Raw genomic sequence first — 103,467 nt, forward strand, 5'->3', positions numbered from 1 at the left:
GGTGTAGCAGCTGCATGTACAAATGGAGTCCTCGGTGCTCTGCTTATGTTGCCCAGCTCGTGCATCAGTCACGGATTGCACTTGAGGGTGAGTGCACAAGTGTGCGTTTTGTTTGCTCGGAGCTAGATTTTCAGCAGATGGTGTTGAGCAAGCAAGAAACGGGATGCTCTGGTGTGGAGACATGTTGTATGGTGGAAAGTTTGGAAAGGCGCTTTGGCTGTTGTGCCAGGACCCTCCTCTCCTTCTGACATGCAACAGGACGTAGGCAATGGCAGTCTGTCTTTCCATTCAGTACAATCCTTGAAGAGCATCCTCAGTGGCGGCCCATCTGTGACGGCTTTGTCCTAGGCAGTCCCTGGGGCTGCTCCGGGCTGTCCGTGATAGTGCTGAAAGGCAATCCTAGCACACAGCCTCTCCCGAGTGCTGTGGTCTCAAAATGTTGTTTTCCTTTGTCTCTGCTAACATGAATGAGTTAACATGCTACGTGGGTACTGGGCGGCACACCATGACCAAGGCTCTGCACTTCATAGGCTCCAGCTCGGATGCCCTGCAAGTGCTGTGGCTAATCCAGGCCAAGACGGACTAGCTCACACGTGCCTTTGGGTATATCCCTGTTACCGCTGTAGAGCTTTATTCCTTTTCCTTCATACGTTGCCCTCCTCTCCCAAACTTGGCTAGCGTGTTTCTGAAACACATGTTTGAAGTTCTCCTCTAGCCCTGGAGAAGTTCGGTCTCTTTACAGGTTGACTAGTCTGGGCCACTGCGGCTTCTCCTTGCCTTTGCGCTCAGCTCATTTTCAACGCCCCTTTTTCTCCTCCACCTGAAGGTCATCTTGAGAAGATCTTCTCCCATTTCTGAGGGAACACAGAGGTGAACCACTCCGCGGGGACGTGCGCTGATGGAGCTGTGTGTACAAATGAGATAGATGATCGCTCCCCGCAAAGACCTGTGGTTGATTTCACAGAGTGCTTGGATGTATTTGTACTCGCAGGACTGGTGTTCGGGGCTGCATGGTGGGAGTGCTGTGCGTGTCTGCAGGATTCTGGGAGCGCGAGCCGCATATTAGCGAGCCTCAGCCTCTGAACTGGGAAAGTCAATCTTCCAGCTGCAGAGGAGAGCTTGGCCACTCTTGTGGGAAGGCTGGTAGAAGTGGAAGAGTACATGGTCACTACATGGTCTTGGGTTGGTGTTGGCTCAGATGTGGAATTTCTGATAATGTTTTTGGCTTGTGCACAGATGCTGCAACTCCTGGCGGAGCCCAGGCACGAGCGACAGGAAATACTGGCATGATGTGGACTCAGGCTGGTGTAGGGATGTCTTGTGCTTTCAGAACAATAAAAATAAATCCAAGGGAGGAGGATAGTAACCTGATGTGCCCCAAATTGTGTAACTGAAAACGTCATTGCTAGCAGCAGATGCTTTGTAGAGGCTGTGCCACAGCGAGTTGGTCTGCTCATGTAGAGGGACAAAACACAGCTTTCAGCACTGCTCTGCTTGTCTCTTGAAATGCAACAAGACAGCTCCCGAGTGCATGGTCAGCCTGCCGGCGTGGTGTGCCACGTTGGTGTGCTCACCGCTTGTGTGCAGTGCCCGGTGCCGGCGGGTTTCAGAGGAGGTAGTACCACAGCCTCATGAAGGAGGACTTGACTTTGGCTGTGGCAGCCGAAAGCACTGGTGACCACCTGGTGCTGGGGGTGTTGCAGGCTGGCAGCACTGGTGTGGGACGTGTATCAATTATCTTGGGTTAAAAAGGCATAAAAACTTGAGCATGGAGAATAAAAACTCCCCACTTGTGGCAGTGGCAATAAAGTTGAATCTAGCAGCCTGGAGCGCTTGCATGATGTGCTAGTGAGAACATGTTGATCTCCATATGAAAACCATAAGCTCATTTAGAAAATTGGGCTGTCTCATTTGAGATTAGAGTTTCTCTTTAATCTGCAAATACTTAATTAGCATGGAAATGGCTAGTTAAATGGGGTTCTCAATGTATATATCTGCACGCCAGTGTGGTGGTGCTCCCTAGCAGGTGGCGTGTTTCCCTTCAGGATGCTGGACAAGTTTCTGGCTCTGAGGCCAGGCGAGAAGCTCTGGATGCAGCAGGCAAAAGCAGACCACAGCACTGTGCAGGCATGAATGCGTCCCTTTCCTCCTCTCCAGCTTATCCCCTAAGAGGTGATGGCAGGACATGCTTGCTCCACAGGATTATGAACAATATGATGTGTTAAATGCCCCAGGTTCCCTGGCGTCTGGATTCACAACTGGCCGCAGTGACTCTGGTCCCTGGCCAGCACAGAGTTTAACGCAGCCTTCTACAAACCAAGATGGCACATCATCCCAGGAGCTGCAGCAGGGCCCCACGAGGACCTGGGGTGCTGCCATCCTCACAGGGCAGCCTCTCACTGCGGCTAGCTCTGTGTGCAGACAGGAGACCAAGCGCTCTCTCCTGACACCTGCAATGACTTTGCGGGGCCTCTCCTTGCACTTGAATGACTTTGCACATGGTCAGAGTAGGTATCTCTGTTAAACTGTCTCCTCTGGGTCTAACTGGTATCTCAGCCTTGTTTTATCAAGACAGATGCACACACTGGCTTCAGTGCTATGGAAATACACAGGTGTACGGTGGGGGTGGTACTGTTGTATGCCTGTCGCTAGCTGGAACAAGAGGACGGAGCATAGAGAAGACTTGTCTACTGGTGGTTTGGGACCGCTGCTGAGCATGGGACTGCCCTGCCTTGGGGCTGGCCTGGCCTTGGCGCTGCTCGCTGTGCCAAGCAGCTGGGCTCTGCCAGTGATGGGACGTGAACAGAGCGGGTGATGCCTGTGTAGAGCTTGACACATTCAAGCTGCTTTATGTGGGGACCGACAAAAGAAGGAAGACCTGTAGATGTTTCCTTCTGGCTCTTTGGGAGGGAGCTGGGTGAGAGGAGGGTCTGCCCCCTCCGTCCCTGCCTGTCCATTGCCGGCTGTGGCCTATGCCGAGCGCTTTCGGGGCACAGTCTGTCCTGGACTGTGGCCTGCGGTGAGGACTCCCGGGCACTTTCTTTGCCAAGGGCCAGAGCGACTCTCTTTGCAGCTGTGGGCAGCCCTTGCTGCCTAGAGGAGAGGGGACATGGCCCGTTAGCTGCCTCCTGCCGATAACAGAGCAGGCACTGTGCAAGACACCTCCCCGGGTTCAGCTGTGGTCTCCTACAGTTCACCCATGGGTATGAATCTGAGTAGAAACAAAGGTGTGTACCGAGAATGACCACTCTGCTTCGGTCACGGAGCAACCTCCTCCCATGCTCTGCTCTCCCATGTCCTTTCTTGAACCTGTGCCCTTGTCCCCTCTCATCCCAGTGCTCATTCAGAGCGTGCCAGAGGGCTGGCCAAGAGCTCCTTCTCCATTGCTGTGTGCCAATGCTGCCAGCCGTGGCTTGGCTAGCCCAGCGGCTGGGCTTCTGCCGTGCCTCTTGCAAACCCCTAAAGCCAGGGATGGTCTGCAGCCTGCCGCACTCAGGGAACTGTGAAAGTCCTTCCCTGATACTAACTTTAACCTGGTAAAAGTTGTTTGTGAGCCGTGTGTGTGCAGGTGAGTCCTTGTGCGCTCCCTGGAAAAAATGGATATTAGGCATGGGCAGCCTACCCCACCCCAGCCTGGTCCAAAGGTGCCCCGGGAAGGAGAACAGCAGGCTGCAGGCAGAGGGCTGCTTTGGCAGCAGGATCCTGGCTCTCCTTTCTACTGGGGAGCCCAGGAACGTCCCTGCTCTGTACAGCCGCTCCCGGGAGCGCTGGACCTGCGACATACACCAGCTGCCTGCTTGCTGTCCCGGTGAAGAGCCTGCATCTGGCTTCCTCCTGCTAGAGGTGAGGCTCATGAAGCAAGGCATGGCTGGTCTAAAGCTCATTCCCTTATGCGGCTTGCTCGTAGCACTGGCTGCCCTTCCCTGCCTGCAGGCATTGTCCTGCTGGCCCAGTGTGACGTGCTCTGAATCCTACCCTAGCCCGAGTATTCGGTGCCTGTGAAGTAACAGGCAGGGTGGTGCCAAAACAGCAGCTGATGGGAGCCGAGGCCAGGCCTGTGGGGCTGAGCCGCCGAGGCTGATGGCAGCGGGGTCCAGCAGCCCTTGCCTGGGCTCTGGAGAGGCGGCATGGTTGGGCCGCTTGCTCGCTGCGGCACCAAGCTTCCTGGCATCCTGTGGCCCTCTTGTTCAGCTGCTGGCAACTGCCTGTGTTGCCACTGTACAGAAGGTGGTGAGCATGCTGGGACCTAGGCCACTAAATGTGTGTGATCCACAATGTATGATGTTTGTTTTATTTTAACAAAAAAAAGCACTGAAAACCCAGAGCTGAGTGATAGGAGCAAGATCTTGTAGGCCACGCAATAAGAGACTTCCCGCCTGGGCTAACCTGGTGCTGAGGAACTTGTAGCAAGGTATTTATCTTGGCTTTTGCTTGCCAGAAGCGGTGCTGAACTGCTGCCTTGCAGGCAACGTCCGAGCCTTTCTCCTTCCCTGACATCTCTTGGGTCTCAGTGAAACCACCTGTGTGCTCCACTGTGGGGCCCTGGCTCTGCTGGGGTGGGGGCAGAGGGCTACAGATGCCCTCGTAGTCTCTCTCTGGGCTGGCTTTGGCCCTGCCCTGGGCTCTGGAGGTGGCCAGAGCCATGCTGGTGAGATGCAGTGGCTCCTGGAGGGGTGCAGATGAAAGCTGCCAACGTCCTGCTCTCCTGCTATGGGAGAAGACAGTGCTGCTGGATCCCGTCCTGGTGCTGTCCCCGCGGCTCTGTCGGCAGGAGGCTGCCGGAGACGTCCACGGGCACCTTAGTGCCGTAATGCTGGGTGCCAGGGCTCAGCCTGCAGGCCTGGAAGTTGTTTGCATTGTGTGAGCTCTGTTCTGGGGCTAGCCTGCAAAAACCCTCGGTATCTGCTAAGTGACAAGCAGGACACTTAATTAAGTGTCTGGGAGCAAGTTGTTGAGGTGAGGAGGTGACAGGGAGAGCTCCCTGAGCACAGAGGGGACCCCATGGCTTGCCAGGGCTCTGGGGAAGGGGCAGCTTGAGGGAGCTCACAGCCTTTTGATGATGGAAAGAAAACAGAGAGCAGGAGGAGAGTGCTAGTGCCCGCAAGGGCTGGAGGGCCCAGGATCCATCTTCTGGGTTACTCCAGAAGAAAATCTGTGAGTGAAAGGCTGGGAAGCAGAGCCAGGGCAAGAGCATCTCCTGCCCTGGGAGCCGAGAGGGACTGGATGGGCCCTGGCCGGACCTGCTGGGCACAGGCTGGGGCTGGCGGGTGGAGGCAAGCACGCTCGCATGCTGCTGGCAAGGAGGGGTAAGCTAAGCACCTTGGAGTCTCCTGCAGCCCAAGAGGCCTCTGTGAAAACTGAACTGAACCCAGATCACCAACACTTCTGGCTCCGAGCAAACCCTTGGGATGGGGCTGCTCTCTGCTGGAGCCCAGCAGGATTGTTCTGAGCTGCAGTGGCTGCTTGGTCTGAAATTTCCGCCTGGTCCTTCCTGGAAAGCACCACTGCTGCAGCTGCACACATCTTCCAGCCTGGCTTAGCCCCTTGTCCTCTGGGCCCTTCTGGGGCATGTTTGGAGGAGTACAGGAGGGGCTGGCAGGCTTAGTCATGAGAAAGAAGTTCTGTGTCATCCTGTCCACAGATGCCGTCAAACTCCTCCCCACTCAGCTGGTGGCACTGGGTGCCTTGCCTTACTGGGACGTGCTGGCCTGGCCTGTGCCACGTAGCTGGAATCAGAGTTAGAAGCCTTTGCCTCTTCTCCTTGGTGTGGTGGGCGTGAGCCATGGACCAGCATCGGTTGCAGAATTGATCGCCTCTTGCACTGACCTGAGCACTGCCCACTTGTAGGACCCACTGGGCTCTCCCCTTTGGGAACAGAGGTGCTGGGTCAGCGGAGAAGTGGCTCTGGGTTTTGGTAAGGTCTGGGCCTACAAGGTGCTCCTGCCAGGGAGGGGAGACATGATGGGGGGGTACTGGGGGGTCACTGGGCCTCACCTGCAGACTGGTGGCGGTGCAAGCTGCACCCTTGTGCCACTGCAGCAGCAAGGGAGGCTCTTGCATCGCTGTGGCTCGTGCAGTGGGGTTTGCATGGTATGGGAGGGAAACACGAGGCAGGTGTTTGTGGGATTTGCGTCTAAAACACTTGTCAAATACTTCTGGGCTCTGGCGCCCGTTGCTGGCACTGTGGGCGCAGACAACTGCTGAGGGTTGGCTCCTCAAAAAGCATCTACTGCCTGGAGCAGTGGGCTCTGGGCAAACCCCAACAGCTCTGTCGAGTGTACCGTGGCTGGGGCTGCTGTGGGGAGGGCACGGGGCTGCAACCTCACTGTGCCCCCTTGACTGTCACAGCTGGTGAGCATCTTCATCCTGGGGAGCTGCAGCAATGCCCCGTCCACCCACAATCGGTGCTGTTTCTGATGCTGACCCCGCATGTGGCAGGGCTGCTCCTGGCCTTTCTACCAACACAGCACCGGCAGGAGGGAAGCAGTGAGCCCGGCTTTCTCCTGCGTCTGGTGGTGTCCAACCTACGCTCAATCCCCACAGAAATGGGGCCTGGGCAGGTGCGTGTCTGCTCGCCAGCCAGCCCCATCCTGAGGGTGCGTGGCAGCCCATGGAAGGTGTGCTGGGTGTTGTGTCTCTGCGTTTGGGCGCAGCTGCTCAGGCAGTGCCTGCAGGGAGCTGTGGCCATCAGGGAGAGACCAGCTAAAAGGTGCCACTGGCCGAGCTGGACCACAGCCACTGGGTGCAGGATGCTGAGCCGTGGTGCAGGGAGCCTGGGGGAACAGTCTTCACCCCAGAGAGCTGTCGCGGTGCTGCATCGCCACAGATCCCTCGTCAGTCCCCTCCTCCGGTGGGTGACAGTGTGGGGACCTGGTCGCACAGGCAGTTCTGCCTCTGGCACTAAGGTGCTGCTAAGAGCTGGACTTGCAACTGCAGCCCCTCCGGCCAGGCGTGGTGTGGGGGGGTTGCTTGGGAATCACCTCTGCCTGCAGCCCCCCCTCCCCCTGCGGGCTGCGTGGTGGGTGCCGCTCACGCAGCATCCTCCTGCGCTGCGGGGGCACAGGCCTGAGGAGGCAGCCGGCCCGCTGGCCCTGCCCCAGCGCTGCTCCGAGGGCTGCTGCGGCTCGCTGGGGAGATGGTGTCTGCCAGCATGGCTCTTCCCCCTCCTTGCTTGCCCCGTCCTCATCCCCCTGGCAGCTCTTCCTTGGTAGTAGGGCTCGCAGCGCGCCTCAAGCTCCTGCATCCTCTCCACGTCTCTTACTGCTGTCATCGCTGCTTGGCAGAGGCTGGTTTGTTTACTGCTTCCCTCTGCTGCTGCAGGGTTGGCAGCATCCGACATGTCTCTCAGGGGTGCCTGGGGTAGGTTTGGAGCTCTGGGGAAGTGGAGTGCATCTCCGCTAGCCCCGGCTGTGCCACTTCATGCTGGGACTGTGACTGCAAGGTTGGTCTTGCCCGGCGGGGTTCAGGTAGCACCAAGCTGCTGGGAGATGTGTGGTCGGGCTCCTTGCCGTGGCTCAGCAGAGCAGATGTCCCCAGGCTTGTCCCTGAGAGCGTTTCACTCCTGCAGCTTTGTTGCTCTGAGCGGCACCAGGGTTGGCTCGGCCTCTTGGAGGGGTGATGTGGAAGGATGGAGTACCTCAGGTTCACCAGTCTCTTTATTGTGAATTTTTTTTTGTGTTGTGTCTTGCAGAAATAACATTCATCCCAGATTTGATGATAATGAAAATACAGAAAAAAGAAAAGCAGGTTTGTGACCCTCTCTCCTTCTCCCAACTCAGCTGGCAAGGCCTGGGGACCACGTCCTGTGTGTGAATTGTTGCAGTTGATGTGTGGTGGGAAGGGGGCCGGGGGGGGCCTTGCATTTCCAGACAGGGCTGCAGCTCAGCACGTCAAAATTTGACCTGAGCTGCGGCCTAGAGTGGATGAATCTGGTGTGGGCAATTGAACAACGTGGGGTTTACCTTCAGTAATGGAAATGCTCTTGATTTGGTTCTGTTTTGTTGTGAAGGAGCAACCCTTCTTTTTCCTCAAAGTCCCTAGGATTGGTTCTTGTTTCAGTCTCATCACATATATATTACAAAACCACATGTTTGCTGTGATTACTGCTAATAACGTGATACTTCAGGACTAACACCAGCAGGGAGGTTGGGGAAGATCACGTCTGCGGGGCTGTGAGAGCTTGGCCAGGGAATCTTCCCTTGCTCAGAAATAATCCCATCCCACCAAGCTGCCATTTCGGAATTGCCGCATTGGATCATAACTACCTGCTGCTCCCGGAGGAGATTTATGAGCCAGTGGTCTTTGTATTAACCGTGTGCAGAGGAAGAACCTGACCATCAGCGCTCTGATAAGGGGAAAGGACCTGTTACATGCATGGAGACTCACTCTGCCTGCCAGGGTGAAATATGGCTGGAGGTATAAAACAAACCGGTCCACCCTGAGCTGATTTGTGTCTGTGCTGCTGTTAATGGGAAACCATTAAATTGAACACTGAGCTAAGGGATAAATCTGTTGGAGAGCACGAGCTGGTGCCATTTCTAGCCAGCTCTGAAGCAGCGTCTTCATGCTGCTCAGGGCAGCTGCAGATCACGCCGTCATGGCAGGTTAATGGGGAGGAGGAAGGGAGGGAAGGGTTTGGAAAAGGCAAGTGTGCTGTTACGAGCTTGCAGCAGGCCAAATGCTGCGGATATAGGAAGGTGTGTGTACAGAGCACCGATACTGTAGGAAGTAGTGAGTTTATCAGTGTGTCCTAAAGATGCTGTGAAGAAGCAGAGCCAGCCTCAAGGTGAGGAGGAGGGGAGCGTGGCAGGTCTTGCGTACCAGCACTGCTGGATCACTCCTGCTGGGGCAAGGGGAAGGCCTGGAGGAGAGCAGGGCACCTGGGGGCATGGGTGAGTGATCTCTCTCCTCTGGTAGCAAAGCCCAGGTAAGAAATTCCCACTGCTCCAATATAGCAGGTTTGACTGCTCTGGAAATGGGATTGCTGAAATGACGTGGGTTTTAAGCACAGCAGAACCATCCTCCCCCAGCGTTTGGAGATTTTAGAGGGCTCAGCTGCCAAAGTGTTTTGTGTAACTGCCCCTGCAGATAAAGCCTGGGAGGGAGAAAAACGCACACGAGTGTGAGCGAGGAGGGGTAGGGGTCGAGCTGCTCATCTCCTGAGCTCTCTGATCCAGCAGCAGTGTAGGATGATCCTTGCAGCGTGTCACGGAGTGGGCTGCAGCGTTCTTGGGGTCGCCAGCTCTGCAAGGGCTGTACTGGGGTGTCCCCAGAAGGATCTGGGCAGCAGTCAGAAATGCTGCTGTGAGTTCAGTGTTTGGAAGAAAGCCTGGCCAAGCAGGGCTCCCAGGGGTACTCTGGGTTCCTGATTGATGTGGTGAAGGGGGTGGCCGCTCCCTGAGGTGGGTGGCTCCCTGCCATGCTCTGCAGAGCCTGCTGAGTGGCATTGGAGGCAAAACTAGCAAGAGGTGCCATTCCACGTCCCCCTGGACACCTGAGCCCAGGAGCTCCCACACCTTGTAAACAGACTCCTTATGGCACCAGGGAGGGCTGTTGCCTTCAAAAGTCCATTGAGCAGTCTTTCTGGAGAAGATGAGATGCTTGTGTGGTTCCCAGGACTCTCAAGTGCCACACGTTTCTGTCCCTGCCAGCCTCTCACCTGCAGAAGCTCCGTCTTGGTCGTCATGTAGGTGTAGGTTCAGGCCCATGGGTACAAAGGCTGGCAAAATGCTCGCACCCTTCATATTGCTGAGGGACAGCAGGAGAGCTGTCAGCTTCCTTTGGGAATGGGTTATGGATCTGCTCTCTCCTTTCCCAAGTCTGTGGCTGCCCTGACCAAGTGCCTTGTCCTGCCCATGTGCATTGCCAGTGGATTACAAAGCCTGGGCTGGAGAGCTGGGGTCTCGCAGCAGGCTGTCCTGGGAGGAGCTCCTGTCTGTGTCCCCTCAGTGGTCCCTGCAGCAGTGCCACCCTTCCGGCATGGATTGGGATGGCTTGGCTTGCAGGGCACTGCCAACTGGTGTACCAGATGAGGGGCTGTTGTTAGCGCAGGCAGGGTCTGTGTTTGCACGATTCTTCTTCCTTAGTAATGCATGAAAATCTGGTGGATTTGTCACCAAGCTGTGACTAACTCGTGAAGCCTGTCGCTTCCCTCGTGACTTACGAGGCTTCATGCCAGGGCGCCTTGTCTGCTGGTGAAGGTGGGACAGGGATGCCTAGCTACCCCAGGGAGCAATGACAAGCGATGGATTTTCTTTGAGGGCTTCAGCAGCACCGTCGTTCCCTGGGCTGCCTCTCCCGTCTGTGTCCTGCTCCTCCCTCGGCACTGAAGGGTCTTCTATTCCTGCTTATTTCTGCCAAGCTCTGACTTGTTGAATAACCTGAGAAATATTGAACTAAAATAAATGCAGTTATCCCACAGTGCCTGTAAATCTCCTTATTCTACAGCCATGGAAATGGTCCCATCCTGCACAGACTGTAGGAGCAGAGCAGCATTGCTTGCCTCTTGGAGAGGGAGGGGATGGGAAGCCCTGTGACCCCTTAGCTCCTGCCTTCTCCTGGAGGGCTCTTCTGACTTTTCAGCCTGGGCTCGGCGGCGGTGGGAATGGCCCAGTCCCCCGCAGCGTGCGGCCGGCGGTGTGGGGAGGCAGTGGAGAACAGCCCGGGGCTGCGAGCACCGCATGGCTGCTGTGCAGCCCTCGCAGTGGGGACGCGTCAGGGCGTGCAGGCCCCCAGGAGTATCTGTGGGAGCTCTGCTTGCCTTTGCTTCAAGCACTCACTGCATAAAATGAAGGTTTTTCCTGAATTTTATGCGTCTGTTTAAGTGAAACGTGAGCTTTGATGTCTCACCTACTGCAAATGCTGCCGAGGGCTGTTACTAGAGCTCCCCGGGGCTGGAGCAGAGTCCTGACAGCAGTGGGAGCTGGTGCAGGGGAACGAGGGCTCCCCAGCCTGAGGGCACTTGTGGCTCTGTCCCAGGCTGTGTCCATGGGCTCCTGGCCCATCTTGGGCTTTTTTTGTCACGATGAGACTGTCAGGTGCGATGACCCTCGGTGCTGGGTGCATGGAGTTTTGCTGTGCCGAGCAGCATGTGGGCCCCCACTCTGGTAAGGATGAAGGGCAGGGGGAGCAGTGAGCTGCCAGGGTGCCCTGCTCCTCCACCCACAGCCAGGAGCGCTGGTCCTGGTCCTCCCCCATGGTCCCGAGGGCTCCTTGCCCTGCTGCCGCTTGTGGCAGCATGCTGCTGCACAGGCCTTCCTCTTTCCATGCTCTTTCCCTGCCTTCCTTCCCGCCCTGCCAGAGAGGACAAAACAGGGAGGACAGCCTGGCCAGCCCAGGGCAGCAGCATTGCCCTCTGCCCCTGCCGTGCCCTGTGCCAGAGTGGTGGGGACATGCATGCTCGCTGCCAGGGCTGGCTTGGTCACGGGACGGAGCTTCCCAGCTGTAGTTGTTGAGGGCTGTGTCTTGGTGGAGCGTCTCGGGAAAGGAGCCAGGCCCCACCTCCGTCACGCACATCCCATGGCGACTGTGGAGCCTGCTTGGAGACATGACAGAGGGTGGCACTTGTGTATTTTTAGCTTCTGCTGCATTGCATTAAGAGCTGGAAATGAGGGGTGTGGACACCCAGCGACTAGAATACAACAGCCCATGCTGTGCAAGCCACTGGTGGGGATTGCAGCTGCCTGAGAGGGTGGCTCAACAGCCTGCTAAAATGCTGTGTACGAAGAAGCTGCCTTTTCCACTCCCGTTGTGGGGCTCTGCAACTGGCTGTGCAGATAGACCGGGCCGGTGGCTGCCAGCTTGACCGTCTTGGGGAGGCAGAGCTGTGTGATGGTGCCCATCTCGGGCTGCTGGCACGGTGGCAGCCTGGCTGGTGGCTTTGGTCAGTGCCATGGGGGGAAGCCGAGCAGCTGGGGTGCTGGGCAGCCCCTGGACATCGGCCTCTGTCTAAAGAGCATGAAAACCTTTGATGACCCCTGCAGTCAGGGTCCCCGTGGACGTTCCACATATAGGACAGATCTCTGCAGGGTTTGAGCTGTGCCCTAAACCCAAATGCAGGGCTTCTGCAGAGGCGTCCTCGTTCTCCTGGGGGGCTGCAGGAAGGCCTGGCCCAGCCTGCAGTGAATGGGGGTTGAATGGTGCTGGCACTTGCATGCAAGATGGCATGTGGCATGGCCACTGCTGCTGGCTCTGGTCACGCTGCCCAGCAAGAGCGTGTTGTGTGGATGTCGTCTGAGCCCGGTAGCCAGGGATGCTGGCTTTGCTCTTGGTGATGACCATGAGAAGGGCTCAGCCATGGCCTCCTCGCAGGATGGAGCTGCCGTTCAGACCCTGAGGCTGTGGCAGAGCTTTGCCCTGCTGGGAACGCTGTGCTCTTGCTGGGGAAAGCCTGTAGGGCTCAGGGTAGGGCCCTGAGGCGCAGGATGGGCAGCGGGGTGGACATCGGGCTGTTGCTCCTTTCCCCTTCCCACCCCCAAACTCATGTGGTACTGCAGGGTTTGGGTGCGGATCAGGAGTGATGCTGGCTGGCGAGGAGGCTCCGACACCAGCAGTGCCGATGCAACATCCACTTCATCCCCATCACACCTCCCAGCAGTGCTGGCCTGTGTCTTCTGCACTTGGGTCCAGGGGAGCCTCTGTCCGCTCCTGCCTTTCTGGGTATCACATGGCAAGCGCCTAAGCTGTATAATTGGTGCCACCTTTATGGGGCAGAAGATGATGCTGGGCTGCCCAGCCGTGGGGTGGGAGCCCAGGAGCGTTGGAGGCAGGGAAGGTGATGTGGTCTCACAGGCCATGGAGGGAGCAGGGCTCTGGGTGTGTGATGGTTCCCTCCTGGCTGGGCCCAGGGTGCAGGATCTTCTGCCCCATCCAGCCAAGCCTGAGCCCTGCTGCTGTACCTCTCCCAGGTGCTTGGGCCCAGTTTTCTCTTGTCTTTACCCAAAGCTGCCTGCTGTTCTCCGTTCTCAGTTGCTCCTTAGGACTCTCATCCCGTAATGTCCTAGTGTCATCCTGGCCCCCTGTCCTAGCGGCTCTTTCCCTGTCCCCAGTTCCCTCCCTCTTCCCCTCCCCACCTTCTCTTTGCAGTTGCTGTTCCCCCTCGTTCCTCTTCTCTGCTGTTCCCTTTACAGGTACCTGGTGCAGGCAGGGTGAGGGCGAGGGTTTCGGACCCGGCTCAGCCCACAGGCAGGCCCACTGGCCCCGGGCTGGTGCATGCCCTGGGCAGTCGTGGAGAAAATGCTGCTGAACTTCACTGCTCCTGACCTCCCTGCACATGTGCCAAGTGGAGTTTTTAAACTGTTCCTCCAGGTCCCTGTGAACCCAGCTCCGCTCTTTGCTGGAGGGCTTGGAGAGGGTCAGGGGTGCTGCGTGACCCTCATGGGCTGGGGTGGCTGGTGCATCTCTGAGGGTCAGCAGTTTGGGAGAGGGGTGGGAGCCCTTTGAGGACCAGGGGCAGGAGCCACTTTGCCTTCCATCTCCTGGTGGTGTTTTCCCCTAAGTCCTGAATAAAAACTGGGAAGTCAAGTCAAATCAGGACTATAAATGAAATGAAACAATTTTAAGTTAAGGAAACACACCATTAAGGCCCACCCTAACCTTGGCTTTGCCCTCTAATGGGGTCATGCAATTATAAGTGCTCTCTGTTAGCCTTCACGGCTCTCTGGGGAGGTTTTAAACATTTTTTTTTTCCCCTGACCTTCTCTTTGACAGTAGTTAGATGCATGGGACAAGACTTCGTGCTCAAGCTGCTGCTGAGGGACTTCCTTTCCTGTATGAAGTGTAATTTATAGAAAATTCCTCTGGGATTAAAAAAAAAGTACAAATGTTACATAAAAGTGTATTCTGAAAATGTAAAATCGTTACAATCATCACCAAAAAAATGCCAGTTGAGAGACAGTGCAAAGGCACAGCTCTAAGGATAAAAAGCGTACTGGGCGTATGGAGGCTGCTTGGGTATGGTACCAGAGGTTCAGAGATGGGCATCACCTACCAAAACCTGGAAATCATTGTCTTTACTTCCCCCCCGCTCCAAAATACCCCAGAAACAACAAACCTGCGTGGTTAAACAGACATGTAAGAAGACATGTAGAAGAGGCTGTTCAATGTAAAATGATGTTTTTCTTTAGTTAAAAAAAGTTGTAGTAAGAAAAAGGACACATTCTGGGAATTTAAAAGTAAACCTGTAACAAGACAGGACTAAAAACATTTTTAGGAACCACTTGCTAAAGACACGGAGTCTAATAATAAATTTTTTTCCAAATATCTCAGGACTAAAAAGCCTTTAAGAGGAGTCACAGGGTAAATAAGTGATTGAGGTGTTAAGTGAGTGCTCGTGGAAACAGGGCATTGGCAGAACAGCTCGATCAGGAAGGCTCCCAACCCAGAGCCATCCCTGATGCCAGACGCATTGAGAGTTGCCCTTAAATTAAAGGGTTTGATAAAGACATTTTTGAGCAAAGTAACACAAGCCACCAAGCTTTGATGGTATTTACTCTAGAATTGTAAAGGAGCCTGATGAGATGTTGGAAATAGCTAATAAATAGTGTTAGGGGCTGTCACCCATCAGGGCCACATCTGTGGAAGGGGAGGTGTAGCAAATGTGAAATGAAGGCCAATAGGTTTACTTGGGTCTTGGGTAAATTGTTAGGAACTATAATAAACACTTTATCTATGAAAATAGTACACTGGTGAATAGTCAGTGTGGCTTTTGTAAAGCAAAGTTAGTCCTTGCAATCTGCCGGGGATTTTAAAGGTAGCCAGATCGCGGGGGTGAGATTGGTCTGGGCTGGTACAGTGCTCATGGGCTCCCAAACAACTGTTGAGAAAGTTTCTCACCGAATACTTTTAAGGAAGTTAAGCATTGTCCTGACAAGAGGTTTTTCTGTCAGTTAGTGACTGGTTAAAGAATAGGAAGCAAAGTACAGGAAAAATGTCTCTGCTTTCATGGCGCAGAGCAGGGGAGAAGGCGCCAGCTGATTCCTGCAATCATCTGAGATGCTGAAATGGAAACAGAGTCTGAAGAGTTGAAGAAAAGTCTAAAGATGTGCCAAGTAATGCATATGGGGGAACCAGCCATGCACCTGTCTTCACTCGGGGCTGTCCCCACTCCTAGAGCAGACTGTAAAATGCTGGCAGAGAGTTTGGCATCTGCCTGCAGGTTGTCCCAGAGGTGCGTTCAGCAGTTCGGAAAGGGAGAAGGAACAGCAGAAACCCTCCTGCTGCTATGTGGTACCTCTGATACTGCGTGCTTTCCTATTGCCACCCCAAAGCTGATGGGGTTAGAAGGGGTGCAGAGAAGGGTAAGGCAGATGGTCTGAGAGGTGGCCCAGCCCGCCTGCGAGGAGAGGGTGACTTGTCACCTGTACCTTAGCTGGGCCAAGAGAGCTCTGCAGGGGAAGGACGTGGTGGAGAATGGCAAAACAGTGAATGGGACAGAGCAGGTGACAAGGAAATGCTCCTTCGTACTCTCACACCTTGAGAACTAGAAGTCGCTTAGGAGGGCAGCACGATTTAAACAAAAGTAGTGGGTTTTTCCCATACCTTATCAGTTTGTAGTACTGAATGCCACCGGGTGCTTTGGCACCCATGGTTACAAGTGGGTGCGTGCAGCTGTTAGCTGCCGTGGTCTGGATGCAGTCCTGCCACTGGAGCTCCCGAGCCGCAGTCAGCCTGGGCAGACAGGGAGGCAGAGCACGCTGCCTGCCCTGCCCCACTCCTGCCCGCCTCGGGGTCCGAGCACTGGCCTAGAGCGGCCCTTGGCTGGTCCAGAGCAGCCAAGGGGAGCCCGCCTTGCCCACCTGCTGCAGCCAGCGTCCTGGGTCTACGATTTGCCAGGTTTAGGCTCCTGAAGCTGGATGTGTTTCTCCCCTGTGAAGGGAGTCTGAATGTGGTAGTGTGTCACTGCTGGCTGGCAAAGCCGTGGGCAGCCTGATGGCTCGTGGAGACGTGTGTCTCAGGCCACTCAGCCTGGAGGTTGCTGCTGCAGCAGAGCTCCCTGCGATGCTGTGTCCCCATCGGTGTGACACGGGCCCTTCAGCTCCTCACCATTGGGAAGCAGAGGTGGTGGTTCCCTGCAGCGCAGGGGCAGCAGCTGATGCTCCGGCACCGGCTGCACAGGGACAGTGTGCTCCTGCCTGCCGCAAAGGACTGGCCAGTCTGCCACAGGCAAGCTGCGAGTGTGCTTTGAAGCCACGCAGGAGCACTGATAATGCTGGCACTGCTTTCTCAGGCTTTTCATGTTGACAAGAAGCCGGGATAAACTGAACCTCATCAAGGGGAAGTAGGAAAAGCCCATTCCCTGGCTTGCAGCAGTGCGCTGAGCTCTGGCTGCAGATTTGTGCTTGGCAGCGCAGTCCTATGTGGATGGCAGGAGTGTGCCGTGGACTTGCAGGAGCATGACATGGAGCCTTTTCCCCTCAAGACAAACTAAGCAGCCTTGGATGCAGAAGGGTTTCTGGGGCTGGCAGTACCTTGCCCGCAGTTGGTGTGGAGGAGCCTGGTTTCCCTGCCCCTGTGTGCTTGTGCTGCCTGTGCAAGCCCTGGCCATGAGCTGCTTGGTCCCACAGGCTGGTGTTTGACGGCCCTTTCATGGCAGGGCCTGTGCCAGAAGCTTCTGGCTGCTCCAGCTGGAGGCAAGTGCTGCTGACTGGTATCAACACTGCTTCCCAGACACAGTAGGCTGTGATGTCTGATGCCCACAGGGCATCCCATGGCAAAGTGCTGGCACTGCTGGATCTGGGGGCCTGCAGCACTGCCCGGGATGTGTGCTGGGGTGAACATGTCTGTGCTCCCACCGTGATGGGCTTGCCTAGAGGCTGGCGGGGCTGTTGGCAGCCAAGAGGTGGTGCAGGAGGGGCAGAAGGATTGCTTGCCTTTCCACAAACCTTCTGACAGCTCATGGTTGTTTCTATAAAGCGTTCAACTTTCTGTTGGAGCAGGGCTTGTGGCAGGCTGGGATGTCTTCATCAGCAATCACCAAAATGCCCTTTCCGATTTGCCTAAGCAGCACAACGCAAGCACGAGCAGACCCTACAAAGTAGGTCACGGTTTGAGGCCTGCTCTCCTGACAGCTTTATCAGCCCATCTCATGCGGTGGGGCCTGAGGCTCCTGCCGGGCAGTGGACGTGCCAATGGCGAGCGGGACCTGCCTGGGCTCCATCGCCTGGGTTGGAGCTGTAGATGCAGACAGCAGATGGAGTAGAGGGGAGCTTTGGACCACTTGGCTGGTGTGCGGTGGTGGAAATCACGAGCCAGTTTCGGCACTCCCTTCTCTATGCTGGTTTGCTGGGAATTGCTGGTGCATGCAACAAGAGGGACCCATGTCCCCATGCCTGGCCATCATGGCTCAGCTCCCCCAAGCACAGGCTGTCGGGGACGGAGCTGCTCAAGGCGCTCAGCACTGCTCCCAGCCCAGTCCTGGTCCAGTCCTGTGGGTGAGCTGGGGAACCCCTCTCCGGAAGGGCAGGTGACATCGCCTGCTCTTGGACGGCACCAGAATTGCGATATCCAGACCTGTTGCTCGTTGGGTGGTCTGCCTGGAAGCGGGCAGCCCCTTGCGAGACTCAGGGCTACAAGCTGTGGCTGGGAAGGAGTAGTTCACCCTCCCGCTGTGCTGAAGGATGCTGAAGATTTGCTTTCCATCTGGTATCTGCACTTGGCTGCTGTTCAGTGCAGAAGCGAAAGGAGATGCAGGCTCTTGGGGGTCTGTGAGCTTTGTAGCTAATCCAGTAAATTGTTCCAGCCGATCCCCAGCTTGCAAGATCTGTGGAATGCAAAGGCTGGGACTGATCCTGTTGCTCAGCCTGTGGGCTCAGAGGCAGCATCTATAGTGCTGATTTTCTCCCGGCCCAGAATAGGTTCCCCTTAATTGCTTGGGTGCACTTTGATGGCTTGTCCGTGTGACGGGACAGCTGCTCTCCCCCGTCCCAGGCTGCTGGAGCAGACCGGCAGCAGGGGCCAGGGCAGAGCACTGGAGGTGGCTGCGTGCAGGCAGAGATGCTGATGCCGCCTGCCCGGCTGATGCCAGACGTGTCGGCAGCCCCACTCATGGGTGGCTGCAGGGGCATTGGGAGTCTTTTCCTCTTTTGCAGCCTGTTTCATTTAATGCTTCCGTCTAATCCAGATCAGGAATCTGAGCGTACAGGGTGCCCTGTGCCTAGACCACCCCGCTCGGGCTCCAGTCCTCAGCCCGTAGGATGTAAATATTTACATTCTTTCCCGCACCTCTGGGGTATCTGAAGAACCAGATGGCGCTGGGGGTCTGGTAGGGCCAGGGCATTGCTGCCGGCAGTACTGGCACCTCAGCACCAGGGAAGTGGCTTGTGAAGGAACCAGGACCCCTGGCTCGGGGCAGCCGTGGGCGCAAGGTGCTGGGGTGAGCACTGCCACTGTCCCCACAGGCGTGCCGCTGCCCGGTGCCTCCTGGGCCACTCCCCAGCCACCCCACAGCTTCCCTCCAAGAAGGTGCCACCTCCAGGCTGGCGGGACGGGCCTAGCCGGGGCTCAGCCCCGCACCTTGTCTCATGGGACAGCCACCAAACACCCGTCTGCAGGACCAGCTTTCCAGCCCCGGTCGTGCTGCTGGGCTTGGTGTGGTGCTGATCGGCCAGCCCCACGGCAGTGAGCCAGGCCGGGAATGGCCACAGCTTCCCTCTGGTCATGGCCAAGCTGTGCGTTAAAAGGAGGAGTTAATCAGGTTGTTGTCCCAAAAATCAGGATTCTTTTACCCGGTGTGCAAAAAAGCCGATCAACACACAGAGTCGAGAGAGTTGTTTATTTCATGTCTGCGCAGAGGTGGGTGCTAGGTGGTAACTCCACAAAGCTAGCACACCCGGTTAACACACGGTAAAGCATTTTATACATTTCAACAGTTATGAGTACTTTTAGAGTTTCGCTGGGTTACCCTTGTTCCTGTTGGTTCTCGCAAGCCTCATCTCCACTTAAAGGTGCAGCGGCCTGCTTTTTTACTGCGCGTGTTCTGTGAGGAAGGGGTTTCTCTTGGTAGGGGGCTCTCCCTACCCAAGGGCAGGTTTCCTATTACATTAACTAGGATAGTTCACTCGCAGTTCAAGTAGCTCTTTGGTTGCCCTTGTGCTTATCTTGGTATCTCTTTACCTGGCTGACTTATGGTGTCATCTTGTTTCTCTTCTCAAGGTCGTGCCTTGTTAACTAAGTAGCATCTTTTGTTTTTGTTTCTCGCATATCTCCAACAAGGTGGTTGTGGGTGAAAAGTTTGGCATCTCCTGCGAAGGCTGTGGGGTTTGCTCTCCCGCTGCGGGGCTGGAGGAGCAGCTCAGACTGCCTGTGCTGCTGGGGCAGCGGGCAGAGACCTGCCTGGGCACCGGGGGCGGCGGGCTCTTAGCAGTTCCACGAGGGATCGGTGCTGGCCGTGGCCCCAGCTGCTCTCCGGTGGCCCCCTGATCACAGGCAGAGAGGAGAGGGTGCAGTGGGCTGGCTGAGTGTGCAGGCAGGGCCAGGCGCTGCCTGTGCCGGGGCGCTGGGGATGGGAACTAACTGGCAGAGCAGCTGAAGTGGAGCCTGACATGTTACTTTCCCCGTCCTTGCTACACACAGCTACGCTTCTGCCTGGCCCTTTGTGCATCTCTTGCTCTCCCCCCCCGGCAGCTGCTGCAAGGGATGTTTCTGGTCCCTGTTATAAATCGTCACCCACAGCTCCCTTCCTTGGGCTGTCCCCTGCCAGCCCCGCCGGCCCGGGCTGCTCTCGAGGAGCCAGGGTTGCTGCTGACGAGCCTGGGCTCCTTATCGCAGACACTCCTGCTGCTGCTCGAGCAGAACTGGGCCTTTTCATGCTGTTTTCTGGTTGGGCCCGCCGCAGCAGAGCATGCTGGGGAGGCAGCTGGATTCCTTTCGGTGTTCAGTGCTGGAAAGTTCACAGGAAGTGAAGGAAGAGCCGGAGCAGGAAGAGCAGCTCCACTGTCCTGGGCTGGAGGGAGCCCCGGCTCCCGGGAAAGGTGCCGGTCTAACCCCCCTCTTCTGCCCCGAGCTCTGCCCTGAACGGACCTGGGGGCCTGCTTCTTGTTGCCGGAGGCTGCAAGGCATCCTTAATTCCCTCTCCCTGCTCTGCCGGGACAATACCTGGGCAATAGGCAGGAGGTGGCCTGGGCATGTGGGTCGCTCTGGGTCTCAGCAGAGTGGGGTGTGGAGTCTGCGATCAAAGGCAGGACTGTGCTTGAGGGCACAGCAGAGGGGTCAGCCATCTCTGCTCCGGACCTACATGAGCTGGTGGGGAACCGAAAGGCCTCTCTAACCTGTCAGCCTCTGTCGGGCAGGGAAGCGGGGTCCTCCCCTTTGAGCTGCATCTACGTGTGGTGGCCATTAGCCATAGTCCCCCGTATGTTGAGGGACGTTGCTCGCGCTGCACCCGGGTGATTAGAGCCTCGCTGGGGCTGCAGTTCCACCTGCTATTTCTATATGTGGCATTTGCTTCACACACCGCCTTTCTGTTCTCTCTGCAGCCGCCAAGCTTAAAAGTGCTGAGCCGCTCCCCAATGTCGGATGCCTGGGAGTGCAAGGCGCAGGACCCCTTTGCCAGCAGTGAGGAGCAGGACGAGGTGTCCCACCAGGTGACGGTGACGGCCACGGACACAGACGGCCAGTGCCAGTGCCCAGAGGAGGAGCCCGACGGGGCTCCCCAGAAGCGGACGAGCACCCAGAACGGGATGCAGGACAGTGGGGGTGGGGGCACGGGGGTGAAGAAGAAACGGAAGAAAAAGGATCTGGGAGAGCAGGAAGGGGGAGAAAAAGCAGCTGTGGAGGTGAAACCAAAGAGGAGGAGAGAGCCTAAAGAACCAAAAGAGCCTAAAAAGGCCAAGGAGCCCAAGAAGCCGAAGGAGCCCAAGCAGAGGGAGGTGGCCAAGAAACCCCGGAAACCTCGGGAACCCAAAGCCCCCAAGGAGCCTAAAGACAAGAAGAGCGGCTCTGAGTCTGCCCCCAGAACAAGACCCAAGAAGAGCAGGTGGGTGGTGGTGTGGCCTTGTCTCTGTGCCTGGTGTGGACGGGGCTGTGGGCTCGCAGGAGCGTTGGCCAAGAGAGCTGCGCTGGGCCACCACGTTGCAAGGTGCACAGGCTCGTCGTGCTGAAGGCTGGACAGGCAGTCGGGAGGCCAGGATGAGCTCTCCGACCACGCAGAGACAGGACAGGCGGGTGCCCTTTTGGGGATGAGGCCCTGTGAGACCCCAGATCCAGAGGAGGACCAAAGAGTCTTGGCCTTTCCTTGGCCTGGCCTTTGTGCCAAGTGTCTTGGGGGGCAGAGGGACCTTAGGGAGGTGTCTCACCAGGACAGTGAGGTGCTGTGTGGCAGAGGGCCTGTCATACCTGTTTTGGGGCCCAGGCAGAAGGGTATGTGAGTGAGACGAAGCTGACCCTGGGCTGTCTGTGCAAGCGAGGATCCCCGCATGCCAGGGGGCCAGCAGCCTGCCTTCCCTTGGCTCAGGTCTGGGAGGATGGTGGAGCTCATACCGTCTCCTCTCCCTCTCCTCGGTGGCAGGACCTGTCCCTCCCTTGCAGCTGTGGAGCTGTGGTGGCAGCCAAGGCTGGCAGTAGGGGGAGGCCTGAGGACTCCCTTGTACTGCACAGCCCAATGCCACTGCCTCTGGTAATTCCTCATCCTTTTAATTAACAGGCTGATTGGCCAGAAGCTCTGATTTCTTAGCTCTGATTTCTTTTTAATTGGGAATGTGTGCAGATAGCAGAGCAGATCTCAGCAGCACCGGTGTCATTTGGTTTACTGTTGTGGACTGGTGAGAATTAAGTGTGTTTGGAGAATCCTGTACAAAGCAGGCCTATCGATTGGCTCTGGGCCCTCCTCGTGTACTGTAAATAATCCGTATGATGAATATGTTTCTAGTGTAAACGGGATTAGTACAGGAGCCAGCTGGGAATTTTTCAGCAATACCCTTCTTTGTTAGAAAACACCAGTTTGGTAGAGCTTCTCGAGGGCACTTTCCTGGAAATGGTCACCAGAATGGGTGTCCCAGGGTCTGTGGGATCTTCCCACCTCCCTCCTGCCATGACTGCCCACAGGACATGTGTGCAGGGCGAGGACCAAGCCCCGGGTCTTCCACAGCCCTGCTCTTTCGGAGCTTGCTGACAGCTGGATCCTGGAGAGGCCAGGCCTGCGGAGCCAGCGCCAGGGCGGCCGTTAGTGCCATTGGTGTGGGCTGGTGGTGAACAGAAGAAGGTGTGGGGCAGGAAAGCTCCCACGCCAGGCTGGCAGGGAGCTCAGCAGGGCGAGAGCTGGGCGCCGTGTCCCCGGCGGGTCCCTGAGCTGTGCAGCGCTGTCACTTCTGGTCTTCCTCGAGCCTGGGGCTCTGCACACAAGGACGCCAAGCCCCCACGTCGTCCCCCACATCATTGTGGGCTGGTGAGCCGGAGCATATGGGGGTGGACAGATCAAGCGGACAGTGCCAAGAGGGTGAGAGAAGGGCTACTCAGGGCCGCAAGGGTGGAGGGGCTGGAGATGGAGAGGGAAGGTGAGGGGCTGCAGGCAAGGAAGGGAAGGATGAAGCCCATGTAAAGGCAGCATTGGGCACCAAGGAGGATCCTGGGATGAGGGATGCAGCTAACAGCTTTTCCTAATGACACCTCTGCTCCACCACACTGCCATATGGGCAGTTCACAGAGGTCCACCCCTGCAGTGGGACCTTTGGGACTAGACCAAAGCAGGGGAAACCTGGGGTAGAGAATACCGTGGAGGCTTGGGCTCCTGGAGGCACTCATGGCTCTTGTCCAGGAGCTTGTTGCCACCCTGGCAGGTCCCTTGGCTGCCAGCAGTGCCTTCACAGGGCGCTAAAAGCAGCCCATGACAGTGCGACCTGCCACGGGTAGCTGGTGGGCAGGTCACTCTGCTAGACATGGGGATTGTGGCGGGGTAGCCCCAGCTGCAGAGCTGGAGACCCTGGTCCCTCCTGCAAAGGCACGGCAGGGTCTGGGGGTCTGGGGGTAACAGGGTCTGGGGGTAACAGGAGGGGGGCTGAAGGGGGATCCGCTTGCTGTGCTGGGGGTCAGCGTGCGGAGCCCTGGTGAAGAGGTCACTTCATGCAAAAAAGACCAATTAATATAACTCCGTAACACATCATGCAGCCAGAAGAAGCCATGTGTGGGAGTCTAGGAGTGCCACAAAGCTCTGTGCTTTCCTGATGCCCTGTGCCAGTGGAGCCTGAGCCCGTGGTGCTTCCTCCCACTCACCTGCACCTTCCAAAAGGACCTAGGTCCACCCCTGCTGCTTGGAAAGTCCAGCCCGTGGGTCCGCCTTGCAGCTTCCCCCCACCTCCACAGCCCCTCTTCGAGCCTCTTCTCGGACTGTTGCCTTGGCCTCTGGGTCAGCCACCAGCAAACCCACTCACGGGAGGAACTGCCACTGGGTGGAGGCACCCATGGGTGTCAGAGTGGAAGCTCTGCAGGGAACAGGGCTGTGCGTCCCCCTGTGCCCACTGCCCGGGACAGAGATGGGGAGGTGGGCTGGGGGCCCCTGGCACCACGGGGAGGGAGAGGCGAGCAGCAGGCAGGGTAAGCACTCCATGCGGATGAAATGATTGCTGGGAGTCCTCTAAGTGGCAGATAATGGCGGCATAATTTCTTCTAAATTATTTCTAATCATAGACAACCACTGGTTCATGAATGAAGCAGTTGTTAATTGTGACTTACAAATCAATATCTTGGGAGTTATTGCTCGGGTGGAAGCAGTGCTCGCAGTGCATTTTCAGGGCCTCTAATTGAAGCGTGGGTGCACAGCCAGGGCATTCGTGGCCTGAACAGCAGATTTTCAGCTGCTTGGTTTTTGCCGGTCCCAGGCAAGCAGTGATTTTTCTCATGAAACAGGGGTAAAACCTCCACACGGCTTTGAAACTAACCGTTCCTCTGCCACTGTGGAGGTCTGGGACGTCGAGGGGATGGGTGGCAGGGCTGTGAGTGAGGAAGGGGACGTTGCTCAGCCCAGAGACAGGCACCAGCTCTTTGAAATCTTTCCCTTAACAGTGTTCCTTGCAGAGGGTAAGGATGGACGGGCACATTGGGAGCGGTTGTTTCTTACCCTGGTGCTTCCTGCACACGTTCCCTTGCGCAGGCAGGTTGTGGTGGGTGCTGGGTGCCACGGGGGACCGGGTGGCCCTGACCCCGAGAGCGTGCCACAGCGCTGGGCTGTGTCTTCGCACGTTTTATGTTTGCAGGAAGGTGGTGGGATTCACCGGGAGCAGGGCCCAAACCCTCTCCGTGACTTGAGCATGGAGGACAGTCGCCTGGTGGGACCGAGCCTCCCGGGGGGCCCTTGGAGGAGGCAGTGGCCGCCGTGGTGGGCCATTGCACCGGCGGGAGTCTGGGACCTGCATCGTCCCCGTGTTCATGGCGATCATGGGGCTTAACTCCCTCCAGCTGAAGGCACAGGCCGGCATCTGCTCAGCTGCTGTCTCGGGAGGGGACTCGGTGCTGTGGCTCAGGCAAGACAAACCATGAGCTGGAGCAGCTTCTGCCTCAGCACTGGTGTAAAGGTTTACCGGGGTCTGGCAGGGCTCTGCGGCGCATGCGGGAGGTGGCCGGCAGGATGGCCAGTGCTTCTCAGAGTGGGCTAGAAGGTTTGTCTCCGGGGTGCCAGGACACGGGATGCCTCCGGAGCTGCTGAACTGTATTCCTGACTTCCGCTGGCCCAGAACATGTTTGTGAGTGCTCTGCTTGGAGCAGGCACCTCGTTGCCCTGGCCTGCTGGGGTTGGCGGTGGGGAGATCCTTCCTTGCGCCTGCGCTGGACATAGGTCCCTGTCTTGGTCTCCCAGCTGGAGCAGAGGCTGCTGCGCTCTGGTGCAGGACCTGCCTTCACTGTGGAGACTTCATGGTTTGAGGAAGGGGTCCCCCTGCCTGGAGGGGAGAGGCTGGCCCGGTTCCTCCCGGCTCATCGCCACGCCTGAGCCGCTATCCAGAGCATCCTGACCTTACACATCTGGGCTCCCCGTGCCAAAGGAGCAGTGAGAGCTGGCCATGAGCTGAACCCCATCTCCTACAGCCCCTGTGGGCCTGTTCCCCTGGCTGGTGGGAGCCTCCAGCCCCTTTCTGCCCCACACCAGGCCAGGGCAAGTGGACCCTTTCATCCCAGTGTACTGGAGTTGGATGGAGAAGCACTTGATGGTGATTAATGAGCATCACCGACTGGGGATCCTCAATGCTGAGGGAGGCCCCAGGAGCCTTGAGCTGCCTCTGGGTGATCCCATGGGAGCAGAGCCCTGTGTGGGTGCCTGCTGGCTCTCCCCCGGGATCCCTAGGACAAGATCTAACTGTCAGTCTGTCTTGGCAGCAAGGACACCCCTGTGGAGAAGAAGAAGAAAGGGAAGAGGAAAAATGAGATACCAGTGGACAGTTTGGATTTGGATCAGGATCTCCTGAGCCCATCCGTGCAGAGCCCAGAGGAGTCTGCGGAGTCAGCCGACAGCCAGGTATGTCCAAAGCCCTCGGCTGGCTGCTGGTGGGGGAAATACCAGCTGCCTCTGAGTGGGAGAAGAGGTGGGCCCCGGGGCGCAGCGATCAGAGAGCACTTTCAGCAGTGTGGCTGGTAGACCCCGGCCCTGGAGGCTGCCTCCAGGGCCGGGGTCTACCAGCCACACTGCTTGAAGTCAGCTGGTGGCCGTGAGTTGGGTGCACACTGCTGCCCTGGGTGCTGCACGGCCCTCAGCCTTGAGTTTCCCTCTCCTCCGTGGCTCCTGGCAGCTCCCCTTTCCTGGCACAGCGCAGGGAGGCAGGTCGGCCCCGCAGGGCTGGGGAGCTGCACGTGTCTCCGCAGGGCTCCTCTGCTTCAGGTCTTGGGGGCTGATGGGGCTGTGTGGGTCAGGCATTGATGGAGACCTCGGCACCGGGCGATGGGTTTACCTCCAAGGGCTGCCTGTTCTTCCCACCACCTCCATCCCACTGGGCCAGGGGTGGGCTGGAGATCAGGCAGCCCTGGGGCTTTCTCTCCTCCACTGAAGCAAGGAGGAGGTACTTGCTCTCCCCATCTGCCCCATGACTGCCTTTTTCATCCCGTACACAGAAACGCCGCTCAGGACGGCAAGTGAAGAGGAGGAAGTACAACGAGGACCTGGATTTCAAGGTGGTAGATGATGACGGCGAGACAATAGCTGTGCTGGGAGCTGGGCGAACCTCCGCACTCTCCGCCTCTACTCTGGCGTGGCAGGCAGAGGTAGGGCTGGATGTGGGACTGGGGTGACGGGGCCTCCTGCTTCCCGCAGGGTGTTGCAAGGGTGTCAGTGCCGAGGTTCAAGGAAGTGGGGGATCCCAGCACAAGGATGTGGTGAGAGTGTGCCTGTCTGGGAGGGTGCAGGCTGGCTTTGCAGGGACTGTGGGTGCACAAAGGGATGGGCAAGAGGCGTGCAGGTCCAACTGTCCCCCTCCTGCTTGGAAACTAAGGCCTCTGGAACATGTTGTGTAGCTGGACATGTCCCTGAAGGCGTGACCCACCCACTGCCCATGCCCACCTTTGGCTCCTGTCTCTGTAGCTCCAGTCCATGAGGTTAGTCTATTATTTTGGCTCTGCCAGCCGAGGGCTTTGTAGGTGCCAGGTCATTGTTTTCTGCCCACATTGCTGCTCTCCACCGGTGCCTTGGAGTGTAGAGATGCCCAGCCTGACACTTGCCAGCCAAGCTGATCTGCTGGGCAGCATGGTAGGGATCTGGGCAGCGTGGCAGGGACCAGCCGGTGTCACTGCAGTTTGGGCCTCACTGCCCTGCCTCCTTTGCCCACCAGTTCAGCACTGGCTCCTGGTGGGTGCTGGCAGCTCCTTCGTGCTCGTCTGTGTGTTGGATCCTGCAGCTGATTCCCTCTCTCCGGTCACTAACAAAGCTGCCAGATATTAATAATGGTCACTAATTGTTTTCGTAGTGTTCCTATGTCCCTCTCTAGTCCCTTCTTCACAAGGCTTTGGTGTGGGTATTAGTCAGCTCTGTTGTTAAGCCAGTAAATAAGACCTGGCCTGATGCTCTCTGCCTCACCCGGAGGGCTGCCGCACACCCACCGGAGGTGCTGCCGGTGCTGCTTCAGCTGCTGCCCAGGGCTCTGTCCCAGCTGGGCTCCTGGCAGTGATCTGTCCAAGTGAGATTTTCAAAACAGCAGGTGGGAATGTGCCCATGCTGCCACCCTGCTCTCCTCTTAGTCCTGGACTTCCACCTCAATTTGTCCTGCTCCAGATGAATTATTAAGGCTGGTGTCTGACGGCAGCAAGGCTCTCTGCTGAGTGGCTGCTCTGGGCTCCTGCCAGCAGGCATGGCCGGGCCTCACCTTGGCTGCTCCCAGGGTTGGGACTGACCCAGCAGGGCAAGATGAGAGTGCTGAGGCCTCAGAGCTGCTCTCCCCATGGCCTGGACTTGCAGCTTTCCCCCCTGGATCCTGGCCACATTCCTCAGGAGCTCTCTGGGGCAGTGCAGGGCTCCTCTGGCAGCACGCAGGCTGCCAGTGATGGGCCACAGACCTGTGTAAGCTGGCTGGGCTGCGGGTCAGCGTGGGAGCTCCCAGCCACGGAGTGCTGGAGGCGGCTGCGATGGCAGCACTGTGCCCCTGGCCGTGTTCACACAAACCCTTTGTGGCTAGGGTCAAGCTGGAGCTCAGCAGTGCCAGGGTGGATGCCTGGACGTGGGGAAACGGGCACTGCACAGTGGCTGCAGCGGGAGCCTCTCTGCGTGCTCCCCTCAGCTGTGTTACCCTGGCATGGGGCAGAGCTCCCCAAATAGGGCAGAAATCCCCCTCTGGGCCACAGGACTGCAGGTGAGGGGCCCAGACAGAGCTGCTGTTACCCTGCTCGCTGTGTTGCAGTGCTGGGTCCAGCATCCTGCCCCACACCGCAGGGGAGGTGCCGAGGCAGCCGGTCGGCTGAGGGCTGGGGCACGGAGGGGTTGCTGCAGCCCTGGGCACCGCCTTGGCTTTCCCAGACCCTTTTGGGTGAGTGGTGTGGGAAGCCCCGGCTGTCTGTCCCTCCCCAGCCTGCCCCGTGCCTTTCTTGGAGGGGTCTTTCTAGTCTGCAAAGGGACATCTCAGGGCTGCTTTGCCTTGGGCCAGACTCTGCCTCCGTCTGAAGGGGATGAACAGAGTCCTCCTCCTTTCTGCTCTGCACTTTGCTCTTCATCCTGCTGCTGTACCATCTCCCAGCCAGGGCAGAACTGATATTTCTGATGCTCAAGCAAGCTCCACATTTTTGCTGTCTGTCCTCTCCCCTTAATCTTTCTGCGCCTCTCCTGCTGCAGCACAGACAGGCACAAGCCCGGCTCTCTTGTCCCTTCGCATTCGATGGGGCTGGTCCTGCCACAGCACGCGGCTGGGAGAGCCTCCACGTCTCCACTTGCCCTGTACCTGCCGTCTTGGAGCTGGAAGCAGGACAGTGTTAGGGCTACCTCCAGCAAAACTTGTGTGCTCAGTGTGAGGGAATGGGGTGGGAGCCCATGGGTGGCCAGCGGAAGGTCTCTGCAGCCTCACGCGGTGATTTCCTCATGGCAGAGTCGAAGCCTGCAGAGGGAAGGAGGCGGCACTTCGAGCCTGCCAGGAGGAGCTGCATGGACAGCGGTGGGGCTGAGGTGCTGTTGCCCGTGGCCTGTGGCCATGGGCAGGCGGCAGCAATGGACGATGCCTGTGGCAGGGCCCGACAGCCCTGCTCCCTGCTCTGTTTGGGGCCATCCAGCACTATAGGGTTGTATAAATGCCAAGGCAAGTCAGAGATCTGGCGTGGAGAGTGGCTGGGAGCAGGAGGTGTGCACGTTTTGGCGTATTTCCTTCCTTGAGCCTTGGGGCAAAAGCACCCAAGCTCCCTCCTCTTTTCTGGGAGACTTGCCACCCTCTCTGGCTGCCCTGGTCTAGCTGGAAGGACCCGCACAGCTAAACACAACAGTGCTGTGGCCGTGGTGGCCTGGGGAGCACAGGCAGAGGGTGAGCGTAGCTGGGCTGGCAGCACCTGCACCCTTGCACTCAGCAAGGGTTCCCCAAGCGCAGCTCTCCCAGCTCCCGCTGTGCCGGCTCTGCCTGCCTGGCTGGTGGGCTGGGAGAGGAGCAAGCAGCCGTTCTGTGCTGGGAGGTTGCCAGAGGCCAAGCCACGTGATGAGCCGGGAAAACAGCGCTCTGCTCTCCTGTCCCCAGGAACCTCCTGAGGATGATGCCAATATCATTGAGAAGATCCTTGCCTCCAGGATGGTGCAGAAGGAGGTGAGTGGCAAAGATGTCAGTGGGGCTGGAGGTCCCTGGGCAGAGGAGAGACGGGGCCTGGCTGCCTGTGCAGCAGGGACATGAGACGTAGCAGCAGTCGGTGCTGCCATGCCATTCCTTGCACTCAGTCTTTGCAGGGTGCTGCTGAGGTATGCCTGGACTGGCATCTTTCTGGGTTGGGGATCAATGTGGTGCCTCTCCTGCCCTGGGCACCAGAAAGCCTCTGGAGAGGAGTCAGGCCTGGGCTGATGCCCAGGAGGTGTTTGAGTCCCCCGTGCTCCGGGGTGGTCTCACACCATGTTCCCCAGGTCCACTGAGCCTCTGGGGCAGGCAGCACGCCGAGTGCCTGGCCATCCTCACTGTCCATGGGGCTCAGCCTGCCTGGAGCCTGTGGCCAGGCAGGGGACACCCTTCTGCATGCAGGCTGCAGGCCAGTTTCTACACAGGCTCTGACTGTTGCTAACTCTCCTTCCCTTGGTTTCAGGCTCATCCCGGAGGCCTGGCATTTGAGATGGAGGAGTTCTACGTCAAGTACAGGAACTTGTACGTGCAGTGTTGTGGTGCTCTGTGCCACAGCAGTGGGCCCTGTGCATGCAGGAGCGAGGGCTGTGTGCTCCCACCTCCGTCCCATCCCCAACTGCAGCCCCAGCATCCCTGTCTCGCTGCCCCTGTCCTCCTGAGCCAGCCCCAGCGGTGGGAAGCAGGAAAGCCGCTGCAGCTGCAGTGTTCAATCTTGGCCTGGACCTGGGCCACGGCTTCCTCCAGTTTGGGGTTTCACATGGCGAGGCACAGGCTGGGTGTTCTCTGGGTCACTGGGAGATCCCTGCTGGTCTGCATGGCGGATGGGATCGGGCCCTAAGGCCTCTTTGGACACGTTTTGTTGATTTTTTTTCCTCTGCAGCTCCTACCTCCACTGTAAGTGGGCAACTCTGGAGGAGCTGGAGAAGGACCCCAGGATCTCCCAGAAAATAAAGCGCTTCCGGAACAAGCAGGCTCAGATGAAGCATATTTTTACAGAGGTGAGAGCTGAGCGCGGCAAGCAGCTGTGCTGGACCCCGGTACACCTCGGGCCGGTGCGGTGGCTGAGCAGGCCAAGAGCTGAGCGCTGCCTCTGGCACCTCCCAGCTCCAGGGCCAAAATTCAGGGCTGGGAGTGGGCAGGCAGCCTGCCCTGCCTGAGCTCTGCTGTAGCTCGGTGATCCCGGGGTGCTGCCCAGAGCCCTGCCTGTGCCCCCTCGCGGACACCGTGGCAATGCCCAGGCAGCAGCGTGGCACCTTGAGCTTCCAGGCTGGTTTGAACAAGGGCACAGCACAAGAGAGTGAGCGGGTGGGGATGCTGGAGCCAAGGGGCCATGACAGTGCCCTGAACACCCGTGGTGTCACTGGCAGAGGTATGGGCAGGGTGACAAATGTCACTTGCCAGGCACTGCCAACCCTGGAAGCATTGCTTGATGGGAGGGAGGGCAGCGTGCAGTGCTGGAGGTGCTTTCATGGTGGAGCAGAGATGCTATGGGAGAGAGGGAGCTATAAATACTTGGGCTTAGGGCAGCTCCTGCCTGCTCTGCTCTATAAGCAGATTAATCTTGTTTAATATGAAAGGTGTTCTATAATTTATCTTGCTGCTCCGGAGATAGTTGTTGGATCTCCTCAAACTGCCCCTTAGAAGTATAAATCAGGCCAGTAGGCTATGAAAATTTCTCCATGGGTGTAGTTGGAAAGCTGGGGGTGTGTGTCAAATTTCTCACTCCCGAGTCTGTTTGGGGTCTTTCCCAGGATGCAAAGAAAAAGTGTGTGTTGGAACGCACTGTACCACTAAATTTAGGAAGGAGCAAGCGTTCTTTCCTATGACTAACTGGGGCCTGTGGAGCTGTGAACACAGAAGCCTGTTTTTTCTCCTTCCCAAGCCCTAGACAATGTGTCTCTGAGGACCACTGCTAGTCTAAAGCCCACTCCTCCCCAGGTGTTCCTGGCAGGAGGATGAGCCCTTGCCTCATGAGCGGTTGCTGCTGGTGACTGCTGAGCTGAAGGTGGGGAGAGAGGCAGAGATAGAGAACAAGGTGTCATCCCTTGCAGAGGAGCAGAGTTCATTGGGTGCTATGTGTGGCTCTGTGCTGTGGCAGTCACAGCTCTGGATGCTGCACGTAAGCTGGAGCATACAGCTCAGGGCTTTGTACCTTGGGGCCAGATGGGCTGGAGGGGACGTTCCTGCCTCCCAGCAAGGGCAGCATGGAGGCCGCAGCTGCCCTAAAGCAAGAGCTTTGCCTTCTGCAGGGCTCCTGCGTCCTCCCTGCCAGAGACAGATGTCGCGTACCTGCGTCCAGGGCACTTGGTGTGCTGCGCACAGCTAGCAGCATCCTGGGGACAGATGCCCCGCAGCTGTTTACTCGTGCCCACCATCTGTTTAACCCTGGAATCACCTTGAACTTACCTCTCTTTTTGCTGTTGCAGCCTGATGAGGATTTGTTCAACCCGGACTACGTGGAGGTAGATCGAATTCTGGAGGTGGCTCACACGAAGGACCCTGACACTGGGGAGGTGAGTCGCTGCATCGCTTGCCCCACGGAGGGAGGGAGGGAGGCTTGGCAAGAGGCCCAGACCCACGACATGCATCACGTGTCATCTCTGAGCACCCTGAGGCCTTCCCAGCCTTGCGCAGCCTGAGCCCTGTCCCCAGGGACCCCTTGGCACAGGGGTAAATGGAGGGCCGCTGACCGTCCCTGTGACTCGCTCTCAGTCGCAGTCTGTGCCCGCACGCTGGGGCTGAGCGGCCGTGAGCCCTGTGCTGTCTCTGAGACTGTCTCTCCGCGCTGCAGGAGGTGACTCACTACCTGGTGAAGTGGTGCTCACTGCCCTACGAGGAGAGCACCTGGGAGCTGGAGGAGGATGTCGACCCAGGGAAGATTAAAGAGTTTGAAGCCCTCCAAATCCCTCCAGAAATCAAGCACATGGTAACGTACCCAGAGGTAACGTACCCGGCTGGCAGCTCGCTGCCCTGGGCAGGCAGGGACTGTCTGTGTCTTGCCAAGGTCCAGCAGTGCTGACCTTCTTGTCCCTGCTGCTGCAGTGCAAGCCGCATATCCTCCCCTCCGGATGGGTTAGTTAGCAGGATCCGAGGGTGGGATCCGGAGGCCAAGACCTTGCTGCGAATCAGCTGTCAATGACTGTTCTGAAGTGTCCTGATGCGCAGCCCCAGAAGCGGGGTCTGGCCTCACTGAGCATTTGCCTCTTCCTCTCCATGGACCTTGCTCCTGCTCTCTCCTCCTAGGAGCGCCCGGCATCTGAGTCCTGGCAGAAACTGGAGAAGTCCCGGGAGTATAAGAACAGCAACCAGCTGCGGGAGTATCAGCTGGAGGGAATGAACTGGCTGCTCTTTAACTGGTATAACAGGTGAGGAGGGACTGGAGCCCTGTGCTCCCACGAGGAGTCCTGCTGGCAGTGGGGCCCCAGTGTGTGCAGTCACGGGAGCAGCAGAGCTGGGGGAGCAGAGCTGACACACAGGGGCCTGACAGAGCAGCCGCTGAGACCTTCCAGTGCTGGAGCTGGCAGGCAGTTGCCAGAAAAATTGTGTTTGTTTTAAGCTTTGCAGCTGAGTCTTTAGGAATGTTTCTCCCTGGTAAATGCTGATGAGTTTTGGAGATAGCAGGGCTTAGCTATGGGTCTAAGATACACCTGATTTTTGGTATTGGCCAGGCTACTGGTGACCCATTCCTGTGGCAGGAGTGCAGGAATATGCATGTTCTCAGCTGCAGCAGGCCATCAGAATCATCTTTCACTGGCACCCAAAGGACAGCATCTTTCACACTAACTTTGAGTCTATCATCTTGCAAGAAGTTGGGTGGTCTGGCTTACCCAGACTGGTTTGGGCCACTGTACCAATGTCCCCCCACCCTCCATGCTGCAGGGTCAGAGGGGTGTGGGTGGAGGTGATGTGCCCGACATCCCATCGAGGAGTTGGTGACAGGGTGGTTCCTGCCCGAGAGCCATGTTCACGTGCCCCTGTCCATCTCTGCAGAAAGAACTGCATCCTGGCTGACGAGATGGGGCTGGGGAAGACAATCCAGTCAATCACCTTCCTCTCGGAAATATTCCTGATGGGCATCCATGGCCCTTTCCTCATCATTGCACCTCTCTCCACCATCACCAACTGGGAGAGGGAGTTCCGCACCTGGACGGAGATGAATGCCATCGTGTACCACGGCAGCCAGATCAGCCGGCAGATGATCCAGCAGTACGAGATGGTGTACAGGGACACACAGGTGATTGATGCACACAACACTCCCAGGATGTGTCCCCCAGCCCTGGCTTCCTTTACTTGGGAAGCACTGAGCTGCATGTGGAGCTTGTTCGTCTGGAGAGGGAAAGGTGATCTTTTAAGACCCCTTTGCTGGCATGGGCTCAGGGTGCACTGTATATGAGTGAAGAACCGGCCCAACTCATGCAGAAGGGGGAAAATGCAGCAGAGCCCCAGCCACAGTTCTTGTCCAGGCCTGTTTGTCTGCCCTGAAGCAGGGTCTGGTTTGGAGAGACACAGCCTGCGCCCAGTGAGGAGGCTTGCAGGAACCTGCCCGCTGCTTGAGAGAGATTAATCTGGGGAAATCCCAGCTAGGAGCCAGATGCTAACACTGATATGTTGACAGGATGTCTGACAGTGTCCTGCCGCCCTGCAGGAGTCAAGCACTGCATATGGTTTATGTCTCCCTAGGGTAACCCTCTCCCTGGGATCTTCAAGTTCCAGGTGGTTATCACCACCTTTGAGATGATCCTTGCCGACTGCCCGGAGCTGAAGAAGATCCAGTGGCGCTGCGTGGTCATTGATGAGGCACATCGCCTGAAGAACAGGAACTGCAAACTCCTGGAGGGGCTGAAGCTCATGGCCCTGGTGAGCATGTCCTGCCCAGGTTCACGTGAGAGCAGAGTGGGCCAGAGATGGCCATGCCTAGCAGTCAGATGCCACTGCCAGCTGCTCAGGCCCAGTGCCAGGGCTGAGAAGTCCCTGTCAGAGGGAAAACCATCCAGGACCCATCAGGTCGCTGAAGCAGTGCCAGTGATGGGGGGCCCTTTGATGGATGGGGCAATGGTGCCCTGCAGCCATCACAAACTCCTTTTTGCTAAAGTGGAGTATTCACCCACAGCAGGCCAAGTGCCCCTATGCCTTCCCATCTGTGTGCGCTCCCTGGCAGAGCACTGCCTGGCCTTGCAGCGCAGCTGAGGCTGCTGCAGCACACGGAGGCAGTTGCTGACCAGCCGTGCGCAGCATCCTCTGGCCGTGGTGTGCCTTGTACCCTGCAGTGAGCAGGGCTGCGGTATTCAAGCTGGTTTCTTACTGCTCTGCAAACATGGGACCAGTCCATTGCCAGGGATGAGGGTGCAGGACTGTGCGTGGTGCAAAAGGGATCAATGAGCTGCTCTGAGAAATGAATTTGGATGTCCAGCTCCTTTCCAGCCCTGGGAAAGGCAGTGCTGCTGTTTGCTGGAGCAAGGGCCATGAGGCCTATTGCATCTCCCAGCCCTACCCAGCTTCCATCACACTCGCCTGTAGCTGGGCCAGGCCTCCGAAAATTATTAGTCTTATGTCTCCAGTTCCCAAAGAGCCTGCTGTTTCCCTGTGACCTTGTGTCTTGTGCAGGTCCCTGCTGGGTTGTGAGCAGCCTGGGGCAAAGTGGGGTTGCTGCTGGCCCCCTTTCATAACCATCACCTTCCTTTATACAAGTGCTGTGGGAGCCTCCCACCTTACAATTGCCCTTCTTTCATAGCTGGTGACTCTTGGGGATGTTCCCTGCGTTAGGTTGGGCAGGAAGATTAGCCTGAGCAGTGAGTGAGCACCCAAGTCTCTGGCATTGCTGGGACAGAGCAGCTGGTGCGCCCCGGGGCGCAGCACCCAGTGGTGCCTGAAGCCAGAGCCCGTGGTGTCAGCGCATGGAAGGGAATGTGTTCTCCTTGAGGGGTCATCCGCTCCTCACACCCCCAAGTCTTGGGGGGTTGTCTAGACCCCTGTCTCCTTTTGTTGTGCATGTACCTACATGGTGAACCTCTAATAAAAGCTCCTCCTTGTTCCCAGTGCACACTTGACACAGTCATACGTGCCGCTGCTGATTTTGGAGCACCCTGCTCATGCTGGCCCTAGCAGCAGGTCCCTGATGCCCCTCAGTATCACATGGCTCTGGGCCGTGTTCCTTCATGTTCTACCCGAGCCCTGAAGAGGGACATCCTGCCCCCAGGTGCACGGAGGCTTGGGCTCTGTCACCGTCCCCATCTGGTGCCAGCACCGCCCTGCCTAAGGGTCTTGTGCCAGGGCAGGGCTGAAGCCTGGGGGCAGCGTGGGATTCTCGGTTTTGGCTGTTGTTGCTGCACAGAGTCGGACTGGGACACGTCCAGGGGAGCATCCTGGGAGTCACAAGACAGTGTTGCGTGGCAGTGGCTGGGTCAGGGCTGCCACCATGGCCAGGGGAGCCTTTCAGGGAGTGTGTGTGCCCCCAGGCCACCCAGAGTGCTCCTGAGGCTGGAAGACAAAGAGCATTGCGCTCTTGGGACCCCTTGGACCCAGCCAGTGGGTCTGAGCCCTCAACCTGTTTTCTGTGTATATCCAGGAGCATAAGGTGCTGCTGACAGGGACCCCCCTGCAGAACTCGGTGGAGGAGCTCTTCAGCCTCCTGAATTTCCTGGAGCCACAGCAGTTCCCCTCAGAGACAGCCTTCCTGGAGGAGTTTGGAGACCTGAAGACAGAGGAGCAGGTACCTAGAAGAGTGACGGTGGTGACTGTTAGCACAGGCCACTGGGGCACATGGTCACCAAGCCAGGCGCGCACTCAGACACGTGCTTCATGGAAGTGAATAGGACTCCTCATGCCGGGAGAAGCAAAGTTGTGACAGAGCCTCCAATGCTGCTTTGGAGAGAGGAGACCAGCCTGTGCCAAGGCAGTGGTCTGCTCCCTGCCTAGCTCCCTACTGCACCTCGTGTGCCTGGGCAGCGCAGCTCACCCGGCTGTCCCACCTGGTCTGTCCCTGAGACCAACAGGAGTGTAGGGGGAGCGAGGAGATCAGTAAGTCCATGTGTCAGTCGCCCTTGTCAGGTTCCCCTGGGGAGCTGTCCTCCAAAGTTCCCCTTGAGCGGGGGTCATGGAAAGCAGCTCAGTCCCCTGGGCTGTCTCACTGCCGTTGAGTGTCTGGCTTAAGTGGAGATTGCACAAAGATCGTCGTTCTGAGGGAGCAGGCACGGGCACATGGAGCAACCAGCCATCACCTCAGCTGCTATCAAAGCTCTCAGCTCTCCTCCTGCAGCAGACACATTTACCCAAGCCTGCTGGCAGCAGAAGCATGTGGAGTTCATGGCCCTGGGCTGGTCACTCACACGGCTGCACCAAGGAAGCCAGACCCCGAAGTTGTCCTGGCTGTCAGCAGAGTAGCTGCTTCAGGGTCGTTTGTAGTGGGTTTCCAGCCTGGGGAGGCTCTAGCGTTGGAGGCCCCTCCACTGTTGTCACCGTGTGCTTGCCATGCAGGGAGGGCAGTGAATCTCTGCGCTTGCTCTGGCAGGTGAAGAAGCTGCAGTCCATCCTGAAACCCATGATGCTGCGACGGCTGAAGGATGATGTCGAGAAGAATCTGGCACCCAAGCAGGAGACCATCATTGAGGTGGAGCTGACCAACATCCAGAAGAAATACTACCGGGCCATCCTGGAGAAGAACTTCTCCTTCCTGTCCAAGGGTGCCAACCAGCACAATATGCCCAACCTCATCAACACCATGATGGAGCTGCGGAAGTGCTGCAATCACCCATATCTTATCAACGGTGAGGGCTGTGCACAGGAGGTGTGGGGGGGATGGATATCACTGCAACATTTACTGGTCACTACCTGCAGAGCTCACCCAGCTTGGGAGCCAGCTCAGGCCCTCATGCCATCTGCTGCTGGTGCGGTTGCGCATCCAGGCCCAGCACAGGTTGCGGTGATCTGCCTTGTTGCCCTCACGGGCAGCCCGGCTCCCTGCAAGTGCTGCTTGCTGGTGGGCACCTCAGGGTCTTGCGAGGCTCGCTATGTTTGGGAGTGTTCTGGCACGGGACCCTCTCCAACATCCCAGCCTGGCTTGTTCTGCCAAGAGCTGGTGCAAGCCCTGAAGAAGGAGTAGAGTCACAGGAGTGGAGGGGCTTCTGGAGGTCTCTAGCCAACCTCCCCAGATCTGATCAGCTGCACGGGTTCTGTTCCTCACATGGTGGCTTGCTGTTGCCCTGGACGGGAGGCTGGGGGCAGCTGCACTGCCAGCCTCGCCAAGAGCTCACGTCCCTTCTCACCTGGCAGGGGCAGAGGAGAAGATCCTGGAAGACTTCCGTAAAACACACAGCCCGGAGGCGCCAGACTTCCAGCTGCAGGCGATGATCCAGGCGGCCGGGAAGCTGGTGCTCATTGATAAGCTGCTTCCCAAGCTGATCGCCGGTGGGCACAAGGTGCTGATCTTCTCCCAGATGGTGCGCTGCCTCGACATCCTGGAAGACTATCTCATTCAGAGGCGGTTAGTACAGGCTTCAGCATTCACCACAGCTGCTCCACGTCACCTGCATCCTGCACTGTAGATACAGAGTGGAAACAGCCCAGGGTGGGGATTTGGCCATTCTGTGCCCACGTACCAAAGGATCTGAGTTACAGGCTACTGCTGGTGGGTGCAGAGACCCCAAAGCTGGGCAGCTCTGACCTGTCCATTCTGCGTTGCCCAGGACTAGTCCTAGGAGTGACCAAATGGAAATAGGCCCTTCCCTTGGTCCTGGTTCCCATGAGCGCCATATCCATGCACCGTGCGTGGGGTCGTGATGATTTTGCCATCACAAGAGGAACGACTTTTGGGAACAACCACGGTGCACACAGGCTGATGGGGCCTGAGCCTCCACCTGTGCACAGGTCCTGCCAGTAAGTCCTGGCTGCCTGCGTGCCCACACACAGCCCGGGGGAAGGAGCAAGAAGGGGTTTGTAAGCTGCAGACAGTTCAGGCCCTGCTGTGACCCTGCTCCTGCCTCTTCCCCTCTCGGAGCAGGTACACCTATGAGCGCATTGACGGGCGGGTGCGCGGGAACCTGCGCCAAGCTGCCATCGACCGCTTCTGCAAGCCCGACTCGGATCGCTTCGTCTTTCTCCTGTGCACGCGGGCGGGTGGGCTGGGCATCAACCTGACCGCTGCCGACACCTGCATCATCTTTGATTCGGACTGGAACCCCCAGAATGACCTACAGGTAATGGGCCAGGCCAGGCCAGGCTGCCGGGAGGTCCTGCAGCACGGCTCCCCTCACTGATGCCAGCTGGGGAGGGAAGGGCAGCAGCACCCGGCTGTGCTGGGCATGGGGTGCTGTGCTGGGAGAGACGGCAGGAGTGCAGGCAGAGGGGACGTGTCATGGGGGAGATCACGGTGTGGCTCTAAAAGCACGGGTGGGCCACAGACCAGGCAACATTTCGTCCGTACCTGGTGTTGGAGGGGGTGAAGTGTTGGGTGCCCCCCATCTGCAGAGAGCGAAGGCTCCAGCCTGAGCCCCATGTCCTTGCCCGGGGGTGCAGGGGTCTCCAATTCCTACTCCACAACCACACAGGCCTGGCGCTAACCAGCACTCGCTGGCAGAGCCCTGCCAGGTCAGCCACAGGCACTAGATGAGGGTGCTCTGCTAGGTGGGAGCTGACTGTGGCTGAGGTGGGTGAGCGGTGGGCGCTGGTGCAGAGTGCCACAAGCCACACGCTCCCCATCCTGCTGGGCTCACTGTGCTTGACGCTGTACCCTCTGCACTCCCAGGCTCAAGCTCGCTGCCACCGGATCGGGCAGAGCAAGGCGGTGAAAGTCTATCGCCTCATCACCAGGAACTCCTACGAGCGGGAGATGTTCGACAAGGCCAGTCTGAAGCTGGGCCTGGATAAGGCTGTGCTGCAGGACATCAACCGCAAGGGCAGCACCAACGGGGTAGGTTGGCTGTCAGAGGGGGCTAGGCGGGAGGCGCTGCGGGCAAGCTCTCCTCCTTCCCCTGTAAGTCAGTGCCAGGTCAGAGCAGAGACCTGGGCAGGCTTCTGGGGAGGGAGAGCCCGGTCCCACACACTCGCTTTGCTGCTGTTTGGCCTGGCAGACTGTCGCTGCACTGCCACGGGGTTGGGGAACGCATGTGGTGCTGTGTCTGAGTGACATGGACTGAAATTCCTGACAGTCCCTCAGGCAGCATTTTGAAGTGACCTCTTTGCTGTAGCAGTGGGACATCTGGGTTGGCTTGGGGCATCTCTGCACTCCCTCCTGGGGCAGAGGGAAGAGCCTTCTTCTGCTGTGCAGTGCCCAGGGCAGCTGGCCAGGTCGGTGATGCCCCCGTGTTTTGGGCAGGTTCAGCAGCTCTCAAAGATGGAGGTGGAGGATCTGCTGCGGAAAGGTGCCTACGGCGCTCTCATGGATGAGGAGGACGAAGGATCAAAGTTCTGCGAGGAAGACATTGATCAGATCCTCCAGCGCAGGACACAGACCATCACGATCCAGTCTGAGGGGAAGGGCTCCACCTTTGCCAAGGTGTGCTGTGCTCCATCAGGAGGGAAGGGGGACTCCCCCCAGGGTGGTGAGGGACACGCTGGGAGCACTCAGGGCAGTAGTGGTGGGCTGACCTCTTACCTGTGTGTTTGAGACATGTCCGCATGGAGGCCAAGCTCTCCTGCCTGTCTCGCTGTGCCCAGGAGTGAGACCTTGCTGGAGCATGGCAGCAGCTTGGTCTCCTGTGTCACTGGTGGTCAGCAGAGCATTGAGGAGGGGGCCACCAGCCTGGGCGGATGATGTGAGGCTGCCCGGGAGGGTTCAGCTTGCCAGCTTCCACTTTCCCTTTGAAGCCGCCTCAGGCTGGTGAGAAGGCAGAGCAGGGGCTGTCCTCCAGGTGCCGGGCAGTGCCAGGGTGTGCTCTGTCACCGGGCTGGCAGTGTGGACGGATGCAGAGCTGCTCTTGTGTCCCAGTTGGGGCACTGCAGGGTGGAGGGCTTGCTCTTCTGATGGGCTGAGGACTCCTGGCCGTGGCAGCAGGCCATAGCCAGAGCTGTTGTGGGCAGCATCACGCCTCTCCTTGGGGAGGATGGATGAGTTCAAAGCCTGGGTGAGATCCAGTCCTGAGCTGGGCTGATCTTCTGCTCATGGGCTGAGCTTATTTGATCCAGAGTCTGTCACCTCCCCTGCCCTTCCGGACACCGGTGCTGCCTCGGTGTGGTGCTTTGCCGAGCAGAAATGCAGGTGGAGACCTGGTCTGCCGGTGGTGTGGGAAGGAGTTGTGGTACCTTCAGCACAGCCCTCTGGCAGCGCAGCCTGTCTCTGTCTACAGCCTCACTCTTCTGCTGCTCTGAGACGTGGCCCTGCAGGGAGACCCCCAGGGTGGTGGCGGGACCCAGCTGCTGGCCTGCACGATGCCCGAAGCTGGGCGCTGCTGTGCCATGGGAAGCTGTGTGCCATGGGGCCCTGACATCCCCACAGGAGAGAGCCCAAGGAGCCAGCTCTGTGCCACGCTCATGGCTGGTGTCCTCTGGGGGCACCAAGGGCCATCTGTCCCTCCTCCTCTTGTGGGTGGCACAGCCCAGGCTCCGTTTCCAACAGGTCAGGCAGGACTGCAGAAGAGAGGGGTTCAGCTCCCTTAAGCAAACAAAGAGCCCTCTGGCATGTGTCAACGTGGGGTGTAACACCCCGTGGCAGCGAGACGGTGTGCTGCAGACAGATGTGTTGGGGATCTCTGTATGGGGGAAGGCACATCTGGATGGTGGGTTGCACCCTGTTCACTCCTCTTCTTTCACTCCCAGGCCAGCTTTGTAGCATCAGGAAACAGAACTGACATTTCCTTAGATGACCCCAACTTCTGGCAAAAGTGGGCCAAGATAGCAGAGCTCGATACAGACGCCAAGAATGAAAAGGTAGGATCCAGCTCGTGGCCCCCGTGCCCCACAACTGATCTGTCACCGCGTGGCGTGGTCTCCGGGCAGGAGCTGTGTGCTTCCGCTGGGCTCATGAAGGGATATGTGTTCAGGCATCAGGAATTACTGCAAGGGAAGACTGACCCATGAGTGCTGGCTAAAGCCCCAATTACTTTAGCCGCATGTTGGGCTGTGTCTGCCTGGTATTTCAGGGTGCTCAATCTGTGCTCCCAGCTACGCCCAAGCCTGGTTAAGGGGCGACAGTTGGGGCTGGCAGCATGTGAGGGGAGGAGAGGATGAAATAGCCAGGACAATGGCATGCCTGTGAACCCAGCAGACTGGTGTGACTGCCTGTGTGTGAGCTGGAGCTGTGCTGGAGTTCCCCACAGCACAGGCAGACGTGAGTGCCTCCCGCTGCCAGCCAGGTTGGGTGCTGGCAGCCTGGGCAGCTGGGGCTGGGGCTCCGGCATGGAGCAGTATCAGGACGGTCCCATGCTGCCCTCCAGGTGCCAGCTCTGATCTCCCAGCTCCCTGGCTGTCTCATCAAGCCCAGAGACCATCGTTAGCTCGAGGCACGCCAGGGCCAAGCTGCTGTGTGCCCTGGCAGGGCACAAAGGGGCCCAAGTGCCCCTTTGTGTGGCTGGGGATTGGTGGGGTGAGCAAGGCTCTTCCCACGCTTGGGGGAAGCTGCGTAACCATTCCCCAGCCCAAACCCAAGTCCACGTGAGCCCTGGCACCCTGGGCAGAGGGGAGCATTTGGCCTGGCAGCTCTGGAGGAGGCCTGGCGAGCTGACATGAGTTTGTATACGCCAGCCCTTTGAGCCCTGGAGCTCGCGGTGCCAGGCACGTTCATTTAACCGCAGCCCCCTGGTTCCCACCACCCCAGGTCTTGATGGCTAAGGAGGTGGTGTTTGTCGTGGTGAAGCCCGGCAGGGCGCCCTGGCCCTCCCGGCAGCGGGCGGAGAGGAAGCCGTGCTGCGTGCAGCTGCGCCTGCTGACCCGGGCTCCCTCTCCTCTCCCTGGGTGGCCCTCCAGGCCCTTTGCAGGGCCACAGCACCCGTGGGCCTGTTCAGGGAGCCTTCAGCCCAGCAGCAAGTCCAGCCATTTAGTGACCTAGAAGCAAAGTGGACTTGCAATTAGTTGAGGCTGGTGTCCCCACCAGGTAACATCAGAGCAGGCAGGTCCCTGGAATTGGTTATGCGTCACATGGTCCTGTTTAATGCCAAGGTAATAACCATGATAACTGTAATAACCACGCTTCTCTGTTGTGGTTTATTCATAACGTTTAACGTGTGGCTTCCAGTAGCAGCATGGGAGGATTTTGAGGAGCTGCAGTGGCATGACGGTGCTGAGACACTGCTGGTCAAGAGGCTTGTGTCAGGCACACTGCACCCTCAGGTCGCAGCCTCTCACTGGCTTCATAGATATGAGGGCACCCCTGGAACTGGGGGCCCTCACTGAACAAGCACTGGGCTGTGATGCTGTAGTGGGAGCAGTGTACTGGCTGGGCTGGAGTAGGCGGTGGGTGCTGGCTGGAAGGCAGCACCTCTTTGCAGAAGAAATGTCTCTTTCTGGTGAACATGCCGATACTGTGAGGGCTGTGAGGTGCTGTGCTGCTTCCCGGCCTCATTTGCGCTCACAAAGGCAGGTTGCAGGGAGGTTGAATATCGTGACTGTGGCACTGGGTTTGTCAGAGCATCGCTGCATGTGGGTGCTTGGTCTGGTTTGGGTCTCAGAGCTCTGTCCTAGGCTAGAGCAGGCTGGGGAGGGGGCTGCCAGGGGCTCAGTGCCTCAGGGGATGGACACAGCCCTGCATGGTGTCTGCAAATGCTCCCTCTTGCTCAACTTCTCATGTTCTCTGAGCAGGAGGGTGCAAGCGAGGTCATCCAGGCCACCTGGGTTTAGCCCTGACAGCGCAAGGGGTGTCGCGAGAGGAGCTCCGGCTTGGGCAACCCCTCCAGTACTTCCCCCAGCTCTTACAGTGTCAAATGCTCCCTCGTGCTGCCTGTTGGATGTTTTCCGTATCCACCTGAACACTAGCCACATTCACCCAAGCCTGGGGGGTTGTTCGAAGACCGTGGGTCAGGCTCAATATCCAAGCGTTGCTTTAGAAACAAATCTCTCTAAAAGCTGAACATGAATAGGGATGAAGGGAGCTGCTCTGGGCTTCTCCTGGACTGATGGAGCACGTGGGGACAGGTTTGGATTGTGCCACTCCTTCCTCCATCAGCATTTGCAGCCCTGCTGTCCTGCCTTCAGGGATGGGAACAAGGAGTAAAGCCAAGAGGATCTGGCAGGCCCGTCACCACATCCGGGTGAGGGGGTTGCAGACTGTAAATGGATACTCCCAGAGTCTTGCGTCTTGCCCTCACTGGCAAATTGGCTCCTTCCCAGCAGCAGCCATGGACAAACACGGCAGCTGGAGCTCTGGCGAGCCGGTGCTTGGCTTCTCCTGGCCTGGTAGCAGAGCTGCCGGATGTTCCCCGCACGCCTCTGGGGAGCATCTCCCGGGGGCAGCATCCTTGTTCTGGTCCCTGCCTGTTCTGCCCACGAAAGGAGCTCTCTAGCTGAGCGCTGAGCTGGAGCTGGGAGGGTTGGTGACTCTGCCTGTCGGGAGGCAGGAGTGGACAGATGGGGGCCCATCTCTCTGCTGGCCCTGCTGAGCTCGTGGGCTCGGCTGCAACCCGGGCCTCTCCTCCCGGCTCCTCCATTGAGCACAGGGCGGCCAGCCAGCTTCAGTGCGGCCCCAGGGCCTGCCGAAATTCCAGCTAAGGCAGCAACGCTGTAGAGATGGTGTTAGACAGCAGCAAGAGGGAGGCCCCACAGCTCTGCAGAGCTCACCGCTCTAGCAGGGAGAATGGGAGAGGGGAGGTGTGTGTGTGTCCCATGTGCTTGAAATCCTGGCAGATTTAGATGACGTGGATTCATTCGACAGGGTGGGGGGAAGGAAAGGAGGCAGGTACATGCTATTTAATTTCATATTGCTCCCTCCTGCACCTTCTTGGAAGCTGCCTTTCCTCTTCCAGCCTACCTGTCCTCCCCTGAAACAGAAATTACACCGCCTCCAGCACAGCACTCAGTGCAGGCAGTGCTGGGAGGGCCAGGAGTATGATTCAGAGCTGAATCAGCTGCTGGTTGTCAGCAGTTTGAACCCAGAGGGCCTGATTTTCAGCCTGCCATCGTCCAGGCTGAATTTTGTGCTGGCCGGGAATTGTCTTGTGTGTGCAGGCAGAGCCGCTTGCAGGTAATTTGGAGCAGGTATCCCAGTGGGAAGGGGATGGCTAGCCACGGGGCTGGCAAGTCGGGAACCAGAGGTGTGAGCAGAGCACGGTGGCAGTGTGGAGAAGAGGACGTACTGTGCCCTGATGGAAGGCAGGTGTTTCTGCCCATACCTGAGCGCGTTCTCCTCTCTGTCCCTCGTAGGAGAGCCTGGTCATCGACAGGCCTCGGGTGCGGAAGCAAACCAAACACTACAACTCCTTTGAAGAGGATGAGCTGATGGAGTTCTCTGAGCTGGACAGTGACTCGGATGAGCGACCCACGCGCTCGCGGCGCTTCAACGAGAAGACGCGGCGGTACCTGCGGGCTGAGTGCTTCCGCGTGGAGAAGAACCTGCTCATATTTGGGTGAGTCTCGCCCCCTCCCAGAGAGCACGGCCACAGCCTCCAGCTGCCCCAGCACGCACGTGGGCCACGGGCTGCCCCAGCCACTTTCTGTCCATCCTGCTTGCAGTGTCCCCTCCTTCCAGCAGTGACCTCGCTGGTGGGACCTGGGCTCTAAGCGAACATTTGGGATGGAAAGAGAGTTAGGGGAGCAAAGCATGAGCTGGCAGTTGGCGCTTCCAGAGTCTGCTCCTGCCTCTGCCCTGTTCAGTCCTGGGCAAACCTCTCCCCCTCTCTGCTCCTGTAGTGTGGGGGCAGAACACCCCTATCCAGGAGAGCTGGCAGGGCCATGCCCCTGAGCGAGCTCCTGAAGAGAGGTGCCGGCGAGGTCTCTAGTTGCACAGGAGTGTTTACTCTGTCTGTGTTTCTGCTGTTCCAGCTGGGGACGCTGGAAAGATATCCTGACCCACGGGCGTTTCAAGTGGCACCTGAATGAGAAGGACATGGAGATGATTTGTCGGGCCTTGCTGGTCTATTGTGTCAAACACTACAAGGGGGATGAGAAGATTAAGAGTTTTATCTGGGATCTCATCACGCCGACGAAGGACGGCCAGAACCAGGCTCTGCAGAATCACTCAGGTATTGCGTGTTCTCTCTGCCATTGCACCTGTACCCGTCACCGCTGTGCCAGCCTACGGGACTGAGGCTGCAGAATTCAAAGCAGAGCTGATTGAAACAGCCAGCAAGCAGTTGTGCTTGAGCACCACGACTTTCTCTGCACAGAGAAAGTGGCTGCCATGGGACTGACCCTCAGAGCCAGCGGCAGGGGCTGGCTGGGTGGGGGAGGCTGTTTCCTGGCTCCCAGTGCCATGGCTGGTGCAGAGAGAGCCTTGTGGTGGGAGCAGAGATGCCATCCTACTCTCAGGTGGGCGCTGCTAAGTTTTCTCTGGCCTGTGAATGCTGTCAGGGTTCCCTCGCATGGGGAGACTCCGGGCAGTGAGCTCGTGGGGCACTGGTGACCGTATGAATACATTGGGTGTGATAGGTGTGAGGGTGCTTATTCCACTCAGACGTAGACGTGCCTGGCTGTTCCTCAGGGGATCGCAGGACGTGGCGTGGATCGTTGTGCAGGGACCCTGCCTGTGCCTGTTGGCAGCCCCGGCCCTAACGCCAACAGCTGAGACCGCCAGGCGCGGCACTCACGGCTGCGCCGGGGAAGCTGGTGGTGCAGTCTGTGCAGCCATCTCACCCCAGGTCGCCAGCTTGTGTCTCCTCTCATTATGGTTCTTGTCCCAGACATACTGGTCTGCAGTGCCTGCCCTGATGGGTGGAGGTGCAGCGTTGGTTTGTCCCAAGACCTTCGCAATGCAGAATCCTACCCAGGTGATGCTGCCTTCTCTCACTCCATCTAGCAGGACCCTTTATCTCAGATCTGGCTGTGCCCTCCCTGTTCAGAGGGCTCGTACGCTTATTTTCCAGTGTGTGTGAGAGGTCCACATATCACACCACATGTCCAATTTGTAAATTGCATCTGCATTCTGTTGGGTGGAGGTTTCCAGTGTATCCTCAGCTTCAGACAGGGGCCACCCAGAGCCTTCCCCAGCCCTGCTCTCCTGCTGTCTCTGACTCTGCCTGGGCAGTGGGGCACTGCAGATTTGCCCCCTGCCTGCAGTGCAGCGTCTGCTCTCTGTAGGCATCCCCTGGGGCTGGAGCAGCACAGCAAATAGAGCCCACCATGCAAACAGCATCGTGCAGTCGCAGTGGCTTTTGTCTTTAATGATATGAAGACAGAGCCGGTGCTGGCTCCTTGGATCAGCTGGAGGGTTGTGGCCTGGGACACGTGGTCACTGCCCGTTCTGTGTCAGAGGACTCTGCGCTGACCTAGCAGGACAGTGCCTGCATCCTGCGGCTTTCAGGACAGGTGAGTTGGGCTGGGAGGACCGGCTGGGGAGGCCCCGGCGCTCCCTCGGGGCAGTCAGAGCCCCACGGCTGTGTGCTGCTTGTTGTGCACTTGTGATCTGTGGCGCAAGGTGAGTAGCGAGGAGGCTGGGACTCTGCAGCCTGCTTTTGGCATCAGGGAGCCAGGCTGAAACCTGGGGTCCTGTTTCGAGGTGGTGGAGCACAGGGAAGGCTGTTCTGGAGCGGTGCTGGTGCTGAGCCCCAAGAGTGTGCTGCGTGTTACTTGCTGGTTAAAACCCAACATCACCATTTCTTTCTGTCTGGAAATGTCCAACTGGCTTTACAGTGTGAGGTCCGAGCACGTGGCCTTCAGTGGATTCCTTAAGTTGCTCCAATCACCTCCTACAATGTGAGGCACTCTGGCAGCGCTGCCTCCTGCCCTTGCCACACAGCCCTGCCGAGAGTGGCTCTGGGACTGGACTTGAGAGCCCTGTGGGGAGCAGAGCAAGAGTAAGAAACAAATTGGCTGATATGAATGGGCTTTATTTAGGTAATGCCAAATAACGAACAAGCTGTGGTTTCAGTGGAGGGTCAGGAATGCTTTAGTGCAAGAGCAGCACTAAAATTGGATATTTAGCAGAGAGAAGCAACCAGGAGCTTCTCCATCAGCTCTTCAGAATGGCTTTTTCCACCTGTGAATCCTCCGTGTGGTCTTGGCCAGAGGAACAACGAAACCGTCTAACCTAATGTCAGGAGCTGGAGGAGAGCAGAACCCTCCTGTGCGGAGCAGCAATGTGGCGGGCGCTGCTGTGGCTCGCCAAGGAGCCTGAGGTGCCATTCATGTTTGCAGAGAGCTGACCAGGTGAGACATGCTCCGGGCCTCCCTGATGGGCAGAAAGCCACAGCAACCTCAAGCCCTTGCTAGCGCATCCCAGGGCTGTTCCTTCTTAATCCTGTATCCGTGTGACTACGAGGGGTGAGCACAGCACGCGGGCAGCCCAGCTCAGAGCTCTGCTCTGATCCAGCCCCGTCCTGCCTTCCATCCTGGAAGAGGCCAAGCTGCTGAGGAAGCAGCGTTTGCCCAGAGTTCGTCACACAAATTTGGTGCTGGGGACAGGAGCCCTGGTGCATGCTGCAGGCCTCCGGCAGCCACCTGGGCTGGAGCTGTTATCCTGTTGTGGACCTGCAAACTTTATGCAGGTGTTGAGGACACGGCGACGCTCTCTCTTCTTCCCTGGTGTCGCAAGACCAGACGGATGGGATGGGACTGCTGAGGCACTTCTTTCCCCTACGCACACATAGGCAGGAGAGGACATGTGCAGGACCCTGCACCAGAAGCGGCTGCCCAGGGAGGCAGCTCATCCCTTTTGGAAGACTCCAAACAATAGTGAGCCCACCAGGAGCTGTTTCCGCGTTCTGCTGTGAACTCGCATCTTCTTTCAGGTTGAAAATGTGTTTAATTTTCAGCTCCAGCCACTGGATCTCATTTTATCTTTGTCAGCCACATGGGACTGCGTTCCTTTTCTCTTCGGTATCTTTGCCAAGTGTAAATGCCCCCTGCAGTGATTTGGTTCCCACGCAGCCCTCCACCTGATGCACAGAATAGGAAACAACCCTTACAGATAGATCATCAGGATTGTCTTCTGGTCTTTAATCATTTGGGAGCCTCTGGTTTGAACTCTTGTCCCAGATCACTGTGTTCTCCCCATAGGGTGAACTTCAGAGCTGGCTGTAATGTCTAGGTAAGGCTCTAAGAGCCATGCCCAGGACCAAGGTCCCTTCCGTGCTTCTATGTGATATTTTTATACATCAAGGGGCCATGTTATCCTTTGGGCTCAGCATTGCACTGAGAACTCACAGCAATTCAGTTTCTGTAGTGATCCCCAAGATTTTCTTGGAGACAGAGCCTCCCATGCTCTGCGTTTACCCCATGCGCTTCCCCCACCCTGGCTCGCCGACCTGCAGCCAGGAGCTTTGCACGGCCTCCTCCAGCTCCCCGGCTCTGCTGCCCTGCCTGGGCACGGCAGCGCCAGAGACGCCTCGCGACAGTGCCCAGTCTGGCCCACGGTGCTCACTGGCTGCCACTTGCTGTTACAGGCTTGTCAGCACCGGTGCCCAGAGGCAGGAAAGGGAAGAAGACGAAGAACCAGATGCTGCTTCCTGAGATAAAGAATGCGGACTGGCTCGCCACCTGCAACCCCGAGGTCGTCCTGCATGACGACAGCTACAAGAAGCACCTCAAACAGCACTGCAACAAGTGAGTGCGGGAGCCCATGCCGGCTCATGGAGACCGTGGGCTGAGGGCCTTTAGTGTGGGGACGATGGGAGGGAGCTGCGAAGGGCTCACAGCCCACGCAGGATCACCTTGCTCCAGCTGCTGGACTGCTCTCAGATGCTCCTCCAGCTAACAGGAACCGTGTCCTGAGCAGCAAACCTCCGGCCGCAGGGCCCCAGCAGATCGCAGGGCTGGGCACTGTGGCATGACACCACGTGGCCGGTGCCCATCCTGCTTTGAGAAGGTGGGTCCTCCAACGTGGGGAAACACGGTGGCGAGCAGGTTTCCCTGGCCTTGCTGACCCTCGGAGCATCCCCCTGCAAACGCTCTGGCGAGGGCCGTTGGGGCCAGGCCCTAGGCTGGCATCTGAGCACCTGCGTGCTAGCATGCATTCCTCTGCCCCGGGACAGGGTTCTGCTGCGGGTGCGAATGCTCTACTACCTGAAGGCTGAAGTGCTGGGGGAGGCCGCGGACAAAGCCTTCGAGGGGACCCCCGCCAGGTAGGGACCTTACGGTGAACCCCTGCAATGCTTCTCGGGGAGGCGGCAGCGGTGCTTGAGCGCTGCCACAGCCATCCAGCCCAGCCACATCTGGGCTTACCGCAGCTCTGGGTGAGTCAGACCCTGTGGTCAAATCCCCAGGTCTTGGTCAGGCAAAGCTTCACCCTTAGACAGCAGCTCTGCCTCAGCAGGAACCGCGGCCGTGGCAGCCCTGTTGAGGCAGCTCTGAGGCTGCAGCGCCAGCCTGGGGGGTGGTGAGGACACTTGGGGACACCCTGCAGCCTGCAGGAATATGTCTCCACGTGCTGCCTGACAAATTGGCCTTTAATCCGAAGTGGGAGCCCCCAGAGACTGTGCCCAGTTCCCAGGGCCAGGCCTCGGAGCAGAGCATGCCCCATCGCTGTGGCCTGCAGTCGCTTCCCAGCACTGAGGACAAGGGGGCTGACAGGCTCTGGTAATGCCACTGAGCCTGCAGCCTGCCAGCTCCTGACCTTCCTGCAAAGACTCAGCTCTCGGTGCTTCAGAGAGAAGTGTGATATGCTGAGCTTAATTTCCTAGAGCAGGGGCTGCTGCCTTCCCCAGCACAGCTCCGTCAGCACGAGTCTGTGTGGAGGGGACATTGCAGCCCACCCCACCAGACGTGCTGTTCTTTTGGGGCTGGAAGGTTTGAAGTGGTTTCCCCAAGAGATGCTGTTCAGATCAGATAGGATCTCGAGTCCTCTGGTGTTGTTTGGGTGGGAGGGGAGAGGGGCCATGCAGCGTCTCCATCTCTGGAGAAAGAGGAGGGGGAAGGCAGTGGGTTGTGGTGGAGCCAAGGCTCCAGCTCTCTGACCCCAGGGAGACATGCACGCCAGGCCATGGCGGGGTCCCAGGCCAGCCTTGCATTCATTAGCTGTCCCTAAGCCAGCAAGTGATGGCTCCTGTCTCCCCCTGCCCCTGCCCAGCGGTGCCCAGTGCACTCCAGTGTCTGGTCAGGCTGGGAGAAGGGCATTCATACCTTGTCTGCCGCAGGGAGCTGGACGTGCTGCTGCCAGATATTGACTATGTGGAGATCCCAGTGGACTGGTGGAACGCCGAAGCCGATAAATCCCTGCTCATCGGCGTCTTCAAGCACGGTGTGTAACCAGCTTGTCTCGTGGGTGCTGGTGCATGAGAGGGACCCAAGCGGAGCACCTGGCCAGAGCTCCGGTACCTGGAGGGGACGTCACGGCAGTGTGAGGGAGCAGAGCCGCAGCCATGCACCGTAGCCACACAGGGCCAAGGCAGCTCTCCTCAGGCACCAGCAGCTGCGGCACTGCCAGCTCGTTCGGGCAGTGAGGCCGGCGCACTGTGGTGCCCAGGGTGGCCGTGCCTGGTCTTGTGGCAGACTCCTCTGGTTTGCCAGGAGCAGCGTGCAGTTGCCACCTGAGGGCGAGGAGGAAGGCACAGAGCCTCTCCTGGCATCCCCAGCCTGGTCATGAAGTCCCCCTGCGGCTTCCAGGAGCCACAGGGCTGTTTGCTCCCAGCTGCAACCTGCCGCGGGTGCTGTGCACAGCTCTCCGGGTGCTGCGCTGCCTGCGGGGCAGGGCTGCCTGGTGGGATGGAAAGGCTGACCTTTCTCTTTGCCTGCTGCCCAGGGGCTGCAGAGCAATTAGCAACTTTTGAGAAAGTGTTCTGAATTTCTGGGGGTGAGAATTGCTCTCACAGCAGCACAGAGAGAGAGTGAGAGCCAGGTGGGGAGCTGTGTCCCACAGAGCAGGAGGTTTGCCTGAACCAGGCTCAGGCCTGGCTTTGTGCCATCTTTCTCCTTTTTGATGGCCCGTGGCGGCTGGCAGGTTACGAGAGGTACAATGCCATGCGGGCGGACCCGGCGCTGTGCTTTCTGGAGAAGGTGGGCATGCCGGACGAGAAGCTGCTCTCTGCGGAGCAGGGCGTCAGCGATGGGGCCCAGGACGCTGCCGAAAGGTGGGCAGGGGATGGAGCCACGCTCTCGAGGGCTGTCTGGCTCCTTTCTGGGGGCCATGTTAGCAGTGGGGCAGTGCTGTGGGGTGAGCTGTGCACAGGGAGGAGGAAGGAAGCAGACCGTGCATCTGAGCACAGCGGGCAGGGGGGAAGGCAGAGGGGAGCTGGCTCCCCAGTATGAGGTGGAGGGATGGCATGAGCACCAATTCTCCACTCCCTCCTGCCGATAACTGGCACAGCCAAGGGGTCTCTGCTGCTGCTACCAGGGACTAATTCACTCTCTTACCCAGGGGCAGCATGGAAAAGGAAGAGAGTGGTGGAGAAAAGCTGGAGGGGCTGCCAAAGCAGGAGGTGAGTGGGATTCACGGTGATTGATGGACGTCTGCTGCTACCAGGCCTGCCCTCCTGCCCTGCTCTGCAGGCTTGGCTCCGTCAGCTCTGCTGTGGGGCACCAGGGAACCAGCGCTGCCCGTGACCCTGCTCTGTGCTGGCTTTGCCATGCCGTGCAGAGGCCCTGCCCCATGCTGTCTGCATCATCTCTGCTCACTGGAGCACAGCTTCTGCTGTTGCCTCTGTGTGTTTCCTGTGGACCTGGGCGGCATCTGCCTCATGGGGAGCTGAGGGGGATTGAGGGCTGGGGACGGCCAGGGGTGCTGGCTCTCGCACTCGGCTTCAGGAGCCACGTGGGGCCCTGGCAAAGGAGTCGGGGGTGTCTCAAAAGAAATGGCCCTGGGGGAGAGGAAGAGCAGTGAACGAGGCAGCACGGGAGGGTGCAGGGTTCGTTTGAGCAGCAAAGGCTCAAACAGTAGGCGCTGCTACTGTCCTGAGCAGTGACCCTACAGCCCGTGTCACTGTGGTGGAACTCCCCTGCAGGCCCAAAATGGACAGCACTGCCCCTCTGAGCTGTCACCTCCCCTGTCCTTGCTGCTCTGATCCTCTGTGCTGAGGGCAGCCAGCGACTGCAGCCCGAGGGCACAAGACACGCAGCCCTGCCTGTCCTGCCACCCTGTACCCTGCCACGGCCGGGTGGGCTGCGGGTATGGGGGGTTCTGTGCGGGGCTGGAGAGCCCTCTCTGATGGTTTCCTTCTGCAGGACGTCGTGGCTGCTGGGGTGGGCGAAGCCAGTGAGAAGCGGGACGAGCCAGTGGCAGGTGAGGCCGTATCTCCCGCAGCGCGGCGTGTGGCTTCCAGGGGCTGGTACAGCACAGCCGGAGCCGGAGCGCTGAGGCAGGCGCTGCTGGGTGGGAGGGACATGCTGCTGGGTTGGGGGGACGTGCTGCTCTCTGTTAGTGGGTGAGGTAGCTTAACCTGGGCAGGCTCCTGTGAGGGGCTCTTCCATGCAGAGTCACGTGTGACCCAGGAATGGGCCCTGTGGCAGGGCAGCCAGGGTCCTGAAAAAGAGTGTTTCCAGCCAAAGCCAGCCAGGGGTGACTAGAAGCCATTAGCCTGCCCTTGTCCATGCAGTTGCTTGCATGAGATGAGCGTGCAGGGCCTCTGCAGTGGACAGTGCTGGCAGATGCCGTGGGCTGGCTGGCCCCGCTGCTGAGCAGGGAGCTGCAGTCCTCTCCCATGGATGGCCTGGCCCAGAGCTGTCATTCCTACCCTGATCTCTGCCTCTGGGCTCTCTCTGAAGGAAGCTCAGACACGGTGAGGCTGTGAGCCAGCAGCTTTTGGGGTGTGGGGGCCCAGGGATGGTCACCACAGCGCCCCGCTCATGACTGTAATCCTTGGTGTCCCCCGTGGGAGGGGGAAGGCAGGAGGGAGCTCTTGGAGCTGGCCGGAGGGATGCGGGAACCTGCGGCTTTGAGTGTGCGTTAAATACTAATGTCCTTGCTGATGTTTGAAGCCCAGGATGGCTCCGACTCAGACAGATCCTGCTGGCCTGTCTCATCTGCTCTCACAGCCAGACTGCGGAGGCTCGTCACCGTCTACCAACGCTGCAACCGCAAAGAGCTTCCTCCCCGTGCCGAGATGCTCGTGCCTGGTAACCATGGATACTGGCTGCAGGACGAGATGTTCAGGAGAGCCTCTGAGATGGACTCGGTGAACAAAGAAATGCAGAAAAGGTAACGCGGCAGAGGGTCCTTTCCAAAGCTGATTTAGGCCAGTTGAAATCCTTGCCCTCCTGGATGTACTCAGGTGGATGTCACCACGGCTGTCCGTGCAGCCAGCTGCCCATGTGACGGAGGTGCGTGGGTTCTTGCTGGGCAGGGAACGCTGCTCCCAGCCACGAGGGAGCCTGGTGGCTCCAGCAGCCAGCCTGGCCAAGGAGCAGCCTCCACTGTAGTTTGCAGGTAGTAGCTGGTGACATGGTGAAGGGAAGCGAAGGGACAGCTCTTCAGGGTCAGATCCAGCCTCTGCTGGGCCAGGGGTCGCCCCCCAGCCCCAGCAGAGCGGGTGCTGCTGAGCAGTGTTGTGTGGTTGGGACGCACTGTGGATGGGGGGTGATGGACGAGCGCTGTCACAGCCCACGTGCGTAGCCTTTCTGACCCTCGTGGCTCTCACGCCGCTGCATTAGCCTCCTGCTCATGGCCTCGGGAGCCCAGTGGTGGCATATCCTTGTTGCGGGGTGCTCCCATTTCATTTGCGTCCCAGTAAGTGGAATGATGGTGGGACCATCCTGGCACCCTGAGTGGCTCTCTGCAGAAAGCGGGCAGGGTGGGCGGCAGGGTGATGCTGCCTCCATCACTGCCGGTCCCCAGTGCGCAGCCCTGGGACTTCTGGAACTGCAGGGGCTCTCTGTGGTCAACAGTCCTCGATGGCTTTGTCTCCTGTGAACCTGTCCCCGTTGCAGGAACCCTTGTAACAGCTTGGTATCTGTGCTGCCCTGTGCTCTCTCTTCACGGCCTCCTTGTAGGGAAGCTGCTCCAGCCCACTGATCTTTCTTCTCCCCTTCCTCTGGACCTCTTCCAGTTGTATTGTCCCCTCTTCAAGGTGGGGCATCAGTGGTTGTGCTGTGGGCACCACAGGAGCCTGGTATTTCCTGCTCTTTAATTCTGTGGGCTTTTCTGGGGGAGGTCTCCTTACAGGAGTGTCCTAGGTGGTTTCCCACCAGCCTTTAGATTGAGGCCTTTCAGCAAACTCCCCGTTGGGCTCCTTGATTTGGATCATTGATTTTTTTATTAACGTTCTTCTTGTTACTCTCCTTTTTGGAATGAAATATCACTGCAGAGGGCTCATGGCCCCTGGGAGCAGGGGTGGAAATGCTGGTCTAGGTGTATTTTGGTCGGTTGGGGAGTGCTGTGGGTGCTGTCACTCTGTCTGCTCTCCCTTGATGTGTCCCAGCAGCTTGCTGGTGCTGGCTCAGAGCTGCACTTCAGAGCGGCTGAGATTTGACTTTAAGCTTTCTTCAGCCTACAGCACTCACCTTTCTCTGCTGCGACCTGCTCCTGCGCTTGCCCTGCAGTTTGCACCCTGGTGTGTTCTCTGTGGCCTGTTTCTCTGAGCTTTGTTTGCCTGGGGCTGTATTTGCCCAGGACGCTCTTCACCATCTCTGTCCTGGATCGTTTCTTTGAGTGATCCCCATGAGGTGAAAGCTCAGAGGATCCAAGCCAGCGTGAAAGTTGTGCTCTAACAGTGCTGTAACTGAAACCCCGCATCAGCATGGCTGCTTCCTTCAGTGGGGAGGGGGTGACACCCACCTCTGGCACCCAGGAGTCCACAGAAGTCAGCAGGGTGGATGGTGTTTGTTACTGGGACCCTTACAGCAATGAACCCCAGTCCCGGTTTCCCTCTGGAAGAGGCTGGATGAGAGCTGTGTCTGCAGGACATTCCTTTCTAATTCCTGGTACAGAGACTTGGCCTTTCCATGGAGGTGATGAGACAACTCAGTGTGGCAGGAAGCGAGTAGGTGAGATAGGTTTGTGCCTCCACAGAAGCTGCTGGAGCCTGCGGCCCATCGGCAGCACAGCCAGGAGCTGCACTTAGTGTTTTTTCAAACAGCCGAGAGTGTTTTTTCGACAGTGAGCCGAGAGCCAGAGGGCCCAGTGGCCTTCGCTCCTCCTCACTACGTGCTGTAAGGCAGAGGCTCTCAGGCTGTGGTGATCTCCCCGGTGTGCTCCTCCTGGCAGCTCCCCCAAAACTGGTGGGCAGTAACTAGATAGTCCTCTCTGAGCCTCTCTGCCTGGTGCCTTGCCAGTGCTGGGACCAGAACGTGTCTCAGTGGTGTTCATGTCTCCTCCCTGCCCCACAGGTGGACCAGGAGGGAGCAGGCAGACTTCTACCGCACTGTCTCCTCCTTTGGGGTTATCTATGACCAGGAGAAAAAGATTTTTGACTGGGCCCAGTTCCGAGCCATCTCTCGACTGGAGAAGAAGACAGATGAGAGTCTGGAGAAGTACTTCTACAGCTTCGTGGCCATGTGCAAGAACGTTTGTGGTCTCCCACTGTGGAAAGAGGATGGTGAGTGGAAATTGCATGGCCTATGACAGGGTAACGGTAGGTCCATGTAGCCGTAGGTCAGAAATGGTCCCACTGCTCTCATGGAGCAGGAGAGCAAGGGAGGAGTTTCAGGGACAGTTGGAGGCAGCGAGACGCCAGGCAGGCTGTGGGCCTGCAGAAGCCACTTGCATTTCTGGCTGCCTTGTCACCACGGTGTACCACCTCCCCAGCACAATGGGAAGGTAGGGCAGCCCTGTGGGCTCCAGCCCCTGCTCTCACAGGTCTCACGGAGCTCTCCCATGAAACCACAAGCAATTTTATCCAGGACAGCAACCTCTAGATGTGAGGGAGGAGAAGTAGAGAAGCAGCAGATTACATCTCCTCCACACTGGAGCTGGGGGTTGCTTGGGCAATCTGTATTGCTGCTTTCTTTCCAAGCATCTCTCTGCTGGCGCTGGACAGAGTCCGCACAGTGCCCGTGCTGTGGTGTAGCTGACTGGAGAGCTCTGCTACAGGGTAAAGGGAGTCTGAACCCACTGCCGGAGGCTTGGGACGCCTGGCCAACACACAGGGCATCCATTTTCTCAGAGTGCCCTGCAGAGCCCCAGTGCATTGGCACCGTGCAGGACATGGCAGATGAAAAGCTGCTTGGGGGCTATATAAGCACAAAGTGATTTGCTTCTAACAGCAGCAGAAAGGATTTCATCTCAGACCTGCCAGGAGGTCTGGTCTCAGGTGCAGTTCCTTGGATGTGTGTGTTAATGCCTTAGGTAGGTGTTCCTCATCAAAAGAGCCGCACGAGTTGAGGGACTCCCTTCCCCGAGAACCTGCTGAAGGGCTACCAGAGGCTCAGACCCCAGGGAGCCGCTCTGCCAGCAGCTCCAGGCAGCTCCAGCACTGCTGGCGCTGATGGAGCAGAGCTCAGACAAGACTCTGAAATCCTCTGCAGCTGAGTGCTGCTCTTGGTCCAGCTGCTAAAGTCAAGGGATTTTACTCCCGTGTGTCCGTTTGGTGGCAAAGGAATGGAAGGTGGTGATACTGGGAAAAGAAGCCTCAACAGTGGCTACAAGTACTCCCCCCACCTCACCTGCAGTCTGAGCGAGAGTTAAAACTCACCTTGCTCATCACTGCCTCTGTGTAACTCTCATCAATCTGTATAACGGGGCCTTGGCTTTTCTGTTCCTGCTGTAGGTCCCCCAGACCCTGACATCTACGTGGAGCCCATCACAGAGGAACGTGCTGCCAGAACCCTCTACCGTATCGAGCTTCTGCGAAAGGTGCGCGAGCAGGTGCTCAAGTGTCCGCAGCTCCACGAGCGGCTCAAGCTGTGCCGGCCGAGCCTCTACCTGCCGGTGTGGTGGGAGTGTGGCAAACATGATCGGGACCTGCTGATCGGCACCGCCAAGCACGGCCTGAATCGCACTGACTACTACATCATGAATGACCCCCAGCTGTCTTTTTTAGATGCATACAGGAACTATGCCCAGCATAAAAGAACGGGGCTCCCAGGCCCAGAAACCCTGTGCTGCCTTTACCAGACTAACTCCAAACTCTACAGTTCCCCTCTGTACAGCCAGGTGGACCGGACTTGCGAATCCCTGGAGAATGAAGCCGAGAGTCAGATCAAGCTAGAAACTGTAGACAACACTATGTCCCAGGCTGGGGGCAGTCCGCCGGATGCAAACTGTGAAACATTCATGTCTAAAGTCCGGGACATCATTTCCAGTAACTACGATGAGAGCTCTCTGCCAGACTCGTTGGTGTGCATGATGTACGATGAGAAGGCCTGTAACAGTGAGCAAAGCTCCCTTGCCCGAGACAGCCCAAGTTGCACAGACGTTGGAAGCGGTGTTGCTAAACTCTCTGAGGGCAAGCTAGAGGGGGACGAGGATCCGTCCAGCTGCGATGCAGATGCCATGAGAGAGACTCCCTTCCTAGAGGGTTTGCAGGTGGGCTGTGACCGAATGGACAGTCAGAACGAGGAAGCTGAGCCTTCACCTTCTCCCCCCGAAAGCGACCCTTCGCGGAGCGTCCCAGCAGAGCTCTGTGAAGCCTTGCAGCAGAAGGGAGACTTCACCAGCCCTGCGCCGGTGCTGCCTGAGCACGGTGCCATGGAAGGGGTCATAAGCGTGGGGCTCTACAGTCCCAGTCTTCATAACTATGACATAAAGGTTCCTCCTGAGCAGAGGTTCATCAGTCTGCTGCAGGAGAAAGGAATGGAGGCAAAGTCAGGGCCAAGTCAGAGCCACAGCGAGGAAGATGAGGAGGAAGAAGAGGACGATGATAACTCCGAGGCAGCAGCAGATGTTGTGGAAGGCTTGAGTGGTCCCAGGACCAGGGCCGGTTGTGACCCCGAGGCTAATGAACTGGGGGGCGAGGAGCAGAGCTCTGGTCTCCCCACACCCGAGGACACTTGCCCAGAAGACGTGAATGGCGAGAGAGAGTCCCTGGGGCTGGGGACACCCGAAGGGCTGGGGGAGCCCGGGCCAGAGGGCAGGGAGGACCGTGGCTTGGATGAGGAGAGCACCCTGCAGCACTCACTGGGCCAGGCTCAGAGCCAGGCTTTCAGCCTGCCTGCACCTCTGCTGGGGGCCCCAGGGGCAGAGCCCCCCCGTGCCGGGGGAGAGGCCTGGGGCCGAGGGGCTGAGGGGCAGGCAGGCTGCAGAGAGGCCCTGCACCCTGAGCCCCAGGGGGTGAAGCAAGAAGAGTGTGAGAACAGAGACGAGGGGGAGAAAGCCAGCAGCAGCCAGAGTCAAGGTACAGTGCTGAGAGCTCCCTCTGGTTGACAGTGACCTCCGGCTGGGGTGGGAGGGACCTGCTGTCCTCCCTGCCGAGCCAAAGCCTTGGGGCTGCCGAGCCCCGGGAGCAGCCTCCCCTCTGTAGGAGCTGGGGTCCCTCTAGCTGATGTGATTGGGGAACCAAGGGTTGGTGGCTGCGTTTGCCAGCAGGGCTGGCCAGAACCCCCCACCCTGAGCCCCAGCAGCCCTTGTGCCATGAGCATCCCATGGAATGCGGGACGCCCTTCCCTTCCTGGCACAGGGCACTGCCTGGCAAGCAGCTCCTTCTGGAAAGGCATGTGCCCTCCTCCTCACCTGCCTGGGGTATGGGGATGGTCAGGGATGGGGGCCACTGCAATACAAGCGCCCCAGACTCGGCCCAGGGGAGTGCTGGCCCTTCCTGAGCAGCGTGGGCTGCCTGCCGTGACCCAGGGCTGCTGCATTTCTTGGTGGCTGGTTGGGGAATGGGACCCTTGTGGAGCCAGCTGGGTGCTGGGGTGGGAAGGTGTGAGGAGTTGCTCCCGCCTCGAGAGGGCAAGAGAGGCAGGGCACTGATGGGCTCTGTTCTCTGTCGCTTTCTCAGACGGTCCAGAGAAGTACTTGGAGGAAGAGAGCAAGAGTTCTGCTTCTGTCCTGCCTGGGGAGATCGATGACCTTCAGGATGCCCGGGCACCGACCATAGCCCAGCTGCTGCAGGAGAAGACGCTTTACTCCTTCTCTGAGTGGCCTAAGGTGAGTTTAAAATTAACGCTGTTTGTATTGCAAGCGTTACTGCGTAGTCCTGACCAGCAGTGGCTCACACAGCCCCAGCTCTGCCTCCTGCTCCTCTGCACATGGCTCCCCACAGATGCTCTAACTGGGATGCTCTTCCCAAGCACCCATGCCGTGGACACACCTGCCCCAAAGCAGTTCCCCGCCGAGCTGAGGTCACTGGGGCTGGTTTTGTCTTTAATCCTGAGATGACATACACGAGTCAGTCATTTGAGTCCCAGCCTGCCACCGCCCAATTCTGTTTGCAGGACCGTGTGATCATCAACCGCATTGACAACATCTGCCATGCCGTCCTGAAGGGCAAGTGGCCTTCCTCCAGCCAGCAGTTCGAGACACAAAGCCTGCTGACAGCTCCAGCGGTAGCCAGCAATGCCGGCAGCAGGAACAGCTTTGCCGAGTCAGAAGCCCCTGATCCCAGCTTCAGTAACGGGGTGTTAATCTCACAGGTACAAAAGGTGAGGGGGGCCCTCGGGCAGGGACAGGCTTGGGACTCTGGGGTGAAGCATTGCCCAGAAGTGCTCAGGAGTTTCCCAAGGGGGGCCTGGGTTTTCACTGCCTCTTGGTGCCACTTGTGGTGTATAACACATGGCTTAAGCCACTTGGTCCCCTCCACTGAGAGCTCCTGGTGAGCTCCCCGTGCTCTCAGCCCCTTGCCAGCCCTGCTCCCCTCCTGGGAAGGCGGCTGTTCTGCGGCAGCTCCGCAGCCTCTGTGGCTGTAGATGTGCTTCTAGAGTCAGCGCTGGAGCACCCGGCGTGGTCAGGGGAAAAGGGGACACTGCCCTGGTGTCCCAAAGGAAAGGATGCAGGAGAGGGCACTGCCCTATCAGTCACCAGCTCTCTCTCATCTCCTCTCGCTGTTGGACACAGCACAGAGACAGAAGCTGCTGGCCTGAGACCCCAGCCCGGCTGCCCAGCAGCTGGTGGAGCACCCAGGCTTATAGCACCTTGGGAGATCAAAGTGTGTGTGAGGGTGCTCCTGCACCATCCCCACGCAGGGAAAGAGAGGTGTGATGTGCCCAGGGAAAGGGCATCCTTCGGGGCTGCTGCAGAGAGGCAGAAGAGCCTGACCGTTAGCTCAGTGTTGGTTTGAAGAGCTGTGGTCCCCGGGCAGTGCGCGAGCAGCCGTAACCCTCTCCGTGGCTTTGATACACACAGGAAGGTTTCCTGACCCCTGCCTTTGCAAAGGACGAGCGGAAGCACAGGAGGCCCTATGAATTTGAGATGGAGAGAGATGCCAAACAGAGAAGCTTGGAGCAGCTAGCAGCAACCCATGTTCATCCACCCATTGTGCTGAATGGCTGGCGCGACGCAGCGGTGGACTTGTCCAGAGCCTCTGATGGGTCCCCAGGGAACTCCTCTCCTTTCACCTTGAACACAAACATGCCCAAACTGGGGACCGTGAACACCCTCCAGGGCTCCCTGGGCATGGACTTGTCTGGCATCCTCCAGGCAGGGTTAATCCATCCTGTCACAGGACAAATTGTAAACGGCAGCCTCCGAAGAGACGATGCTGCCATGAGGAGGAGACGAGGCAGGAGAAAAAATGTAGAAGGGATGGACCTCATCTTCTTGAAGGAGAGGCCTCTTCCAACCAGGCTGCAGGTGGGTTGATGTTCCCCCCTTTCACATGGCCCCGATGGAGTCAGCACAATTTGTCTCAGGGTCCAGCTCTCCCCTACAAGCTCTGCTGCCCTTGACAATGGGGGACCTCCTCCAGGACAGCTTGGCTTGTGCTGGAGCAGGCGGGAGCAGATACTACTCCAGGGAGGAAGGGAGGATTTCCCTCTGGCTTGCAGCACTCTGCCTGGAGTGTTTGAGTCCTGCTAAGCATTATCAAAAGCAGCTGTCCCACCTCAGGGGGTGTCTAGGGTTAGAGAACATGAGGAAAGGTCCTTGACTGCATTGGAGCTGTGGCCAAGAGCCTGCTGCACCCTTTCTCCTTCTACCCTGGGATCCACTCAGAGAAGAGCAGGGCTCTGGGAGCAAGATCAGTCCCTCTAGGCCACTTCTAGGCGTGATCTGGGGGAAAGTTGGTCCTCCTGGTGATGAGGATGTTTCCAGGTGAGTTCAGAGGCATCTCCCAGCTCTCTCTGCCCTCCATGCCACCGGTGCTGGGGACTGAGTGGAAGCATAATGTGGTGGTGGGTGATGATCTAAGGAACAGGCACTGGGAATATGTGGATTAATCTGTGTGATAGGAGCAGATGACCTGCTTTGGGAGCTCTGCTTATCTGGGTGCGTATGCGTCACCACATGCTGCTGATGGGCTCTCCCTGCTCCTCCCTCCACGTCAGGATGTTCAGGAAGACCAGCCGCAGCCCCCCCAGAACAGTCCTCTCCCCGATGGGCCGGTTGCTGCTACCTCAACTCCACAGCCAGTCCCAGCTGCAGGCAGCCAAGCAGAGAAGGCTGTCCCAAATAAGAGTCTCCTCGACTGGCTCCGTCAGCAGTCCGACTACACACTCGACGTTCCCGGCTTTGGCACAGTAAGGGTGGCCTTCGGTGGCACGTGTGTGTGTGTGTCTGCCTTGTGTGTTGCCCTTTGTGTTAGGTTTTCTGCGGTTGCTCTAGAGTTCAGGGTTTCCATTAAGTGTCTCAAAATGCAGCCTTTTTCCCTGTACCGTGGCTTGTGGTGTTCATGAGGGCTGTTTGGGAGGTTCATCACACGTTTGGGAGGCGGGCACGGTTCCCTGTACAGCAGTGAAAGGCACTTGCTGAGCTGCGTCCTCCTGCCCCAAGGTCCGTTCTCCAGCTCCAGTGCATCCATTTGCCCAGTGCACAATTAGTCCAATGTCTTCCAGAAGCGCCAGGGATGAGGAGAGAAATGGGAAAAGGGATTTGGGATGCTCAAGGTCTGTCTGTGTTGCTCCCTTTCACCTGGGGTCATTTTAGGCAGCGCTGTTGTATTAAATAAGGTTCCCAGACAAGAGGAAACCTCCTCGCTTTAAAAACTGGACCAAAGCGGCTATGTTGCAGGCTGCAAAGGCTGCGGTTGCATGGCAGCGGGTGCCGTCAGAAAGCAGAGTGGCAGAGAGTGGGGTGCAAAGCCTGTCTGATTCTTGTTGTCGTCTCATAAGCATCCACCTCTTGGTTTCACAGGTTGGTTTGCTCCAGGTTTCAGCTTATTTAGCCTGTTAGACCATGTGGTAGGCAGAGCACAGGCTGTAAAACAGAGTAGGAAGAAATGTGGTGGTAATACATAAAAGACTGTGCATCTTGGTCCTGGAGGATTCTGTGCCTGAGGCAGGGATTCCCTGGAGCTTGGAGTACAGGCAAGCCGTTAGTGTTTTGGAGCTCATTAGAGATGAGAGATGAGGAGCCCAGCGTTTGCTCGGGCAGGATGCCCTTGCTGTTCAAAGTCCAGAGATACATGCAGCTCTGTGCCCAAGGCCAGACTCCCAGGAGCGCTGCAAGAAGCAGGCAGATGGTGGAGCAGGCGTGGAGGTGCCTTCCCACTCCTTTCTATCGCCCTTGCCTTCTGTGGGGGCTTACTGGAGCTCGCCCAGTCTGGCCATGCCGCTGGTGAACCTCTTGCTCCCAGCAAGCCCCCAGTGCCCTGGGCCAGCCCTGCAGGATCTCCCCTGTCAGGGCGGGTGTCCTCTCTCCAGGTAGGATGAATTGAAAGCTGCTTTGGGGTACTGCAGCAGCTCAGCTTGTTGAAGGACAGACCAAGCTCAGGGTCTTTTCTGTGACTCTCAGGAATCAGAGCCTCCAGTAGTTCATTATAATGCTGCATCCCTGCAGGCACACGATGCCGGGACTCAGTGCACGCAGTGGGTGCGCAACAACTCAGCTGCAACTCTGTAGGTTGCGGTCCTGAAGGGCTCTGATCCCAAAGAAACATGGTGCAGCAGCTCTGCGGTGGGAACAGCTGAAATAGGAGCGAAACAAAGCACAGATGAGCTGGCGAGAAGTGGGTAGCTGTATCAGACTGACATGAGATGGCACACGCAGACCTGTTCTCTCGTTCTTTCCTAGCTGTAGTTAGCACCCCGTTTACAAATGCACATATATGAATTGGCAGCAGGTTACAGTTTTAGGGTTGGAGGGGAATTAGAAAGGGCTGGAGCAGTCTAAGTGGGGTACACTGAAAACTCCTTTGTACCTACAAAAATCGATTGTGCTCATTTGAGAGCTGGCCCTGTGGCAGAGACCAGCTTGTGCTGCTCGCGCTGCTCCCGCCCAAGTCTGCAGGGTCCCTCTGTCCCTCGGGAGCTCATCTGTGCTGCTCTCCTGCAGGGCTTGTAGCCGTCCAGGCTCATTAAGCCGTCTAGTCTCATTAACATTGTCTTGTTTGCACTCCAGAATTTTTCAGACAAGCCCAAGCAGAGGAGGCAACGCTGCAAGGACCCCAGCAAATTGGACATTAACTCACTCACGGGAGAGGAGCGGGTGCCTGTGGTACATAAGGGTACCGGACGGCGGGTAAGCGAAGGCCTGTTCTGTGCTCTGTCCTTCGTGTCTTGAAATGCTTAGCAGACCCTGAGCTCACCTGGGGGGAGATTTAATCCAGAGAAGCCTATGGATGGGACAAAAGTCTGGAACACATCACTGACCTACACTAACCTGTGACACGTGTGTGCCCAAGGGGACACAGACCTGCGAAATAAGTGACTTTCTGTGTGAAGTAAGGGAAGACTGAGTGTTCATCCTTGCCAGGGTACGCAGACCCCACAATGGCAAAGGGATTGAGCCTTTGGCTTTAAAGCCACCATCAGCACAGCCCTGGCTGGTGCTTCCCATTCCGGATTTGATTGTTCCCCTTGAATTCACTGCAATATGCCACAAATTGTAATATTGCCATGCAAATATCTTGGTTTTGTTCCTCCTTACGAGGTACAGGCAGAGCATACTAATACCCATCCAAGTGCTGGGCATGCGGGAAGTGGAGGGTTTGGAGGGCTTTTTCTTGCTTACTGAGCAAGGAGCATAGATTTACTTGTCTGCAGTTTGATCTCCAGTGCACTGATGTTCACCTCTCTGAATGAGAAGGGACGTTCATGGATACTTTCCACCCAAATTCAGTTCTTAAACACACCCAGGACTGCACTAGGTCAGAAGGTGATGTGACATTAATCACATCTAAAACCAAAACTGAAGAGTGAGGCAGAAAGAGACTGTTTCAGCCACATCTGTGTTTCCCTCCGTTACACCCACGATGGCCGTTGGAGACCTGGGTGAATTGGTGGGTTTGTCTGGTTCTGAGCATGGCTTTTATAGAAGCTTTATCCCCATCGCTTGTTCATGGGGAGGGCGATGGGACGGGCCACAGAGGCTGAACTTGCCTTTTCTCCCTGAACTGTGTGTCGGGAGGCAGCAGGCGCATACCGAGTCCTGCAAAGATGTCTGGCAAGGGAAGAGTCTCTGCCCCAGCCAAATTGCAGCCCAAAGCAAGGAGCTAGGGGAAGTGTAATCGTATTTCTTGTATTATTTTACATAACTCTTTCTGCAATAGAGGTCATCCTTCTGCTGTGTTTTATAGTTAGGGGGAGCCACGGCACCAGCATTGAAGGAATTGCCAAGGTGGCTTGATGCAAACTTGGAGTATGCTGTTGCAGCTGACTGGGCTGACATTGTTAAGCTTTCAGTAAGTTAGAGCTTTTGGAGAAATCTGTATCATGTCATCTTTTCTTTCCCCTCCCCATCCCCACAACCTTTCTCCAGTGAGGATCCGGGAGCTGCGAGGCAGGACCTCAGCTGCGCAGGCGGGAGGGGATAGCTGCAGGGCCGGCAGCACCGGGAGCACTCGCGTGGCAGAGAGGGAGGTTGGGCGCGTGCCACAGCTCAGCGGCGTGGCCAGGGGAAGGAGAGAAGGGGGTCAGCAGCTCAGGGTGACTGTCCAGAAAGCCTTGAGATGCTTAGAAATCGCAGGGGCAAGAGAAACGCCCTAGGAGCAGTAATCCACCGCCGGTGCTGGATGGCAGGGAGTGGACAAAACGCATTCTTGCGGGTCAAATTTTCAAAAATACCCTCAGCCGAGGCTCTTCATCAGCTCCTGCAAACTCGGCCTGTGCAGCCCTGGGCCCACTGAGGGCCCTGCAGGTCACCAGGCCTGAAGGCTCAGACACTGGTGGGGAGAGGGGCAGGACGGAGCCGAGCCTCACCACGTTCATTCACCCTGTTCGTCACGCCAGTCCCTGCCCCGGTGCACGGCGGAGCCTGCTGAGGAGGAGTGCTCTCCCCTTCGGCACATGGGCACTGCCGGATTGCCCTTCCCGCTGGCCTTATCCAGACATCTCCCTATGGTCCCTCTCACCTGCTCCCTGTTTTTGTGGCTGCAGTGGTTTGTGTGATGCCCTTGCAGGGGGCTGGAGAGGGCATCAATTGGCTTAGCGGTTTGTACTGCTCTCAAATTTGCTTTTAATTAGCGCTGGAGATTCGGCATGGTCTGTCCCACTCCCCAGAAAACAGCTCCATGTCCGGGCTGGCGTCAGTGCCCCATCTGGGCGGCCAACACCCGTGCGAGCTGGCAGCTCTTCCTTACCTTCGTTTGCAGGGGATGGTTTCTTTGCCGGTAGGAATAGCTGTGTGCCTGGCCACTGCCCCGGGCCCCCGCTCACGTGCCCCGGTTCGGCGGCTGCATGCCCATTAGCATTGGCACCCCAGAGCCCCATCAGCACTTTGCTTTTGGCGAGTGCGCATCCGTCCTGGCACCTGCATGCGGAGGGATGTCTGGCTGCTCCGGGCGCTTGGGCAGGCGGGAGCGTGGGGTCGGCTGCCCCGCAGAGCCCAGGCGCGGTTATGGTCCCATGCAGGTTTTCCCACATGCCAGTGGGAGCAGAGCAGAAGATTCTCCCTCTTTGGGCAGTAGCTGTGCTGTGCAGACTGCCAGGGTCATTTGATTCAAGTTTCTGCACTGCAGGTGTCGATGGGAAATACTTTTCCTACCTAAATCTATTATTGGAAATGGTTGAAAGAGCAGCAATATTGAAACTCAAGGGAGCCACAAAGGGAAATGTTTAAATGTCTGTGATGAGGATGCTGAAAAATGGTGTTTGAAACTGCGCTATGGATCCCCCCAGCGCTGCTCTGTGTAACTGGACAGTCTCGCCCAGTTGTGGCTACTGGGTTTTTTTGGTCCTGTATGTGAATGCTCAGAAGAACCTTCCTGGCGTCTCAGCGAAGCTGTAACCGGGAGCTCCTCAGACAGCATGTCCACTCTCTGTGTGTCATCCCATGCAGCTTTGCTGTCCTGCAGAGCATTGAAAATTTGGCCCTTCACATCTAAAAGACATGGTTTTTCACCTCTTGCTGAAGCCACGATTAAAGCTGGGAAGGGAGCTAAGTTGGCGTCTGACACAGAGCTGCCCCGGTGCTTCTCGCGTTGTGAACAGCCGATGCTGAGGGCTCGGGTGAAAATGCGGGGTAAAAATGTGCTTCCTCCTTTCCTCCCTGTGCACTTTGATGCTGCAGTATCATGCCAGGGCAGAGCGAGGGTGTTTTGCATTTGGCACCATCCCTTGGGGAAAAGTTGTGCGTACCTCTCAAATTCCATATCATGTAGGCAAATATTTCTGTGCTGACACCATCTGGGATGCAGATGCGAGCACAGAAAAGCCCGATTTCCTCTGATGCGGTAATAACTGTGAGGTGTTTTCTGTTGTGTGTGTTTCGTTTTCAGGGCTACTTACCGGAAAGCAAATTCAATCGCATCCTAACCGAGCCTGTGCTCCGAGACGCGGGGCCCCGCCGGAGGGGGAGAAGGCCCCGAAGCGAACTCATTAAAGGCCCTGGCGTTGTAGCAGATTCTTCTTCGGGAATGGGACCATTGTTCATGAACGGACTGATTGCTGGGATGGATCTAGTAGGACTTCAGAACATGAGAAACATGCAAGGGATCCCTCTGACCGGGCTGGTTGGGTTTCCTGCTGGATTTGCAGCAGTGCCCGCTGGTGAGGATGTGAAAAGCACCCTAGGTATGTTGCCCATGATGCTGCCGGGCATGGCTACTGTACCACAGATGTTTGGCGTTGGAGGACTTCTCAACCCCCCCATGACAAGTACTTGTACTGCGACTGCTCCGACTTCGTTAACAAGCACAACGAAAAGTGGTACAGCCAACGCAGAGAAAGCTACTGAGGATAAACAGAGTAGCCAGGATGTGAAAAAAGAAACTCTCGCGGAAGACAAGCCTGGTCCTAGTTCGTTTTCTAATCAGACAGAATCTGCAATAACTACCAGTAGTCCTGTAGCTTTTAACCCGTTTCTTATCCCAGGGATGTCTCCTGGACTGATCTATCCCTCAATGTTTCTTTCCCCTGGCATCGGCATGGCGCTGCCCGGCATACAGCAAACCAGACACTCGGAGGCAGCGAACCTGGAAAGCCAGAAGCGGAAGAGAAAGAAAGCGAAAGGGGAATCGGCAAACCCAGAGCCAGAAACTGTCTCACTGCCGGAAAAAGAAGCTGCGAACAGTCAAAACTGTACAGAGCAAACACCGCCTTTGTCGGCAGAGAAAGAGCAGGACGGACCAGCAGAGGAGGAGCGCGAAGCGGCTCGCGATACCAATTAGAACTTTTGTTTCATTGAAAAAAAAACACAAAAAGATTGTGGCTTGTGAGTTTCTTATCCCATAAACTCTTTGTTACTTACCCTCCCGCCCCGCTCCGCCTTCATAAACCTGTGTTTCCATGAGTAATATTACCTACCTAATTCCCTGTCAGAAAAAACTCTGGTGACATACTACATGTTAATAGTTGCAGGGTCTTGCCACTTTATTAGATAAACAGTGTTGTCTAGCTAGTATGGGAGGCACCGAATTCTCGTTCTGTTTTTCCAGTCGTTCATCCCAGCCGACGATAGCAAATCCAGTACTCGGTCACCCCCCCAAATTGCTCACTCCTGTGAGAAGAAAACGCAGCAAAAAAAACAAGAGCAAAAGAAAAGTCTTTACCTCTTGGTCTACACGCAGACAAGGGTATTTCTGTCTACAGCGACACTGAACGAAAAAGCCTGTATTTGGGGGTAAAAAGCACAGCTATAGTAAGTGCTAATGTGTATTTTTGATTTAAAGTATTTCCCTATTTTATCATGGTTACTAGAATAGTAGTATAGACAGAAGTATATAACTAATGATTGAAAATGCATATATTCATTTCTTTGAAAGGAAAAAGCATAACTGGTAGTGATATAATTTCTTTATCACCCCCACCTCAAAGGTTTGGAGACAAACTGCAGCGAGTGAAAATATGACATAGACATTCTTTTATATTTTTCAAAACCAAAGTTTGGTTTTACGTTAGGTGGAGTTTAGTTGCCCTTTCCTCGATAGTTACAAGAACTTTTCAGCTTGAGCTGGAAAGGTTTTGCACATCTTGCATGACTTTTTTGGGATTACTGTACCTGTAGCTACCAGTTTCTTCACCATTCTGCTAGTCTTCAGTTCTCCTCTATGGCGTTAGTTCTCATCTATGGCATTAGAAGTGCTGTAAAGGTATTTTTTTCCAGCCGTGAACAGGCCACACTGATTTTAATGCTCTTATATGAACACTGAGGCTTTTTGAGTTTTTATATTTTCCACTCCTTACCCCAGAAGCAACGTCCTTTCAGCAAACAAGGAAAAGGCTGTAGGCCAGCTTTCCTGTTTGGGGAGTCCTCTAAGAAGGACCGTTGAGACTTTCAAAGCTTGAGCTTCTTCTTTTCTAGCGTTAGACTGTGAAGAGATGACCTTGGCTTCTTCTTTCCATTCCGTTTGCTGTTGAACAGTGTTTCCGAGTCCCCGTCCCCCCCCCATTGGCAAATGATTTCGACGTCTGCATTTTAAATGGACAGGTTTTAATGCCGTCAGCCCCCCGCAGCTCTGGGTACTGAGACTCCTCCACAGGCGACTCTTCTTATTTCTCCTTCCCCACACTCCTCGTTTAATTTTTCTTTCACTTGGGCTTGTTCTTATTTGCAGCTCATGGTTTGAGACTTGAAATAAACCCACGGTGGTGCAGCAGTGAGATAAAAGGCAGGCTGGTGAGGGAGTTGGGAGCGTGCTAGTAATCGGTTTCACATTTGGTTGTCACAATTTACTGTATTTTTTACTTATTTTCTGTTACAGTTTTGCTAATTTATCAGATGGTCCAAATGTTTTGACATAACTATTTCAGTTTGCATTATTTATTTATGATGCTTTTTGTCATTGTCTTTTATACATTTGGGATTATAAATTATGTACATGTTAAAATTAGCATCTCAAAGAAGTCTGTTACCCATGGTCTAAAAAGCATTTGGTTTATATTTTCACGGAATTTATTCCCAGTTTACTGGATTGGATGATTTTTTTTTTTAAGTATGTAACCAATCATAATGCAACCCCCCCCAATAATTAAATGTGTTCTATTTAATAACATCCTTGTAGCATAGATACTGTATCACTATCGACAGATTTCTTAGAAATGCTGCTATCTCTATTTAACTAACATTTTGTTCAGTTTTGCCTCCAGTGGAAGCAGAAAGGGTTTTTTCAGCTGTTAAATCCAAAATCAATATAATTTATTTATGTAAAAAAAAAAAAAATCACGATTGATATATTTTTGAACCTTTTAAGTACTAACTTTCTTTTTATTCGGTAGAAGAACATGTACTTGCCCTAAATCCTTAAAATACAAATGCTATAAAACTTCATATATCTTCAAAGCCTTACTGTGAATGGATACAGAAATCTCTTCAGAGTCCATTTCTTGTTACGGGATGGTTTTTCCAGGGTTACACACGTAAGGAACAGGGTTTAAAGTGAAATTTATTTAATTAGCCAGCATGCTCTATACCTTGTTCTTCCTTATCAGACATGTATGCTACGTCTCTGGGTGTTTAGGCTTCTCTTTGACTGCTACTTTGTGACCCTTTTGCAACCCGATATACTCTGTGGATTATTTAGACTGTAAGGCATAAGTGGCTGCTTCTTATTTTCCATCATATCCAAAACAAATGCCAAATTTTCACCGGTTTTCATGGCTACTCACACAAACATACATTCTTCACCAAATGTGCTAACAAAATAAACTGTCTGTGCTCTTGAACATGGATAAAAAGAAAAAGATTTAAAAGTCAGATTTTTATTTTTTTAATTTAGTGACTAGATGATGCTTATCTTTCAAACTTGGCAGAGCCTTGCTACAGATGTATATAATTTTTTTCAGCAAATATATGTGAATGTTTAATTCACCTGACTCAGTGATAAACGTTACTTGCCTTTTTCTCAGCACGAATCCGTTGAGAAGCTGTCGAACCCAGCGGACTTCTCCCTTCTTTAGGGTTGCTCTTCCTGCACCATGAGATGTGCGTTACTCTGGGGAAGGGCTGCTCGCAGCTGCCTCACCAGCTTTCCCTGCCACAGAAGGAGGTTACCGGGCTAACCCCCCCGCTGCGGCCAGCAGCTCTTTCCCCCAGTGCCGTGTGGGTTAACTCGCCATCCTGTGTGGGTTGCGAGATCACCGGAGCAGCCCAAGCTCCACAGCCAGTTTAAGCACGCGGCAGTGGTGCGCAGGGGCTCTCTGCCGACCCGCTTCATCCGGAGGATGGGTAGAAGCCCAGAGACCAGTCATGAGATCCCCCCGTACCAGTTACAGTCCTTTGCACTCATGCGGCACCTCCCGGCAGAAGAGGTGTTGGCTTCCTCTTACTGAGATACTGAGCGCCTCCCTCTCAGTCTTGTGAAATGCTAACAGGTGCCAAATAAATGCTTCTCATAAATCTCTATGTAAGGATCTCATGCTTTAGAAAAGTAGGTATTAATTCAGCTTTTCAGATGAATAAACAGAGGCACAGGGAACTCTAAATAATTTCTTTAAGTCCAGGAAAAAAGGCACAGAGTAAACCAAGAGTTTTTGCTTGCTCCCCCTGCCCTTGCATAAACACTGTCCTGGCATTTTGTTGCTGCGTTTATTTGGGGAGAGAAACAGGAAAGCACCGGGCAGAAGAGGCATCAGATATCGCCTGGACAGGGGCAGAGGAAGCAAAACGATGGTGTGAACTCTGAACTTCCAGTTCCCGAGTCTCCCTTTAAATTCTGGCTCCGCACACTGCAGCCTTCCAGCCCGGCATCATTAATGCAGAATATTTGCTCGAAGGATCTGCAGAAGCCAGGCAGCCCCCTGGTACATGGAGAAGCATTCGTGCTGGCATTTACGCTGTGAAGTCGGTGGCGGCCGCGGTGTGCTCTGTCTCATCAGACAAGGTGTGTTCTTCGCCTTCTGGTAGGAAGCGAGTGGATGTGGTTGTGGAGGACGGGGCAGGGGCGGGCACAGCTCGCTCTCTGCGTTTTGTTTTGCAGGATACAGGTGCCCTTTCCCGGAGCGTGAGGGAGTGAAACACCCTGCAGTGGCTCATCTCTGCGCTCCTGTCCCTGCCTGATTTTCATCTGATAGGACACAGAATAGAAAAGTATCATGGCACATTTAGACAGGATCTTTCATTCTCTGTATGGTCGCAAAAAGGTTGTTAACGATTTCCCTCAGCACTGAACTAGGGCTGGGTGAGCGTTACCTGCCCTAAGGGCAGACATTGCAGCTCTGGTGTCTTGACAAAGTTACAAGCAAGGATTTCGGGTCCAAAACCTCGGCTGGCAGTGAGCGGAGGGCAATTCCTCTAATGACATTTGGTTTGTATTGAATAAAACTTGAGCTTTTCAGTACATTTGTATTTTCCACCTCTTCAGGAGCCACTTCAGCTCCAGGGCTCTGGAGCATGGGCTGAGTCACAAGAGACCACTAATTCTCATCACTTTTTACAACTTTAAAGCAATATCGACTGCTTTACTGAACAGGTAAAAGCACCGTTCGTGGTCCCCGAGTGCTTCGCACCGTGTGTGCCAGCACACAGCGGCCCACGGTCGCCAGCCAGCCAGGATGGCAGGGTGCTCGGACAGGCGGACGGATGGGCAAGGAGCTGGCCCAGCGGCTGGCAGAGCAGCAGCTCTGGAAAATTAGTGGTAAGAGAAATCCAGCTTATCTCGTTTCCCTTCCCAGCTATCCGCATAACATGCCTTTTACAGCTTTCGTAGCGGGCCTGGGAGCATCATCCTCGGCCTCCTGCTGTGGTTTTTGGGGTGTTTGTGGTTTCACGGTGCACCCAGGGGTGGCTCGAGGCCATCTGTGCGGTGCTGAGGCAGCACTAATTCCTGGAGAATCCAGATTTCACCTCAAAAGGCATAAAACTATGCAAGATCTCCACCCCAGTAGAAAATCAGTCCCACTCCCGTCTTGCCTCGTTAGCCCTCCAGTGTGATTTTAACTAGAGGGACAGCTCCGTTTGGCACTCTTACCTGGCTCCCGTTTGCCAGTGGTCCAGATGGGGATGTGACGTTACTGGTTTAGCCTGGAATTCAATCCCAGTCTTGCTGAAAGCATCGGTTTGTGCCAGACCAGCACCAGCCCTTGGGGGGGGTTCAAGGAATAGCAGCACTGGACGAGCAACCGCGGGGAGCAGGAGTGGTAGCAGATGCTCTGCAGCATGTCTGCTCATCTCTCTTGGTTCCTGCCAAGCATTTGGCTGTTACATTTTTCAGCTGGCTATGTTGTAGCAAAAGGAGACATTTTACAGGAATAGCCTGTACCATTTAGAAAGACAAAATAAATTTTTAAAGGAAAACCCCACAGTGACTGATGACTTCCCCCCGCCCCCCCCCCCCCCCCAAAAAAGGACAGAGATTTCTAAGAGAGGAACAGATGCACAAAAAAAAGTTCGGGTCCCTCCAAGGAAGGCACATCTTTGTTCCTGAAGGAATAAATATGACCATAGGACTCTGACTGCATAGCCTAATTATTAGAAATTAAATGCATTTCCTGGCTTTTCACGGCAGTTTTCCTTGCTCTTACAGCAAATCTTTTTACAAACACATTTAGGTGTTGGATTAAAGCTGGCTTTTAGGGGAAGTAACATTTTGGAAAGCACCAAGCTGATCTGATTGTCGGTGAGGGACCAGCTCCACCAGCCCGTGGCTTCCCACTAAATGATCCCTGCGCTTTGCGAACGAACATTTTAAAACAAATTAAACCCAGCACGTGTGGGACCACAACTTCGGGCAGGTCAGAAGCTGCTGCGTGAGTGGGGGGACACGGGGGCTGTGTTCCTACAGCTGCTCGTGAACTCACCTCTGAGCAGCACGTTGTTCGAGGTACCGATGAGCAGGGTGGGGGTTTCATCCCCCAGCCAGAAAACTGGGCTTGCTCCGGGCTTGCTCCGGGCTTACTCCGCGTTTTCTCTGTCCCACAACCTCCCAGCGGCTCAGACAAGGCAGAACACCTGTAGCAGCAGTACCTGACTCAAAACGAACCACAGGATGGTGGTTAAAGTACCCTCCAACGTTACGTGGGTTTGAAACCACATCCCCTATCTCTGTACCAGCGCTGCAGGCTCTGGATCACGCGAGCCCCTTCCAGGGGGTACAGGAGCGGCCCCTGCCCACGGGGACGGCCGGCGCCCGCACCGCGCTCCCGGCGAACACTCGGCGCCCTCGGAAGTGCCGCAGCCATCAGCGCTGCGCTGGCACCGCCAGGCCGCGCCTCATTGAGCGAGATCGGCCATCTTGTCACGCCTCTGAACGTCCGCCAGCACCGAAATCGAAGCGGGCCCGTGCCACCGGCGACGGGTGAGCGCGACTCGGGTCGTCAGCGCCCTGCGCAGCCAGCCGAGCGTTCGGCGGCACGCTGCGCTGCGCTGCGCTGCGCTTCGCACGCGGGATCATCCCACCACGGCAACGGCTGCAAAAGCCTTTGCCCTCCCCGCGGGGGTGGGGGCGAAGGAAGGGCCCACGTGCAACCGACCCACGGCCAGAGGCAGCCGAGGAGGCGCTCCACCCATGCGTGTTACACGGGGCTGCGGGATGGTGGGGCAGGAAAAGCCGTTCCCGCCGCGGCGAGACTCCCCCGCTCCCGCCGTGGACTGGACTCGCCGGGGGCGTGCGTGGGGAAGCGGCCGCTCACACCCGCAAGCACCGTGCGCCACACCCCGTGGGCACGCCTACAGACGCGCGTGCCAGCGTGTGCCTGCGCGCGGCCACCCCACGCGTGCCGGTGTGAGCACACGCGCGCGTGTGTGTGTGCGCAAACCCCCGGAGGCGCGTGCAGCCTGGCACAGCCCGCGTGTTCACCGGCGCTGACCGCGTGTGCGCAGCGCCAAGCGCACACCCCGCGCGCGTAACCCCACGGCGCCACACGCCCGCGTCCACGCGTGGCAGCGCCGCGTGTCACGACCCGCCCCCCGCGGCCCCGCCCCCGCCGCGCGCGGCGGAAGGCGCCGCTCCCTTCCGGCGGAGGCGTTTTGGCGCGCGGAGCGGCAGGGCCGGGCCGGGCCGGGCCCGCCATGTCCCACCCGGAGCCGCCGCCCGCCGAGCCCGGCGCCGCCATCGAGCGGCTCTGCCAGGAGCTCAACCTGGACGCGGGCAGCGCCGCCGAGGCGCTGCGCGACTTCACGGCGCTGCGGGGCACCTACAGCCTGGAGGTGAGGGGCGCCGGGCGGGGCGGCGGCCGCTCGGCCCTGTCAGGGGCGGCGGGGCCGGGCCCTGTCAGGGGCGGAGCGGGGCGAGCTCCCGCCGCGGGAGGAGGTGGCGGCGGCGGGGGGGGGGGGGCGCGGGTCCGCCGGCACCCGGGGCGCGTGCATGTATACAGATGTCCAAGCGTATACGCACGGGTAACGCGCGCAGCCGGGTGCGCGGAGGGGCGGCCCCCGGCTCCCGTCGCGGCCGGGCCCCGGCCCCCGCCGCCCCCCGCAGCTCGCGGTTGCCGTGCCCCGGCAGGGCGAGGCGCTGCACTGGCTGGCCTGCGCCCTCTACGTCGCCTGCCGCAAGAGCCTGGTGCCCACCGTGGGGAGCGGCGTGATGGAGGGGAACGGCGTGTCGCTGACCAGGATCCTGCGCTCCGCCAGACTCAGGTGAACTTTCCCGGGGCGCTGGTTGCCGGGGCTGATCGCCGGCTGCTCCGGCGCGATGCCTGCTAATTCACTGCTCCGCTAAAGCTACCGATTCCGGTACCCGCTCCTTTTCTCACGGCTCCAAGCGCTGCGAAATTGCATGTCCCGAGGTAATAGTACAAAAGCAATAAGTCCTCTTTTGTTAAAAATGGAAATAAGATGCAAATACGTAATTTTCAACTTCAAGCCCTTGAAAAACCGCCCACGTCAGACCAACAATTGTTCCACCCACGCCAGTTACTTCTTTTTCTTTTTGTAGTTAATTGAAACACAAACAAGACCTCTGAACGTTCTGTTAGCAGTCCAGATAAGACTCATGTCTCACTCGGGATTTAGGCCAAATCGCTAGATGTAGCGATGACGGCCGTGTCGTAAGGCGTTCTGGGAACACAGAACTGTGCCATCACATAAATGTTTACGTACCGCCGGGGCTTTCTGGCAGGCAGCTCTGCTTGCCACTGTAGCTCTGAGCCGAGATGACAGGCCTCAGAATGTTTCTCGTTCCACTTAAAGACCTGTTCTCAGCTGAACTGCCAGAGCGGGGTTTGCCAATGTAATTACACCTACAGCTAGTGGGTTTTTGTCTAGGTAACTTTGATAGGCGTAGACTCTTGTTTGTGGTTTTGTTGCCTCTCCCGCCTCCCCCTCGACACACGCAGAGCTGTGCGTGCTCTTTCCTTTCTACCCTGCCCCTAGCTGACAGCTATGCTGGCAGCCTTTAAATAAAATTAGTGTTTCCATGCCTGTCCTTGAAGAGAGTCAAGGAGAAAAACCAAAGTGATGAAAGGTGAAAAGCTTACAATATATACAGTTTGGGAGTCTGTCGAAGTAAATGCTAAACCTATACATTGATCAAATTAGTGGTTAAGGAGTAAATATGTTGCATTTTGGCTTTTTAGAAAATTCAGAATAAAGGAAGTTAGTTAAAGCTCAAAATAAAGCAGACTTTTCTTTTTTCTTTTAAGTTTAATTCAGTTTTTTAGCAAAATGAAGAAGTGGATGGACATGTCAAATCTACCACAGGAATTCCGAGAGCGAGTGGAGAGGCTAGAGAGAAATTTTGAAGTGTCAACTGTGATCTTCAAAAAGTTTGAACCAATATTTTTGGATATATTTCAAAACCCTTACGAAGAAACTTCTAAACCACAGCGAAGCAGGAAACAGAGGTATTTTTGAGGTTTAATGTGACTTTTCCCTGGAAAGGGCTATACCTAATATAGATTTATGAAAATTAAGATCATCATTTGTGCTTTAAAAAGTTATGTAAAGTTCCGGAGTGATAGAGCCTCTTTGTGGCCTCGATTCTGAAAGGCAGCGAATACAGAAGTATCCCTAATCTTGATGGGGTACGGCTCGTGTCAGCAGAGCTTTGCATCCGGTGGCTGTTTACACAGTTTACTGTAACATGCAGAAACTGGCCCCTAGTGAGAATGTCCGTGTGTGGTGGGGAGAGGTACAGTGAGATGGATTAACTTGAGATACAGCGAGACTGACACTTAAAATATTTAGCAGAAATAACTTAAGTAGCGCAGGGATATTTTGTCTTGGCAAAGTGCTGGCTGAGGTCATTGGTATCGTGACGTAATCCCTCCGTACAAAGCGGCATTACATCCACGGTGACCTCCGCGTTACTGGATTTTTAACGTGATTGCCAGATGAGCGGTAACACGCAAATGGAAGAAAGTTACAGCTGATGCACTCATTTTTATGACAAACTTAGTAACTGGTGGTGTCGTCTTCCAGACACGCACAGAACTTCTGCCTTACTTAAAGGAGCTTGTCCGTATTCCCTGCCGACTGTGCGGCCATCTCTGTGATAGCTTTATAGCGAGAGTGTGACCTTAACGATGAGGGAGCCGGGCTGGGTCCGTGCGAGGTATTTTTGCCAGTTCACGTGTGTCCTCTGGATGTGAGGGGGGATAATTGTTCTGGTAAAACGCTCCAGCATAGCTCCACGTCTACAGGTACAAAGGATACTTCTGCTGCTACAGCTCTTCACGTATGGCAGGTAGCTTTGTGGGCACCACTGCCTATTGGGAGAAATTTTGTCGGTATGCTCTGTTAATGTTCCTTCATTGGAGCAGCATTCATCAGTGTAACCACAGCTTTAGCGTCTCTGTGGGCTGTCGTGAATAACGTCCTCCCTGGTCTTCCAGCTCCGTGGTTTTGGATAATCTCTACTCCAAACACGATTCAGCAGAGGAGCTGTAATACAAGCGGTAGTTGCATATTTTGAAGGGATGACTGATGCTTCAGTAAAATATTTAGGAAAAACCATCACTGGAATTTATATAGCCCTTGGCATCTCACCGCCGGCAGCTGCGGGAGGAGTCTGTTGGAGGTGTGACACCAGCAAAATAGCGTGGCCAGGGTCACAGGCCAAAGGCAGCCGTTAGCTCACAGAAGGGTCAGAAGGTCGGGGATGGTGTGCAAAAAACGCTCCGTGGAGAGAGGTGGGAGACTGTCAGTTCGTGAAAGCTGAAATAAGGACAAATAGCTTAGATTGTGCCTTCGTGTGAAATTAAGATAGACAGTGGCTCCAACTGTTATTTTGATCAAGGAAACGGAATGAAATTCTTACTGTAAAACAAGCTTCAGCTTCCTGGAACTGAAGACTGACTTCTCCCCCCTTTTCCTCATTGATAGACGGGTGCCGTGCGGTGTTAAAGATCTCTTCAACTTCTGCTGGACTCTCTTTGTGTACACTAAGGGTAGGCTTGCTTTTTTTAGCTGTGTGGTTTGCGTACGTTCTCTGAGTTATGAACTTCTTTTGTGTTGCTTGACGTGATATGCTGTCTCTTAAAGGTAATTTCCGTATGATTGGAGATGATTTAGTAAATTCCTATCATTTGCTTCTGTGCTGCTTGGACCTGATTTTTGCAAATGCCCTTTTGTGTCCAAATAGAAGAGATTTGCTAAATCCATCATTTAAAGGTATGGTGGGGACAGATTATTTAAAATCAAATATGCTTTGTTCTCTTGTTTCTTTTTAAATGAAGTTGAAGGTTGGTTGTCTTTTTTCTTTTTTCTTCCCCCGCCCCGCTCCTTGTTCTCAGGCTTACCGGCGGACTTCCACGGGACAGAGATCAAAGCCTCTGAAGATCCTCCTTGCATCATTGCCACACTATGTGAGCTGCATGACGGGCTTTTAGTAGAAGCAAAAGGAATAAAGGAACACTACTTTAAACCATACATTTCAAAACTGTTTGATAGGAAGGTACATCTTACTAGTTTTAAGAATGCATGGTAGTGCTCAGGTGAATGATCTTGAGACCATTTAAATCCTGCAGGTTCTGCAGGAAAGTGTACTAATAGGCAAATGAACTTGGGCTGGGTCAGGTTTTCTTTGTATGTATTTTAGCAGGAGCAGAATCTACGCTCACTTTTAATGATGTGTGCTGTAAGGTCCCCTGTGTTTTGGCTTCTTATGTCAGTGGAGAATTTTTGCTTCCTTTCTTGGCAGTGTGAAACTGAATCGAGGACGATAATGTTTTCTTCAGGCAAAAAGTAATCTCATTGTGAAATAATTTTGTGGGATAACTGTCCACAGTAGCGTGGGTCCTGCTTGTCTTGGAGTTGAGCAAAATGCTGTGGAAGGAAGAGGTTGAGGTTGTGGGTGTACAAATTGTTCTGCCTGGTTTTGATCCTGGAAACTTTTTCCAAGCTCTGTGGCAGTTTCTGTGTAGTCGTTCATCAGGTCAGTCCCTAACCCACCAATGGAACAGATGTTCCATAGCAGTACTGTTTCTGATGAGTGAGTTTATCTAGAGCTTGGATAGAATTGGGCTTTGTCCTCATCTGTTTGTCTTGCTAATGGATTGTAATCCTTTGGTCTAGGCAAAAAAAAGTCCAGTTATGCTCCTAAATCTCATTTCCTTTTTGGCTGAAAGCATCATGCCTTCACACTGTTAGAGTTGGAACAGTTTTGATTTTATTATCTGAGATATTTCTGCTTTTTGTTCTTAGATCTTAAAAGGAGAATGTCTGTTGGATCTTTGCAATTTTACAGAAAATAAGTAAGTTACAGCTTATGTTCTTAATCATGGGGTTTGGTTTCATTTCTAAAATACAGACCTTTGAATGCTAAATCTCAGGTTTTCCTGTTCCTAATAACGAATGTTTTTTAATTATTTGACAATCAAAGCTGCTATCTGGCTGAAATGCTTTCTGGATCTGAGATGTGTCTAACGTCAGGGGGTCAGCTGCAGAGTTTCTTCCTTAGTGTCAGGTTTTATGGTGCTTGCCCTTATTTTCTGGCAACTGTAACCTTTGAGTAATCTAATGCAAATCAAAACCTTGACTCTGAAGTTCACGGAGCTGTTTCTATATGCACCTCAAGTATTATACCCAAGTAGGGAAAGTCTTTAGATTCGTTTATCAGTCTCCAATTGAGTGTATAAATCTGTGAATGCAACGGAAGTACTCAAAAGAAAAAGAAGCAACAATTGCAAAACCACAAAAAAGAGGTAGAGTGTTTCTGTAGGAGGCAAGTATAGTTGTTTCAGAAACTTCTTAAATTCACTTCTGAAAGCTAATTTAAATGCAAAATATGAACAGCAGCTGCTTTGTTCTGGATCCATTAAAGGGTTTTTTTGCCTTTTCCAAAAATACCTAATAATTTGTTTTTGCAAGGTGAGTTTTAACTTGTTGGTTTGCTTTGAGAATTTTGAGCAAAGACTCAATTGTTTTAACAATGTAGATAACACTCAAATTTAGATATAAAACAGTGTTGCTGTGATCCATTTGAAGCAGTGAACTTCTCTTAGTATTTCTACTTAAAATTAATAGTATTATTTTAATAATAGCTGTCATGTGGAATGATACAGTAGTCCCTGTTCTTTTGTAAGTAGGTTTACATCTAAAGGAAACATGGAAGCCTCTCTGTTTCTTTGTCCAACCTTTTCATAGACTTTTACTTTTTCTAAAAGACACGGGAAAGGTGAACCTGTGATACAGTCAGGTTTCCTGTGGGATCACAGAATGACTTGCATCATGAATACGTTGTTATGTTCCATTAACAGACATGCTTAAGTAGTAGCTTGAATTGCTAAGGCACTTTGCAGGCAAAAGATATTTCATGTAGCATTCATGTATCATGAAAAACGTGCAAGCAGGATTTATTGATGCGAGCGATTTCTGATTTTTATTCAAAAGTTTCATTCTGCTTCCCAAGTATAATTTTAAAGCTTTGCAACCTTTGTGAGATTAAACGTTCCTGTTGTACAGTTGGGTTAGCTGGTATAAAGAAAATGAAAGATTTGTTTGCTTTCATATGTCAGTAGTGATTTTAGAAATTGAATCCAGGCGGCTAGCTCTTAAACTTCCCTTCCGCTGTACCATTAGGAAAATTATGGGCTATGGAGTGGCAAAAGTGGAAATCAAATGTAGCTAGTTTATGCAACTACCGTTAATGTGCTCCGTGTACCCAAAGATTTAACATCTGATCAGTTGAGTACTTCCAAACTGTTTTATTCGCAACTGGGATGGAAGCAAAGTTGTTTTTTCCTCTTCTTACTGAGAGCCAAATGTTGGTGGCAATGTAGGAGGAAGAGCGGTCCCTGCAGCGGATCATGGAGGGAACAGAGGAGGTTTTAAGTACGAAGGAAGGCAGGGACGACCGCAGGCAGATTGCTTGGGGTAGTGAAGTTCTGTTTACAAGCAGCACTGCTGCTGAAAGCATCAAATGCTTTGAACGCATGTTGGTTTCGGTTTTGTACCTTAGCTCCACTGGCACCTTTTCTCTCTCTTCAGCAGTTTAACCTTTGATATAAAATCTGGGCTTCTCTTTCAGCAAAGCACTGAATAAAGAGTATGAAGAGTACGTTCTGACAGTGGGTGACTTCGACGAGAGAGTTTTCCTGGAGCTGATGCTGAAGAAGAAATTGGCACTCCTCGAAAATTTCCTGCAGACGTGCCAGTCGGGAAAACGGCAGCAAGAGCTCATGTGGAGTGTCATCTTCAGCAGCATTTTGAAAAGGTGATTCATTTAACATGTTGATCTCACTTGAAATGCTCCTTCAAGTTTTTCCATCCTTGTACACTATTTGAATCACTGAGGTGACTTTGAATTTCTTGAACTTCTTCCTGAGAGGAAGATGATGAGTGCCGTTTGCAGGCTTCAGTGGATGCTGCCTTGCTAAGGAGAAATGGTGATGTCTTCTTTCCTAAAATTCCTGTGGAATTTAGTAAATAACTATTCCTTAAACAGGACGAGAGCACTTTCACGTGTGTAGTCTGTTTTTGTCCAAAAAAAATCAGTAAGTAAAGACCTAAATATATAGGTCTTACCGTTTTGTTCAAACTTCATTTATATCCCATAAGAATACCATGAAACCTTTGTGCTGGATTAATTTATTTGTTTTCCCCATATTTCCTTTTTTAGGACAGGAAAAGTCAACTTGTGTACTATTCTATGGAAAATAACATTTGAGACCTAAACCCCACCAAAGTCTAACTCTTCATTACAAAAAGCAGCCTATAAACAGAGTTAATGTTTCACTATGTTTGAAAATGTGAAATGTATTTAATGAAGTTGGCATGTGGGAAAACACTTGGTTGATTACTTTTTCAGCTTGGATAAGGGGAAAAAAATGGTGCTGGCTGTGTGAAAGAACCACATGCTGTTTGATTCACATGTCAATTAAAAAATAAGAATACTTATTATAAGATGCTAGTGCTGGTGTAAATGAATCGTACAGCTTAGCTTTTTCTCCCAAATATAAGTGTATTTCATATTCAGGCAAATTGAAGACAGGAATTTGGAATGAGTTTTATCAATTTTGATAAATTGATAAATACTTCAGTTTCTGTAGTATAATAATGGCTTCATTGCTATTTATGCATACTGACTGCAGACTTAACCTTTCCTCATTATTTGCCTTGTATCTTCAAAATGTAGTCTGTTATAATAATTCAAAACCAAATACTTTATTGCATCGCTTCCAGAAAGCAGGATACAAATAGGTAAGTGCAGTTGACACAGCTCCATCTGCTTAGTTCTACATCCTTCTTTGGATAAGGGGAGGCTCTAGGTCCACCAGGAGAGCGTTTCCCAAAGAACATTTTCTGTGACCCTCTCCTAGGCAGCTCTGCCACGTACTCCTTGTGTCACCCAACTAACACAGTCGGGGACTGTGAATGGAAGCATACGCTTTCTCTTTCTTGCCCTGTATTTTTCAATGTTCAAGTGAGCTTAAAAATGTGCAGGCTTTAAGATGTAAAGTCTCATTTTCCTATATTTTATTTAAAAAAAAACTTTGAGTTAATTTTAGTCTGCCTGAAGATTTGTTATATTTTGTATTTATGGAGTCCTGGGAAAACTTTAACTGATTTTTCAGTCAGTTCTGAGATCACAGGTTTCATGGCAGCCTTCAGGTAGCGTACTAGTGGTGTCATTTTAATCTTTGGAGAGATTTTGCAGGAGATGCTCATTCAAAAGGTTTTTGAAACAGTTCTGTTGACTGGTTTTATTTATTATTTTTCTCTGTCTGACAGAAAAGGTCATTTGCACCTTCAACTCCCCTGACTGGAAGAAGATACCTACGAGAAAAGGAAGCTGTCATCACTCCTGTTGCTTCAGCAACACAAAGCGTGAGCCGGTTGCAGAACATTGTGGCTGGATTGAAAAATGCACCGAGTGAGCAACTTATAAGTATTTTTGAGTAAGTACGTCCACTGCAGCTGCTCTCATACAAATGGAAACTCATCTTTTCATGCTTGTGACAGCTTGCTCAAATTTGACTTTTTTTTTTTTCTTTGGTGCAGAATATTTTTGTCTGTGTTTCTGTATTATTTCTAGTTGAAAGATCTAGATGATCTGGATGATCTCATCTTCTGGAGAAGGATAGCTGAAGACACCCCCCCCCCCCCAACTTGTCACCACCATTGTATTAATGTAGCTTCAGTTTTTGCTAATGTTAATGTCACTGTTTGTCTGCTTGAAAGCCAAACACTTTTTGTTTGTTTGTTTTAAATTTTAAACAAGTATGGCTCAATTAAAAGATATGGTAACTATGTCGGCAGAGGTTTTGGGGGAGGAGAGAAATGTTAGAGTCAACAAGCTATAATCTTTGCCTTTAAGAGTTGGGAAGATAAGACTAAAAGCAGCCTAAAGGTTCCCCATTTCTCCTTCGTACTACTTCAGGATATCTTAATCTAACTTTATAGCATATATATATATAAGCCTGGCAGTGACCCTAATTATGGTCGATGCTGATCTCTTGTATAGCAGCAGCCATGTTTTCCACTTCTCTAGTTGTTCTGGTGGCTGTTCCCTGGGCATGCTTCAGCTTACTGGTTTCCTCCCTGAGCCGTGATGTCTGTCCTAGGGCAGGCGTCCCAGCAGGAGTTAGAGCATTCCTAGTCAAGAGGCACTCGCTCAGCCCTTATAGCTGCTGTATGATACTGGGAAATCATAATAAGTGACTACTGAACATAACCCCAGCCTTTCATGATCACCGTTTCTAGGACAGAGTCCCAGTCACATAAATCAACCTATATTTTTGGCTTCTGGACGCATGACTGCATGCTGGCTGTAGTGAAATGCACATGAAAATGTTGGTGCATAAGCAGTTGAGTATAAACAAAATTGTTTATCAGTAAAAGGTAGATCAGTGTTGCTTCATAGCTCATAAAAAGCAATAATTTAAGAGTAAATACCTGTAAAGCTGTTGGGTGTTTGCCTAACGTCCGTGCAAATTAAGGCCTTGCTGTATTATGGTGTAAGGTCTCCAGATTTTTTTTTTATTAATCAGAATGGACATTTAGTGTTAGCACTTAATATCTGAAGTGCAGAAGTAATGTTTTCTTTAAAGCAACCTTCATAAATAGGTGAGAAATAGTACTTTTAGTTCTCATCTTTGGAGTTACATGTATTTTGAAAGTTTTCCTAGAACTTGTTCTTAAGTTTACAAATGCTCAGCAAGTTGCATTTCTATTTTGAATGTTTCTTTGATTGTTTTTTTAAGGACTGTTTGATATTATTTATATTACACAATTAAAACATTAATGTGTCTGCAATCTCTAATGAAAAATGTGTTTGTTCAAGTAATAAACCAGTCTGTCAAGAGAGATGTAAATATTAAAACGGGGAAAAGAGTTGAGTAAACCTCTCAAGAAATGTGTTGAGTACTTTGCTCATCTTCGTTATGAGTTCAGCAAGCACTAGGATATGTACTGTCTGATTAGAAGAAATAGTCCAAAACACAGTTCTTTCCATGTGTAATATTCTGTGCTTTTGAATATTTTTCTCTTTCAAATAAAATTGCTTGCAAACATAACTTTGAAGTTAATTAGAAGGCTTTGTTCAATGAAACCTTAGTTTATTTCAGTGATAGCTTTTCAAAATAGTTTAGTGTCTTAATTTGACACTAGTCACAAGCCACTGTCCTCTAATACAGAATTGCTGGAAAATCTGGAGGCGTTCAAAAAGAGCATCTCCAGACAGAGAGATTCTCTGGCCCCTTTTTATGACAGTGACTGTGGAGTTCATCAGTTCCTCTCTGCCTTGCTAGTAAATAAGGTATTTTTGGAAAGATGCTGACGCTTCACTTTGAACGCTTTCCTGTACTCCCTCAAACCGTGCCTGGTTTGTGTGGTCTCGTGGATGCGTTTGGTTGTTTGGTTGCCTGTTGTAGCATCCTTCCTACTACCTTGCTCCTAGCAGGTATGTTTTTCTCCTAAGTGTGCTACTGTAGCTCTTGCGTTCTCCTGCATTTGTTCCAAAATCTACGTAGCCTCTCTTAACTCCGTTAGGAAAGGAAAAAAGGAAATAATATTTCTGTATATTTTATGTTTTCCTATGTTCTCTATGGTAATACAGGTTATTGCCTGATGAGGAAAGCTCAGTATAACTGGCTTCTCTTCTTTTTATTTGAGTGGTATTTTTGTGTTGGTTTTTTTTTTTATTTTTGAGGGTATTTTTGAAACTGAATATTTATTTATACAAACAAGGCTTTCTTTTTGTGTTCCACTTCAGGTCTTGTGCACGCAGCCCTATGGAAAGCATTATGAGCAGAGTGAAAGAAATAGGTGAGACGTTCTGTCGCAGCTACACTCAGTCAACAGATGAACAGCCAGGATCTCATATAGGTATGGACGTGAAATGCATGGGATATTTCAAAATATTAAACCAGGTCACATGAAATGCATACATATATACTATTGTCTAAGTATTTAATACAGTGGACCTGTTTTTAACTCAGAACAGATCCAAACAGAACACAGTAAAGAATAAAACTTTATTACAGAGTAAAACCAAGGTTGCAGTTCAAAATGGGATAACCAAGAGAGCATTGAAACTATAGCAGCTCTTAACAAAAATTGTAAACTTGCATTCTTCTTAGATTTAAAATTTAAAGGAAATGGAATACAAATAGGAAAATTATTATTGCAACTGTCTGCAAAATTGCATCACTAGAAATATTAAAATACATAATCCTTTAAAACGTTTCTAGAATTTCCTGCTGTTCCCATGACTAGTGGATTTCTGAACATACTTTTTGATTTGCAAAGTCTATACATATACACACGCACTATTTTCTTAGAGAAGGACCAGTACTGATCGATTTAGTCTGAAGACCATTTGTACAAACGGCATTGGGCTTCATCTCTGTTGGTTTTAAATTTCAGATTTTGCTGTAAACAGATTAAAACTGGCAGAGATTTTGTACTATAAAATCTTGGAGACTATAATGGTGCAAGAAACACGAAGACTGCATGGAAAGGATCTGACTGTAAGTAAAGAACTGGCAAAAGAGGGGAACACTTTTTGTAACCCTCTCTAGGGGGTTATCTTCAGATAGTTCCAGAACAGAGCAGTCTGTGTATGTTGTTAATGTTAAAAAAGGGGAATATATGGGAGGTGCCTAAATGTAGCTTTTACTGCTATTAAAAATGATACAATTCTGGCATAACTAACCATCTTAATTTGTGTTGCCTTCTAGAATCATGACTTTATGGACAGATAACTTTTATTCTCTTCGTATCCAATTAACAATATGAATACTTCATGTTAGACAGCAATGCATTTGCTCTGCTTTGTGATTCACAATAAGGAGGCCAATTCATTTGGCCACAGTATGAAAAATGTGATGGTTTTGGCGCTGTTAGTCTACTTCTAGTCTTTACCATTCTAAACTTCCCTGTAAAAGGAGGAGATTGTGGAAGCCAGAAAAAAGCAGTAGCTCTTCTCTCCAGCAATAAGCTATGTAGTATTAGTGCCACAAAATTCAAACTTCCCTTTCCCAGATCTCAGATCATTGACATTTTCTGTAATCTCTTCAGGCTCTCTTGGAACAAGATGTCTTTCACCGCTCTCTCATGGCATGCTGCTTGGAGATCGTGCTTTTCGCATATAGCTCACCTCGTACCTTTCCCTGGATCATTGAAGTTCTTGACCTCAGGCCATTCTATTTTTATAAGGTAAATACTATCTTAGGACTGGATCTGTATTAAAAATGGCACATTACTGGATTGACAGTCTTAGAGGATGATGCTCTTCCCAGGTAATCAAGTAGGAGAAGGACTGATGTTAATGTGTAATATGCCTACTCTAAATTCTGGCTGTCCTTAAATATATTACCTGGAATGTGTAATGCCGGAGTTAAAGCTGAAACTTAAAGCAAGAAAACCATTTTGTAAATGGTACTTAACTGTAACGTGCTGTTGATCAACTTTTAGTTCTTAATACGTATACACTTTTAGTAGACTAAAGCATTCAAGCATATATTTTGATGATATTCTTATTTATTGACTGCAAGCTATAGTTCTGCTTATTAGTGATAAAATAGCAATAATATTCTTTGTTGCCTTTGGCTACTACTACTTACCGCAGGCTTGCTTTGTTAAATTTTATTTTCTTCTCTGTCTTGTTTTATATAACAGAACATAAAATCTCTTTTCCTGGATGTTCTCTATTTTTGCTCTTTTTTTAACCTCATTCCCCCCTGCCTGCAATGTCACTTCTGTTCTTTGACTTGTTTGATCCTTTTATCATCTGTCTGTATGCCTCCTATTTTTACTAGATACCTAACAGCTTACTGCAGTTAGTCCTAAATAAATCAGAAGTAGTTGTGTTTAGATGATAACAACCAAAAAAATTGAACCCTTTGGGAAAGCTGTTTTATATTCTGTTCTCCCTTCTTCCTTCTTTAATCCTCAGATGTAGGGCAGTAGTGAAGCTGAAACAAATCTGTCAGTATTGCCATGGCTGTTGGTAGTCTACATCAACACCAGATGCACTGGTGCAGATCCAACTTTGTGGAAGAGATTTATGTTTAATTTGAATTTTTTTTGCTATTCAGCGTACATTCTTGTGGCACTCTTACTTGAAAAAAATTGCCATCACAAAGACTTCACACACAAGAGCCAATATTTATTATTCCACTTGTGCCATTTGTAACTTTGTTCTTTGGGTGCTTAGTTTCTGTAGTACGAATAAGTAAACACATCAGTAAGTCCTCCAGGGAAGTTTTATGGCATTTCCATCTCTGGAGCTTTAGAAAAACAGGCTGAATGTTCCTCTGTGAGAAATAATACAAATAAAGTGGATCTTGCATTGGAGCATAGGGGTAAGTAAGATATTTCAAGGGCCCTTTCAACTCTTTTCAACCCTGATTTGTACATGCTAAGGGTTCTAACCTTTTCTTAAATGAAACTTTAAAACAGTGTTTTCAACCCTTTTCGTTATGGGCCGCTTGTTTGAAAGGAAGGAAGGCTTAAATGCTGGGGTTCTCACGTACTCAGCCTAAGCAGATATACCTGCTTATGTCTTCCTAGGTATGCTGCCCGTGCTGGATGAGCGCTGCGTGTGCTTAGTGCTTTCATTCTGTATGTGCTTAGCCATGTTGAGAGGGGGCTTTAAAAAAACCCGAGGAGTGGGTTATTCTGCATTGATGGGACATCTGCTGTCCATTTCCAGCTCCTGGATGGCGTTTGGGAAAAGGGGGTTAAAAAAAAGGATCAGAAGAGGGTTGGGGAGGATGAAGATGCGAGGAGGCTGGAGCTTTCTGTGTTGAAGAGAAGTTTTGAACAGGATCCTGAAACGAATAATGATTTGATAGTGTTAAGCATGAGAGATATGACTTTGCTTTTGTGTGTGTGTCTTGTTACCGTTAGGTAATTGAAGTACTGATTCGGTCTGAGGAAGGACTTTCCAGAGACATGGTGAAGCACCTTAACAGCATCGAGGAACAAATTCTCGAGAGTCTCGCCTGGACTCGGGACTCGGCACTCTGGAATGCCCTCCAGGCCTCAGAAAACAAGGTCCCAACCTGTGAAGAAGTATGTTACCTGTTTTCCTTTTATTAGGAAATTCACGTTCTTTTTCTTACTGATGTTTTATACAGAAAACCATTCAAATGAGACAATTGCTGCAGAAAAACTTCTATTAATAGATTGGCACAAAGAAGGGACATTTATTTGTAATCTTACACTGACATTTCTTATTTCCCAGGTAATATTTCCCAGTAATTTCGAAGCAAGCAATGGAGGAAGTGGGCTTGGGCATTTGCCTATGATGCCAATATCTCCTATAATTCATCCTCGAGTAAAAGAGGTTCGGACAGATCTTGGTGGGAGTTTAAGACGGGGTATGTTCAAGGTTTCTGATATGATTTGAATGTGCAGACTTGAGGAGAGGGGGTTTAGACTTCTTTATAATTGCAAAAAGCAATCTTGAATCTGAATTAAGCATTCAGAATTGTGAAGCCTCTTATTTGATCAAGGGGAAGTCTAGATGCCTCCAGTCAAACCATTGCTGTGTCTTACTGGCAGCAGACACTGGTGATAATGCTTCACTTCTGAACTGGAGCAGGTTTTGCCACTGTTTTGATGCAGGGGTTGCCTTACTCTCAGGTGGGTTGTCGTCTGATGGCTTATTGTCCTTTGCTGTTCAGATTTTTCCAGTTTTTTTTTTTTTTCGTTCTCAGTGAGTTTGACTGGATTTTAGGTGACTTTTTTAAAATGGAATGACAGAGCTGCATTTATTCCTCCTTCCTAGAGAACTTTTTTTTTTTTTTCAGGAGGGGAGGACAGTACTTTGTCTGCAGTATTCTTTCCTCTAAAGAACTGCCTTACTCTTTGCAGATTCTAGGTATCGCACAGAACTGTCTCTTGACAATGAGGGTGAAGAGGCAGTGGCAGCACTGCTGTTGCTTTTTCGTGCTTCCCGAGTTAGGAATTGCTGCTTTCGTTGTATCCCAAACAGTAGTCCCTAGGTTCTTGCTGGTGCCCTATGGACTGATTGGTGTTGTGATGTTGTCTGCTTTTGTGTGTGTTTGGCAAATTGCATTACAAGACTGTTTTTTAAATACTCACTAGGAAAGAGATGTATAAGCAGTTACTGTAGATGTTATGGTTAGTTGTTTGATGGAAGGGAAAGCAACTTGGAGATGGTGTCTTATATATGGGTAGGGCTGTGTGAGACTATCTTGTATATGAGAATCTGGTACCAAACACTCCTCCTAACTTCAAATCGAAAATGGTGGGGATTGGAAATGTTTATTTGCCCCTGGTACCAAGAAAACCATCCTGGCAGAGTTAGAAGTAAGGTCTCCAATCAGTCTTACCTGGCCAGTTATCCGGAAGGTTTCCGCTTTGTGGGAAGTAGGAAACTGCTGTCACTGGTATCCTTGCAAGTGGCTAGCAGACTTCAGCAGAAATGCAACAAGCCAGAGGAACAGAAGCCTGTAAATTAGTATTGTGTACTTCAGTCTTACTTCTGGAGCAAATGTTTGAAAGCAACAGAAAAGCCTGAGAGGAACTGGGGGTGCATGATGGTGGGAGGCTTCTCATTGGGGTTAGTTTAGAGAGAGTTTAAAAGCCAGAACACACAGAAGACAGCATATCCAGGGAATGCGGTCAGTGTTCCTGTAGAGGAATGAGTTCAGAGGAATAGGACTTGCAAATATTACTAATCGGCTAAGCAGACTGGAGTAAGTATCTGTAATCCTGCATGTTCCTCAGTCTCTGCAAATTAGCTTGGTTACTCTTGTCTTCCATGTCGTACCTGATTGTGAAACTGAGTTGTCTGGGATGACTACAAAATAGAAGGAGACAGTTGGACTATAGGTCTTGTTCATATCGCCTAGGAACAGTGAACTGTGAGATTAGTTCTTAACTAGAAGTGATTTCTTGTACTCCAGTTTTGTAGTTTGAAGGTTAGCCTTTTCCCCTCCTGCGGAGAAGTATTCCTATTAAGCTGCTCCTCTTAAGGTGGTGGTTTTTTTTTTTTTTCTCCTTTGCATACTAGACGTGCAGCCATTGTCACCAATCTCTGTTCACGAGCGCTACAGTTCTCCTACAGCTGGAAGTGCTAAGAGAAGGCTCTTCGGAGATGACAGCCCCAAAGAAATGCAGATGGAGAAAATTTTAACCGAAGGAACTAAGTTGACAATTGCTCCAGCGTCAAGCATTGCCGCTGAAAATGTGTCGGTTTCTCCTGGCCAAACAGTACTGACCATGACAACAGCTACAGTACCAGGAAAAACGGGACAGAAGGTTACTATCCCACTGCATGGTACGAATTCTTCCCGTTTTTCTTCCCTACCAGGTGTTTTGCTTGCTCTTAAAATCTGCTTAAACAGACCATGCATCTTGAAAATGTATCGCTTCCTCTTTTTTAAAAGCATATGTATCACTTTATTTAAAAAAAAAAAAAAACCCAAACCAAAAAACTTAAGTTTATACTGACATCTCCTTCTGTGGAGACATCTGATATCTGACAAGCATCCTGAGGATTCCTCCTTGCGAACAAAGTTGTGGAGTTCTTGCTTCTTCCAGTTACACCTCACCACAGATTAAGCAATGCTCTGGTTCTCAGCTCCAATAATGATTTACTACTGTTTGTCTTAACTTTGGTCTATTATAATCTTAAAAGTTCTGGAATTTCTGGACAAGGGCTACATATTAACGTTAGCAAAATAGTGGGGGATTTTTGTTTTGTTGAAGTTGGGTGATGCTTGAATATTTCTGAAAATGATACATGAGAAATGAGTTTTATAGCCTTTTTTAATTTCAAAACTGGGCCTGTAGATAAAGATGCAAGGAAAAGATCTCCACTTTTCATATTTAAGGAGATTTTCAGCAAGAGAATTTGACTACGGAGGAAACTAATGAGGACTGTATAGAATGTGCTGTCAGGTTTGCAGAATAATGGAAAAGAAAGGGAATGCCCACCTCCCCCAAAAAAGTGGAACACTGACTATAGAAATAGTGATTTCTTGTAAACTTTGTACTTTCAGATAGTTTTAGAAATGATCATTCACATTCACGTTCTTCCTGTAAGCATTACCAGAAATGTAATTTTTAATCATTTCTGAAGACTCTGAAGGACAAAGAGTCTTTTCAGCATCCAGTACAGAAGGATGAGATATCTTTAGTATGAAATTTTTGTGATTGAATTTATGATTTGCAATTTAACTCTGCAGCGTGAGGAGAGCAAACGGTTTATTTCTGGATGTATTATCACCTCCAGGTATTGCAAATGAAATGGGTGGGATCACACTGATACCCATTTCGATGAATTTAGGTCAGCCGTGTAAAATGGAGGCTCAGGCTCCCTGCCACCCGCAGGTGAATCAAGCACAAGAAGTGCATCTGTCATCAGCAAGCAAACCAAAGAAAACGGGATCCTTGGCACTGTTTTACAGAAAGGTAGGTGTCTTTATTAGGAAGTCATGCTTTACTTCTGTTCGTGGCCATGCTGCAGCTTGCCTCCTTGTGCAGTTTTCATTACCTTTCAGTCTTCATGTACCTTTTCCTTTGGCATGAGCAGTTCTTATATACCTGGGAGGAGAAGGGAAACGGTGTTGCAGAGAATCCAACTTTCCCCTTTCCCCTCCCCATGAAATGTTTCATGTTTTTTTTTCTTTTAATTAGCAGCTTCTATAAATAACTACCTAAGAAATATTGGTAGTTTTTACTTGTCTTGTCTATTTTTACTGCCTCCCACATTTGCAAGGGTTAGACGTATCAGAAATGAGGTTATTCTCCTGAGTCGTGCTCATTCAAAAATGCACTGTTTTGGATCCTGCACCTGGAGATTCTCATTTGCAACTTTCTGAGGTCTACCCAGTAGTGCTGATCTTGCTGGTATGGGGACTCGGAAAGCAGTGATGAATAACACGCTGTCTAAAAGTTTCTAGAAAGAAGGAACTTCTTGAAATAATGAAGGATTTAAGGGGTAAGTTAAGAACTGGGTGTGCCCCAGAGAAACCAGATTACTTGTTTCTAGTTGCTTTCATTTCCAATGTGGAGTGTGTGAGGGGTCTTTGGAGGAGGCAGGGGTAACTTGCCTAAATGCCTGCAAAGAATATATGCCTAAATTAATCTCTCAAAAGTATTAGAAGATTTTTTTTGCTGTTATTTTCTTACTAGAGAAGTTGTTTTCAGAGGTTTTCCCCTTTTAGGGTATCTGTACTGTAAATCTAGAGAATTCTACGTTGAACAATCTTTAAGGTAAATCTTAATACAGAAACTAATTCCTGGAAACACTTGTAAGCCACATCCCGTGTCTGAACTATTGGTTCTTTAATTTTGATAGTGACAGTCTGTCTGTCTCTCTGAGAATGGATTAAGAATTGATTAGCCAGCTGCCAGGCATGAACTTGGACTGCATTTTGGAAGCTTTACTGTCAGTTGGGGAATACTTCAGCTGTAGCCATGTATTTAACAAACCATGTGGTAGGCAACATATTCCTCTTAGTTACGAAGGAGAACTAAAATCTTCACTTAAATTTGCCTTTAAATTTTGACCTTCTATTTACAGTGATCATCATATTCAAAATGATAGTTTTTCCCTACTTTCCTTTCTTGTTCCTGTTCAGTAGAGCAAGTGAAAATGAAATGAACTCTTTCTGCTTTCTAACATAATGTCCCTGATTAATGAAGCAAGAACTTCTGAAATAAATGGAAGAAGGCTAATGTTGCACTTGATAGTTATTTCAGGTTTTGAGACCGATTTTTGGTAATCAAAAAGAGAAAAAAAATCAGCTTGCTAATCTAAGATTGTATTTAATCATAATTAAAGTATGTCCCTTCGGTGTGCTTGTTGGAAGTGTTCCATTATAGAGAGTGAGTGCTATGGTATAGAAGCTATAGTCATAATATTTTTAAGCAGATTTCCTATAAGCATTAGAGATCCAACATCTGAACAGAGTTGACAACTTAGTCTTTGAAGACATTGTCTCGGGCAGAGGGGGGAAATTTTGCAGAAACGAACCATTCAAATATAGAACAGCTCTGCTTTGAGGACTTTCATTTTTACAGACTAGGTTAAGCTCATTTGGCTTGACTCTTTACTGTGTGTCTTTTTCTTCCAGGTTTATCATCTGGCAAGTGTGCGCCTGCGTGATCTATGCTTAAAATTGGATGTTTCCAATGACTTGCGCAGGAAGATATGGACATGCTTTGAATTCACGTTGGTTCATTGTGCTGATCTAATGAAGGACAGGCATTTGGACCAGCTCCTCCTCTGTGCCTTTTATATCATGGCAAAGGTAATGTGTAGTTTTAAGAAATTCAGGGAATTTCATGTCGATTGAAAACATAAATTGTGTTCACAGTTTCCAGTTTGATTGCTTTATTCACATCATATTACTGGAGGCAGGGGAAAAGTCCTTCCAAGAAGTAGATGAAATCCCAGTATATTTTTTCCTCGTTTTGCATAATCTGAAAAGTTCCCATCAACCAGCCAGTTTGTTGAGAGGCTTTTTGTTCTCTTCCTGAGCGTGTGCACAATGAGCACTGGTCAGGCCCATATTTGTCTTTTCTCTCCTGTTTGTCATCTTCGTGATCTATGTAATCTGAACTAAAAACGCCATTACAGTTACAGAGTTACGCAGGTGCAAAAACCTGCAGGAGCTCACAACCTTATGTATGGATGGAAAGTTTCTATTCCACAAAAATCCTCTTAGCTTTTGAAGATTCAGGCTGAGGAATTGAGCTGGCTGCTTGTTACTCATACTTCTTCGTTTTTCTTATTCAATTTGCCAGCATTGATTTAAGGTGGTGTTAAGTTGGATTATGAAACTGGAATATTGGCTTGACTCAAACTTGAGAACTGATGGTTACAATGGCCGTCAAGTCTGATTCAGACCCAAATTCAGGAAAGTGAAACTAAGTCCAGGCTCCTCTAAAACATTGGGGATGGATTACCTTTTCTTCTTGAGGAAGGCAAATGAAGAGGGGCACTGTCTGTGCAGGGAAACTGATGTTCAAGTTGTGACTACCTGTGCTCTTAACTGTAGCATAGCTTAGGCTCATTTGACATCGATACTGATAGCTGTAGAAAAGCAAAACCACTGACTAGTCAGTGCTCTGTATTTTGTCATGTAGTTCATCAGTTTGGGGTTTGTGGTTTTTTTTAAATACAGTCTTCTAAGTGCTGTCTCCAGTGCAGTGTGAGACCTGACAATTTAGCCAGAGACCACGATACTTTCTCTCCTGGCTCCTACTACAAAAATTGTTGCTCATCTGCTGTTAAATTTACAGACGCATGGCTGAAGAACGAAGTCCTTTAACAAATGAGCTATTTTGAAGTACGAAAGAAAGCTGAAATTGTGTGTATACCTGCCTAGTGTTTTGTTCAGGATTTCCCCACTTTCTGTTTAGAAAAGTTAAGGGGTCCGGTTTTCAAATTTACAAGTACATTTTTGACTTAATATTTCCCTCCTTTGATTTTTAGTGTCACTAGAAGAAAAGTCAGAAAAGGAATAATTCCTAAGCATCATAAGCAACAAAAGGCTTTAGTAGCTAAGAAACAAGGAATGCCTGAACAGGAAAAATGCTTGTTTTCTCATATTCTCATCACCAGAACTAAGTTTTAAAATTATGTATTCATAATAATACAAAAAAGCTGTATAGAGGGAATTTAATTGAATAGACTGGACCTGAGCAGCCCGGCCTTGCTGCTTGCACTTGGTCTTCAATAGCCTTTTCTTTTCCAGGTAACCAAAGAGGAAAGAACTTTTCAGGACATAATGAAATGTTACAGAAATCAGCCACAAGCAAACAGCCATGTGAGTAAATAGTATTGCCTTTCCTTTTTATAAATCCAGATAGAGGTGGCTTTTCAAATGTTTGTGCTGAGAAGGCAAAACTCAAATCCTCTTCAATGTTATATTCATTCTTATTCAGATGGATTTCATCTAGTCTTCTGACTTCCTTGTTTTCCTTGACAAGTGTTTTTCCCTGGTGTCCCGTAGGTTTATAGGAGTGTCTTGTTGAGAAATATTTCTGCCGATGTCCCACTGGACAAAAATGCAAACCAAGATGTGGAGATGACAGAAGGTAGGTACAGCAAAGTAATCTGCTGTTTTTAAAAAGGTACTTGTGGGCTTTTAAAGAACTGAACTGTCAAGTAATAAGGAGAAGTGAAGCAAGTTTTACAGTTTTAAATGTATTAAAGAAAAACAAATGTATTGTTGTAAAAGAAACCATCTTGTCAGTAGCCCTCCTGTGGTTTAGATATGGAAAATACGCTTCCTAGTTGGAAAAAATGTTTAATTTTGTTTCCTTAAATTTGATTGCTCAAGGTTGAAGTGTTTCCTTAGTGTGTCAGTAGTTCTTCTTGGACAGCAACACTGGTTAACAAAGAAAGATGAACAGTGCCTGGAATATTATGACAGGTTTCTTTCTTAATATCACCTATCCTGAAGGCTTAAATAGGGAGAACTTGTTTCAGAAAATAAAAATGGTGACTCTAAGACAGCCGTTTTCTTATATTCAGGTTTCTTTTAAATAGTTGGTATTTTCTTTGCTCTGGGTTAGAGGAGAAAAGGGATAAGAGTAGTATTTGAGAAAGGCGCGAAAATTGTGCCATGCCCGTTTTTAGTGACGTGTCAGGAAGCTGAGAGATCACAAGCCCATGTACGAACCCATGAGCAGAGCAGATCTGCAGCCAGGATGCATGCAGAAATTTAGAAGACTGTTCCGTATGGTAAATTCCCACTGTGGGTGGGATTCAACTGCTTGAACGAGTGTTAGAGCCATTTTTTAAATGCCTTTTGAGGATTCCACCAGGGTCCAGGAAAGTGCTGATCTCCTGTAGGTTCAGCATCCTGTCTAGCAGCAACACAATTCCTGGATGTTGTACAGCATCTGAAGTGGCACTGGGCTCCAGCGTTTTGTTAAACAAATGTACTCGGCTACAAAGTTCTTCAGGTGCTTTTCCTGCCAGACTCTTTCTTCAGTTAATAGGCTCATGTCTCCTTCATCTAGTATTAACTCCTGCTCTTTTGACACCAGCTTACAGGAACATGTGCTTGTGTTGTGACACAAGGCAGGCACGCTAAGGAGTTACCCTTACGGGTATCAGCTGAAGCTTTTGATGTTTGTCTCGTAGTGCACTGATTGCAAGAGGCTTTATTCTGTGTTGCCGTGTTTTGCTTGGCAGTAAACAGTACGAAGGATGAAACGGAAGGCTGTATTCAGTAGCGGTCCGGCTTAATTAGGGGAGAGAGAACATTAACAGAAATATACTTGCTGTGTGGCTGCAGCTCTTTCCACTGAACAGCCGTTTCGTAATATGCCTGAACAAAGAGTGTCGTGGCTTCCTTGCAGCAGATGAGTTGAGTACGAAGCTATTCTTTGCCAGCTGATCACTAGAAACTGTCACAGAACCTAAAAGCTGAGAGTTGTCAGACTGCTTAAAACTTAGTTTTAAGAGCAACAGATGGCTTTTTACCACTCCCCAAAGTAAGCATGGGAAAAGGGGTCAATTGTGCTACAGTTTTTTTGCTACAGCTATTTCCAAGTTTGGAATAAATATTTATGTTGGCCTTTTTAGCCATAATCCACTAGCCTGCTAGCAGCAATTTGTAGCTCCTCCTAATGTTCATAACCACCTACAGCACACCCTGCTCCTGTCTGAAGCACACTTCTTTAATTCATCTCATTAACTAGTCGATTTATGGATGAGTTCTTGTCAGTTGGATATTGTAAGTTCGAATCTGAAGCACCCAGTTTGCTGATACTATGTTTCTGAAATCTGAAGCACTCTCTTATTGTTAGACTCGTCTGTGAAAATTGGCAGTTCCTCAGGACGATCCGCAGCAGAGAACTCCAGTGAGTCGGGAACAGAGGAGAGAGGAGATCTTATTAAATTTTACAATGCAGTCTATGTAGGAAGAGTAAAATCATTTGCACTGAAGTACGATATCACAAACCAGGATCATGTAGTAAGTAAAGTATTTTGGAATTTTGTTCTATCTGATAATCAGACACAGAGTCGTTTTTCCTGACAGTTAAACATATGTCAGTGTCCTGGTTTCGGCTGGGACAGAGTTAATTTTCTTCCTAGTAGCTGGTACAGTGCTGTGTTTTGGATTGAGTGTGAGAATGATGTTGATAACACGCTGATGTTTTAGTTGTTGCGAAGTAGCGCTTATCCTAAGTGAAAGATTTTTCAGTCTCCCGTGCTCTGCCAGCAAGCAGGTGTGCAAGAGCTGGGAGGGAGCATGGCCAGGACAGCTGACCCCAACTAGCCAAAGGGATATTCCATACCATAGAACATCATGCCCAGTATATAAACTGGGGGGAGTCAGCCAGGAGGGGTGGATCGCTGCTGGGGCATCGGTCAGCAGGTGGTGAGCAATTGCATTGTGCATCACTTGTCTTTCTTGGGTTTTATTTCTCTTTTTTTTTTTTTTTTGTTATATTCCTTTTCATTACTATTATTATTATATTTCATTATTATTATTATTGTTAGTATTTTACTTTAGTTATTAAACTATGAGTTTTACCTTCTTTACCTTCTTTCCTGATTCTCTTCCCCATCCCACTGGGAGCGGGGGGCAGTGAGGGAGCAGCTGCGTGGTGCTTAGCTGCTGGCTGGGGTTAAACCACGACAGTCAATAATTTTGTGCTGTTATTCACCTGGTGTGGTTACAGAAGTCAAATAGCTGTAGGTAATGGTATGAGGACTTGCTTTAGCAGCCTTTCAAGAGGACAAATGCAGATGCAGTTCAGTTTACAACCCTGGTTTCAGCTTCTTGATATCGATGCAACACCCACTTGCTCAAATGCCTGTGGAGCATCTGTGTAACACATCTGGAAAATAAATTTGTTCTGTTGTTTGGTGGATACTTGATCTGTTGTTTAACTCTTACGGGATAAAAATCTTCTAAAGAAGACCCAGAAGTATATTAATCTTTCCTTCTGTGAAGTTACTGCTCTTAAATATCTTCTGATTCAGCTCCTATCCAAATTTGTCCTCTCTTGCAGATGGAAGCCCCTCCCTTATCTCCATTCCCCAACATTAAGCAACAGCCAGTATCTCCTCGACGGATCTCTCAACAGCACTCTGTTTACGTTTCGCCTCACAAGAACGGTGCCTGCTTGACACCTCGAAGTGCGCTACTGTATAAATTTAATGGGAGTCCTTCCAAGGTAGAAAGCAAAAAGTTGAAAGGTGTCAATTTGAGAGAGGGTTAATTAATCTCCTAATTAGGATGTGTTCTAATGCAGTGAGGTTTCATTGAACTAGTCTCTCAGTTTGCGGTGAAGGGTAGAATTCTTTATGTAGAATCCATCACTCACTCAGCAAAGAGGTTCAGAATAACTTTTTATTCTCAGATAATTGAAAACCAGAGAAAGTTTGAAATGGAGTCCTAGTAACTTGTGATTATTTTTTTTTTTTTATCTTGATCACAGAGTTTGAAGGACATCAACAATATGATAAAACAAGGTGAACACAGGAGTAAGAAGCGAGCTATAACAATTGATAGTGACACTGAATCCCCTACGAAGCGACTCTGCCAGGAAAATGATGACGTTCTACTCAAACGTCTCCAGGATGTTGTCAGTGAAAGAGCAAATCACTAAAACTGCCCATTTGCTGCGGGATCTAAAAGCTATGGAGTTGGATACAGCTGTTGCGCTATTTATTTGTTGCTTTTATATACAGACAACTGCCAAGTTTCTTTAACATTGAACTTTTACCTGACTTCCACAGGATGCAAAAAGCAAGGGTTAAGTAGTAAATGCCAGAGAATGAGAGGTGGTGATGCTCTTCGTTCACAGCCCACGCTGTCCTATGAGTTACTCTTTGAGTAGTTTTAGCAAGAGAGTGATCTGTAGAAAGCCATACTGGATGTTCTCAAGTCTAATTTAGAGCATCGTGAGTTCTGAGTGTAACTCAGCTTCTAGTAACACTGGTTTTATTTTTGAAATAAGAATGACAAGGAAATGAGTGAAGTCAGTTCAGTTTCCTCAAGCTTTTGGTATTTGGGGAAGAAACTTTAAAAGTGCCTTATTTTAAAAGAATGTGGAATTTTATGCATTATTTTACTGTGGAGTAACTGGAGTGGAAAAGATTGATCACTTAGCCTCAGGAAGAGCTGAGCCGTTTTGAACTGTATGATTTGTGCCGCGCTCCATCTCCTGCCAGAACTTCAGTAAAAGTGTACGCTACGACGTGGATCAGACAGCTTTTGCGATAACAAAGGCAATAATCAAAAAGTACAAACAGCAGTGACTTACATTGGACGCTGACATCTGATAAAGCACTGAGATACGGTTCAGTGAGTCTGAATTACCTTTCTCTCGAGCCAGTGAATGCTGCCACGGGAGCTGCTCCTTTCCCGTTGGAAGCCTGATGGCAACCCTGCTGTAGAAGCTGTTCCTACATATTGCAGCTTACCCATGAAGAAGTACAAGCTGGTTACAGCTGAAAAACAGCTGGGGCTTTGGCCATCTTACAGCTGTTCAAATGCATAAAGTCATCTAACAAATTGTATCTCTTCATTTTATTTTTTCCTGAAGATCTTAGCCTCTTGTGTAGTATCTACACTGAATGTAAGCCCATCAGATAAGGCATGTTTGTATATATGGTTTTTTAATAGCTATTAAAGGCTTGGATTTATTGGAAATGTGTAAATTCCAGCATCCAGTTCTTGTAACTAAGTTTTTAACGCTGAGGGATTTGGTAGGGTTTATTTTACCAAAATGGAGAAAAGTCAAGGTTTATTCATTACTGTAAATCAGTAGCTTGATCTTATTTCATAATTGCATTTTAGTTTAGAGCCATAGAGAAACGTCTCAGCACTGTATTTTTCAGTTTATGTGCATATTGAACTGAAAAAAAAAAAATAGAACGATTACATAGGACTTGTTTAAGGAGCTCTGTTCACTTCATTGTTTGGTTTGTTTAGTATATGCTGCAAGATCTGCTGTACCACAGTTCCAGGGAAGAACACTGCAATCATTTCAAGCAGTCTCAGCTAAGGAATCTGGCCAGCAATGATGGAGGAAAAGTGTACTTAAAAGTGTACCTGTGCAGGGACCCTACTCAGCAGTGAGTAGAAAGTTTACAAACTCTGTAATTTGTTTTTGAATTATTAACTACTTAAATATTTGATTTTTTTTTTTTAACTTTCCAAAAAAGGTGCTTATTTCTGAAAGGTTTGACCGTAGAGAGCTGCAGGAAATATCCACACAGTGGACTAGGTTTCATGTAGATTCTTCTGTTCAGTTCCTTTAATTTTATTCAATTTTTAATATTTGTCTTCAGATCTTGAGATAAAAAGTACAAGAGAAACAACCTTTCTGTCTTGATCTGCTCATCGGTGCTGTTACAACGATAACTGTTCAGCATGTGTGCTCCAGTCCCTAAAAGCTTCCCGTGTGGTGGGGGAAATGGGGAATCTCGATTTGGCTGCTGGCAGAGTCTGCTCTATTTGCATGGAGGATTGCAGCCTTTCTGGATGGGAAACGTACGATCAGGCTTAATGGCGTAAGTCTTTCAGCAATACTGTATGACGAGAGTTTAGTTGATTTGGTTTTAATTCAGCATCACGTGCAGATCTCTCTTCACGTATCTGCTCACCACAGTTACTGTATTCTCTGAAACTGTAGAAAACTGATGGTGCTAAAATCCTTATTAGTTATCATTAGGAGTAGTGTTTTTCATTAGAAAAATGAATGTACTACGACTGGATGCAGTTCAGATTTTTTCACCTTTTTAGGTGATGATAGGAAAAAATATTTTTGGACTTGTTGAACAGCTAAAACAATAGCTTATATGAAAATTTTGTAACGGTTTCAAAGTGCCTTCACGTGTAAATATGTATTTTATAATAAATAATTAAAAAGTCTTTTAACCTGTGTCGCTGTATTTTCTGTGGTCTTTCTGTGGTAATTCATTAAACAATGCCTTCTGTCTACATTTTTTGTAATGTCAAAGGCCTTAATCATTTTTATGCTCCCTCAAATTTCTTTGGGATTTTTTCAGTTTAAATTCATCATCTTTCATGTGATCTGTCTGAAGTTTCCTCCTGAGATTTCTGTACTGTTTGCGCTTCAGTCAGCTGCAGTTTCTGGGAGGAGAAGGTGAGTAAGACATTACATGAAGTAACTGAAAAACACTGAAAAGGAGGAAATCCTGCAGTGATGGGTGAGGTGCCCGCAGAGGGAGGTGTGACTGCAGCACAGGTGAGCTGTTACTCGCTGTGGGCTCCTAGTTCTCCTCCTCCCAGCCCTGCAGCCACGAGCTGCAGCGTGCTGGTCCTGGCTGCCCTCCCAGATGCACAAGTGTATTGAAAACCAGCTTTGGAGAGGTTCGGATTTGTACCAGCTGGCTTCCTCCTGGTTTTGTCGCTACAGATAAGCGTAAAGCCGGCATGAACTCAGAGCTTTTTAAATAGCTCTTGTGTGTCTGCTCTAGGGGAAGAAGCAAAGTAGGCCAATTTGTGCAGACTGAGTTGTAATGACTTTTTTGACACCAGAACTTTCGTTTTAAAAGACTTAAACTGTAGCTACCAACCCAAAGGGAGGTTGAGGGGCATAGCTGTGAAAATGTGGCTGGCTTTTGTCTTTGTAAACTTCCTTTTGCAGATAAGACTGCCAGTGAGGGGAGAGCATTGCGGGCAGCAGCGTGAAGTGAGAAATGAGGCTATTGTATCCAAGTCTTGCAAACTGCTTCCTATCTGCTAGGACGGTGGTTTTCCCCAGCCAGATGGATTTTTCACTAGTTCTCCAACTGAAAATACCGCCTCCTTAACGCTGCTTGAAGTGGATTCAGAGCTTCCATGTTTACTACAGGTCAGCTTTCCAGAGAGTCAAAGTTAAAAGGTTATTAACACCACTGGGGAGAATACCATAAATCTGCTAGCACTTTACATATAAGCAGTATGTTAATATTAGGTTGCCACATGCCAAGCGTTGTGCTAAGATGTGGCCTCAAGAAAATTTGTGGTTAGAGTGTAATTAAGCAGTGTGGGGAATTGAAACTGATTTTCTATTTAGTTTCCTGTTAGGAAATACTCTTCTTACATTTCCATCCTGTGACTCATGAAGGGGTTTTTTTATTCGATAACCTGAGGAGCAGTAAGAACTGAAAAGAGGGGACACAAAAGGAGGTGCTATGAAGGAACTGCAAGGGTATAAGAAGTGCTGGGATCTCAGATCAAAGAAGCTGAACGTGTCTAAATCTGTCTCAGGGCCAAAGAAACTGAGTTTACCATAATCTCCAAAGTTTACAATAAGCACATAACTCATCACCCAAGTAGCAGTTCTTGAAAAACGTGTCAGATGAACATGATGCCAAACTCATAAAACTTTTCAACTTCCTCGAGTGACCAGGAGTGTATTAGACGGCAGGTGAGTCAGGTGGATTACACTTGCCGTTCCCAACCTGCCCGCAGCCAGGGCTCGCGGCTGCCACGCTCCATCCGAGCTAGAAAGCTGGGCAGAGCTGATGGGCACGGGGCTCACGCAGTGCCTCGTCTTGAAGGTTAATACACCTGAGTAACGGGAGCCTTTGGTTTAAGGGAGCCCAGTTGACCCTGCGTGTGCGCTCCACGGCAGTGCTCCCCAAATCAGGTGCTGCCTCTCAGCTGAGGCACGCTGAACTTAAGCCGCAGTAGCTTTACTGCAAGCATCCTCTCTGCCTTCTCTTACGTGTCACCCATCGTGGTTCCCAGTAACAGAAGAACAGCTTTGCAAGAGCTTAGTCACAAGAATTTCCGCTAGTCAACGTGTAAATACAGGGCTCAAGCAGATGAGGTTGTGGAAGGAACTGGCGCCAAGTCACGGATGGCTTTGCTGTGAACTTTTCAGTTCCTTGGCAGTGCTACCTTCCAGCAGGGAGTTTGTAGTGTTGCTTCACGGAGTCCAGCAAAACCAGGAAAGTGCTACTAGAAACATGTAAAGCGAAAAAAATAAAATGAGACCTTACACAGGAATAATCCCTCTTCATCCCGACTTTTAACATGTGCCTTGCTTTATGTTTGTCATCACAGGGGCTCCTGTTGGATTCATTGGGGGTTTCTGCACCAAGCTGCACGCCTAGAGCTAAACCAGGGTTTCCTGTGTGTGCGGCGGCGGGAGGGGCGGGGAGGGCGTTCAGGCTGCCTCTATTGCATGCAAACAAGT

General features: G+C 52.5%; 2 protein-coding genes across 2 annotated transcripts; both read left to right on the forward strand.

Annotated features, from left to right (window-relative positions):
• The first annotated feature begins 7,694 nt into the window (after positions 1 to 7,694).
• CHD6 (chromodomain helicase DNA binding protein 6) lies at positions 7,695 to 70,353 on the forward strand. The gene is made up of 36 exons (XM_050907258.1): positions 7,695 to 7,746; positions 20,472 to 20,971; positions 25,297 to 25,435; positions 26,026 to 26,175; positions 29,112 to 29,177; positions 29,662 to 29,720; positions 30,079 to 30,196; positions 31,625 to 31,711; positions 31,990 to 32,139; positions 32,442 to 32,563; positions 33,189 to 33,432; positions 33,879 to 34,055; positions 35,764 to 35,907; positions 36,706 to 36,961; positions 37,467 to 37,677; positions 38,194 to 38,389; positions 38,938 to 39,102; positions 39,508 to 39,687; positions 40,947 to 41,057; positions 44,481 to 44,683; positions 45,099 to 45,298; positions 48,656 to 48,815; positions 49,244 to 49,333; positions 50,345 to 50,448; positions 51,148 to 51,277; positions 51,565 to 51,625; positions 52,368 to 52,425; positions 53,121 to 53,340; positions 55,467 to 55,675; positions 56,846 to 58,411; positions 59,015 to 59,163; positions 59,451 to 59,648; positions 60,358 to 60,804; positions 61,497 to 61,688; positions 63,508 to 63,627; positions 66,824 to 70,353. Exons 1-36 carry the CDS (start codon positions 7,714 to 7,716, stop codon positions 67,712 to 67,714), a joined length of 8,106 nt encoding a protein of 2,701 aa, XP_050763215.1. The 5' UTR covers positions 7,695 to 7,713; the 3' UTR covers positions 67,715 to 70,353.
• Positions 70,354 to 74,987: 4,634 nt separating this feature from the next.
• On the forward strand, positions 74,988 to 101,181 carry RBL1 (RB transcriptional corepressor like 1). The gene is given in 22 exon segments (XM_050907259.1): positions 74,988 to 75,057; positions 76,062 to 76,262; positions 77,743 to 77,807; positions 77,902 to 78,069; positions 78,189 to 78,313; positions 79,063 to 79,112; positions 80,888 to 80,952; positions 80,955 to 81,073; positions 82,591 to 82,757; positions 85,073 to 85,185; positions 85,726 to 85,829; positions 86,380 to 86,517; positions 88,213 to 88,377; positions 88,550 to 88,685; positions 90,347 to 90,613; positions 91,571 to 91,749; positions 93,417 to 93,593; positions 95,043 to 95,114; positions 95,301 to 95,385; positions 97,108 to 97,274; positions 98,320 to 98,484; positions 98,749 to 101,181. Coding segments are annotated over 22 exon segments (2,952 nt in total). The 5' UTR covers positions 74,988 to 75,004; the 3' UTR covers positions 98,920 to 101,181.
• Positions 101,182 to 103,467: the final 2,286 nt, after the last annotated feature.

Source organism: Gymnogyps californianus, chromosome 17, assembly GCF_018139145.2.
Source record: "Gymnogyps californianus isolate 813 chromosome 17, ASM1813914v2, whole genome shotgun sequence".
Lineage (NCBI taxonomy): Eukaryota > Metazoa > Chordata > Aves > Accipitriformes > Cathartidae > Gymnogyps > Gymnogyps californianus.

Coding starts and splice junctions, on each gene's coding strand:
- CHD6 (XM_050907258.1), top strand. CDS start 7,714: ATGATAATGAAAATACAGAAAAAAGAAAAGCAG. Junction 39,688..40,946: donor AGGGCTCCACCTTTGCCAAG/GTGTGCTGTGCT, acceptor TTTCACTCCCAG/GCCAGCTTTGTAGCATCAGG. Junction 53,341..55,466: donor AACAAAGAAATGCAGAAAAG/GTAACGCGGCAG, acceptor CCTGCCCCACAG/GTGGACCAGGAGGGAGCAGG.